General features: G+C 43.6%; 16 protein-coding genes, 2 long non-coding RNA genes and 1 pseudogene across 20 annotated transcripts in view; 4 read left to right on the forward strand and 15 right to left on the reverse strand.

Moving 5' to 3' along the window:
* Window positions 1-5418: 5418 nt before the first annotated feature.
* Window positions 5419-6475, reverse strand: LOC117861311 (germin-like protein 8-5). Its single transcript, XM_034744842.2, has 2 exons — window positions 6274-6475; window positions 5419-6105 (listed from the first exon to the last, which is right to left on the reverse strand). Exons 1-2 carry the CDS (start codon window positions 6386-6388, stop codon window positions 5546-5548), a joined length of 675 nt encoding a protein of 224 aa, XP_034600733.1. The 5' UTR covers window positions 6389-6475; the 3' UTR covers window positions 5419-5545.
* A 5699-nt stretch (window positions 6476-12174) lies between these two features.
* On the reverse strand, window positions 12175-13311 carry LOC140223078 (germin-like protein 8-7; annotated as a pseudogene).
* A 6937-nt stretch (window positions 13312-20248) lies between these two features.
* Window positions 20249-21468, reverse strand: LOC117861619 (germin-like protein 8-7). Its single transcript, XM_034745191.2, has 2 exons — window positions 21277-21468; window positions 20249-21069 (listed from the first exon to the last, which is right to left on the reverse strand). Exons 1-2 carry the CDS (start codon window positions 21392-21394, stop codon window positions 20507-20509), a joined length of 681 nt encoding a protein of 226 aa, XP_034601082.1. The 5' UTR covers window positions 21395-21468; the 3' UTR covers window positions 20249-20506.
* A 12081-nt stretch (window positions 21469-33549) lies between these two features.
* On the reverse strand, window positions 33550-34602 carry LOC117861282 (germin-like protein 8-5). The gene is made up of 2 exons (XM_034744810.2): window positions 34401-34602; window positions 33550-34236 (listed from the first exon to the last, which is right to left on the reverse strand). Exons 1-2 carry the CDS (start codon window positions 34513-34515, stop codon window positions 33677-33679), a joined length of 675 nt encoding a protein of 224 aa, XP_034600701.1. The 5' UTR covers window positions 34516-34602; the 3' UTR covers window positions 33550-33676.
* A 4016-nt stretch (window positions 34603-38618) lies between these two features.
* Window positions 38619-39750, reverse strand: LOC117861303 (putative germin-like protein 12-4). Its single transcript, XM_034744835.2, has 2 exons — window positions 39547-39750; window positions 38619-39384 (listed from the first exon to the last, which is right to left on the reverse strand). The coding sequence occupies exons 1-2, from the start codon at window positions 39659-39661 to the stop codon at window positions 38825-38827; spliced, it is 675 nt and encodes a 224-aa protein (XP_034600726.1). The 5' UTR covers window positions 39662-39750; the 3' UTR covers window positions 38619-38824.
* A 15400-nt stretch (window positions 39751-55150) lies between these two features.
* On the reverse strand, window positions 55151-56272 carry LOC117861233 (germin-like protein 8-5). The gene is made up of 2 exons (XM_034744758.2): window positions 56078-56272; window positions 55151-55912 (listed from the first exon to the last, which is right to left on the reverse strand). Exons 1-2 carry the CDS (start codon window positions 56193-56195, stop codon window positions 55350-55352), a joined length of 681 nt encoding a protein of 226 aa, XP_034600649.1. The 5' UTR covers window positions 56196-56272; the 3' UTR covers window positions 55151-55349.
* Window positions 56273-66654: 10382 nt separating this feature from the next.
* LOC117861301 (putative germin-like protein 12-4) lies at window positions 66655-67732 on the reverse strand. The gene is made up of 2 exons (XM_034744833.2): window positions 67512-67732; window positions 66655-67416 (listed from the first exon to the last, which is right to left on the reverse strand). Exons 1-2 carry the CDS (start codon window positions 67627-67629, stop codon window positions 66854-66856), a joined length of 681 nt encoding a protein of 226 aa, XP_034600724.1. The 5' UTR covers window positions 67630-67732; the 3' UTR covers window positions 66655-66853.
* Window positions 67733-70155: 2423 nt separating this feature from the next.
* Window positions 70156-71285, reverse strand: LOC117861389 (putative germin-like protein 12-4). The gene is made up of 2 exons (XM_034744934.2): window positions 71102-71285; window positions 70156-70917 (listed from the first exon to the last, which is right to left on the reverse strand). Exons 1-2 carry the CDS (start codon window positions 71217-71219, stop codon window positions 70355-70357), a joined length of 681 nt encoding a protein of 226 aa, XP_034600825.1. The 5' UTR covers window positions 71220-71285; the 3' UTR covers window positions 70156-70354.
* Window positions 71286-71834: 549 nt separating this feature from the next.
* Window positions 71835-72878, forward strand: LOC117861404 (germin-like protein 12-2). The gene is made up of 2 exons (XM_034744954.2): window positions 71835-72014; window positions 72169-72878. Exons 1-2 carry the CDS (start codon window positions 71894-71896, stop codon window positions 72732-72734), a joined length of 687 nt encoding a protein of 228 aa, XP_034600845.1. The 5' UTR covers window positions 71835-71893; the 3' UTR covers window positions 72735-72878.
* Window positions 72879-74584: 1706 nt separating this feature from the next.
* On the reverse strand, window positions 74585-76307 carry LOC117860774 (fatty acid desaturase 4-like 1, chloroplastic). The gene has a single exon (XM_072294576.1). It carries the CDS (start codon window positions 75866-75868, stop codon window positions 75014-75016), a length of 855 nt encoding a protein of 284 aa, XP_072150677.1. The 5' UTR covers window positions 75869-76307; the 3' UTR covers window positions 74585-75013.
* A 21583-nt stretch (window positions 76308-97890) lies between these two features.
* LOC117860184 (uncharacterized) lies at window positions 97891-98950 on the forward strand. Its single transcript, XR_004641394.2, has 2 exons — window positions 97891-98061; window positions 98226-98950. It is a non-coding gene; the product is annotated as an uncharacterized lncRNA (long non-coding RNA).
* Window positions 98951-99202: 252 nt separating this feature from the next.
* Window positions 99203-100545, reverse strand: LOC117860181 (fatty acid desaturase 4-like 1, chloroplastic). The gene has a single exon (XM_034743437.2). The coding sequence runs from the start codon at window positions 100473-100475 to the stop codon at window positions 99537-99539; it is 939 nt and encodes a 312-aa protein (XP_034599328.1). The 5' UTR covers window positions 100476-100545; the 3' UTR covers window positions 99203-99536.
* A 4544-nt stretch (window positions 100546-105089) lies between these two features.
* Window positions 105090-111614, reverse strand: LOC117860775 (uncharacterized). The gene is made up of 7 exons (XM_072294558.1): window positions 111594-111614; window positions 111241-111533; window positions 111177-111201; window positions 110872-111101; window positions 106047-106149; window positions 105183-105464; window positions 105090-105095 (listed from the first exon to the last, which is right to left on the reverse strand). Exons 1-7 carry the CDS (start codon window positions 111612-111614, stop codon window positions 105090-105092), a joined length of 960 nt encoding a protein of 319 aa, XP_072150659.1.
* LOC117860573 (uncharacterized) lies at window positions 107294-110868 on the reverse strand. Its single transcript, XR_004641517.2, has 2 exons — window positions 108054-110868; window positions 107294-107968 (listed from the first exon to the last, which is right to left on the reverse strand). It is a non-coding gene; the product is annotated as an uncharacterized lncRNA (long non-coding RNA).
* Window positions 111615-111674: 60 nt separating the features above from the next.
* LOC117860568 (CRS2-associated factor 2, mitochondrial) lies at window positions 111675-114585 on the forward strand. The gene is made up of 5 exons (XM_034743889.2): window positions 111675-112326; window positions 113023-113150; window positions 113235-113460; window positions 113576-113703; window positions 113868-114585. The coding sequence occupies exons 1-5, from the start codon at window positions 111690-111692 to the stop codon at window positions 113979-113981; spliced, it is 1233 nt and encodes a 410-aa protein (XP_034599780.1). The 5' UTR covers window positions 111675-111689; the 3' UTR covers window positions 113982-114585.
* Window positions 114586-114845: 260 nt separating this feature from the next.
* LOC117860572 (fatty acid desaturase 4, chloroplastic-like) lies at window positions 114846-116288 on the reverse strand. The gene has a single exon (XM_034743891.2). The coding sequence runs from the start codon at window positions 116090-116092 to the stop codon at window positions 115178-115180; it is 915 nt and encodes a 304-aa protein (XP_034599782.1). The 5' UTR covers window positions 116093-116288; the 3' UTR covers window positions 114846-115177.
* Window positions 116289-117400: 1112 nt separating this feature from the next.
* LOC117860571 (glucose-6-phosphate/phosphate translocator 2, chloroplastic) lies at window positions 117401-121425 on the reverse strand. The gene is made up of 6 exons (XM_034743890.2): window positions 121137-121425; window positions 119769-120262; window positions 119455-119680; window positions 118712-118934; window positions 118193-118406; window positions 117401-117696 (listed from the first exon to the last, which is right to left on the reverse strand). The coding sequence occupies exons 2-6, from the start codon at window positions 120255-120257 to the stop codon at window positions 117685-117687; spliced, it is 1164 nt and encodes a 387-aa protein (XP_034599781.1). The 5' UTR covers window positions 120258-120262; window positions 121137-121425; the 3' UTR covers window positions 117401-117684.
* An 8544-nt stretch (window positions 121426-129969) lies between these two features.
* On the forward strand, window positions 129970-138872 carry LOC117861214 (polyadenylation and cleavage factor homolog 4). 3 transcript variants are annotated; one of them, XR_004641721.2, is made up of 8 exons: window positions 129970-130376; window positions 131300-131665; window positions 131896-132003; window positions 132523-133221; window positions 134339-135289; window positions 135394-135926; window positions 136753-136885; window positions 138220-138872. XR_004641721.2 is itself a non-coding variant. In XM_034744735.2 (7 exons), the coding sequence occupies exons 1-6, from the start codon at window positions 130134-130136 to the stop codon at window positions 135910-135912; spliced, it is 2886 nt and encodes a 961-aa protein (XP_034600626.1). In that variant the 5' UTR covers window positions 129972-130133; the 3' UTR covers window positions 135913-135926; window positions 138220-138872. The 3 variants fall into 3 exon arrangements, 1 of the variants encoding a protein (XP_034600626.1); XR_004641722.2 differs by having other exon boundaries at window positions 136761-136885; XM_034744735.2 differs by lacking the exon at window positions 136753-136885 and having other exon boundaries at window positions 129972-130376.
* Window positions 138873-139585: 713 nt separating this feature from the next.
* Window positions 139586-139896, reverse strand: part of LOC117861215 (homeobox-leucine zipper protein ROC1) — a 5661-nt gene continuing 5350 nt past the window's right edge. Inside the window, exon 12 of the mRNA XM_034744737.2 lies at window positions 139586-139896. This exon is cut by the window's right edge and continues 171 nt beyond it. The gene's annotated coding sequence lies outside the window, so the exon portion shown is untranslated.

A 139896-nucleotide genomic window follows, 5' to 3' on the forward strand; every position in this document is an offset into this window, starting at 1 on the left:
AGGGCAAGATGGAACATGACCTACTTGATCGAGGTATCGTATCAGTGACTATTAACTAGCCTAATCAATCAAAGAATTGGTATTACGCTCCTGGAGGCACCCTTAGCCCTGAGGATGGGACTTGTTTTCAATGAAACAATATGTGAGAAGGCCCTTAGGCTTATCGAAAACATTGAAGATTCTAAAGTGGGAAAGTTCAAGCTTGATAGAGAGAATGATGAGCTGACTTTAGCGCTCAGGAATCCCGAACACCCAGGACATTGCCGAGGCTTCGGTGTGGTTTCAAGGAAGTAGGCTTTCCATAGGGACATTGACACGTACAAAAGCTAGAAGAGAAGAAAGGAACAACAAGAGGAGAGGTGGCGGCGCATGTTAGAAGCTAAAGTGCATGAACAAGATGTAAGAATGTCGGAAGAAATTAATTGGCGAGTGGCCCTGGCAGTTATTGAGATGGCCCAATCTGGAGTACTGCTGGATCCCAACGTGGTCGTTAGCCCTTCTCAATGCTGAAGCAACTGTGATTCCAGAGGAGACCTCTATGAGAATATGCCAATCTTACCCATGGTTGTGCTGGACAACCAACGGTACCTTGTGGATGACATCACTCAGCGCACCTCATGTGAGCTGTATAGACCATTTGGCAACCTCCCTATTAAGGTTACATATATATAATATATGCAACTATCTCAATTGATCCACGCCTCAATCAGGAATTTAATAACTTCTTTATTTCTCCTATATGTATAGGTGGTGTACGGAAGTGCTTTACCAATACTGCCAAGGCAAACAAGCCATGGCATGACGATTCCACCTGGCTGCTCCATTGTTGGGGAGGAGCAAATTTTTGATAGTAAATATGAAGGCCTAGAGCTCGACCTCCCGAGAGGTGATGGGGAAAGGACACTAGGAGATGCACTTCATGGTATCATTCTATGGTGCAAATATTACATCATCATTCCTAGCCAGGAGGCATCATTTCTTCTCATTGATCCCCCACAACCACCATCTCCTTAGAACTCAAGACTGTCATCTCCAGCACATCCATCTCCAGGACCGTCGTCACCACCGGGACCGTCGCATCCTGCTTGGTCACCATCTCCAACACCATCGAGTCCTGTAGGTGGGAGCGACAATGAACAAAACAACCCTCCTCAATCACCGTCTGCAGTGTTTGGACTAAAGTCTAGTGTGAGCAAGGAACCATTTGGAACACCTCTCAAGAAGTCGCGACCACCGCCTTCCAAGCCAAGGAAGGCAGCCAAAGGCGAAAGAACCGAGGAAGCACACAAACAAGTTTGAACCTATTAAGAAGCTAGCAGGCAATATGACTCTCGAGGAATTGAAGCAGGCATCGCAAGCACATGTAAGGGAGAGGTTGGAAAAAAATTGCCGCAGAAAGAAAAGCGAAGGAGATGGAGCCTAAGCCAGTAGATCAAGCCACTTTAAAGTTTTTTTTGCTATGAAAAAATAAGTCAAGAAAACGTTACCATCGAACTACAATCGTTCGTTAATTAAGTCTTGGCAGAAGAAAAAACAAGGAGAGTTGTCGTCCAGTCGTACTATCCCCCAACTCGAGGAGCAAGATCAACAAGCAGATCAAGAAGCTCAACAAATAGCAGCTTTGCCTTTAGAACAATAAATCAAGGTCATTAAGTTTATGGAAGTGACAGGTCTCTCGCTTGCTAAAGTTCTAGGGCAAGATGAACCACCACCTGTGGAAAAGACTGTACCAAAATGGCCCTTTGAGTTAGGCAAGCCTCTAGTAAGGCCTGAATTGGTATGAAAGCTCACAACTAAGTTGTATGAATTCAATAAGTGGTACATGGAGCAGTTGGCCAATGATAGAGCATGTTCCCTCTTCTTCTTAAACCTATTAATTTTTTCGGTGAAGGTGAGAAACTGATGTGGTTGGAATTCAAGGATATTTATGAAGTGTACCATTAAGATGCCCTTGATGTCTCTCTTATCAGCGCCTGGGTTCTGTAAGTGTGTGTTAATTAGATGTTAATTTTAGCTCAGCTCATTATTAGGTGTGTGTCGTCCCACTAACTTTGTCTTTCATATTATGTAGGATGCAAATTCACAGGTGCCGCTGAGAATCCTACTTCAACGTTGGCCTCATGGACCCAACACTTGTTAACCAAAAGCAGATACGGAATCATCCAAAGTCTACATTGGATGCAATATACATATTCTTGTAGCAACAGAATTACAAGCGATACATACTACTGCCTTACAAATTTAAGTAAGTGTGGGTACCGTCTATTTTTGTTTTCCTTTCCTTACCTAATTAGTATTAGTTAGTTCTAATATGGACATTTATGTACATAGTTACCACTGGATTCTTCTTATAATTATGATTGATCAAAGCAACGTTATTATATTTGATTTGTTGAGGAAAGCAAAGGGCGAGTACCAAGACATTCAAAACATGCTTAACTCATAATAATTTTTGACCTTTATCTCTATGCAAAAGTTTGTTTCCTAAAGTTTCACCTAACACTGTATCATATTCATTAATTTAATTCACAGCGCATGGAAACGCTGGTACAAAACTCGCCTTTAGTCCCAGTTGGTAGGGGGCAAATCTCCCAAAAATCCATTTAATTGTTGGTGTAATATTCACATATTTTGAAGGATAATTGTTGGTGTAACATTCATATATTTTCAAATTACAAATGTGACGGATTAGTGAAGAACTCTTGGAGAAGGATAGGCTTTTGGCAATCCAAGAAGCTCTCATAGAATTTCTGGTGGATGAGGCGATAAATCCTAAAGGATCCTAAGAATTAAGTGGACAAATTATTGTATATATAGATACTACTTTGATGTGTATTATATACTAAGAATTGTATATATAGTAGTTATAATTAATATTATGCATATACTATCATGAAATATATATATATATATATATATATATATATGACATGCATAAAATACGAGCGTATACGTCTTAGTGGTGTACGCTAAGGATGTACATGTATAGGTAAATATATATATATATATATATATATATATATATATATATATATAAATAAATAAGTGAAGCAACAATTAGTGTAATATGGAAAAGAATTCATGGTAAAAAGAAAAAAGGTCTTTAGTCCCAGGTAAGTGACCTGGGACTAAAGAGGGGACCTTTAGTCCCGAAAAATTAGTTCCGGTTGGATATTCGAGAGATATGACTCTCTCCAACTGGGACTAATGCTCACTTTTCCATAAATGGTGGTTTATTAATTATTGCAATGCAAGGTGCTGTTGTTGATATGGTTCACAAAGAAATTAATAAGTGTCATAATCCATTATTTACCAAATCACCTAAAAAATGGTATTATGTATATGATCCAATTTTCCAAAACAAAAGGGACAGAGTCACGTACAACACATCAGACCCTGCCATGTGTGCATAGCTGGTGCACTGTCATAGATCTGAAAAGTAGAAGGATGGACCAGTGCATCGGTCAATCTATTGCGCTCACACAGGATGTAAGAGGGAGAACTTGTCAAGGTAGGTGTCGTGCACATTTTACTTTTGGGCTCACATAACTTGGCATCACTCGTGATCACACTCTTTACTTGTGAGATAATCAGGTCCTACACATATATATTTTTATTGCAAGACTAGTTTCAACTTAAAACATGTTCAACTTTTTAACAGAGTCTTTTGTTGATTGGTATTTTATTAGCGTATGGTGGGACTAGTTTTCTTTCTCAGCCTGCGTTCACCTTGGTTCAGAGTGGATTCAATCTTGTAAATTATCAGGCATATATAGTCCCTTGGTAGGACAAGAAAGTGCGTATATAATAAGCAATTTAGTCATGGTTGATCGGAATAATATCCTGAAAGGCTTTACAAACAGATCTTATCATATCTTTGCTTTGTACCTAATGTAGCTACTACACAATGTCCATATTTTCATCTATGATCTATCGCCTGAGTCACAGAAGGTTAGTGTATCCAACATTTATACTTGGCAATTTTGTTGGAGCAGTTACTTGCACGACTTAATCTAGTGCACCCGTACCAAGATGGGAACGGTAGCTATCGCACATGCTTTTGTGCTAAACAAGTAAAGCTTCTTTCAATACAAAGTAACCACGTGATCAGCTGCCTAGTCAACTTGACTTGTTCATAAATCATACCCATACCTGCTCCTTCTGGCACACTAAGCAGCTGCATATGAAAAGTAGTGGGGCTGTGATTAATCATGTTTAACAAAACAATAATCTATATAATGCTGATCAAGTCATTTTTAAATATAAATCATATGAACATTAATGATTTCTTGGCTTATTCATATGCAGTTTACTACACTTGTTTCTTTTTATGTTCTTGGATGTGTGATTACTTGAACGCAGCATACGCATTTATAATTCTCAAGTCTCCGATACTGCATAGTCCTGATACTCGAACTCCTCAAAATCCTAAACCAGGATCAGCGTTGCCGGCCTTAAATTCGTTTTTTTAATGGAAATAATTTGACCTTTACGACTGCACACAGCCATCAACGGCCTTAAATTCTTGACATCATTTAACGTCCGCCACAGGCGCTGGCAGCGGCAACTTCTCGTGTCCACCTCATCGAGAAGATCCTGTACTGATCGACTCGGCCCCTACGCCTCGCACAGTTTGTAAGTCATGCGTGTCTACCGTCACCTGGCGGCTTGCGAGACCCGTCTTGCACTTGTTCATTGACGCGCTCGTACGTCTCCACCATTCTGTAGCTAGACAACCTGTTCATTTCCAATTTTTATCTCGATGGTGAACAGGGCCAAGGTGACGCTGGGCAATGGTAGTTGTTTTTTTATTTTATGTGCCGAGGAAGCACGCACGGGTAGAGAACCCGGTATTAGTCCCGGATGGGGGGACGTAAATCTCCCCAAAAACCATCCGAGATAAAGTAATCGAGACAAAAAGGAGGTCTTTTATCCCGGATCCCTCAACCGGGACTAAAGAATCCCTTTTATCCTGGTTGGAAATACCAACCGGGATAAAACGGTCGCCATGTCAGGGGCAGCCCCCGCCTATCCGGTTGGTATTAGCAACCGGGACTATATGGTTTTGCAAAAAAAAATGCAAAAAAGGAAATCCCGGGGGGAGGGGGGGTCCTTGGGAGGCCGCCCACACACGCATGCTCCAAGTCACAAGTCATATGTCACGTGATTTTTCACGCGAAATATGCGCGTGCGCGCAATAAGTTGTCACACACAAATCAAAACAACCAGTTGCATGCAGGCTACCAGAAACCCACATGTTAAATATATTCATTCTTCTACATATCTGGATGCACAGAAATATTGATTTATGTAACATCACATCATGAATATACATACTTCAAGAAATTTTATACAAGCTCCATGCAGTTTACTTCAGTTTTCCAGAGAGAGCAGGGTACAGATCGCAGGCACACAATATGCAAGTAATAAGCACTCACCATTTATTTTATTGATCGTAGCATATAGAAACTCAAAACATGTAGCAATATGCAAAACGCATACAAAGCAGACACTCAGTATAACAAAGCCAAAACACTAACTACATTTAGTTGTGGTTATTCTCCCAGAATTGAGCTTGGAGCCAATCAATTGTGCCCTTTTGCACCTGGAATGCCTTGGCCAAGACATCATCTGAGATCGGTGGCTTTGATCCAAAAACCGCATTTGCGATGGTAATAGCCCCAGGGTTCTGGCTGCTGAGCGCGGCAATAGCAACTGCTGGCTTGTGAGGGTTTGGGTTGAACTGGAAGTGGATGAGCCCTTGTGGGAATACAAACACATCACCCTTGTTGAGAACCTTGGCAAACAGTTTGTTTGGGTTGGAGGTGACAAATCCGACGTACAGGGTCCCCTCGAGCACGGTGAGGATCTCTGTGGCACGTGGGTGGGTGTGTGGTGGATTCTGACCTAACGGCGCATAGTCAATGCGGGCCAATGAGATGCCCAGTGTGTTGAGTCCAGGCAACTGCATGACATTGATCAAAGTGACATTGGATCCAACCTTGCTCTTCGTGGTGTCCATAGGCTTATCAAGGTTGGCTGCCTTGAAGAAGTCATCTGCGTTCACGGCCATGGGGTCCTTGCAAACAAATCCATTGACCTTCACTGCAAATATAGATGAAAGAAAATTGGTAAACACATATTAGAAATTATTGGAGGCAGTAAATAAAGATGCTTTTTGTATGTAGATGTATGTTAACAAATGATTTTTTTGTGATCATATATAGATTTGGTTAAGGAACACATAATGATTTGAAGCAACTGCGTTCGTACCAGGAGAGTGTATGTCGGCAACACAAAAGTCCTGGAGCGGGCCAGGGTCGGAAGCAATGGCTTGAGAAGTGACCATTGCTAGAAAAGCTGCGAGCAGAAAGTAGGAGGCAGCCATTTGAGTTTGTCTCAGCTTTTGTGTTTGAGCTCTGAAGTAGACTATTCAGCTGCTTGTGATGGTGTATGTCTTGTTGATGCTTTGGGCATGGAGATGGTGGGCTTATATAGGCTGCCACAGAAAGTGGCAACATGAAGTTGACGACTGAACTAGTCTCGCTATGTTGAACGTACCAAAACAGAAGAAACGGTCTCTGGCTGCTAGAATCTGATGATGAAACAACGCAATAAAAATTTAAAGCCGGTAACTAATTCCTTGATGTGTAGTGGTTTAATTATTTGTTAATTGTTACCACGCAAGGTACTGCTGCTGATACGGTTCAGAAAGAAAGCGCCCTCGTCCATTATTTACTTAACTAACTGCCACAGAAAAGTTGAAATATGGAGATGATCAACTTTCTAAAGCAAACTGACAGGGTCACACGATATGAGCCCTGCACAGGCGCGTAGTTGGTGCACTATGATAGTTGTGAAAACTAGAAAAATGGTATGGTGCATCCCGGTCAATCTGTGCTTGCACACACACATACGTACAGAATTAAAGAGTCGACAGTGCAAAGGTGTTTATTTTTAGATTAATTCACTTTGTATACTCATACAATAATCAGTCTCCCTATCGTCATTCATGATCACCTCATCTTTTTTACTTTTGAGTTGATCAGGCACGGCTTCTATCGCTACTAGATAAGAAACAGTTATCTGCCTATTCAACTCCTTGACTTGTTCATATCACACACATATCATCACACCCGTATAGGAAACTGCTGTTTAATTTAGGCCAAGTATTCGGGCGTTGCTAAGTGGTTTATTTGCTATGACTTAAGAACTGCAGGATCAGGTGATGGCTAATAATGCTCTAGAAGCATAGATCATTATTTAAAATACTGATCAGTACTAGATAATACAAAAAGTATTTTGCATTAAATCTCAAAACCATGAACAGATGTCTATCCACATAATAATTATTTCTCCGTTAATCTTAATATACTGGTTTTAACTTAAAAAGAAAACATGATCACCAACTTTTTGTTTACTGAGTCTATGCTTGATACTTTATTAGTGTATGGTGGGACGGCTGCTGCTTAGTGATTCAAGATGGTAAGCATTAATTTTAAAAAAATGTAGAAGTTTAGATTATGGAGTAATGTTCATAAAAGATATTTCCATTAATCACTACAGTGCTCGAGATCCAAATGAAAAATGTTGAAGCTGGTAAATGATTCTTTTATGCGTAGTGGTTTGTCAATTGTTACCATCCACGGGCATTTTATTGATTCGATTCATAAAAAAAGTGTCATCCATTATTTAGTTAATTAACTGATAGAAAATTGAAATATGAAGATGATTTAGTTTTCTAAAACAAAATAGAGTCACACAAGAATTATAAGAATGGCATATGAGCAGCTTGTGGACTGTGATAGTTGCGGAAACTAGAAAAATGGTATGGTGCAGTGCAAAGGTCAAACTATGCTTGCACTCACCTAAATAAGAGGAAAAAGATGAATATATATATACAGTATATATATATTTAAAATCATGAATGTGTCTATCCACATAACGATTATTTCTGTGTTAATATTACTAGAATATAGTTTTAACTTAAAGAGAATACTTGTGCAGTTTTTTTTTTGTTAGCGTGTGGTATGTGGGATGGGTTTTCTTTCTTGCTCTGCATCTATGCCTAGGCCCATAAAGTGGATTCAATTTTTAAGGCATATACAGGTCCCTTTGGTAGAAGAAGCTGGATTAAGCGTGTAGCTGGTGGACTGTGCTGCATGGTGTAAACTAATTACGAAGAAATGATGTTGCCTCTGTCAATTTAGTTACGTATGCATTCAAAAAGAAAATCCCACGTCATGGAGCACTTACAAACAAACCTTATAATATCTATGCTTTGTACCTAACACAGCTGGTAAAAAAACTCAAGGTTATTGTCATCGATGATCACTTGGGTCATAGAAGATCAAGGTTTCCATTACCATGATGAGGAGGGTAGCTGTCGCACATGCTTGCCTATTGAACAATACCAGGTCAGTAACCATGTTATTGGCCTAGTCAACTTCTTGACTTGTTCATATCATACAGTTACCTGTTCCTAAGCGGCTGGATCTCTTTTCTTACAACACTATATATAGTTTATACTATACTTGACCTGAAGACACTACGGGAAAGCTAGAAATTGCCGAGTGTATTTTTTTTGCCGAGTGTTTTTTTTCGAGCACTCGGCAAACAAGCTCTTCACCGAGTGTCAAGCCAAAAACACTCGGCAAATAAAAAACACTCGGCAAATCGGGGCTTTGCAGAGTGTCAAATAAAAAACACTCGGCAAACCACCCTCTTTGCCGAGTGTCAAAAAAAACACTCGGCAAAGAGGGGAATTTGCCGAGTGTCAAAAAAGACACTCGGCAAAGAGGGGGGTTTGCCGAGTGTTTTTTTTTGACACTCGGCAAAAAAATAATTTTTTCCCTCTTTTCACCACGAAATTTTTTCTACTCCCCACATACAACATGTGGTACTCCATGTTAAAATTTGGTATATTTTTGGATTTATTTGCTATATTTATTTAATTAATTGCATTTCAAGGAAATTTTTGGTATAAGTCAAATTTGAACTGCAGGTGATTCAAATTATGGAACAAAATGAGTAGAAAAATGATATTCATGTTATTTGGCCCAATTTGAGACCTGACCCATGAAATGAAAAGAAATTTCGAACATCTTGTTCAAGAAACACGACCATGAACGTGTGGCAGTAGTATTTTTAAATTGTAAAAAAAACAAGCAAAGTCTGAAAATCATGAGATTTGTCATGATGTGATGATATAATACGTGGAGGCTATGAAAAAAAATTGAGAAGGTTTTGCATATTTCATCATGTACAATGATTACAAACCAAAGCATCTCAGAACAAGAATAGTAATTTTGAGAAGATTCGATAAGATTTAGAGTCGAAGTGACGGTCGAGTTTGGTTTGACTACAAAACTTTTTGTATAGTCAACAGAGAACATATATTGATTCGTGTGAAAATTTGGTATTTTTTTGAAACTGTTGGATATTTTTTAATTTTTTTTCAAAAAAAATTTGCCGAGTGTCCTATGGTGGACACTCGGCAAATAAACCGTTTACCGAGTGTCCACATAGGACACTCGGCAAACAGACGGCCCACCACAAAACAAACCCCCCCGGTCCCCTCCCCCCACTCTCCTCTCTTCCCCGCACGCCTCCTGCCGCCGCCGCCGCACGCCCCCCCGGCCCCCTCCCTCCAGCGCCCCCCCCGGCCCCCTCCCCTCCCTCTCCCCCACGGCCCCTTCCCCTCCCTCTCCTCCGGCGGACGCCATCTCCCTCCCCCGGCCCCCTCCCCTCCCTCTCCTCCGGCGGATCCAGGGCGGCCCCGGCCCCCTCCCCTCTCCTCCGGCGGGTCCCTCCCCTCCCTCCCCTCCGTCGAGCCGCCCCTCGAGGCCGGATCCGGCGGAGGCCATGGTGGGCGGGGGGTGTGGTGGCCCCTCGGGGCCGGATCCGGCGGTGGCCGGCCGCCACTCCTTCCCCCGGCGGCCGCCCCCTCCCCGCGCCCCTCCTCGGTGAGATCCGGGCGGCGGCCCCTCCTTCTCCCTCTCACCGGTGAGATCCGGGCGGCGGCCCCCTCCTTCTCCCTCCCCCTCCCTCTCCGGCCGCCCTCCCCCACCGGTGACATCCGGCGGCCGGGGCCGCCCCTCCCTCCCTCCCTCCCTCCCCCAACGTCGAGATCCAGGGACGGAGGGGACGGCGGCGGCGCGAGCTGGGGGAGGAAGACGACGGCGCGCGTGGGCAGGGGCGGAGGGGACAGCGGCGGCAGGGGCCGGGGGAGGGAGATGGCGGTGGCGGTGGCGCATCCATGGAGGGGGAGGGAGATGGCGGCGTGGGCCAGGTGGAGGGTGATGCCTGCCATGGAGGTTCAGCAGGCGGTGACGACCGGCGGCGGTGGCACCGGCGGCTACGTCGAGTTCCTGGTAAGGTGCGCGGAGGGGCTCCTCTCGGCGCTGGGCAAGGTCTGGGGAGCCCTCTAGGACGTGCTCACCGTCGCCGTCGTCATGGAGTACACCGTCGGTAAGCCTGTACGCCGCCGTGTATCGCAGTTAGTTGCAGAGATCGATGACGGCGATGGCGTGTGGCCGGCAGTGGCGGCGGCGGCGGCCAGTGACTAGTTTTTTTTCTATTTTTTTGTGAAATTATTGCCGAGTGTTTTTTGGGCACTCGGCAAAGCTTTTGCCGGGTGCCCGGCAAAAAACACTCGGCAAAGTTTGTTTGCCGGCAGGATTTTTACCGTGTGCCCATTGCCAAGTGTTACACTTGGTAAAGGGTTCGCCGAGTGTTTTTGGGGCTTTGCCGAGTGCCCCAGGCACTCGGCAATGTTCCGGTCTCCCGTAGTGAGAGAAAACATGTTCATTTTTTCAAAGATTCAATTCTATAGTTGCTTGATACTGTAACAGAGGAGGCTGTGGCAGGGTCTATTTCTTGATTCACAGCCTAGGTGTGGTATGGTTGACTAGTCAATGGGACTCCATCTGACTAGGTGCTTTGAATATCTTGTGTATTTTCCCTAGCTCTAAAAATGTACTCCTTTCGTTTTAAAATATATGAAATTTTATAAACTATGTGAACTAATATAAATATCTTGTCCTAAACACCGTGCATTTCAAAACATAGTACTACTGTTTGCACATCAATTGTCTAAATTTGCTGGTATGGATGTTCCTTTTAAAACATTGGTGTTATTAGTTAGATATAAAATTCTGCTCCTTGCGCGTTGTTGCAACTTGCAACCACATTGTCCGTGGGCAATTATAGGATAGGTAATAAAGATCTTTGTTATTTTTGGGTTAATTTATAGGAACTAAAGCACAATTAGAACTAATGATTTTAGATGATTTTAATGGTGATTTCTTCCTTCACTATGTAAGAGGGTTTACGAGTACACTATCAAATATTTGAATAATTGAATGGCTAATCCTCCTTCAAATGGTCCTTTCATTATGTGAAGTACAATTACAGAAGTTGTACTAATCATGTTGGACACACTAGCAAATCTGGCTTGTTTTATTTGCACTTACAACGTAACACTTACTCCCTCCGTCCCAAAAAGAATGCAACTCTCACTTCTCGAGGAGTCAAACAGTTTCAAGTTTGACTCCAAATAGATTTAGTATAAAAATATATTACATGATTGATCTATTGATATTTGTTTTGTACCATAAATGTTAGTACTATTTTGCATAAATTTGGTCAAATTTAAAATTGGTTGAGTTCTCAGAAAGCGAGAGTTGTATTTTTTTTGGATGGAGGGAGTATTTCCTTTCTTTTTCTAGCACATGAGATTACTTGGCCGCAGCATAATTCGCAAGTCTCCGATGCTGCGTGTGGTCCTGATAATCAGACCCCATTTGTCAATATCTTGAAGCAGGAGCAGTGCTAGCGGCCTGTCGAAATGTCGACATCGTTCAAAACGCAGCCGATCAAAGACAAAAAACTGTTACTTCAGCCAAGCACCGGAACCAGTTTGTTGCACAAGCTTGTCTTCACAATTCTAGACAACCTGTTTATGTTCCAGTACGTGTTCTATTTCAGTGCAAGCATCATCTCTCCATCCCAACTGAGCCATAATCTGCAAGGACACCAGAGCGACCAGAGGAACGGGAGGTTTCATTTGAGCACGGCTTCGATCAGTTTCATGGGCTAAAATCTTGCGTGTAACAGGCTTCATGTTTCGTGGCAATAATAAGTTTTTTGCGGGTATAAGGACAATATAATAAGTTGAGGTACAAGTCAAGACAATCTGTGTTGAAGAAAAATATTGTTTACAATAATATCCAAAGAAGACATATAATGGTACAACAACTCGCAGGCACACATTAACAAGAAGTCAGTAGTACCTAACACTCGCCATATATTTTATAAATCGTAGCATATAAACTTAAAACATGTAGTTATATGCAAGATTCATATAAAGAAAACTCTCGGTACAACAAACCTAAAACATTGATTACTTAGTTGTGGTTATTCTCCCAGAATTGAGCTTGGAGCCAATCAATTGTCCCCTTTTGCACCTGGAATGCCTTGGCCAAGACATCATCAGAAATTGGTAGCTTTGATCCAAAAACCGCATTTGCGATGGTAATAGCCCCAGGGTTCTGGCTGCTGAGCGCGGCAATAGCAACTGCTGGCTTGTGATGGTCTGGGTTGAACTGGAAGTGGATGAGCCCTTGTGGGAATACAAACACATCACCCTTATTGAGGACCTTTGCAAAAAGCGTGTTGTTTGGGTTGGAGGTGACAAACCCAACATAAAGAGTCCCCTCGAGCACCGTGAGGATCTCAGTGGCACGGGGGTGGGTGTGCGGTGGGTTTTGACCTAAGGGTGCATAGTCAATGCGAGCTAGAGAGATGCCTAGAGTGTTGAGACCAGGGAGCTGCAAGGCACTGATCAATGTGACATTAGATCCCACCTTGCTATGCACGGTGTTCCTAGGCTCGTCAAGTTTAGAAGAAGCCAAATAGATACACATAGATCAGAAACTAGGTAGCGCAGAAGATTAGAAGTTCACTGTATGCATAAAGAACGAAGAAGGAAAATAGAAACAGGAAGATGTGCACTCTGACATAAGAGCACTTGTTTTGATTCGTGTTTACTACATTAACATCAAAACATGCATTAAACTAAGCCAGTGTTCATGCATATACCAGGAGAGTGCTTGTCAGCTACACAGAAGTCCTGGAGTGGGCTAGGATCGGAAGCATTAGCCTGGCAAGCGACCAATGCTAGAAACACAGCAAGAAGGAAGTAGGAGGGGGCCATTTTTGTTTCTCCTCGTGCTTCTTTGTCGGTGCTTTTCGCAGTAGGCTAACCAGCTGCTTGTGTTTGTTTTCTTGATGCTTTGGTGAGGAAGAAGGGGGATGGATGTGTTTATATAGCCACAGCAGGTAGCATCGTGAACTTCTGAACAACTGAGCAAGTCACACGTTGAACCGGCCAACAGAAGAACTGGTCTCTGGTTGCTAGAACCTGCTGATGGAACAACACAGCTACATCAACCTTTGAAAGCTATGTCGCTTTCAATATTTTGACACGCTACTACCAAATCTGATCAGGTCTCTTTGCTCCTGGCCAAATCTATAAAAAGTATACCCGTTTCTTTGTGTGTTGAATGGCATAAATAAGATGGTTACCCTGAGTGGCACACATATGATGGTTACCCTTTTCAATTTGATCAATCTCGGACTTCAAAATTCTAGGGAGTTAAGGAACAAACAAAAAACAAAGGGAGATGTGGTCGATCTCGGTCGGAGGTTGGGGATAACAGGTGGGGGCCACCCATCAGTGGTGGAGCGGAGGTGGGTGTGGGAGCGGGCTGGTGTTGACGGCAATTAGCATGCCAAATTGTGAGAAAATTGAAATATAAAGATGATTTAGTTTTCTAAAACAAAACAGAGTCACACAAAAATTATAAGGATGGCATATGAGCAGCTTGTGGACTGTGATAGTTGCAGAAACTAGAAAAATGGTATGGTGCAGTGCAAAGGTCAAACTATGCTTGCGCTCACCTAAATAAGAGTAAAAAACGTGCAGAAATCTATTGTTACTTCCTAATATCTGCACATTGTACCTCATACAAAGAACAATTTCCCTGTACTCATGTTCACCTGATACCAAGAAGGCATGCAAGAACAGCTCGTAGAGGGGCAGCTGCCACACACGATTTACTTTTGAGTTAATCAGGTAAGCTTCCATCCATGAGCTCGAGTGCCCACTTTGAGATCTGTCCCACGGCGTCACGGTTGTGGACGATCTCCCCTAGCAGGTATGAGGTGACGACCATGACCTCGTGGTCGGTGAAGTAGTGCAGGAGCTTCTGGGTCGCCATCAGCACGGCGTACAGAAGCTTCTGGACTTGGGGGTAGTGAACTTTGACGTCGACGAGTACCTCACTAACAAAGTACACCGGTCGTTGGACCTTCAGCGTGTGTCCCGACTCCTCCCTCTCGATGATGAGGGCAGCGCTGACCATGTGGTTGGTGGCCGCAATGTAGAGGAGGAGAGGTTCTCCCCTTTCGGGGGCGACGAGGATTGGGGCTGACATCAGCGACGCTTTGAGGCTTTCAAAGCCTGTTGTGCCTCCTCCGTCCAAATGAAAGTGTCTGTTTTCTTGAGAAGTTTATAGAGAGGCATCCCCCGTTCGCCTAGTCGGATGATGAACCGGCTTAAGGTGGTCAAGCAACCATTTAGCCTCTGTACGCCCTTGACATTGCGTACGGGGCCCATGTTGGTGATGGCTGTGATCTTTTTGGGGTTGGCTTCGATGCAGCGCTCTGGCACGATGTATCCAACAGCTTCCCCTTTGGAACCATGAAAATGCATTTCTCCGGATTTAGTTTGATGCTAAACCTTTGGAGGTTCGTGAATGTTGCGGCTAAGTTCTCGATCAGGTCTCTTGCTTGAGCCGTTTTTACTACTATGTCGTCCACGTAGATGGCAATAGTAGGTTTTGGCCGCTCGACTTGGTTGGGCTGGTCGGGTGGATCGATTTGATCGGCGAAGCATCGCTGCATGCACCATTGATAGGTGGCACCCTATGCCTCTCGTCATCAAAACAATGCAGGCGTTGCTTGATGGGCTTTGAGCCCGGGGAGATGCGTAGTGTGTGCTCGGCGACCTCCCTCGATATGCCCAACATGTCAAAAGATTTCCATGTGAAGACATCCCGGTTTGCGCACAGGAAGTCGATGAGCTAACCTTCCTGTTTGGTTGGGAGCTGGGTCCCGATCCGCACTGTCTTGGTCGGGTCATTGGGGTCGACCTCCACCGCCTTGGTTACCTCAATCGGACGTATGAAGCTCGTGGAGGTCGGCTCGTTGTAGTCAGGGACTGCCGGTGCGGCCGCATTCCCGAGCTTCGGGAGCTCGGCGGAGTTGACGATGCTAGTGGCGAGCTCATAGTGCTCGCGGTCGCATGTGTAGGCGTGCGAGAAGGTGCTACCCACGGTGATGACATCGTTCGGTACTTGCATCTTCAGCTTGAGGTAGGTGTAGTTCGGGACCACCATGAACTTGGCATAGAATGGTCGCCCCTAGATGGCGTGGTAGGACCTCGGAAATTCCACCACCTCGAAGGTCAGGACCTCCGTGCAGAAGTTGGCACGGTCACCAAACATGACGGGCAGGTCGATCTGCCTGAGTGGGTACACCTGCGCCCCTGGGATCACGTTGTGGAAGGGAGAGCTCATAGGACGGAGCTCCGACCAGGGGACGTGCATGGCATCGAGGGTCTCGACGTACAGGATGTTGAGGCCGCTGCCTCCATCCATCAGTACCCTGGTGAGGCGCTTCTTGTTGACGATGGGGTTGACAACGAGTGGGTAGCGACTCTGTTGGGGAATGTGGGAAAGATGGTCACTCTGATCAAATGTGATCGTGGAGTCCGACCAGCGAAGGAAAGAGGGGATGGCTTACTCGGCGGCACATACCTCTCGATAGTGCACCTTGTGCTGGCGCTTGCTGTGGTCGGCGTCGGGCCCCCTGAAGATCATGAGGCATCCCTTAGGGTCGGGGAAGCCGTCTCCATCCTTGCCTGTGGCACCCCCCCTTCTGGCCACGTCCTCCTTGCCTTTCCCCTCCTTGGGTTTGGCAGCTTGCTGCAGGAAGCGCTTGAGGAGCTCGTAGTCCTTGTAGAGGTGCTTGACGGGGTAGGCGTGGTTGGTGCACGGGCTCTCCATGAGCTTGTCGAAGTGGTCGAGTTGGCCCTGTTGGGGCTACTTGCCTAGGCGCTCGGTCACGGCGGCCAGGGTTGGGTTGGTCAGGTGGCGCCAGTCCTTCTTGTTCTTCTTGCTCTTCTGTGTGGAGGGGCCCTCATCCTGGACCTCACGCTTGGCCTTGCCCTTGTCCCGACCGCCGCTGAAGACCACCCCGACCACCTCCTCATCGAAGGCGTGGTTCGTGGCAATGTTGAGCAGGTCACGGGTGGTCCGGGGCTTCATGCAGCCAAGCTTGTGGACCAGGGACTTGCAGGTCATCTCGGATAGGAATGCGTTGACGATGTTTGCGTCAACTACATCAGGAAGGGAGTTGCACTACCTAGAGAACCTGCAGATGTAATCCCGCAGGGACTTGTTGGGCTCCTGCTTGCAACTGTTGAGGTCCCAGGTGTTCCCGGGACGGACGGACGTCCCCTGGAAGTTCCCGACAAAGACCTTCTTAAGGTCCGCCTAGTCGTGGATGCTATTGGGTAGAAGAAATTCGAGCCATGCCCGAACAAACTCTCCTACGCAGATGGGGAGGTACTGGATGATGAAGTAGTCATCATCCGCTCCACTGGCTTGGTAGGTGAGCCGGAAGTCTTCAGGCCATACACCGGGGTTCATCTCCCCAGTGTACTTGGTGATGTTGAAGGGCAGTCGGAAGCGCTGTGGGAATAGCGCTTTCTGGATGCGGCGACCAAAGGCCCCTGGTTCCGGGCTGTCCGGGCTGGGGCTCCGGTCGCTGTACCAGTCGCTCGATCGCCCGCCACACCTAGGGTGCACCTCTTCATACTCCTCGACCGGCCTGCAAGGTGGAAGTAGAAGAAGAAAACAAAGAAGAAGAAGAAACTTTGCTATTTTAAAACAGATTCAAACAAAATGAATTCAAATATGAAATTTGAACTCAGCAACCAAAATCAATGCAACACCAGGGATGCAACAATGCAAACCTAAGATTCATTAATTAAATTTTAGAAAAAACATTTAAATGCCTAAGAAATTGAATAAAACCTTAGAAAAGCCTTAAATCCTTAAACAAGCTTAAACAAATTCTAGAAAATTCTAATAAATTTTTATTCAGTTGCAAAATTGAAAATTTAGGGTGTTACAAGTCTTGTATGCACAAAAAATGTAAACAGTACAAAAACATCAGCATAATGGTGTGAAACCACCAGTTATGCAAGATCACATAAATTGTATTAAACTAGTTTTACCAACATTTACTTGGTCGCCATTGTGTTGGAGTGGTTACTTGCAAGTTAAACAAGTAATATAAATCCTCCATCAATACCAGATCAAAAACTACGTGGTCTGTCTAGTCACCTTCTTGACTTTGTTCGTATCACACATACCACGTGCTCCTCAGGCAAGACGCAAGCAGCTGGACAGATGAGAAATGGTATTTAGTTAGGCGAAGCATGTGGCTGCGTGCCACTGTGGTGTATGTAAAACGATACACGTCATGCATCATCCAGTCAACTAACAAATTTGACGTCTTCTCTTTGCTCTTATCAAAAGAAAAAGTATCCCTTTCTTTTCTTTTTGCTATTGGGATGCAGGGTTCAAGATGGTAACCTTTTGCAACCATAACTTACTTGCTCCTTCTGAGGCAATAATAAGCAGCTGCATATCAAAATTAAGTGCTGTTTAGTTGGGCCATGTATATATGACTGCTGTGGTTAATCATGTTCAACAAATTAAAATAACTAATCTATATAGTAAACTATTTCCTCAAAAACTAAGTAACTTTCAAGAGAATGTTTAAAATAGATGATATGGACATACAGTTGTTCATCAAATTAAACACATTAGTAGTGCCTACATTATTTCACTAAATCAACTACAGATAAGCATCTCCTTCACCTACCTATATCTTTTCTTATAACAATATACTTTCCTTGCAAACAAGTAATTTCTAGACAATGTTACATATAAATTTAATGAACATATAATAACATTTATTAGTTGAGCATACAGTGGTTTGTTTTATCTGTTGGAGATATATCTCCAAGCTTTGAAAACATAACCCCTGAATATAGAGACAGGGCCTCGAGGACTTGACTCCTAGATACATAGATTTGGAGCCCTCAACATACTGGCTAAGTCTAGGTCCCGAATAGGACTCCTAATACTAAGTCTTATCCTGAAATGGAGTTCTAGAGACTAAAATCTAGGGCCTGAACACGACTTCAAGAGACTAAGTCCGGGCCCTCAACATACTCCAAACTGAGTTAAACAGGACTAGCATATTTGGGCCCAAAACATACTCCAGATCAACACTATGGGAAATCTCTAATTTGCCGAGTGTATTTTTATTTGCCGAGTGTATTCCCTCGGGCACTCGGCAAAGAGCTCTTTGCCGAGTGTTTCGTGAAAAACACTCGGCAAAGTAATGACACTCGGTAAATCAAGGCTTTGCCGAGTGTTTTATTTTTAACACTCGGCAAACAAAAGGTTTGCCGAGTGTTTTATTTTTTACACTCGGCAACAAGTTTTTTTCTCTCAAATAAATGAATTTTTTTTTTGCCGAGTGCCCCAATCGGGGACACTCGGCAAACCTGAAAATATCCTACGTACGTAACCCACCGCGCCCCCTTTCCTCCGCACCCGGCCCACCAGGCCACCACCCCCTGAGCCCCACTCCGCACCCTCCCCCCCGAGGCTCCCCGTCTCCTCCGACCTCCCCTCCCTGCCCCCTCCCTCCTCTCCCTGCCCTCCCCGCCGGTGGCCGGATTTTTTTTTTGAAAAATTGGTTGCCGAGTGTTTTTTGGCCACTCGGCGAAGTGTTTGCCGAGTGCTTGACACAAAACACTCGGCAAATCAGCATTTGCTGACAGATTTTTTGCCGTGTGTCATATGCCGTGTGTAACACTCGGAAAACGCTTTGCCGAGTGTTTTTCAGGCTTCGCCGAGTGCCCCTGGCACTCGGCAAAGTCCCGATGTCCGGTAGTGCAAGTCCAGAGCCATTAACACACTCCCATACTAAGTTTGGACCCCAAACAGGACTCCTAGAGACTATGTCCAGGGCCTCAACACCCAGAGACCAAGTCTGGGCCCGGAATATGACTCCTAGAGACCAAGACTGGGCCCGGAACAGGATTCCCAGAGACTATGTCGATCCAGGCCCATAAGTGGAGGCCCGGGGGCTCGTCGACTGGATGTATATAGGGCGCATAGCGGCCCTAAAGAAGTATAATTAAATCATGTGTCTTACATAGGGCGCTCAGCGTCCTGGTGAAGGCCCATCAAATGGCGAGAAATAGTGGTTACATATTACCAGCGCAATAGTGGTTACATAGATTTTTTTGAGTCAGAAAATGAATTCCTACACAATAGTGGTTACATATTACCAGCGCATTAAAATGGCTAATGTAGCATTGTAATTTGTGAAGATATAAAGACATAATCACACATATGGTAAAAGATAATGGCTAATTGGTGGATCGATCGCAAAGGAAATTGAGGCGCACCATTCAAACCATGCATGGACTCATGTACGGAAGAGTTGACGGTGCCGATAATGACACTAACATTACAACGACCATTGCTTAATATAATATCCTTACACTGCACCTAACCCAAAGTAACAAACATTGAAACACATTAGTCACTAAACACATATAATACTAGTGTTCCCAAGTTGTCTCTCATGCTTAATTCGGTCTTACGCATCGGATGATGCAATTGGTCACCAACAGCTGCAGGAAACCCACACCTGCGTTAACTACTATACCATTATTTCCTCACGGCCATGAACTTCGAAGTGTATGTGCCTGACGACAAGGGGATGCTGGCCAGCGATCATGCGCTGTTCTTGAGCCCAGAGTGGTTGTCGTTCGTGGTGTGCCGGTCCCAGATGGTCGGTTGCAAGAGCAACTACTACATCTATTCGTTGGTTGTTCACGCATCGACGACGCCCAGAGAAGCTAGGGTGTGTACTGCATGGAGGAAGGCCAGGGAGATTCTACTTGACCAGGGCCTCAGACCTTTAGTGGGCCTGGAAAACGCTGCGCGGCACATATGCTTTGCTATCCCTAGAGCTAGGGCATGTACAATAACTTGTTTCATTCAAAAGTCAAAAGTTGCAGGTTCATTATAAACTCACATGCTACAACATTTATTTTCATAGATAAAACCGGGTCCATAAGTTAATTTTATATAAGCTTCCCGTACATGAATATATGTATCCCAAACAGGACAGTACATCTCGTAGGCACACAGCAACAGTAGCAGTATATAAATACTGCCATTTATTTTACATAACTTTCAGATTGTAGAAACTAGAAACAAGTAGTTGTTTGCAAAATGCATGTCAACCAAACTTTCCATACAAAGAAACCCGTGCTTGATTTAGTTTAGTAGTGGTTGTTCTCCCAGAACTGAGCCTGGAGCCAATCAATTGTCCCCTTTTCCACCTGGAATGCCTTGGCCAACACATCATCCGAGATTGGTGGCTTTGATCCAAAGACCGCATTAGCGATGGTAATAGCCCCAGGGTTTTGGCTGCTGAGCGCAGCGAGTGCAACCGCTGGCTTGTCGTGGATGGGGTTGAACTGGAAGTGGATGAGCCCTTCGGGGAATACAAACACATCACCCTTGTTGAGGACCTTGGCAAACAATGTGTTGTTTGGGTTGGAGGTGACAAACCCAACATAGAGGGTCCCCTCAAGCACTGTTAGGATCTCAGTGGCACGTGGGTGGGTGTGTGGTGGATTCTCACCTAGGGGTGCATAGTCAATGCGAGCTAGAGAGATGCCTAGAGTGTTGAGACCAGGGAGCTGCAAGGCACTGATCAATGTGACATTAGATCCCACCTTGCTATGCGCGGTGTTCCTAGGCTCGTCAAGTTTAGCTGCCTTGAAGAAGTCATCTGCATTCACGGCCATGGGGTCCTTGCAAGCAAACCCATTCACCTTCACTGTATGCATAGAAGAAGCCAAATAGATACACATAGATCAGAAACTAGGTAGCGCAGAAGATTAGAAGTTCACTGTATGCAAAGAACGAAGAAGGAAAATAGAAACAGGAAGATGTGCACTCTGACAGAAGAGCACTTGTTTTGATTCGTGTTTACTACATTAACATCAAAACATGCATTAAACTAAGCCAGTGTTCATGCATATACCAGGAGAGTGCTTGTCAGCTACACAGAAGTCCTGGAGTGGGCTAGGATCGGAAGCATTAGCCTGGCAAGCGACCAATGCTAGAAAAACAGCAAGAAGGAAGTAGGAGGAGGGGGCCATTTTTGTTTCTCCTCGTGCTTCTTTGTCGGTGCTTTTCGCAGTAGGCTAACCAGCTCCTTGTGTTTGTTTTCTTGATGCTTTGGTGAGGAAGAAGGGGGATGGATGTGTTTATATAGCCACAGCACGGTAGCATCGTGAACGCCAGAACAACTGAGTAAGTCACACGTTGAACCGGCCAACAGAAGAACTGGTCTCTGGTTGCTAGAACCTGCTGATGGAACAACACAGCTACATCAACCTTTGAAAGCTATATCGCTTTCAATATTTTGACACGCTACTACCAAATCTGATCAGGTCTCTTTGCTCCTGGCCAAATATAGAAAAAGTATACCCGTTCCTTTCTGTGTTGAATGGCATAAATAAGATGGTTACCCTGAGTGGCACACATTTCAATTTGATCAATCTCGTACATCAAAATTCTAGGGAGCTAAGGAACAAACAAAAAACAAAGGGAGATGTGGTCGATCTCGGTCGGAGGTTGGGGATGATAGGTGGGGGCCATCCGTCAGCGGTGGAGCGGAGGCATGTGTGGGAGCGGGCTGGTGTTGACGGCAGTTAGCACGCCAAATTGTGAACCGCAAGCGCACGGATCAGTTATATCTTCTCCCTCAGAGATTCCCCTAAGGTTTATCAATCCACGGAACAAGGGATTTGAACGCCTAACTATGCACTAATCGATGTAACCGAAAGCTCTTTATATAGGATATGATTATGCTATCAAAAGAACTAAGCAATCTAGATTAAGATGGATAGAGAGTAAAGGTTGTGGACAAGATAGATTAAATGCTTGTCCTAAGGATCTAGGATCAGTTGTAGATGCAATCGCCATGAATGAGCGAATTAGATCTAGGTGTTATCGTGAGTGGTTGTGAACCATGTCAAACACTTTCCCACCCGCAATAATGTTACTGCACAGGGATACTCAACTATCGGAACATAAGAACACCTCAAGATGATTATTCTAGGTAAGCAAATAAGCAACCCAAAGTAGCGCTGGCCAACCTTTACATGAAAGAGCATCATCAAGATATGATTGATAACAAAACAGATCTTAAACAAAGGTTCGACAATTACAAATCAAGATCTTCATACAACCAAGAGGACAAACAGAGGTATTTCCTACTTGTGGTGGTAGTGGATGGTGTTTACATGGTGATTTTTCTCTCTTCTCCAACTCTCCTTCCTTGAAATTCGTGATGGGGTATTTATAGTCTCAAATAGGAGGCGGCTCTGGGTCAATGTCGGTGAAAATACCCTCGAGATCATTGTATGCTAAATACTGAAGAAACGGGAGGCCGACCGGATCATGGAATGGGCCAGGCTGATCGGCCTGGGCCCTTCCTAGCACTTATAGTCCTCTCCTTCCTTGTGCTGTCTTCCCTCGACGACCCATGTCCAAATATCCATTAATATCCTTATATAAACCCCCTTGATTATGTCGTATTTCCTTCCAAAATACAATATGCTCCAAAACACAACCCATATGCAATAATATGGTTATTTGAGGTGCCAAGTAGCGGGTTAGTATAAGAATAAGCAGGAAAACACTAGTTCAATAGCACTAAAAGTGTATCAATAATGAGCGTCAACAGCTGGCGCGGAGGAAAACGGTCCGAGGCAAGCTAGGCCAGCGGCCGGCGAGCTGGGCCAACAGAGGTGAGGCCAGCGGCCTGCTGCTGCAGCAGCTGAAAGAGGGCCCAGGTCGAAGGAAGATGAAGGCCAGGTGGAAGAAGAACAAGAAAACAAAGAAATAGAAGAAACTTTGCTATTTTCAAACAGATTCAAACAAAATGAATTCAAATCTGAAATTTGAACTCAGCAACCCAGCAACCAAAATCAATGCACTAGCATGAATGCAACAATGCAAACCTAAGATTCATTAATTAAATTTCAGGAAAACATTTTAATGCCTAAGAAATTGAATAAAATCTTAGAAAAGCCTTAAATACTTAAACAAGCTCAAACAAATTCTAGAAAATTGTAATAAATTTTTATTCAATTGCAAAATTGAAAATTTAGGATGTTACAAATCTTGTATGTACGGAAAATGTAAACAGTACAAAAAACATCAGCATAATGGTGTGAAACCACCAGTTATGCATGATCACATAAATTGTATTAAACTAGTTTTACCAACATTTACTTGGTCGCCATTGTGTTGGAGCGGTTACTTGCAAGTTAAACAAGTAATATAAGTCCTCCAGCAATACCAGATCAAAAACTACGTGGTCTGCCTGGTCACCTTCTTGACTTTGTTCGTATCACACATACCCTCCGCTCCTCAGGCAGGAAGCAAGCAGCTGCACAAATGAGAAATGGTATTTAGTTAGGCGAAGCATGTGGCTGCGTGACACTGTGGTGTATGTAAAACGATACACGTCATGCATCATACACTCAACTAACAAATTTGACGTCTTCTCTTTGCTCTCATCAAAAGAAAAGTATGGCTTTCTTTTCTTTTTGCTATTGGGATGCAGGGTCCAAGATGGTTACCTTTTGCAAAAATAAATTTTAAATTAGGGAATAGAGTAAATTAGGGAGTTTCCCAGTAATCAACAAAGTGCTCAAGATTCTCATGAAAAGCTTTAGATCTAGTAAGCGATGCCTTGTGTCTAGTGGCTAGAAGAACTTCGAGTCCACAAACTTTGGCTGAATATTACAAAAGAATCTTGGAAGCAGGAGCATAAAAATTATTGTACTTAGATTGCAAGCAGGAGCATAAAAAGTTGGGTACCACACTAGAAATGCTGCAATGGATAGAAAAACATCATGTGTTTGATAAGGGATTTGAGGGATATTGAATATTGTAAAGAACATGCTTCCTGAGAATTATGAATTGCCATCCACAATATATGAAGCTAAACAAGTTGTTTGCCCTTTGGGATTGGAGGTTCGAAAGATACATGCATGCCCTAATTGTATCCTCTATCGTGGTCATGAATACGAGAAATTGGATGCTTGTCTTATGCGCGGAGCACTGCGGTATTAGATCATGCGAGATGATCCTGGTGATGCTGAGGGCAGCCTCCCAAGAAGAGAGTCCCACGAACATGATGTGGTATTTCCCTATAATACCATGTTTGAAGCATTTGTTCAGAAACAAGGCGAATGCTAAGTTGATGCGATGGCACAAAGAAGAATGTAAGCAAGATGACATGCTGAGACACCCAGCTAATGGAGCCCAGTGGAGATAAATTTATAGAGCATTCTTGGACTTTGAAAGGGATGCAAGTAACATAAGGTTTGGTTTAAGTATTGATAGATTCAATCCATTCGGTGAGTTGAGTAGTGGTCATAGTACTTGGCCTGTGACCCTATGTATGTTCAATCTTCATCCTTGGCTATGCATAAAGCAGAAGTTCATTATGATGTGGTGCTTATCCAAGGCCCAAAATAACCCGGCAACGACATTGACGTGTACCTAAAACCGTTGGTTGATGAGCTTTTACTGCTTTGTAAGGAAGGTGTACGTGTGTGGGATCAGGATAAACAAGAGAGCTTTGTCCTACGAGTATTGTTGTTTATAACCATCAATGATTGGCATGCATTGAGTAACCTTTTAGGACAACCAAACAAGGGATACCGGGCCTGCAACCACTGTTTGGAGGATACAGACATCATGTATTTAAAACATTGTAGGAAGGTTATGTATATGGGTCATCGTCAATTTTTTCCTGCTAACCACCCGTTAAGAAAGAAAGGGATGCATTTCAAAGGGGCGCTAGACTATAAAAAACCTACACACCCTAACGAAAAGCGTGTATTTGAGATGATAAAGGATGTAGTAGTCTTTAGAAAGGATCTTGGTAGCAAACCTGTTCCGAACGACGATAACGGACGTGCACCCATGTAGAAGAAGAAGTCTATATTTTGGGAGCTACCTTATTAGGAAATCCTAGAGGTCCGCAACGCAATTAACGTGATGAACCTGATGAAGAATCTTTGCGTGAACGTGCTAGGCTTCCTGGGTTGATATAGGAACTCAAAAGATACATTGGAAGCATGATAGGACCTGAAACTTATAAAGCAACAAGATGACCATTATCCGAAAAAGAGAGAGAAAGGACAACACTACTTACATCCTGCCAATTACACTCTCAGCAAGGAAGAGAAGAATAGCATGTTTGATTGCATGAATAGTATCAAGGTTCAGTCTGGGTACTCCTCGAATATAAAGGGAATAATTAATATGAAAGAAAAGAAATTCACAAATTTAAAGGCCCATGACTACCACATGTTGATGACCCAATTGCTTCTGGTTGCATTGAGGGGTATTCTACCAGAGAATGTACGATTGGCTCTCGTAAAGCTATGCACGTTTCTCAATGCAATTTCGCAGAAGACAATTGATCCAACCAAGCTACTAAAGCTACAGAATGATGTGGTACAATGTCTTGTCAACTTTGAGTTGGTACTTCCACCATCCTTCTTCAAAATTATGATGCACCTCCCAATTCACATAGTTAAAAAGATTACTATTCTCGGTCTAGTATTCCTGCACAATATGTGATCTTTCGAGAGTTCATGTCAATCCTAAAAAACTATATTCTTAATCATGCCCGTCCAAAGCGAAGCATCACCAAGGGATATGGAATCGAAGGTCATTGAGATTTGTGTTCATTTTATTGACTCAATTAATTTGATTGGAGTTCCAGTATCACGTCACAAGGGGAGGCTACGGGGGAAAGGCACCCTTGGAAGAAAATCATGTTTGAACACTGATAGTGATTTGTTTCATAAAGCACACTTCATGATTCTGCAACAATCAACCTTGAGGGCCCCGTATATCGAGGAACACAACCAGATTCTATTTTTCCAATACCCAATGAAATCCGATGCCTGAATTATACGTCATCACATGATTACTTTTCCCTCTTGGTTGCGTCAACACCTTATGGATAACTTCATGATTCGTGAACAACTTGTTTGGTTAGCTAGGGGATCTTCTAGCACAATCGTGAAATTCCAGGGTTACGAGATAAATGGTTATATATTTTACACAAGAGCTCAAGACCAAAAAAAGCACTAACTAAAATAGTGGCGTCCGTATAGATGTCATAGACAGCCACAAGAGCAATGACTTGTATTATGATTTTATAAAGGAGATTTGGGAACTCGACTACTGGCTGTTGAACATCCCTCTATTTCGTTGCTAATGGGTGAAGCTGACTGGAGGTGGTGTAATGAAAGATCAATATGGAATGACAATAGTGGACCTAAGCAAGACTGGATACAAAGATGAACCATTCGTCCTTGCTAATGATGTGCATAAGGTTTTCTATGTGAAGGACATATCTAGCAAACCCAAGAATAATTCAGAAGATAAATAAAAATAATAGGAGCCAAAGTGCCACATAGTTCTTCCAGGTTAAAGAGTAACCGTGGGAGTCGAGGACAAAACAGACCAGTCAGATGATTTTCATCAGCTTGATGGCATGCCTCCATTCGCTATCAAAGTTGACCCAAGCATCATGCTAGCCAAAGAAGAGGCTCTATACTTACGCCGTGATCATGACCAAGGAACTTTGGTCAAGAAGAAGTTTTTTAATGTTACATTGTAATGATCTATGGTCAACCTTTATGTAATGCTCTATGGTCATATGTCAGAACCTTTCTATTATATTTTAGTGATATGAAAAACTAATTTATGTAATGCACTAGATATGATCATCGAGTTTTTTCGTCATCACATTATTATTTGATCAAATTATTATGAGGTTGTGCGGGAAATGCAAAGGGGAGGAAATTGGGACTTCCATCAAGAGCAAGTTCAAAATTATTATGAGGTTTAAAACAATTGAATACACTTTATCATGATCAAATTATTTATTATATGAGTTTTTTATCAATAAAGTGTAGAAATTATTTGATAATTTAATATATTTTTGCATGTTCAAAATATTGAATATTACCATTTTCTTGGATGATAGAAGTACAAAATCAATTTAGAAACATATGAAGAAATCAACTTAATTTAATCGAACTGTTGGTATAGCTTGGGAAGTGAAATGGGAGAATATCGTTTAGTCCCGGTTGGTAGTAACAACAGGGACTAAAGGGGGGGCATTTTCATCTCCCGCGTGCCAGCCACCCTTTAGTCCCGGGTGATATTATGACCCGGGACTAAAGACCCTCCCCCTTTAGTCCTGGGTGGTAATACCAACCAGGACTAAAGAGCGATATAAATATTCCAACCCCTTCTCTGTCCTCGGGACCTAGCCGTTTTCATTGCCTGCCGCGCCCTTTCGTCATCCTCGTCGCCTCCGAAGCTGCGACATCGCCGTCGTCATCTCCGCGGGCATCCACGATGATGTCATCATCGCTCCCCGGCCACCGCATCGCCACCATAATCTCCGTGCCCTGGTTCCCCAGTGTGACCCCCCTGCCCCGCCCCACCTCTACAGAGCGTCGCTTCAGGTGGCCCGGCCCGACACCGCATGCCGCCATGCCGCTGACCTCGATCTCCTTCGCCTCCGCGCCCCGCAGCTCCCCGGCGGCGCCCTCCTCCTCCCCCAACATCGCCCTCCCGGCCTAGCGCTGTGCACCCAACCGCATCACCACCATCGACCGCCCCTTCTCCTCCGGCTAGCCCCCTCTGCGATGCTCGCGTGGCCCCGGCAACGCCCCTCTTGCGCCGCCATCCGTCGCAGCCCTTGTGCTGCCTTCCTGATGCCCCGACCTACCCCCACCACCCGTCAGCTGGTAAGTACGGTGCCAATCGGGTGCTAACGCAAGCCAAAAAGGAGTACCATCATCATCTAGGGCAAGATGGAACATGACCTACTTGATCGAGGTATCGTATCAGCGACTATTAACTAGCCTAATTGATCAAAGAATTGGTATTACGCTCCTGGAGGCACCCTTAGCCCTGAGGATGGGACTTGTTTTCAATGAAACAATATGTGAGAAGGCCCTTAGGCTTATCGAAAACATTGAAGATTCTAAAGTGGGAAAGTTCAAGCTTGATAGAGAGAATGATGAGCTGACTTTAGCGCTCAGGAATCCCGAACACCCAGGACATTGCCGAGGCTTCGGTGTGGTTTCAAGGAAGTAGGCTTTCCATAGGGACATTGACACGTACAAAAGCTAGAAGAGAAGAAAGGAACAACAAGAGGAGAGGTGGCGGCGCATGTTAGAAGCTAAAGTGCATGAACAAGATGTAAGAATGTCGGAAGAAATTAATTGGCGAGTGGCCCTGGCAGTTACTGAGATGGCCCAATCTGGAGTACTGCTGGATCCCAACGTCGTCTTTAGCCCTTCTCAATGCTGAAGCAACTGTGCTTCCAGAGGGGTCCTCGATGAGAATATGCCAATCTTACCCATGGTTGTGCTGGACAACCAATGGTACCTTGTGGATGACATCACTCAACGCACCTCATGTGAGCTGTATAGACCATTTGGCAACCTCCCTATTAAGGTTACATATATATAATATATGCAACTATCTCAATTGATCCACGCCTCAATCAGGAATTTAATAACTTCTTTATTTCTCCTATATGTATAGGTGGTGTACGGAAGTGCTTTACCAATACTGCCAGGGCAAACAAGCCATGGCATGATGATTCCACCTGGCTGCTCCATTGTTGGGGAGGAGCAAATTTTTGATAGTAAATATGAAGGCCTAGAGCTCGACCTCCCGAGAGGTGATGGGGAAAGGACACTAGGAGATGCACTTCATGGTATCATTCTATGGCGCAAATATTACATCATCATTCCTAGCCAGGAGGCATCATTTCTTCTCATAGATCCCCCACAACCACCATCTCCTTAGAACTCAAGACCGTCATCTCCAGCACATCCATCTCCAAGACCGTCGTCACCACGGGGACCATCGCATCCTGCTTGGTCACCATCTCCAACACCATCGAGTCCTGTAGGTGGGAGTGACGATGAACAAAACAACCCTCCTCAATCACCGTCTGCAGTGTTGGGACTAAAGTCTAGTGTGAGCAAGGAACCATCTGGAACACCTCTCAAGAAGTCGCGACCACCGCCTTCCAAGCCAAGGAAGGCAGCCAAAGGCGAAAGAACCGAGGAAGCAAACAAACAAGTTTGAACCTATTAAGAAGCTAGCAGGCAATATGACTCTCGAGGAATTGAAGCAGGCATCACAAGCACATGTAAGGGAGAGGTTGGAAAAAAATTGCCGCAGAAAGAAAAGCGAAGGAGATGGAGCCTAAGCCAGTAGATCAAGCCACTTTAAAGTTTTTTTTGCTATGAAAAAACAAGTCAAGAAAACGTTACCATCGAACTACAATCGTTCGTTAATTAAGTCTTGGCAGAAGAAAAAACAAGGAGAGTTGTCGTCCAGTCGTACTATCCCCCAACTCGAGGAGCAAGATCAACAAGCAGATCAAGAAGCTCAACAAATAGCAGCTTTGCCTTTAGAACAATAAATCAAGGTCATTAAGTTTATGGAAGTGACAGGTCTCTCGCTTGCTAAAGTTCTAGGGCAAGATGAACCACCACCTCTAGAAAAGACTGTACCAAAATGGCCCTTTGAGTTAGGCAAGCCTCTAGTAAGGCCTGAATTGGTATGAAAGCTCACAACTAAGTTGTATGAATTCAATAAGTGGTACATGGAGCAGTTGGCCAATGATAGACCATGTTCTCTCTTCTTCTTAAACCTATTAATTTTTTCGGTGAAGGTGAGAAACTGATGTGGTTGGAATTCAAGGATATTTATGAAGTGTACCATCAAGATGCCCTTGATGTCTCTCTTATCAGCGCCTGGGTTCTGTAAGTGTGTGTTAATTAGATGTTAATTTTAGCTCAGCTCATTATTAGGTGTGTGTCGTCCCACTAACTTTGTCTTTCATTTTATGTAGGATGCAAATTCAGAGGTGCCGCCGAGAATCCTACTTCAACGTTGGCCTCATGGACCCAACAGTTGTTAACCAAAAGCAGATACGGAATCATCCAAAGTCTACATTGGATGCAATATACATATTCTTGTAGCAACAAAATTACAAGTGATACATACTACTGCCTTACAAATTTAAGTAAGTGTGGCTACCTTCTATTTTTGTTTTCCTTTGCTTACCTAATTAGTATTAGTCAGTTCTAATATGGACATTTATGTACACAGTTACCACTGGATTCTTCTTATAATTATGATTGATCAAAGCAACGTTATTATATTTGATTTGTTGAGGAAAGCAAAGGGCGAGTACCAAGACATTCAAAACATGCTTAACACATAATAATTTTTGACCTTTATCTCTATGCAAAAGTTTGTTTCCTAAAGTTTCACCTAACACTGTATCATATTCATTAATTTAATTCACAACACATGGAAACGCTGGTACAAAACTCGCCTTTAGTCCCGGTTGGTACGGGCAAATCTCCCGAAAATCCATTTAATTGTTGGTGTAACATTCACATATTTTGAAGGATAATTGTTGGTGTAACATTCATATATTTCCAAATTACAATTGTGATGGATTAGCGAAGAACTCTTGGAGAAGGATAGGCTTTTGGCAATCCAAGAAGCTCTTATAGGATTTCTGATGGATGAGGCGATAAATCCCAAAGGATCCTAAGAATTAAGTGGACAAATTATTGTATATATAGTAATTGTATTAATACTACTTTGATGTGTATTATATACTAAGAATTGTATATATAGTAGTTACAATTAATATTATGCATATACTATCATGATATATATATATATATGACATGCATAAAATACGAGCGTATACGTCTAAGTAGTGTACGCTAAGGATGTACATGTATAAGTAAATATATATATATATAAATAAGTGAAGCAACAATTAGTGTAATATGGAAAAGAATTCATGGTAAAAAGAAAAAAAAGGTCTTTAGTCCCAGGTGAGTGACCTGGGACTAAAGAGGGGGACCTTTAGTCCCGAAAAATTAGTTCCGCTTGGATATTCGAGAGATATGACTCTCTCCAACTGGGACTAATGCTCACTTTTCCACAAATGGTGGTTTATTAATTATTGCAATGCAAGGTGCTGTTGTTGATATGGTTCACAAAGAAATTAATAAGTGTCATCATCCATTATTTACCAAATCACCTAAAAAATGGTATTATGTATATGATCCAATTTTCCAAAACAAAAGGGACAGAGTCACGTACAACACATCAGACCCTGCCATGTGTGCATAGCTGGTGCACTGTCATAGATCTGAAAAGTAGAAGGATGGACCAGTGCATCGGTCAATCTATTGCGCTCACACAGGATGTAAGAGGGAGAACTTGTCAAGCTAGGTGTCGTGCACATTTTACTTTTGGGCTCACATAACTTGGCATCATTCGTGATCACACTCTTTACTTGTGAGATAATCAGGTCCTACACATATATATTTTTATTGCAAGACTAGTTTCAACTTAAAACATGTTCAACTTTTTAACTGAGTCTTTTGTTGATTGGTATTTTATTAGCGTATGGTGGGACTAGTTTTCTTTCTCAGCCTGCGTTCACCTTGGTTCAGAGTGGATTCAATCTTGTAAATTATCAGGCATATATAGTCCCTTGGTAGGACAAGAAAGTGCGTATATAATAAGCAATTTAGTCATGGATGATCTGAATAATATCCTGAAAGGCTTTACAAACAGATCTTATCATATCTTTGCTTTGTACCTAATGTAGCTACTACACAATGTCCATATTTTAATCTATGATCTATCGCCTGAGTCACAGAAGGTTAGTGTATCCAACATTTATACTTGGCGATTTTGTTGGAGCAGTTACTTGCACGACTTAATCTAGTGCACCCGTACCAAGATGGGAACGGTAGCTATCGCACATGCTTTTGTGCTAAACAAGTAAGGCTTCTTTCAATACAAAGTAACCACGTGATCAGCTGCTCCTAGTCAACTTGACTTGTTCATAAATCATACCCATACCTGCTCCTTCTGGCACACTAAGCAGCTGCATATGAAAAGTAGTGGGGCTGTGATTAATCATGTTTAACAAAACAATAATCTATATAATGCTGATCAAGTCAATTTTAAATATAAATCATATGAACATTAATGATTTCTTGGCTTATTCATATGCAGTTTACTACACTTGTTTCTTTTTATGTTCTTGGATGTGTGATTACTTGAACGCAGCATACGCATTTACAATTCTCAAGTCTCCGATACTGCATAGTCCTAATAATCGAACTCCTCAAAATCCTAAACCAGGATCAGCGTTGCCGGCCTTAAATTCGTTTTTTTAATGGAAATAATTTGACCTTTACGACTGCACACAGCCATCAACGGCCTTAAATTCTTGACATCGTCATTTAACGTCCGCCACAGGCGCTGGCAGCGGCAACTTCTCGTGTCCACCTCATCGAGAAGATCCTGTACTGATCGACTCGGCCCCTACGCCTCGCACAGTTTGTAAGTCTTGCGTGTCTACCGTCACCTGGCGGCTTGCGGGACCCGTCTTGCACTTGTTCATTGACGCGCTCGTACGTCTCCACCATTCTGTAGCTAGACAACCTGTTCATTTCCAATTTTTATCTCGATGGTGAACAGGGCCAAGGTGACGCTGGGCAATGGTAGTTGTTTTTTTATTTTATGAGCCGAGGAAGCACGCACGGGTAGAGAACCCGGTATTAGTCCCGGATGGGGGGACGTAAATCTCCCTAAAAACCATCCGAGATAAAGCAATCGAGACAAAAAGGAGGTCTTTTATCCCGGATCCCTCAACCGGGACTAAAGAATCCCTTTTATCCTGGTTGGAAATACCAACCGGGATAAAACGGTCGCCATGTCAGGGGCAGCCCCCGCCCCCTTTTATCCGGTTGGTATTACCAACCGGGACTATATGGTTTTGCAAAAAAAAAATTCAAAAAAGAAAATCCCGGGGGGAGGGGGGGTCCTTGGGAGGCCGCCCACACACGCATGCTCCAAGTCACAAGTCATATGTCACGTGATTTTTCACGCGAAATATGCGCGTGCGCGCAATAAGTTGTCACACACAAATCAAAACAACCTGTTGCATGCAGGCTACCAGACACCCACATGTTAAATATATTCATTCTTCTACATATCTGGATGCACAAAAATATTGATTTATGTAACATCACATCATGAATATACATACTTCAAGAAATTTTATACAAGCTCCATGCAGTTTACTTCAGTTTTCCAGAGCGAGCAGGGTACAGATCGCAGGCACACAATATGCAAGTAATAAGCACTCACCATTTATTTTATTGATCGTAGCATATAGAAACTCAAAACATGTAGCAATATGCAAAACGCATACAAAGCAGACACTCAGTACAACAAAGCCAAAACACTAACTACATTTAGTTGTGGTTATTCTCCCAGAATTGAGCTTGGAGCCAATCAATTGTCCCCTTTTGCACCTGGAATGCCTTGGCCAAGACATCATCTGAGATCGGTGGCTTTGATCCAAAAACCGCATTTGCGATGGTAATAGCCCCAGGGTTCTGGCTGCTGAGCGCGGCAATAGCAACTGCTGGCTTGTGAGGATTTGGGTTGAACTGGAAGTGGATGAGCCCTTGTGGGAATACAAACACATCACCCTTGTTGAGAACCTTGGCAAACAGTTTGTTTGGGTTGGAGGTGACAAATCCGACGTACAGGGTCCCCTCGAGCACGGTGAGGATCTCTGTGGCTCGTGGGTGGGTGTGTGGTGGATTCTGACCTAACGGCGCATAGTCAATGCGGGCCAATGAGATGCCCAGTGTGTTGAGTCCAGGCAACTGCATGACATTGATCAAAGTGACATTGGATCCAACCTTGCTCTTCGTGGTGTCCATAGGCTTATCAAGGTTGGCTGCCTTGAAGAAGTCATCTGCGTTCACGGCCATGGGATCCTTGCAAACAAATCCATTGACCTTCACTGCAAATATAGATGAAAGAAAATTGGTAAACACATATTAGAAATTATTGGAGGCAGTAAATAAAGATGCTTTTTGTATGTAGATGTATGTTAACAAATGATTTTTTTGTGATCATAGATTTGGTTAAGGAACACATAATGATTTGAAGCAACTGCGTTCGTACCAGGAGAGTGTATGTCGGCAACACAAAAGTCCTGGAGCGGGCCAGGGTCGGAAGCAATGGCTTGAGAAGTGACCATTGCTAGAAAAGCTGCGAGCAGAAAGTAGGAGGCAGCCATTTGAGTTTGTCTCAGCTTTTGTGTTTGAGCTCTGAAGTAGACTATTCAGCTGCTTGTGATGGTGTATGTCTTGTTGATGCTTTGAGCATGGAGATGGTGGGCTTATATAGGCTGCCACAGAAAGTGGCAACATGAAGTTGACGACTGAACTAGTCTCGCTATGTTGAACGTACCAAAACAGAAGAAACGGTCTCTGGCTGCTAGAAGCTGATGATGAAACAACGCAATAAAAATTTAAAGCCGGTAACTAATTCCTTGATGTGTAGTGGTTTAATTATTTGTTAATTGTTACCACGCAAGGTACTGCTGCTGATACGGTTCAGAAAGAAAGCGCCCTCGTCCATTATTTACTTAACTAACTGCCACAGAAAAGTTGAAATATGGAGGTGATCAACTTTCTAAAGCAAACTGACAGGGTCACACGATATGAGCCCTGCATAGGCGCGTAGTTGGTGCACTATGATAGTTGTGAAAACTAGAAAAATGGTATGGTGCATCCCGGTCAATCTGTGCTTGCACACACACATACGTACAGAAAGAGTCGACAGTGCAAAGGTGTTTATTTTTAGATTAATTCACTTTGTATACTCATACAATAATCAGTCTCCCTATCGTCATTCATGATCACCTCATCTTTTTTACTTTTGAGTTGATCAGGCACGGCTTCTATCGCTACTAGATAAGAAACAGTTATCTGCCTATTCAACTCCTTGACTTGTTCATATCACACACATATCATCACACCCGTATAGGAAACTGCTGTTTAATTTAGGCCAAGTATTCGGGCGTTGCTAAGTGGTTTATTTGCTATGACTTAAGAACTGCAGGATCAGGTGATGGCTAATAATGCTCTAGAAGCATAGATCATTATTTAAAATACTGATCAGTACTAGATAATACAAAAAGTATTTTGCATTAAATCTCAAAACCATGAACAGATGTCTATCCACATAATAATTATTTCTCCGTTAATCTTAATATACTGGTTTTAACTTAAAAAGAAAACATGATCACCAACTTTTTGTTTACTGAGTCTATGCTTGATACTTTATTAGTGTATGGTGGGACGGCTGCTGCTTAGTGATTCAAGATGGTAAGCATTAATTTTAAAAAAATGTAGAAGTTTAGATTATGGAGTAATGTTCATAAAAGATATTTCCATTAATCACTACAGTGCTCGAGATCCAAATGAAAAATGTTGAAGCTGGTAAATGATTCTTTTATGCGTAGTGGTTTGTCAATTGTTGCCATCCACGGGCATTTTATTGATTCGATTCATAAAAAAAGTGTCATCCATTATTTAGTTAATTAACTGATAGAAAATTGAAATATGAAGATGATTTAGTTTTCTAAAACAAAATAGAGTCACACAAGAATTATAAGAATGGCATATGAGCAGCTTGTGGACTGTGATAGTTGCGGAAACTAGAAAAATGGTACGGTGCAGTGCAAAGGTCAAACTATGCTTGCACTCACTTAAATAAGAGTAAAAAGCGTGCAGAAATCTATTGTTACTTCCTAATATCCGCACATTGTACCTTATACAATGAACAATTTCCCTGTACTCATGTTCACCTGATACCAAGAAGGCATGCAAGAACAACTTGTAGAGGGGAAGCTGCCACACACGATTTACTTTTGAGATCAAACCAAATTAGCTGTGTCCTCACACGCTTTCCTTGTGAGTTAATCATCAGGTCAGGCTGCTATCACTCCTAGATCAAAGTAAAAAAGATGATCTGCCTACTCAGCTCCTTGACTTGTTCAAATATTACACAGGTATGTGTGAACGTGCTAATTAATTGAGGCCATGTATTCGGCTGCTGCTTAGTGATTTAACGGCCTATGACTTATGAACTACAGGATTAGGTAATGCATAATCATGCTTTGAAAGCATAACTAATTATTTAAAATACTGATAAATACCAGACAAGATGAATATATATATACAGTATATATATATATATATATATATATATTTAAAATTATGAATGTGTCTATCCACATAACGATTATTTCTGTGTTAATATTTAGAATCATGAATATAGTTTTAACTTAAAGAGAATACTTGTGCAGTTTTTTTTTTGTTAGTGTGTGGTATGTGGGACGGGTTTTCTTTCTTGCTCTGCATCTATGCCTAGGCCCATAAAGTGGATTCAATTTTTAAGGCATATACAGGTCCCTTTGGTAGAAGAAGCTGGATTAAGCGTGTAGCTGGTGGACGGTGCTGCTTGGTGTAAACTAATTACGAAGAAATGATGTTGCCTCTGTCAATTTAGTTATGTATGCATTCAAAAAGAAAATCCCACGTCATGGAGCACTTACAAACAAACCTTATAATATCTATGCTTTGTACCTAACACAGCTGGTAAAAAACTCAAGGTTATTGTCATCGATGATCACTTGGGTCATAGAAGATCAAGGTTTCCAATATTTACTAGGCCAGCATTTTGTTGGAGCAGCTACTTGCATGACTTAATCCAATGCATCCGTACGATGATGAGGAGGGTAGCTGTCGCACATGCTTGCCTGTTGAATATTACCAGGTCAGTAACCATGTTATTGGCCTAGTCAACTTCTTGACTTGTTCATACTATACCGCCGAGTCAATAAGCAGCTGGATCTCTTTTCTTACAATACTATATATAGTTTATACTACACTTGACCTGAAGAGAGAACATGCATGTACATTTTTTCAAAGATTCAATTCTATTGTTGCTTGATATTGTAACAGGGGAGGGTGTGGGAGGGTCTATTTGTTGATTCACAGCCTAGGTGAGGTATGTTTGACTAGGTGCTTTGAATATCTTGTGTATTTTCCGTAGCTCTAAAAATGTACTCCTTTCGTTTTAAAATATATGACATTTTATAAACTATGTGAACTAATATAAATATCTTGTCCTAAACACCGTGCATTTAAAAACATAGTACTACTGTTTGCACATCAATTGTCTAAATTTGCTGGTCTGGATGTTCCTTTTAAAATATTGGTGTTATTAGTTAGATAGAAAATTCTGCTCCTTGCGCGTTGTTGCAACTTGAAACCACATTGTCTGTAGGAAATTAAATGATAGATAATACTGATCTTTGTAATTTTGGGGTTAATTTATAGGAACTAAAGCACAATTCGAACTAATGATTTTAGATGGTTTTAATGGTGATTTCTTCCTGCACTATGTAAGAGGGTTTACGAGTACACTATCAAATATTTGAATAATTGAATGGCTAATCCTCCTTCAAATCGTCGTTTCATTATGTGGAGTACAGTTACAGAAGTTGTACTAATCATGTTGGACACACTAGCAAATCTGGCTTGTTTTATTTGCACTTACAACGTAACACTTACTCCCTCCGTCCTAAAAAGAATGCAACTCTCACTTCTCGAGAATTCAAACGGTTTTAAATTTGACTCCGAATAGATTTAGTATAAAAATATATTACATGGTTAATCTATTGATATTTATTTTGTACCATAAATGTTAGTACTATTTTGTATAAATTTGGTCAAATTTAAAATTGGTTAACTTCTCAGAAAGCGAGAGTTTCATTCTTTTTGGGACGGAGGGAGTATTTCCTTTCTTTTTCTTGCACATGAGATTACTTGGACGCAGCATAATTCTCAGGTGTCCAATGCTGCGTGTGGTCCTGATAATCAGACCCCATTTGTCAATATCTTGAAGCAGGAGCAGTGCTAGCGGCCTGTGGAAATGTCGACATCGTTCAAAACGCAGCCGATCAAAGACAAAAAGCTGTCACGTCAGCCAAGCACCGGAACCAGTTTGTTGACAAGCTCGTCTTCACAATTCTAGACAACCTGTTTGTTCCAGTACGTGTTCCATCTCAGTGCAAGCATCATCTCTCCATCCCAACTGAGCCAAGAGATGCTGCAATAATCTGCAAGGACTCCAGAGCGACCAGAGGAACGGGAGGTTTCATTTGAGCACGGCTTCAGTGTCATGGGCTAACATCTTGCGTGTAACAGGCTTCATGTTTCGTGGCTATATGGATGAAGATAAATTGCACCGTGACACTCTAAGGACAATAATAAGTTTTTTGCGGGTATAAGGACAATATAATAGAGGTACAAGTCAAGACCATCTGTGTTGAAGAAAAATATTGTTTACATTAATATAAAACGACGACATATAATGGTACAACAGCTCGCAGGCACACATTAACAAGAAGTCAGTAGTACCTAATAGTCACCATTTATTTTCTAAATCGTAGCATAGAAACTTAAAACATGTAGTTATATGCAAGATGCATATAACGAAAACTCTCGGTACAACAAACCTAAAACATTGATTACTTAGTTGTGGTTATTCTCCCATAATTGAGCTTGGAGCCAATCAATTGTCCCCTTTTGCACTTGGAATGCCTTGGCCAAGACATCATCAGAAATTGGTGGCTTTGATCCAAAAACCGCATTTGCGATGGTAATAGCACCAGGGTTCTGGCTGCTGAGCGCAGCTATAGCAACTGCAGGCTTGTCATAGACAGGGTTGAATTGGAAATGGATGAGCCCTTGTGGGAATACAAACACATCACCCTTGTTGAGCACCTTTGCAAACAGTTTGTTTGGGTTGGAGGTGACAAATCCAACATACAGGGTCCCCTCGAGCACGGTGAGGATCTCTGTGGCACGTGGGTGGGTGTGTGGTGGATTTTGACCTAACGGCGCATAGTCAATGCGGGCCAATGAGATGCCCAGTGTGTTGAGTCCAGGCAACTGCATGACATTGATCAAAGTGACATTGGATCCAACCTTGCTCTTCTTGGTGTCCATAGGCTTATCAAGGTTGGCTGCTTTGAAGAAGTCATCTGCGTTCACGGCCATGGGGTCCTTGCAAACAAATCCATTGACCTTCACTGCAAATATAGATGAAAGAAAATTGGTAAACACATATTAGAAATTATTAGAGGCAGCAAATAAAGATGCTTTTTGTATGTAGATTATGTTAACAAATAACTTTTTTGTGATCATAGATTTGGTTAAGGAACACATAATGATTAAAGCAAGTGTGTTCGTACCAGGAGAGTGTATGTCGGCAACACAAAAGTCTTGGAGCGGGCCAGGGTCGGAAGCAATGGCTTGAGAAGTGACCATTGCTAGAAAAGCTGTGAGCAGAAAGTAGGAGGCAGCCATTTGAGTTTGTCTCAGCTTTTGTGTTTGAGCTCTCTGAAGTAGACTATTCAGCTGCTTCTGATTGTGTATGTCTTGTTGATGCTTTGGGCATGGAGATGGTGGGCTTATATAGGCTGCCACAGAAAGTGGCAACATGAAGATGACGACTGAAGTAGTCTAGCTATGTTGAACCTACCAAAACAGAAGACGGTCTCTGGCTGCTAGAAGCTGATGATGAAACAACGCAATTGTCTTATATGAAGAACATTTCAAAGCAGCAACACTTTCAGTACTTTTGCACTCAACAAACAAATCTGACGTGTTCTGTTTGATCTGATCCCATCACAATACTAGAAAAATATGTGCTTTGTTTACTTAGTCTATGCTTGATACTTTATTAGTGTATGGCGGGACGGCTGCTGCTTAGTGATTCAAGATGGTCAGCTTGTATTTTAAAAAATGTAGAAGTTTAGATTATGGAGTAATGTTGATAAAAGAGATTTCCATTAATCAGTACAGTGCTCGAGATCCAAATGAAAAATGTTGAAGCTGGTAAATGATTCTTTTATGTGTAGTGGTTTGTTAATTTTTACCATCCACGGGCGTTCTATTGATTTGATTCATAAAGAAAGTATCATCCATTATTCAGTTAATTAACTCATAGAAAATTGAAATATGAAGATGATTTAGTTTTCGAAAACAAAACAGTCACACAAAAATTATAAGGCTGGCATATGAGCAGCTTGTGGACTGTGATAGTTGCGGAAACCGGAAAAATGGTATGGTGCAGTGCAAAGGTCAAACTATGCTTGCACTCACCTACATAAGAGTAAAAAGCGTGGAGAAAACTAATGTTACTTCCTAATATCTGCACATTGTACCTCATACAATGAATAATTTCCCTGTACTCATGTTCACCTGATACCAAGAAGGCATGCAAGAACTTGCAGAGGGGCAGCTGCCGCCTGCCACAAACGATTTACTTTTGAGTTAATCAGGTAAGCTTCTATCCGTATGACATCAAACCAAATTAGCTGTGTCCTCACACGCTTTCCTTGTGAGTTAATCATCAGGTCAGGCTGCTATCACTCCTAGATAAAAGTAAAAAAGATGATCTGCCTACTCAGCTCCTTGACTTGTTCAAATATTACACAGGTATGTGTGAACGTGCTAATTAATTGAGGCCATGTATTCGGCTGCTGCTTAGTGATTTAACGGCCTATGACTTATGAACTACAGGATTAGGTAATGCATAATCATGCTTTGAAAGCATAACTAATTATTTAAAATACTGATAAATACGAGACAAGATGAATATATATAGTATATATACTGTATATATATACAAATATATTATACACAGTATATATATATAAATTTAAAATCATGAATGTGTCTATCCACACAACGATTATTTCTCTATTAATATTACTAGAATACAGTTTTAACTTAAAGAGAAAACTTGTGCAGTTTTTTTTGTTAGTGTGTGGTATGTGGGACGGGTTTTCTTTCTTGCTCTGAATATTTGGTAGAAGAAGCTGGATTAAGCGTGTAGCTGGTGGACTGTGCTGCTTGGTGTAAACTAATTACGAAGAAATGATGTTGCCTCTGTCAATATAGTTACGTATGCATTCAAAAAGAAAATCCCACGTCATGGAGCACTTACAAACAAACCTTATAATATCTATGCTTTGTACCTAACACAGCTGGTAAAAAAACTCAAGGTTATTGTGTCATAGAAGATCAAGGTTTCCAATATTTACTAGGCAATCATTTTTGGTGGAGCAGCTACTTGCATCTCTTAATCCAATGCATCCGTACCATGATGAGGAGGGTAGCTGTCGGACATGCTTGCCTGTTGAATTGAACAATACCAGATCAGTAACCATGTTATTGACCTAGTCAACTTCTTGACTTGTTCATATCATACCGTTACCTGCTCCTTCCGAGTCAATAAGCGGCTGGATCTCTTTTCTTACAACACTATATATAGTTTATACTATACTTGACCTGAAGAGAAAACATGTTCATTTTTTCAAAGATTCAATTCTATAGTTGCTTGATATTGTAACAGGGGAGGGTGTGGGAGGGTCTATTTCTTGATTCACAGCCTAGGTTTGGTATGGTTGACTAGTCAATGGGACTTCATCGGACTTGAATACCTTGTGTATTTTCCCTAGCTCTAAAAATGTACTCCTTTCATTTTAAAATATAGGACATTTTATAAACTATGTGAACTAATATAAATATCTTGTCCTGATCACCGTGCATTTCAAAACATAGGACTACTGTTTGCACATCAATTGTCTAAATTTGCTGGTATGGATGTTCCTTTTAAAACATTGGTGTTATTAGTTAGATAGAAAATTCTGCTCCTTGCACGACGTTGCAACTTGGAACCACATTGTCTGTGGTCAATTATAGGATAGGTAATAAAGATCTTTGTAATTTTTGGGTTAATTTATAGGAACTAAAGCACAATTAGAACTAATGATTTTAGATGATTTTAATGGTGATTTCTTCCTTCACTATGTAAGAGGGTTTACGAGTACACTATCAAATATTTGAATAATTGAATGGCTAATCCTCCTTCAAATTGTCCTTTCATTATGTGAAGTACAATTACAGAACTTGTACTAACCATGTTGGGACACGGTAGCAAATCTGGCTGGCTTGTTTTATATATATGCACTTACAACGTAAAACTTACTCTCTCCGTCCCAAAAAGAATGTCACACCTGATTTTAGAAAAATAAATAGACAAGCATGGAGCGTCTATCATTTGTAAAACAAGAAGTCCAGGTGAAAAGGGGCCAAGCGGGGAACGTTAAGTTATCAAGGAGGATTAAGAAAAAAATAGTCAAGGAGTGAAATATTCACCGAAGAGGTCAAGGATTAGGTAGAAATTGCTTTTATAGTAAGATAGAACTTAGGAAGCGACCATTGCTATCTAGGCTTACGTTCTACCATCGATACAGTTCTGGTACGACTTTTATCACACCTGGTTTTAAAAAAACCAAATGCTACCTATATGTATGGTAGGATCTAGTTTCATACATATAGTGACATCATAAGTGGATAACAGTAATAGTATCACGTAAAGGAATAAGAGAGTATATCAGAGATTTATGCTTAATTATGGAAACGAAGACTCCAAACTTCACAGGCAAACGATTGGGGCTGCGTATGCCTAGAACTCAGGATCATCTTCACAACAACTTCACAGCAGCTTCTTCTTCTAAGCAACGTTGTTTATAGCAAGGGTGAGCACATGTAGTACTCAGCAAGTGTGGAAAAATATGAATGCAAGCCTTAAACAAGGAAAGGCTGACTAGTTGGCTGCATTAAGCATTTTTAGTTGGTCAAATTTTTATTAGCACCTGATTACTAAGGTATAAATATATACCAACTCACATTTAACGTAAACATAAGCCATAAGCATATGGCATAACCATAACCACAATTTAAGTCCACCTTCAAGTATATTAATCATGTGAGGGTCCAGGCCGCTCTTGACCGTGAGCATGGCTAATCAATCAGTTTTACACTCTGCAGAGGTTGCACATCTTTACCCAAAATTCGTGTAAAAGTTCAAAAGAACTTTGGACCCAACCATGTTGTGCTGATCAGGAACTCATCACACTACTGAGATGTGACTGCATAGGGATGCTACGAGGCCTTTACAAAGATTCGCTAGCAAGTGGTAACCCGCTAAGGTTTCCGGATTAGTAGCAGAGCATAGCCCTCCCTAGTGGGTTTAGTGTCTTAGCCAAGCCCACTTCCCAAGAGGACTGGGCCACCCCTCTTGCCCTTTCCAAGTAAGATTACCTTAGACTAGAGTTTCTAATTAATTAGCCAAGACCAGAGCCATTATAGTTCTTGTGGTTGCACTGTTTTCCTGGGTGGTCGCTCCATGTTCCAATTAAGTATTGTAATCTTGTATTAACAAAAGGTACACCATAAATAAGTTTAATCATTGAGTTCATTAAAACTACCATAACTGTCACACCCGGTTTTAAGGATAAAATCGAGTGCATTGAATACATGTGCACCAGGATCAAGTTACACACATGTATGACATAAGTGAATAACAAAGATAGTGTCAAAATGGATAAAGAGAGTATTAAACAGTTATTACATGACTGAAAGTCTCAATAAAGCACAAGCCTAATTTATTACGCAGCGGACTCCGAAGACGACGACGACACCACAGGCAGCTAACTGAAGAACTATACGCCTAGAACTCCTCAAAGTCATCAATGTACTCCACCAGATTATCTTGTTCTGAATAGCGGTTTTGCAAGGGTGAGTACACTTATGGTTGGTACTCAACATGTCGTGGGGAATAGTGTAGTGTAACACCAATTAAGGTATGGCTAAGGCTAAATCAGCATCAGCTTTTAATTAAGTTGGTGAAATTTTGTTAGCATTTAACTAAGTTCAAGTTCATACCACCCAAAATTAAACAAGAGCATAAATAAAGTAACAACATATGCATGAATGAAATAACAACAATTTAAGTCCATCTTTCTAATAGTATTATCATGTGAGGGTCCAAGCTACTCTTAACCGTGAGCATGGCTGATCGATCAGTTTTACACTCTGCGGAGGTCACACATCTTTACCCACAAGGTGTGTAAAAGTTCAAAAGAACTTTGGACCCAACCATGCGGTGTTTGCAAGGCACCATACCACACCTCCGAGGTGTGATTGCATAGGGACGCTACGAGGCCTTTACAAAGATTCACTAGTAAGTGGTAACCCGCTAAGGTTTCAGGTCGAAGCAGAGCATAACAGTCCCCTAATGGGTACAGTGTCTTAGCAAGGCCCACTTCCCAAGAGAGCGAGTGCTATGCCCCCATCAACGCCTCCCCTCTTGCCCTTTTGGTAAGATTACCCCATACTAGAGTTTCTAATTATTCAGCCAAGACCAGAGAGATTTAGTCTTGTGGTAGCACTGTTTTCCTAGGTGGTTCTCCATGTTCCGATTAAACATTTATGATCTTGTATTAATGAAAGGTATAATGTAAGTAAAGCAAGATTAACCATTGAATTCAGTTAAACCACCATAACCCAAGTAAGCACTAAGCATGAGCTACCCAACATAATAATAACCCAGTTGGTCAAGGCAAAGGTAAATAAAATCTAGGCGAACCTTAATTGGGACCTATCATTTTTAAACTATTAAGTGCGTAGCGATGTTGTATTGAACATGAAAGTAAGTAAAGGTGAACAGGACTTAAAGAAGTGATCAAGGACATGACTTGCCTTCTTGACCTTGCTCTTGCTGTTCGTACTCCTCGAAAGCTTGATCTTCAAATCCCTCGAACTGTTGAATGTCTACACGCGTCACATGAGCACATACAAACCAACAAAGGCATAATATAAGAAAAACAGTACACCAATCATAATAAAAAGAGAAAAACAAGTTTGAAAAATTAATCTACGCATTAAAACGAACATGTGGATATAACGAATGCGAAAAATAGAGTTAAGATGCAAAAGATATGATTAAAACAAGTTTCAGCGGCTTTTCTGCGAGAAAAACAAAACTTCCAAGGCTAAACTGCGAGAAATCGAGGAATTATACATAATTATGCGTATAAACCAAAGGTTTAACGTGCAAAAACGCAGCTCAGGATGGTGGGTTAATTTTATAAAAGAGTAGGGTTTAAAACAGAAGAAAATAGGACCGGCTCGTAAATATTTTTGAACTAGCTTGGACCGCAGGTTGATTTGCGGAGAACGTGAGGGCTTAAATGCAAAAATGATGCGGCCCGGCGCTGTTGCAGTACGCTGCCGGTTGACTCTCGCGCAGGCCGTTGATTCGAGATTGAGCGGCTGGCGATGCGCTGCGCTGACGCCAGCGGCGGCGGGAGGTGGCATTGCGGCGGTGCTCTGCCAGAGCTGCTCGAAAATGAGCTCCCAGTCGTGGTTTCACATGCGGAGGAAGGGAGGCATGGTGGAAGAAAGGAAGGAGAAGAAGGAAGGTGCAGCGGAGGAAAAAGGAAAGGCCCAGGAACAAGAAAGGAAGGTTGAAGGAGGGACTGACCGTCGGGCCCCGCGCAGCAGTGAGAGGAAGCGGAGCTGCAGCTCCAGCTGGGCCGCGCGGCGAAATGGGCTGGAAGTAGCTGGCTGGCGTGAGAGATTTGGCCGGGGGAGCGAGCTACTGTGCTGCTGGGCTTCAAGGTGAAAGGGCAAGGAAAAGGGTCGGGGGAAAGAAAACGGCCTGCTGCGCGGGTGGGCTGAGGGAAAAAAGAAAAGAAGATGCAGGCCAAAAGAGAAAGATAGAAAGGAAAAGGGATAGTTTGAAATAAAATCAAATTATGAAATTTAATTCAATTCAAATCCAAGCACACAAAAGATATGCAGCAGCATGAATGCACAAAGAACCCCTATGATGGTTTAACTTAATTTTGGAAAATACGTTTAAATGCCTAAAAATTTAAATGCGACCCTAAATTGGTTGAATTTTATTGAGTTTGAAATTTTAGAATTTTCGGGTGTTAAAAATCCTACCCCCCTTAGAAGAATCTCGTCCTCAAGATTCGGAAGATCTGGCAAAGAGATGGGGAAACTCCTTCTGTAACTCATCCTTTCTTTCCCAAGTTGCGTCGTCCTCTATACGGTGACTCCACAGAACCTTGCACATCGTGATTACCCGGTTCCTGGTAACCTTTTCCAAAGTTTCCAAAATCCTGATGGGGTACTCTGTATAAGTGAGGTCATATTGAACATTTAATTCCTCCATAGGCAACTATTCTTCTGGAACTCTGAGGCACTTCTTAAGTTGTGAGATATGGAATACATCATGCACATCCGATAGCTGATTAGGTAAACTCCAGTCGATAAGCTACCTGTCCCACTCTTTCAAGAATTTTGAACAGTCCAATAAAAGTGATAACTTCCCTTTGACTTCGAATCTGCACATACCCTTGATGGGCGACACCTTGAGATACACATAATCACCTGCCTCAAAGGTCAATTCCCTTCTCCTGGTGTTAGCATAACTCTTCTACTGAGATTGTGCTGTCCTCAAGTTCTCCCTGATGATCTGGACCTGTCTTTATGCTTCTTGGATGATTTCTGGCCTAAACAACTGATTCTCTCCAGTCTCACTCCAGTAAAGAGGTGTTCTGCACTTTCTACCATACAACGCTTCAAATGGCGACATCTTGAGACTGGCTTGATCGCTATTATTATAAGAGAACTCTGCATAGGGCAAACTCTTGTTCCAGTTGCCTCCATGCTTCCGTGCACACGCTCTCAACATATCTTCCAGTATCTAATTTGTTCTCTCAGTCTGTCCATCCGTCTCAGGATGATAAGCTAAACTGAAGTTTAACCTTGTACCTAGAGATTCATGCAACTTTTGCTAGAAGCGTGATATGAACTGAGTATCTCTGTCAGACACTATCTTCATGGGCACACCATGCAAACACACAATTCTTGCCATATACAACTCTGCTAACTTGGACCCAGTGTAGGTAGTCCTTACCGTATGAAGTGAGCTACCTTAGTCAACCGATCCACTATGACCCATATCGAGTCATACCTATCTTGGGTGCAAGGCAATCGAACGATGAAATCCATACCGATTTCTTCCCACTTCCATTCTGGCACCTTCAATGGTTGAAGTAACCCAGCTGGTCTCTGGTGTTCAGCTTTGACTCTCTGGCATATGTCGCAAATAGCTACATGTGCAGCTACATCCCTCTTCATCCTGAGCCACCAATACCTCTGCTTCAGATCCTGATACATCTTGGTACTCCAAGGGTGAATGGAATAAGCTGAATCATGAGCTTCCTTCAAGATTGAGGTCCTTCTGAGTGAAAATATACTTGAGACTCTTATGATCGGTATAGATCTAACATTTAGTCCCAAGAACATAGTGCCTCTAAATTTTCAAGGCATGTACCACTGTGGCTAACTCCAAATCATGAGTCGGGTAATTCTGCTCATGTTTCTTCAACTGCCTGGAAGCATAGGCTATAACATGACCTTCCTGCATAAGAACATAGCCTAAACCCTATCGAGATGCATCACAGTATATGTCAAAACCTTTATGCAGATCTGGCATTACCAACACTGGAGTTGTGGTCAACCTTTTCTTCAATTGTTCGAAACTGGCCTAACATGCCTCTGTCCACTTGAATTCCCTTCCTTTTTCCAATAGTGATGTGAGGGGTTTCACTATTTTGGAGAATCCTTCAATGAACCTGCGGTAGTAGCCTACGAGTCCAAGAAAACTTCTGATTTCAGTCACTGTCTGTGGTGGGTTCCATTTTAGAACATCCCTGACCTTGCCTGGATCCACCGCAATGCCACCGTTGGAGATGATATGACCAAGGAAAGAAACCTTTCTCAACCAGAAATCGCACTTACTGAACTTTGCGTACAGTTGATGTTCTCTCAACTTTTGAAGCACTAACCTCAAATGTTTTCCTCATTTCTTCATCATTCTTGGAATAAATCAGGATATCATCAATAAACACCACAACGAACTTATCCAGGTACTCCATAAATACCTTATTCATCAGGTACATGAAGTAAGCTGGAGCATTTGTCAGCCCGAATGACATAACCGTATACTCATACAGACCATATCTGGTAGTGAAAGCAGTCTTGGCTATGTCAGATGGCCTGATCTTCACCTGATGATAACCTGATTGCAAATCAATCTTGGAGAATACCTTGGCTCCTCTCATCTGATCAAACAAATCCTCGATGCGGGGCAATGGATACTTGTTCTTGATGGTTAGCTCATTGAGTGACCTGTAGTCCACACACATCCTCTTCGTTCCATCCTTCTTGGGCACAAAAATAACCGGTGCTCCCCATGGTGATGAACTAGGCCGAATAAACTATTTTGCTAATAATTCCTCTAATTGTTGCTTTAATTCTTTTAATTGCTTGACCAGCATTCCATATGGATATTTCAAGATAGGTGCAGTACTACGTAAAAGATTAATAGCAAATTCAATTTCACGATCAGGTGGCATACCTGGTAATTCGTCAGGGAACACATCTGGGTAATCACACACCACTTTGATATCCTCTAAGGATTTCCCTGCCAACGGATGCACTACGCAGTTTGCTTTTGAAGGTAGAGTAGCCACAAACTCAATTCTTTCCCCTGTTGGACTTGTAAGAAGAATTGATTTTTTTGCACACTGTATTACTGCATCAAACTTGCTCAATCATCCCATACCAAGTATCACATCAATCCCCTTGGATTCCAACACTATAAGATTAGTCGAAAAATCTCTACCCAATATCTTGAGGTTCACTTGGTTACACTGATATGATGCCTTCATGTTTCCCCCTAGTGAGCTAACTAGCATGTGGCGTGGCATGGTACTAATGGGTATGTTATGCTTAGCTACATACTGTGCAGTAATGAAAGAATGGGATGCTCCAGAATCAAATAAAATTGAGGCGGGTGCTGAGTTGACAAAAAACATACCGAGCATAACTTCTGGAACCTCCTGGGCAGTGTCAACATCTACGTGGTTTACCTTGCCACGAATATAGTTATGCTGTCCCTGAGAGCGCTGCGGGGTCTGATTCACATTCCTTCGCTGTTGCGCCTGCTGATTCTGCCAAGGAGCGCTGTTGTTCTGCACGGGATTAGACGGCACATTCCTCCTAGGACAAGTGTTGGCATAGTAGCCAACTTCACCACACCTGAAGCAAGTGTTTCCCACTGGAGCATTGGGCCTCACTGGTGTTCCTGCAGGAGTCATCTAGCGATTCTGCAGAAAATTGAAGCATGGAGTTTGCATCCCTGGGTGCTGGAACTGGGGGTTGGGGTGCTGGAACTGCTGAGCTGGGCGCTGGAATGACTGCTACCCAAAATTCCCACTCGAGCCCCCTAGGCGGAGTGCTATCCCTTGCTGTGGAGCAAGGCGAGGGTGAGTGTTGCTTCTTGATGGTGATTGGGAGTTGAACTTCCTCTTCATCTCCCCAAGGTCATTCCTCTTGTGCTCCAGACCAATTGCTTTGTCCAGCAACTTCTGAAAGCTAGGGAAGGTATGCGACATTAGCTGGTACTGGAGTGGTCCAATCAAACCATCCAAGAACAACTCCTGCTTCTACTCATCATCTATGACATGTTCAGGAGCATAGCGGGATAACTGGATAAATTTGTCCTTGTTCTCGGTCACTGTCATGTTCCCTTGCTTGAGAGCGAGGAACTCCTTGAGTTTCATCAGTCCAGAAGAAATGTGGTGACTCCTAAAGTTAGTCCTGCATTCCTCCCAGGTAATGCCATTAGTGTTAGCATGGGTGGTGGTGTAGGCATCCCACCAATCTACAGCTGGCCCCTCCAGGCGTCCTGAAGCATACAGGACCTTCGATCTATCAGAGCACTGGGTAATGTTCAGCATCTTCTCCACAGTCTTCAACCAGTCATCAGCATCAAAGCGGGTCTGGAGAGTGGGAGAACGTCGGGGGCTTATGGCTCATGACTCCCTGTGCTTGTCCCTAGGCTGCGGTTGTGGCTGGTTGTTGTTGTTATTGTTTAGCTGTGCCTGCATAGCCGCCACGGTGTTGGCCATGTTGGTGAGGAGCTGAGTCTGAGCTGCAAAGAACTACTCCATCCCTACTGGTGCTTCTTGATTCGGCTGAGGAGCGAGGTTGGGGTTGCTGTTGTTGTTCCTATTACGAGGCACGGCGGGCTGGTCAACTCCTGATCTGGACCTGGTGTTTACCATCTGAGCGTAAAAGACAATAGATTTAGATAGGTGTGTGAAGAGATAACTAAGAAAGATAAAGCAACAAGATATACAAGTAAGATATATTCTGTTAGCTTCATTAAATTAGATGTGGTCGTCAGTATGAGTGTCCAAAATTAGTGAAAAATTATCAGGACATAATTCACTAAATTTGTAAACCAACCCAACTGGAATCAAAAATTAGTGAAAAATTATCAGGACATAATTCACTAAATTTTTAAACCAACCCAACTGGAATCACCTCAATCGGAGATCTAGATCTCAGGATATTAACAAGCTAACGGTATCAGGTGACAGTTTCAGATTCTGATTGCTCCACTAATTCACACATATCTCCCAGATACATTATCCAAAAATTCTAAAAAATTTACAGAAACTACTCCACGAAATTCTGAAACTAACCCCACTAATTTCATGTCATTTGGAATTCTGTAGCTCGAGATATAATGAAAAACAATACTGATATGTCGCTTAATGTCGAGAACAGAATTGAACATCTCATAGCTTGCATGACTGATAGATTTAGATAAATGGGAGATTAAGATTAAGAAGGGCTAGAAATTGATTTAGAATAGAACTAAAACCCAACCAAGCACTTATTACTAAAACCATTGCCATTGTGGCAATTACTCCACAACACACCGCAATCATTACAAAAATCCAACTCAATTGTTTAACACAAGACCAAGCATCCAAACACACTTTAAGCTCGCACACTCTAACGATGACGATGCTAACGATTACAAGAATTTAAACTTAACACTCCTAAATCCTAAAGATCTTCTGCAGCGGCGCCGGGTGAGTCGTAGTGGGGGAGCTTGGGTGATGGTGATGAAACTGGATACTCCACATCCTCTAGCGGCGGAGGTGCTCCTGTTGCAGAAGGCACTAGTAGAATCCCTCTCCCACCTAACTTCATGCAGCTCTTGTTGAGTAGCATAGAGAGCATTGTTAGTCTATTTCAAGGCAGTGAGAGTTGCAGATAGATACTTTCGGAGGTAGTCCATCGCCATGTCAAGTCCATCGTGCGAAGTTATGAAAGTCCTTGCTTCACCACTGGCCCTGGACGGGATGTACCGGCGATAGGTATGCTGCAGCCATGAACGTTCCTTGTGAGAGAGAACCTCAAGCGCTCTCCTAGCTGCCTCGGCTATGCCGGTCTCCAGGGTCATCCTCATTGCTACATCATGGTGAACAGACACCACCTCCCATCCTCTTTCATGCTCCTCACAAAGGGTAACCTTCACCTCCCAGAACGTAGGGTAGCGGGGGTGTGTGTACCATGCGCACTTGTAGGTAGGCCTTATGACATTTCCCAAATGGTGCCAGGTCCATCTCAACATGTCAGCCATAGGAACTCCTTGTCCAAGGTCCTCCTTCACCCACTTGGTCCACTTCTTGGGCTCAGGAGTTTGTGCAGCTGCTTCTGGTTCAGGCTCTGGATCAGACGGCTCGGACGGATCTGACTCTGGATCTGAATCTGGGTCAGCATCTGATACGTCGATGATGTCAGGTGCTAGTGCTGGTGCTGGAGCTGGCGCAAGTACTAGAGCTGGTGCTGGCTCCTGCTCCATGGGTACGGCATCCTTGTCAGTCACATCCCCCGGGTGCTGAAAGTAGTAGACCTCTTCTCTAGGCTCCATGGGGTGATATTGCATGATGCCGTGGCGCGGGGGTCGGGTGCTCTTGCGAGCTGTCCTCCTGGTGCGAGCCATCTAACAGAAGAAAGAAGATGGAATTAATTTAGAACAAAATTTTGAATGAACAAGGATAGACGCAAAATAAAGGATTAAGATAGAAGCATAGCAATAAGGGTGAGGTAAAATCAAGGTTAAGATTATTTAAACAGATTTAAATTAAGGAGTAAGTAGGAATGGCTACTAGATAATTATAATCCTTAATTGTGACCATTTTCTAACTAGTCTAACGTCCTACAGTCAACACGGCTCTGATACCACTTCTATCACATTCGGTTCTATCCTTAAAACCGGGTGTGACAATAACCCAAGTATAGCAGCTAAGCATAGCTTTCCAACAGAATGATAACCGGGTGTGACAATAACCCAAGTATAGCAGCTAAGCATAGCTTTCCAACAGAATGATAAATTCAGGTTGACAAGAAATGATTATAAAAACTAGGCAAACCTTATTAGGACCCATCAAGCATATGCAATAGTGATTAAATAAAGTTATTGGGATAAAAGCACAAGGACACACTTGCCTTTCTATAAGTAGTGTTACTGCTTAGAATGTCTTCAACTTCTTGCTCTCGAATGTCCTTGAAGTACGTTCTTCTCGCATCAATCATCCAAGACAAACATCCAGAGCACGCACATATAAAAAACAAATGAAATAAATTAAAAACAGTACACCAATCATCAAACTAAATTATTCTATGTATTGATACGATTACGTGAGCGCAAAAATTGCTAAGATCGAATTTGAAACGAGAAAGATATGAGATAAACAAAGTTGTGAAGGAAATAAATATATTTCAGAAACATGGAGGTAAAAAGAAATTAGAAATCATTGAGCAAGAGAGATGTCAAACCTGACGCAAGAAATAAGGAAAGAGATAAATGTAGTGAATAATAAGAGCTATGAAGTTAGCAAAGTAACGGTGGGCAAGGTTTGTAGTACTTGAAATAGAATATACTACAGATCAATGATGATAAGCATAAGACTTCGGATCTTTAATCATGCTGGAAATATGTAGAACCAAATTATTTTGCTAAAGAAAAGGTCAATGTTTATTGCATAATATGCATGGCATCAACGCGTACATATTGAGCTTGTACGAAGTCAGTACATTGGTTGATTAGCGGCAGAACAACTGGCGATGGCCTCGTTGTACTGCACACAAAAGTATGCATCGCATGGCTACCCGTAACTCATCCAGGGGCATTACCATGCTTTGCTTGCAGGCGTGCATGGCTTGTGGATAGCTTTGGTAGAAGGTCTGTCTTGGCAGGGCAGCAAAAGGCATCTGCTCGACGCGCAGACAGCAGCAGCAAGGCAGCAGCTGCCGACGGCACAGGCGGGGACGTTCATCCCGATCTGCAGACGAACGACCGGCGACGAGTGGAGACCAAACGTGACGATGACATCTATGGTTCAACCTCAGCGTGGACATGCTTCTGCTCCTCCTGCAGCAGCTCGGTCATGGACGGCGACCTCGCTGGTGCTCCTCGTGGTGAAGTCCTCCCCGGCGGCCGGAAGAACACCGCCGACGGCTTCTTCAAGCCACGATTGCTCCAGTGGACGGCCGGCATCAGGAACCGGTGGCGGACCTGCGGCTCGATGGCGCGGAGCTCTAGGCGGTGGCGGCTCGGGCGCGTGAGGCATGAGGGGGGCGGTGGCACGGCGGGCGGCGATGCGGCTCCGCGCTAGGCGAGGTGGCGGTGCAAGGGAGCAGCAGCAGGGCTGCGGGGCGCTCGTCGGCGGCTTTATATAGAGCGCAGGGCTGCGCCTGCCCAGCTAGGCATGCACGCCCAGAAGGCAAGAGCGGCAGCGACAGCCAGATGGGCCTCGGTCGGGCCGAAGCACGCCGGCTGGACGGGCCATAGAGGATCGGGCACCAAGGGCTCGGCCCAAAGGGTTAGGATAGGATTTTTTTTCAGAATTAATTTCTCGTGAAAAGAAAAATTCAGGAAATCTTGATAATACATTTAAGCCACGAAAAATACTCTGAAAATCCTAAAATTTCCAGGACAAATTATTGGGACACGATCAATCCAAAGAAAATACTTGGAGCTCGTGAAAATAATTTTAAATCCTTCCAAAAATTGGATTTAACTCTAGAAAAAATGAGTAAATTCCAGAAAAAGCTGCATGGACATCGTCTAAACGCATTTTTGAAACTTTTTCACTCAAGAAAAATCAAGATTCATCGGCATGAATGCACAGACACAAAATAACAAGATTTAATTTTGAGAAAAAATAATTATTTTTTTCCTATACTAAATTTACTGCAAAGAAAAATAAATGCCGGGAAAAATTTTAAAATTATGAGAAATTCATGGTTATTTATTCCTTTTAATCACATCCTGAAATTCAAAAATTTCAGGGTGTGACAGAATGCAACTCTCACTTCTCGAGGAGTCAGACAGTTTCAAGTTGACTCCAAATAGATTTAGTATAAAAATATATTACATGATTAATCTATTGATATTTATTTTCTACCATAAATATTAGTACTATTTTGTATAAATTTGGTCAAATTTAAAATTGGTTGACTTCTTAGAAAGTGAGAGTTGCATTCTTTTTCGGACGGAGGGGTATTTCCTTTCTTTTTCTTGCACAACATGAGATTACTTGGACGCAGCATAATTCTCAAGTCTCCAATGTTGCGTGTGGTCCTGATAATCAGACCCCATTTGTCAATATCTTGAAGCAGGAGCAGTGCTAGCGGCCTGTGGAAATGTCAAAGACAAAAAGCTGTCACGTCAGCCAAGAACCGGAACCAGTTTGTTGACAAGCTCGTCTTCACAATTCTAGACAACCTGTTTATGTTCCAGAACGTGTTCCATCTCAGTGCAAGCATCATCTCTCCATCCCAACTGAGCCAAAGAGACGCTGCAATAATCTGCAAGGACTCCAGAGCGACCAGAGGAACGGGAGGTTTCATTTGAGCACGACTTCAGTAACAGGCTTCATGTTTCGTGGCTATAGCGATGAAGATAAACTGCACAGTGACACTTTAAGGACAATAATAAGTTTTTTGCGGGTATAAGGACAATATAATAAGTTGAGGTACAAGTCAAGACAATCTGTGTTGAAGAAAAGTATTGTTTACATTAATATCCAAAGAAGACATATAATGGTACAACAGCTCGCAGGCACACATTAACAAGTAGTACCTAATACTCGCCATTTATTTTATAAATCGTAGCATAGAAACTAAAAACATGTAGTTATATGCAAGATGCATATAACCAAAACTCTCGGTACAACAAAACTAAAACATTGATTACTTAGTTCTGGTTATTCTCCCAGAATTGAGCTTGGAGCCAATCGATTGTTCCCTTTTGCACCTGGAATGCCTTGGCCAAGACATCATCTGAGATTGGTGGCTTTGATCCAAAAACTGCATTTGCGATGGTAATAGCCCCAGGGTTCTGGCTGCTGAGCGCGGCAATAGCAACTGCTGGCTTGTGATAGTTCGGGTTGAACTGGAAGTGGATGAGCCCTTGGGGGAATACAAACACATCACCCTTGTTGAGGACCTTGGCAAAAAGCGTGTTGTTTGGGTTGGAAGTGACAAACCCAACGTAGAGAGTCCCCTCGAGCACCGTGAGAATCTCAGTGGCACGGGGGTGGGTGTGCGGTGGGTTTTGACCTAAGGGTGCATAGTCAATGCGAACCAGAGAGATGCCTAGAGTGTTCAGGCCAGGGAGCTGCAAGGCACTGATCAGTGTGACAACTGATCCCACCTTGCTATGCATGGTGTCCCTAGGCTTGTCCAGGTTTGCTGCCTTGAAAAAGTCATCTGGGTTCACGGCCATGGGGTCCTTGCAAACAAATCCATTCACCTTCACTGCACAGACAGATGAAAAAATGGTACACAGATCATAAGTTCTTTTGGAGCAGACATAAAAATGCTTTTTGTATGTAGGTGTATGTTCTCACAAATTATTGCTATTCCTGTGATCAGCGATTTAGTTAAAGAACACGCAACGACTAAAAGTGAGTGCATTCATACCAGGAGAGTGCATGTCGGCGACACAGAAGTCCTGGAGGGGGCTGGGGTCAGAGGCAATGGCCCGAGAAATGACAATTGCGAAGAAGGCTGCTAGAAGAAAGTATGAGGAGGCAGCCATTTGAGTTTCTCTCTGTTTTGGTTTTGAGCTATCTGAAGTAGACAATTCCGCTGCTTGTGTTTATGTCTGTTTTGTTGATCCTCTGGGCAAGAGATGGTGTGCTTATATATAGCCTGCCACAGCATGTGGCAACGTGAAGATAACGACTGATGAATAAGTCTTTGTTGAACCTACCAACAGAAGAAACGGTCTCTGGTAGAAGCTGCTGATGAAACAACACAATTATTTTATATGAAGAACATTTCAAAGCTACCTCCACCTTCTATATTTTTACACTCTACTAACAATCCTGACATGTTCTTTTTACTCCTATCAGAACATTAGAAAAATGCATGCCCTTTCTTTTCTTATGTTTTAGGGATGCAGCTTGAAGATGGTTGCACTTTTTTTCAAAAAAAATTCCAAATTATAGAGTAAATAAACTGAATAAGTGAGATTTCCAGTAGTCACAAAATAGTGCTCAAGATCCACAACAAAAATATTAAAGATGACGATAAATTATTTCTTGATGTGTAGTGGTTTGTTAATTGTTACTGTGCAAGGTACTTATATTGTACATCCATATGGTTCAAAAAGAAAGTGTCCCCGTCCATTATTTACTTAATTAATTGATAAAAAAATTATTTTATGGGGACGATTCAATTTTTGAAAACAAAACGGACAGAGTCACGCGATATGAGACCGGGCCTAGCATGCGTAGCTGGTGCACTGTGATACGCTTGTGTAAACTAGAAAAATGGTATGGTGATGCACCGGTCCATCAATGCTTGCACTCACGTATGTATAGAAAGAGTCAACAGTGTGAAGGAGAAAACCAAGATTTGATCCAGTGCAATACATTAGGTACCAAAAGGGCGAGAAACTTGTACTAGGGTCTACTACCAGATAAAAAAATGTGTGATCTCTGCCTCTTCAACTCCTTGACTTGTTCATAGCACACCCGTATCTGCTGCTCCTTCTGAGGCAACTTGCAGCTGCATGTGAAAGTGTTGTTTAATTTAGGCCATCTATTCGGCTGCTACTTTGCGGTTTAGTATTTGTTAATACGTATCATATATAGCGTATGAACAACGTACAGGATTAGGGTAACGGTTGATCATGCTTTAAATTAAAGGTGGTAATAACTCATTATGGAAAATACCGAAGTATCACAAAAATGTATTTTTTATGTCCGGTATTATTAAGTCTAAAATAACGAACATGTTTGTCCTTCAAATAAGTATCAATATCTTAGAGGTGTCCTAAGTTGGTTACACAAAAACCGGGTGAGGTAATTTCTTCGTCATGGTGGTTCTGTTTCATGAGGTTTGTATAATGTTTTATAATTGAAGAAAACTTTTGTGATAGAAAATATTTTATTTGCCGTTGTTCTTACGGTATGAATCCCTTCAATATGAACAAGACCAATGCAAAAATTCACCATAACGACGACGTAGAAAACACAAGACACAATAACCTCTGACATCATATATGATTTCATATCTAAATACAGAGCACAAGAAAGAGAAAACATAGACAATATGCGTAAGAAGGAGAATCTCTATATTCAGTGACGTGAAACGAAATCGCATCACTAATCTCTTATTAGTGATGATGGATATGTAGTTGAAACAGTACCACGTCATTAATGTTAGGTGACAAGTCATTAGTGACCGCATATATGTGGAGAAGGGTCGTCACTAATATTGTTCCATATCTATCACTGACGTGGTTCATTTAACCTCCAACACACATGCGCGCGGCTGTGCCACCCTAGCTACATACCCATCCCGGTGCGTGCAATGCATTCTAGCTGCCCCAGTGCTGTTGCCTTCCACCGCTTCTTGCCTAACTGATCTCGCAGCCGTGTTCCTGCAGAAGCTGGATCAGCTGCGGAACGAGCGCCAACCTGCAGCATCTCAATCTGTAGCATCTCGAGCTCCTGGGCCACTGCGGCGAGGTGCCCAACGTCTATGACATCAATAGCCTTCTCTATAATCACATAAGGGGCATCTCTCCCGACAATAAGACGCACGAACATTACAAATTAGATTTCATCAATTTCTACGCAAGGATATACATGGTAGTAGTACAGTAATGAAATGAAAGATAATATGAAACAAGTAGCTAGGAATATAATGTTCAATCGAGACTGTAGGATGAAGTAAGTCAAGTCAGTGCACTTAAAAAGTAAGTCAATTCAGAATTCAAACAAACAACGATGCGAAGGTAATACCATATTATGCTTGCACATTAGGTTCTTATTAAAAACATATTTATCGATGTGAGCAATAGCTATGCAGCCAATCTACTAGTCAAGGTCTTTAAGTAGACAATCAAGGTCATCCACCAGCTGATTCTTCAATGGGAACTCGAATATATCATCCATTGCTGAAAAAATTAATAAAAACATTAGCATGTAGACACACAGTAATGTAGAAGTAAAATGAAACGAAATCATGTGTAATCAGAAGAAAACTTCAAAGAAGAAGCATACCTGCTGCAGGATCGGCCTCTGCTTGAATGTCTTCTTGGGCGTTTGCAGGGTTCTGTTGCTGCACGAGGCCTGCTGGAATATTATGTCATAGAAGTTTTAGGTATCCAATGCACTCTTTGAAGGGTCCACAACTGGATATGGATTACAGTTTTACCTGCTTGTTCCTCCAAAATGTTTTGTTCATTATTCACAGCATTTGGTTCTTCTGCAAAACCTAGAAAAAATAATTACATATTAGCAGGCATCACAATAATGTAAAAAAATTGCATGGAACAATTAAATGAAACCGTAATCAAAATAAGATTTCAATGGAGTTAAAAACCTGCAGGATCTCCGGCATTTGCAAGTTTCTGTTGTGGTGCTATGCCTACAAAAATATTATTACATTATAAAAGTCCTAGTTCTCCACTGCACTCTTTGAAGCGTAAAAAATTATATTTACCAAATTGTTCCTCGGGAATATCATCTAGTTCATTGTTTACAATATTTGGTTCTTTTGGCAAACCTAGAAAACAAGCAATACAGATTAGCATATCACCACAATGGTCGCCATAATGAAATGGAATAATAATGTAAAAACAATTCGAAAGGAGCAACAACATTACCTGCAGAATCTTCCAGAATGTCTTCACTGTTTGCTAAGTTTTGTTTCTCCATGATGCCTAGTATTATATATAGAACACTTAGTTTTCAAATGCAGTCTTTGAAGCGTCTGATTCAATGAGTTACAATGTTAGTATGTTGCCTGTATGCTCCTCTTGAATAGGGTGCTCATTGTTAACACTATCTGGTTTCTTTGCAAAACCTGGAAAAATACATTGAAAAAAGTCAAGGCACAATTTCATGTGCCTACATCACACAGTACTTAAAAAGGATGTATGTTTCATCAATTCCATTATTTGGTTCACTGGAGGCATAAAAAGTACCGTTTCCCTCCCTTATAAGTTTATGATTTGGTAGAGAAAAACTCCAGATTAGTGGAAGTTGCATGGGTTTTGTTGATCCCAAAGATGCACTTAACTAAATTACCATTGACAATCTTGAATTATCCTTCAAGGGAAGTTACATATTAGTCTATGTGCTCCCTTTAAATTAAAATAAAAAGTAGAGATTCTCTACTTCATCCTCATTTCTAGATTCTGCTCAGCTACTACACATGGACATGATACCCCCTAAGACACATGTCACCATACATCATGTGGCAAATCTTTCAGCACTATTGAATTGAAAATCTTTAGAATTCCTTCACCAAAAGAGGCAGATGACAACTCATGAAATTAATTACATCCACAATGTACCTGCTTGTTGCTTCATGTCATGTGCACCCGGAACATCAAGCAGCAGCACATCTTTTTGCCCTGTAATGTTATTAATTATTGGATCAATGTAAGTATATCTATTTACATTTCATGACTTCTTTAGTAGGAAAGAAGACTATATTTCTTCATTCGAAGAAAAACACAGTAGATAGACAAAACAGGGAACTGATCAAGTATAACCTGAGCATGCTATGGTGACTGCATCCCTGCTGGTTGCAGCCCTATGGTCCTTTCTTTGACCTAAAAATGAGAAAAATAATAATGAACAACAATCTTTTGTAAGCCAGGGAAGCTATTTTGTTGATTTAAAGAAAGAGCGAGTAGAATATATGAAACAGTGAACCATATGACCTTCTGTGGGTTCATCTCTGGGAGCAGCTTTTCGATTCTTTCTTTGACCTTTCAAGAGAGAAGAAAATTGCAAATCACAAAATGCAGTACAAATAAGAGTTTTACTTTTCAATTTCCCAATATATCTTCTTCCCTAAAACAGAGGCTCACATAGATGCATCATATCGGATATATACTAACCAGCTGTAGCAGTACTTTTGGATGTTGTTCCCCCCTTTTCCTCCGCAGCACGTGACTTCTTTTTCTTGGGTTGGGGTGGAAACACTGCTGGTAATGCTAGAATAACATTGTCGTAGTCAACCTTGTTCCTTTGCCGCTTTGTTTCACTGTGTGATGCCATCTGAACAAAGAAACTGTATTAGTCAGTATATATAATATACTATAGCCAGTGCCCATTGGACTCTAGAACTGTGATATTGCATGCCATGATTTCAATCAATTAGAATATACAAACATTAGTACTACATACTCGGCTTGTTATATGTTATAGATAAGCCAAATATGTCCATCTCTTCTTTTCCAATAGGTTATTAATTCATCAAAATAAAACCAAGAAAAAACAAACAAGAAAGGGTCAAGAAACTGGGCCCTGGGTGTTGTTTGGAGGACATGTGAACTGGACCAAGGGCACATGTAATGGAGACACAATAGGCCATGCAGATCCAAGTACCATTAATCGAACTTATCATTTAGGCAGACAATGCGCGGGTCTCTCTTGGTTGTCAAGGAAGAGGGCTGGGTACGAGTCAAGAGATCGACCATGCATGTTGATGACGATGAACATAATGTTATCAGAACCGTAGCCGGCCACATAGACAGCCATTGAAGTTAGGCAATTAACCAGAGCATACCATACACGATGTTATAGTATGTACATCCAACTTTGGCGTAATGTGTGCTCCACCACTTCGTCAGTTTCATTTTGACTGCCAAGGTAATTCCTGTTTAGGGTAGTGCGTGCTCCACTTTGTGTGTAGTTGCAAGACTTGAAGGTGAAGAAAAAAAGATCGTAGGTCCTGATGGCCATCGCAAGTGACAATGTGCAGAGAGAGAATATTTTGAAGCACAACGCACAACGAAGTGACAGTCATGCATTGGATGCATAAATATAGAGAGATACGGCCATTTACACAAGGCATTGTAACACACCGATATACCATGAAGAGGATAAGCCTAGTGTTTATCGTGGATAAATGCTTTCATCAATCAAATAATAAAAATGGCAGTTCTTACCGTACGTAGCTTTCTCAGAAAAAAAAATGGCTCCTCGCGACCAAAGGAAGATAAAAATTTGGACGGTTGAGTGGAGTGCCTAACTCCACATAAGTGCTCAAGGCGTGCTTGAAGAGCCGAACACTAACAAAGTTATCCAAGAGATTTTTAGGCCTGTCCAGCAAAATAACTTTTGGACGCTGGAATGGAGCAGCTGGCTGAACATGAACACTCCTTCCACGCTCCGACCAGAGGCACACACGAAACATGCAGTACATGTAATAAACGAACGCAAGTGTCTGGCCCAGATCGATCGATGCGGTTTACCAAGTTCCCTTCCCACTTCCCATTCACCCATTTTGACCGAACTGAGAGACTTCCAAACTATAGAAGGATCTCGCAAACCGCACCAACCCTACGAACCACACTGCGACGCAACCAAGATAGGTGGCTGCAAGTTTTTTTAAAAGCACAATGCACAACACGAAGTGTGACATGCATGCAAGGATAGAGAGATACAGCCATTTGCACAAGGAACTGTAACTCCGATATACCATGAAGAGAAGAAGCCCAGCTCTTACCACGGATAAACACTTCCATTAATCAACTAATAAAAATAACTTTTCAGAAAAAATATTTCGACTTCTCGCAGAAAAAAAGGGATAAAACATTTTGACTGTTGATCATGAGTGGAGTGGAGTGCCTAACTCCACGTAAAGTGCTCAAGGCATGCTTGAAGAGTCGAACCAAGTTTCCAACAGATTTTTAGGCCTGTCCAACAACTTTTGGACGCTGGAGTGGAGGGCCTGGCTTCACATGCATGAACGATCCGTCCAGACGCACACACGAAACATACATGTAAACGATCGAAGGCAAGTGCCTGAACAAGATCGACATGCAAGTGCCTTTGCCACTTCCCAGTCAGGCGCCTCCAAACTGACTCCCAAACTAGAGCAACACCGCCGAGAACTTGCAAACCCTATATCGCAAACGCTACGAACCAGTACGGCGCTACCAAGCTAAGACAGGCGCTCCTGGGCGGCTGCAAATCGACGAGACGGTGCCCTACGAACCACTGAAATCTAGCAAGCCCTGCATCTCTTTTACCTGCGCCGCCGGTGATGGCCTGGGTGTCTAGATGCAACTTGACGCGCGCGGTGACGTCGGGGGCTTGCGCTCGTCGGCGGCGGGCCCGACGGCGAAGCGATTCCTCGCGACCAGTCAGCGGCCAAGGACGACGAGCGCGGCCGGCCGGCTTGGGACTGCAGGGCGCGGTGGTTGGGGATTTCAGGTTGAAATTCCTCTCCGCTCCCTCTTTATCTTTCCCCCTGGACTCATTTCCATCTCCTCCAGATTCCCAGAATGGCAGTCGAGGGAGATTCGAGCTGGAGTAATGAATTCAAATGATGGGTTTTGGAATCAAAATCGGTGAAACAAACAGCCTGCTGCTTCATGCAACCAGCAGTTTTTTGCTGGTACTCCGTTGTATATATGGGAATTTGTTTATTGCTCGCTCTGTGCTGGCAACCTGGTTACTGGATACAGTGTGGCGGTAGAGCAAGAATCACCCTGGATTTTTTTTTTTTGCTGTCAGTAGATGATCTTGCATGAGTTGTAATTAAGCAATCATTTATTGTAGAATTGTGTTTGCAAATCTATCAGATATCGAGTCCTCCTATCTCATGCATATTTTGATTTGATATTTTGAAGTCTTCCAGTTTTACTGTATCTTCCTTTTCCTTTTTGATCAGAGAACATCTGCAATATTAATGAACATAATATACGGTCTTAATTGGAGGCTATATGTAGTATATATTTCTGCTTTTTCTGAGGTATGTTCATTTTCTCTACCCTTAAGGCCAGCTGAATTGAAATGGCCCTATTAGTAAAATAGTACACACTTGGTGGTCCAGCATACAGCCATGTAGAAATTCTGTTGCTGTATGACACCTAGAGAAATTAATGGTATAGTATGTATAGAACTCTTAAATTTCCCATTATACTATTTGAAGCTTCTCTAATTTGATTGGTTACAATATTACCTTTTTGTTCATGTAGAATAATATAATGGATTGTTCAAACATTTGGTTTGTTTGAAACACCTGGAAATATATTGAAAAAATAAGGTGCAATTAATATAATGTTTATATCCTATTTCAAGCGCATATGAGCAGCTCTAATAAATCTGGAGAGAAAATAAATATAATTTAATTGCAGATACATTTGTGTATATGCCACTGGGATCGGAGTTCGACACGTTTTTCACATGCCATTCCAAACTTTCTATTTGTGCGTATGCCACTTCAATTTTATGTGTATATGTCAACGGCCAGTACGTAGCATGCACCTAAGGATACTGGGAGGGCTGTGGCCAACACAGAAATGTCAAAATTAAATGAAACAATAATCCAAGGACAATTTCAAAGAAGCAACAGCATTTCTGTAGAATACTCCAGAATGCCTTTAGTGTTTGCTAAGTTCTGTTGCTCCATGATGCCTAGAAAAATATTATATATAGAACTCTTAGTTTCCGAATTCAGTCTTTGAAGAGTCTCCAATTGAATGGGTTGCAGTATTACCTGTATGCTCCTCTGCATTCTTAGTGCTAGAATAGCATTATCATAGTCAACATTGCTCTTCTGCCGCTTTACACTGTATGTATGTCAATGGCCAGTCCCATGCACGTAAAGGATACTGGGAGGGCTGTGGCCTACACAAAACTTCAAGTCTCCTACATAAAACTAGCAAGTTTCGGAACAAATAAAGTAACAATCTTTTTGTGGCATACACACAAATTCCCGTAAATTGTATTTCAGTTTATTTTGTGCAAAAAAATGAACTTTGGGGTTCATACTATGGAAACAGATGAACAAAAATAATTTGCACTAGCATTGGCTATGCATCCACTCAGAGTCAAGGTCCATGTGTGTCGATTCTTCATGGGAAAGTTAAATATATGATTGCTTTTGTTTCCCAACCAAAATCTGACGACAGATTATGCTTCATTTAACCAGTCCACTGACAAATTACAAATAAGACGGCCTCCAGTCCGTTGCATATATGGGGTGACCCTGTTTTTTTTTTCTTTTTGCGCAAGGGGGCGACCCTGTTATTGGATACAGTGGTGGCCATAAAACCAAGAATCTCCCTGGATTTCTTTCGTGTCAGTCAATTATTTTTCTTATGAGTTGTAGCAATCATTTATTATATATTTACTAAATACATATCAGATCTCGAATTTTCATAGTGAAATTTCAGATGCTTCAAGAAAAAATTCAGCAATGAAATCCTACAAATTATTTAATGTACTGATTTTTTTTACATCAGATAAAATCATTGCCCAAGCAGCGTCAAGAGAAAGAAAAAATTGAAAATTTGCATCTGTGTACCACAAACAATGCAGGAAATGGCACCCTACACTGGCATAGCCACACAAGCTAAGGCTTGACAAATTAGATGGTCTTCTTGCTTCAAGCTGTAGAATATATTTTGTTAGTTCATGGTGCACTGCATAAGTTAATATTATAACTTTTAGACAATGGAAGTACAATTCTCCACCTCTCCACTAGTTCTATTATGCTCTCATGTTTCCTGAAGAACCATACACTTCCTGTACCCAGACAAGTGGGCGGGCACAGTGGCATCTATGCTGGCGGGCCACATAAGCACACCGCCAGCACAGATTGAGCGATCTGTGCTGGCGGGCGCTCCCCTGCCGGCCCGACGATTCTCTGTGTTGGCGGGTGCCAATCGCACCCACCAGCATGCTAATTTCTCTATGTCAGCACAAATCGTTTTTGGCGTAGTGCTAGACAAGTAGAGATGACCTTAAACTTTTTCATCATCACAGTACTATAGAGGTGGGCCTGCTCAAATTAGGAGCTGATTGGTTGCCTGGTTTCAGCCGAACCAGGCTCCCCGCATGCAACTAACGCATGATTGGATGGACGCAGCACAGACTGGGCTTATCCCGCATGGTGCAAGATTCCCTTCTCAGCTAGGCTCCAAGGATACGGAGGAAATGGTTGTTTCTGTCGAGCTAGGCTGACGGGGCGTGCAAACTGTACCAGGTAAAAAGAAACCTTGTTAATTATTAGGTTAATTGTAAGACATGCAATTTGGATAGGTTCATGCATGCGTTGCCACTTTCTTAACAGATAACCGTCTGCACACAAATCACTAACTGATCTGATTATTCTAAACTTATATATTGGTACCGTGGACACAGCATTGCACATGTATGACTAATTAGTTTGATCAGTTATACCTAGCAGGTGAAAAATTATTTCTCCATTATATTCACTTATCAAAAATAAATTTTATATGCACTATAAACTTATATATCAATGAATTAGATATTACACCTATCGACTGCAAGGGGGCACCAAAAAAATCCACAGCCATTGGTAAAATAAAATTTCTGCAAAGGATACTCCACTTTCGCACAAAAAATATTTTTTCTTTGGACGAGATGGCCAGTCACCACAATTAATAGTTTGAAAAATGCGGCTTGACAATTAAGTTTATATTATAAAATCACTTTTCATGAAGAATCTTCTAGTTTCAAAGTTACCCGCATGTTTAACAATAAATAATCATTACTAAATAGTTTGACTTAGGAAAGGGTAGCCCCATATGTTCTAAATATTTTTTTTAGAATGTCCTAAATAATTAAGCTGTACCATATATGTTCAAAAAACAATTCTAGTGTGTTGTAGTTATCATATTTTATTTTTTTCAACACATTCATACTAGCCTTTCATGAAAGTGATGTCATGGCAAGAGATGTTGCCTATCAGGAAACATCACAAATAATGAACTTGATGGCAAAATGAAAGAGATACATAGGGTTCCACTAATTGAAGCTGGCAACATAAATCACCTGCATAAAGCTTGTGACACAAGTCAGAGTGCATATATCATCATGCAAACCATCCAATGTCGAACATTTCTGGATCATGATCCGATTGTCTTTACGGAATATGTGTTTCACAGGAGTTTTGAAATTCTTTGATCCAAGAGAAGACCAGCATGGGTCCCATGCTTTTGCACAAACTTACTCAACGTTTCTGCATCATGATCTGATTGTCTTTATGGAATATGAGAGCTGAAAACCATATATTGCATCTCAATTAATTAACAACTGCATTTCATATATGATTTGCAGTTTACAAATGATGTCATATAATGTTTTACACAATCTATAAGGGAGTAATTTGCTACATCATATAGAGAAATAAAATTAATCAATGTTGTTTCTTATTACACAGCTAGGCAACCATGATGAAAGCATTCTTGACTTAGTTGTGGTTGTCCTCCCAAAACTGAGCTTGGAGCCAATCCACAACCTTCTTGTCCACCTGAAACGCCTTGGCAAGAACATCATCTGCAATCGGTGGTTTCGATCCAAACACTGCATTAGAAATGGTAATAGCCCCAGGGTTCTGGCTGCTTAGTGCCGCGATGGCAACCGCTGGCTTGTCATAACTTGGATTGAACTGAAAGTGGATCAGGCCTTGCGGGAACACAAAAACATCTCCCTTGTTGAGCATCTTACTGAAAAACTTGTTGTCCGGGTTCGACGTGACAAAACCAACGTAGAGTGAACCTTCAAGAACTGTTAGGATCTCCGTGGCACGGGGGTGAGTGTGTGGAGGGTTCTGTCCTTGAGGAGCATAGTCAATCCTTGCCATGGAGATGCCGAGGGTGTTGAGACCTGGGAGCTTCATCGCATTGATCAACGTGACGTTGGACTTGACCTTGCTCTTCGTCGTGTCCCCAGGCTTGTCAAGGTTGGCTGCTAGGAAGAAGTCATCGACCTTAACATCCTTCACATCCTTGCAGGGTAACCCGTTGACACGTACTGCATCAGCATATAAGCATGTGTTAGGAAGCTATTCTCAGGTTTTGCTGTAAAACATCAGAATGTGATCATGTTTTCTTAGATGAAGTACATACCAGGCGAGTATTTGTCTGCGACGCAGAAGTCCTGGAGAGGACCGTGATCCGAAGCCATGGCCCCACAAGCGATCAAGGCAAGAAGAACAAAGTGAAGAAGCAAGTTGGAGGAGGCCATGTCTAGCAACCTCGGAGTTTGCTTTCTTCTTGCAAGCTAGGGAGCTCCTGGTTGTGTCTCGGAATTTGTGTGTATAGCAATAGCTAGCTGATGCTTTCTCCTTGGGGGTGGTTCATCCTTATATATAGCTGCTGAGAGTCTGAAGAGGTCAATCAGCAGGGCCGGCGCACTATATTGAAATGGTCGATCAGGTGTAGTGCAACCCACGCAAGCAACTATTTGAATTTGTCAACACGGTCTTGTGTAGGTCATCTACGCCCAGGACGCCTGATGAAGTAACCTAGTAGTAATAAACTGGAGATCATGTAGATATAATGTGTTTCTAGCTATCGTCATGCATGACAATACAAAACGATAGTGCTGATTGGTTCTGTGATCCAGGTAAAAAGAAACCTTGTTAATTATTAGGTTAATTGTAAGACATGGCCATTTAATTTGGATAGGTTCATGCATGCGTTGACACTTTCATAACAGATAACCGTCTGCACGCAAATTACTAATAACTGATCTGATTATTCTAAATTAGCTCTTGTTTACTTCACCCCCAACTTCCAACTTTGGCACTATGCAAAAAGAAGATTCCCCATCACATCAAACTTGTGGTACATGCATGGAGTACTAAATGTAGACAAAATCAAAAACTAATTGCACAGTTTTGTTGTGCTTTGCGAGACGAATCTTTTGAGCCTAATTAGTCAATATTTAGACAATAATTCACAAATACAAACGAAACGCTACAGTGTCGCATTTATGATAAAATGTCAATTTTGGGGCTCCCAAGTTGGCAAGTAAACAAGGCGTTATTAGTTCGTAACAAATATTTATTGGTACCGTGGACACAGCATTGCACATGTATGACTAATTAGTTTGATCAGTTATACCTAGCACGTGAGAATTTATTTCTCCATTATATTCAGTTATCAAAAATAAATTTTATATGCACTATAAATTTATATACCAGTGAAGTAGATATTACACCTATCGACTGCAAGGGGGCACCAAAAAAAATTCACAGCCATTGGTAAAATAAAATTTCTGCAAGGGATAGTCTGCTGTCGCATAAAAAATATTTTTTCTTTGGACCAGATTGTCACATCCTGAAATTTTTGAACATCAGGATGTGATTAAAAAGAATAATTAAGCAATGATTTTCTCATAATTTTAGAAATTTATTATAGGAAAACAATTGGTCGTTTGTTTTAAATTAAACAAGGTTGTTCTGTGTGTGTGTTGCATTCATGCCGATGCATCTTGGTGTTTCTTAAGTGCAAAATATTTTTAAATGCTTTTAGATGATGACCATGTTCTTCTGAGTATTTCCCAACTTTTTCTAGAATTTGCACTCATTTTCCTATAGCTAAATCCATTTATTAGAAGGCTCTACAATCTTTTTCATGAGCTCCAAGTACTTTATTTGGATTCCTCATGTCCCAGTCTATCTATGGGATTTTTCCAAGAATTTTTGAGATTTTCAAAAGTATTTTTCATGGTTTAATCGAATTATCTAGATTTTTTCTGGATTTTTCTTTCACGAGAAATTATTTCTGAAGAAAAAAAGAAAAATCTAATCGATTCGGTCAAGCCTTTGGGGCCTAACCCTCTCCAGTCAACCCGCACCGACCCGGCACAGTTAACGGCCCAGCCTGGCCCACTAGACCCACCGGCCACCGGCAGCTCAAGGCCGAGCATAGCTGCTCCTAGGCGCCACCGAACCTCGCCGTGCGCGCCAAGGCAGCCACGGACCCACACGCCTATAAAAGGGCGAGCCCGTGCGCCTGCGACCCCCCCCCCCCTGCTGCAGCCGCTTCCGCCTGCCGCTCGCCCGGATCTCCATCGCCGCGCGTACCTGAGCCGCCCGCGAAGTAGAGTGCCCCCGGGCCCTCTATGGCCAGTCACCTCAATTAATAGTTTGATAAATGCGACTCGACAATTAAGTTTATATTATAAAATCACTTTTCATGATGAATCTTCTAGTTTCAAAGTTACTTGCATGTTTAACAATAAATAATCATTGCTAATTTAAATAGTATGACATAGGAAAGGGTAGCCCCATATGTTCTAAATATTTTTTTTTGCGAATGTTCTAAATAATTAAGCTGCACCATATATGTTCAAAAAAACAGTTCTAGTGTGTTTTCGTTATCATATTTTATTTTTTTCAACGCATTCATACTAGCTTTTCATGAAAGTGATGTCATGGCAAGAGATGTTGCCCATCAGGAAACATCTATCACAAATAATGAACTTGATGGCAAAATGAAAGAGATACATAGGGTTCCACTAATTGAAGCTGGCAACATAAATCACCTGCATAAAGCTTGTGACACAAGTCAGAGTGCATATATCGTCATGCAAACCATCCAATGTCGAACATTTCTGGATCATGATCCGATTGTCTTTACGGAATATGTGTTTCACAGGAGTTTTGAAATTCTTTGATCCAAGAGAAGACCAGCATGGGTCCCATGCTTTTGCACAAACTTACTCAACGTTTCTGCATCATGATCTGATTGTCTTTTTGGAATATGAGAGCTGAAAACCATATATTGCATCTCAATTAATTGACAACTGCATTTCATATATGATTTGCAGTTTACAAATGATGTCATATAATGTTTTACACAATCTATAAGGGAGTAATTTGCAACATCATATAGAGAAATAAAATTAATCAATGTTGTTTCTTATTACACAGCTAAGCAACCATGATGAAAGCATTCTTGACTTAGTTGTGGTTGTCCTCCCAAAATTGAGCTTGGAGCCAATCCACAACCTTCTTGTCCACCTGAAACGCCTTGGCAAGAACATCATCCGCAATCGGTGGTTTCGACCCAAACACTGCATTAGAAATGGTAATAGCCCCAGGGTTCTGGCTGCTTAGTGCCGCGATGGCAACCGCTGGCTTGTCATAACTTGGATTGAACTGAAAGTGGATCAGGCCTTGCGGGAACACAAAAATGTCTCCCTTGTTGAGCATCTTACTGAAAAACTTGTTGTCCGGGTTAGACGTGACAAAACCAACGTAGAGTGAACCTTCAAGAACTGTTAGGATCTCCGTGGCACGGGGGTGAGTGTGTGGAGGGTTCTGTCCTTGAGGAGCATAGTCAATCCTTGCCATGGAGATGCCGAGGGTGTTGAGACCTGGGAGCTTCATCGCATTGATCAACGTGACGTTGGACTTGACCTTGCTCTTCGTCGTGTCCCCAGGCTTGTCAAGGTTGGCTGCTAGGAAGAAGTCATCGACCTTAACATCCTTCACATCCTTGCAGGGCAACCCGTTGACACGTACTGCATCAATGAAGCAACATACATGTGTTATGGGAGGCTCATCATCAAACGTGTACTACGCCATGTGATTTTCATTACAAGGCGGTATAAACTTTCTCAATTTTCATTTCAGCTTCGTTATGAACCACGCAATCATGATGTGATACAGACGTGTTATGATTAAGATGAAGACTGAAGCACATACCATGCGTGTCTTTGTCGGCGACACAGAAGTCCTGGAGAGGACTGGGATCCGATGCTATGGCACCGGAAGCGGCCAAGGCGAGAAGAACGGTGAGAAGAAAGAAGTTGGAGGAGGCCATGCCTAGCAACCTAGACAGGAGTTTTCTCTCTTCTATGGAGCTGCCTGTTGTGTATATGTATCTATACTTAGCTGATGCTTTGTCCATGGAGGCGTTGCATGCATATATATAGCAGCTGAGACTCTGAAGAGGTCATTCAGCAGGTTGCCCAACAGAAATTGTCTCAGGTGTAGTGTATCCCGAGAAAGAACCTATTTGATTTGGTCAACACGTTCTTGATGAGTAAATCAATGCAATATCTACTCCCAAGACCCAGATGAGGTGACCGTGTAAAATTGTGATCGTGGTGTAAAATTTTAATAAACACAACAGTTATCCATCAGGAAATATGAGAGCAAAACAATACTAACAAGTAACAGTGTTGCATAGTCCCATGCATGACCACGTCTGATTAGTTACCAAACACATACATAAAAAAGGATGAACTCGAGGAAACTTCGTCGAGTTTGACTGATGCAAATAAACAATTGCAGATGGTCAGAGCATGTACTCGACCTGATAACGACCGTTTCAATCTAGCAATGTTGCTCATCTTCTGGTTGACTTATTCCCAACCTCACCTACTCTTTCTGCTTCTATATATACACGTCCATCCTCCCCAGGGCCAAAGCATCAAACAGCTAGCAGAAACCCAAACACCACCAAGCCAAATAAGAACAACAGAAATACACCAAATGGCCTCCTCCACCACCTTTCTTGTTCTGACCGCTCTTCTTGCACTGCTCTCATGGCAAGCGATTGCTTCGGACCCAAGCCCTCTGCAGGATTTCTGCGTTGCTGACAAGGATTCTCATGGTATGTACCTTCACATATATCATCCGAACATTTGTTAATTATTTGTAATTGTACAAACTATATGTATAATTACATGTAATCAAACATATGTCGGACTTCAATTCTTATTAGCTTTTGGGCATAACTTCAACATGTGTTCCCCTCCATGATGCAGTGCGTGTCAATGGATTTGTGTGCAAAGACCCGAAGGACGTCAAGGCAGATGACTTCTTCCTAGCAGCCAACCTCGACAAGCCAAGGGACACGACAGTTAGCAAGGTTGGGTCCAATGTGACCTTGATCAATGTCATGCGGATCCCTGGCCTCAACACCCTTGGAATCTCCCTAGCACGCATTGACTACGCTCCACTAGGCGAAAACCCTCCTCACACACACCCTCGTGCTACTGAGATCCTAACAGTTTTGGAAGGCACACTCTATGTGGGATTCGTGACATCGAACCAAGATAACAACAAGCTGTTCACCAAAACACTCAACAAGGGTGATGTGTTCGTATTCCCAGAAGGGCTCATCCACTTCCAATTCAACCCTTGCCCCGACAAGCCAGCAGTTGCAATTGCTGCACTTAGTAGCCAGAACCCTGGTGCTATTACCATTGCCAATGCTGTTTTCGGATCAAAGCCACCGATCTCAGATGACGTCCTAGCCAAGGCATTTCAAGTGGAGAAGAAGACTGTAGACTGGCTCCAAGCTCAGTTCTGGAGTGACAACCACAACTAAATTCACGATGTTGTATTCATACAAAATGTTCTTAATGTTTTTTATTTTCTCAATTTATTTCTTGGAAGTCTCGGCGTTGTAATACATTTGTGACCAGAAGATCACATGCTACAAAATATAATTTACAGTTTAAATAAGACTGTTATAAAGAGATCACACAGAAAAAATTGCTCTACTGAGACTTTTTTGCCATCCCAACTCATTTTTGTGTCTTTGTCAATTGAATTGTTTTGTGAGTCACAGGACTCTTGATGGCCTTTTTAATTTGTTGTGCCATTGGCCAATGACATAATTCATATGCACACAGAAGGCAAGTTTAGGACTCAAGCAAAAAATAACAACAAACTGCCAACCGCATACACGTAAATAGCTCTATATTTTTCCTTTATCTTCCTTGAATAAATGCGCTAATAATGGCATTGCCATGTTGTCCGCAGTTCCCGCAGTAAGCCTGATCAAGTCCTTTTCAACTTCTAATTTGTCAAACTGATGTGAATGTGACGTAGCTGCAGGTCTTGATCATCCTTTCCGTTGGTTAAAATGTCTTACACGCATCTCTCTCTCTTTCCGTAGTGCCGACCTTTTTCCTTACCCTTCCTCTAGTGACATCGATGTGGTGCATCAAACACAGCTTTGATAAAATAGAATATTTATTTTAAATTAACTTTTTAAGAAATATCTCATATATATGATTTCCAGGTTTTGAAACAATACCGTACCTACATAGCCATTGATACTTTTGAAAGTTTGACTATGTGCAGAACTAAAACAACATGTAGTGACAACTGAAGGCCACAGCAAAGTTTATTTGGCCATCTGAATATATGGGATATTCGGTTGTTCTAGATTATCCAGCCTTAAAATTTGTTTGCAATATTATTATTATATATGGTTTTTGAAAACCTTATAGCATGCTGTTGATATATATCGACCCTTCTTGTAATAGTGAATTTTTGTTATATATGAACAAAAGAAAAAAAAAGTAAAATTTTACACTCCTTCGTTCACTTTTGGGTTTGCCACCCAAGTGTTTCACTGAAAGGTCACTAGCAAAAAAAAACATATAGTGCGAAATCTTGCAGAACTAATCAATTGAAAATACTCTGAACTACACTGCTACAAAGGGCCATATATATCACTACCGGACCCAAAAACGACATCACCGCTGGTTCTGAGCATAGTTGGTTAAAGGTTGGCAGTGATACTCTTCCCCTTCAATAACTAATGGTGCTAGACCTGGCGGTGCTGTCCACTTAAAAAACAAAAAAAGCCATGGCTGCCGGCCCCGGCCGTCACCACGCCTGCACCGCTCCCAACCGGCCGCACCTCATCCCAGCACGTACTGAAGGAGACAAGCCTCGTTGCCACTTAGAGAGAGGGAGAGAGACAGGCGTGGTGGCACACTGGGGAGAAATGAGGGGCACCAGATCCGGTCGCCGCGCCCGCCACCACCAGATCTCAACCGTCGCAACCACTAACGCGCGGGGCCTCCCTGCGCAACGCACAGGCCACATGCCTGGAGTCCCACCGCACACGCGCCACCAACTCCGCTGGAGCCCCTACCGCGCCGCCGAAGCCCATCTAGCCAGATCACCGTCGCTCCTGCTCCAAATCTTCCCCACCAGTCCTCATCCCGCCGTCGCTCCTCACTGCCCCAGCGAGTGAGGGGCGAGCAGAGGGGAGAGGGGAGGCCGATGATCCCCGCACCGACCGGCGTCGAGAGAGATGTGGAGAGAGAAGGAGGGAGGGAGAGGTGGGAGGCGTGCGTGAGAGAGAGAGGAAGCGGCAGAGGGAGAGAGAGAGTTGGCATGAGGGAGAGAGGAGAGTAGCCTAGGAATGGATGCGAGACTTGCGACTTAAGTGGATTGTATTTTTTTGGGTTCGCGCTGCTTTTCACAGCTGGACAGTGTTAAATTCCCGCCTCCAACCAGCGGTGAAAAGTATCATCAGCACCGGTTCTTGTGATCCCTGCTCCTATCTAGTTATAACCCGGCAGTAAAAGGATATCACCGCCGGTTCGCATAAAACCGGCAGTGATAGCCCGTTAGAGATAGCTCGTTTTGTAGTAGTACTACTTTATCCAAATGTTGACACATGTAGTCGTCATCAGTTCAGTTAAAGATGTTCGTTCAGCATGGGGTGTGGGTCGAAAAAGGTTGATACATGAATCATTACTTACGAATTCATGGGTTGTATGGCTTTTGGTCCCTTGTTGTGTGGCATATGCTCATCAGCATCATCATTAGCAAGGCATCGTCACCTCTACTGTAATCCGCCCATTATTTCACATCTTCATCCCCACGCCACGACCGCGGCTTGACACCTGTAGCAAGGTAGATCACCTTCTCCAGGGCCTCGAACACCTTGCATCCGTCGAGCACCCGGTTCCACATGCCGCTGACGGTGCAGTAGTTGGTGTTGTACGGCGGGCGGTGGTGCTCGGCGTGCTGCGGCAGCGACACGAGCACGCCGGCGGCCTGCAGCGCCGCGACGCCGGGCGGCAGCCTCGACGGCCGCCTCTCGTGCGCCCACGCGTGGATCTGCACGCTCAGCATGACGCACGCCGCGAACGCGCAGGCGCACGCGTGCGCCGCCGCGGGGGCGCGCGCGGCGGAGAGCGCGGCGCCGGCGGCCGGCAGCGCGACCGCCACCGCGCCGGCGACCACGTGCAGGTTGTTGCAGGGCTCCAGGCGCGTGATGGCGGAGGGGTGGAGGTGGTGGTCCTGGAACGCGACGATCTGCGCGCCGAGGATGGGTGTACCCGCGCCACCGTAGTTGTCGATGAACCAGTGGTACACCCCCGCGGCGAGGTCGGCGAGGGAGTAGCCGGCGAAGGCCGCCATCGCCGCGGCGAGCAGGTCGGCGCCGGCGGAGCCGGAGGCCCCGACGAGGCGCGCTGTCGTGAGGAAGGAGGCGAGGATGGCTGCCGAGCCGGCCAGCGTCCACGCGCGCTGCGGCCACGTCGACCGCTGCTCGTCCGGAATAACGTCGTTGGACGCAGCAGTCGACGACATTGTCGGCGTCGTCCGAGTTGCCGACTCAGCCTGGCTCAGCGGTGCCGACGCAGAACTCGACATTAACGAGTTTTGAGCTCGATGCTTGAGAACGTGCAGCGCAGTATGTCGTCTATGCATTTTATAAGAGTTCCGAAATTAAATTAGCGTGCGAAGCGCCACTACGGGAAACCTCTAAGTCGCCGAGTGTAATTTCTTCGCCGAGTGTATTATTGCGGGCACTCGGCGAAGGACCGGTTTGCCGAGTGCATTCTTAGAAACACTCGGCAAAAGCAAAAATAAAACACTCGGCGAAACCACGATTTGCCGAGTGCCACCAAAAAAACACTCGGCAAACTCCCACGGGGCACTCGGCAAACAAAATCCACTCGGCAAATACTTGAGCACGTGACTTCCACGTGCCGCGCTGGGCCGTCGCCATGACGGACGTTAGGGTTTGCCGAGTGTCTCGATGGGGCACTCGGCAAAGCTGAGAGTTTGCCGAGTGTCTCGATGGGGCACTCGGCAAACCTGAGGGGTTGCCGAGTGTTTTTTGGCACACTCGGCAAAAAAAAATTCCCTCCTCCCCCCTCCAAACTTTTTATACTCCACATATATGAGATTTGGCACTGCATGGTACAAGGATTGTGAACTAAATTGTGACTTGAACTTGGATTTATGGATTGTGAACTAAACTTGGTTGTGAACTAAATTGTGACTTGAACTTGGATTTATGGATTGTTTTGTGCTTATGTTGAATTATGCCTGTGGTGTTTATGAATAATGTTTCTAATGGTGGTTGTGAATTATGCATGTGATTGTTTATTACAAATGCCTGTGATGATGTGTATTGTGAATTGAGAGGGGTCCGTTATACGTGGGAAAACGGGGAAAAGGGGGGGTGCTGGTCACTTTGCCGAGTGTAACACTCGGCAAAGAGGGTCCTTTGCCGAGTGTTTTAGCTTTAACACTCGGCAAAGGTGCATTTCCCAGGTGTACGAGAGGTTGTTTGCCGAGTACCAGGGACTAGGCACTCGGCAAAGACCCCTTGTTTGCCGAGTGCCAGGGATAAGGCACTCGGCAAAGGCCCTAATTCCCAACTGCACGGCAGGTTGTTTGCCGAGTGCCTCCCCCGGGACACTCGGCAAAGACCCCATGTTTGCCGAGTGCCAGGGGTAAAGACACTCGGCAAACAAGCCGGCTTTGCCGAGTGCCCACTCCCTGACACTCGGCAAACACCCCCTGTTTGCCGAGTGTTGGCGCTCGGCAAAGATGCTATGTTTGCCGAGTGTCTACCGTCTGGCACTCGGCAAACCTGCCGTTACCCCCGACGTCGTCACCGCGTATTTCGCCGAGTACATATTTTCGCCGAGTGTTTTTTGGCGGTCGGCAAAATGTTTGCCGAGTGCTCGAGATTTGACACTCGGCAAACTAGGCTTTGCCGACAGGAAATTTACCGTGTGCTCTTTGCCGAGCCTTTGCCGAGTGTTTTCGTGTCTTTGCCGAGTGCCTGTGGCACTCGGCAAAGTTTCTGGTTCCCGTAGTGCGCCCATGCGGCGATTTCTTGCGGGATCAGGATTAGTGATCTGACAGGGACCCATGCGAGGACTTCTTGCGGGATCAGGATTAGTGATCTGACAGGGAAGTAACGCAGGCTGGCAGAGGGAAGAAGAAGAGTACAAGAGCACGCGAGGTGCCGAGGTCGTCGCGATGGACGGCTCGCGTGGCCCTGCCTCGACCATCCGTGTATCAGTAGGAACAGAAGTAGTTTGCTTCGTCGGATGTTACTCGAGGTCTCGAGCACCCGGCACAAAGTGCTCTCGTCAGAAGTTAGTGACTCTAGCAGCGCTGAAAAGAATTGAGTGAGACTTAATTGGTTCAAATTTGAATTACATCGTCTCAAAAATTCTTAGAGCCATGCATTCTTTCTTTCCCCGACAAGTCCTAGCTAGGGCAGAGGCCAGAGGCTATGCCCTCTACTCTTCCCTCAAGCAATCAAATCATTGCTTGCATTGCTTCTAAACTCAAGGGTACACAGGAGAGCACATGTATCCCTATCTCTATGGGTTGACTAAGATAGAAATATGAGCACCGGTAAGGTCTAATTGTATGCTGTTTAAAATCGTGATGAGTTGATACCTTGCGTGCAAGAAAACTGGAAAAAAGATGACCATCCATTAGAATATAGACATACTCCCTCCATCCTAAATTACTACTCGTTTTAACTTTTCTAAATACATAGCCTTTGACTTGCACCTAAATATATATTATGTCTAGATATGTAGCAAAATTTACGTAACTATAAAGATATATATTATGTCTATATACGTTGCAAAAATTATGTAACTATAAAAGCCAAAACGAATAGTAATTTGGCACATAAGGAGTATTAAAGTTGAGAACCAAGCTAGCACATAGATCATTTTTCTTGAGAAACTTATAGTAAATGGATACGAGAAATGCATTAGCAACAGATGCGTGTAAATGATGGACTTTCAGTGCCGCGTACTCGCATCCTTCTGTAGTTGTGCGATGCGTGGACATCCTGTCCTCTTCTTATAAATGCCGGAAAACAACAGTTGAGGGAGAGTAGACGGCACGAAAATATTGAGCCAGCTAGTCATGATGTTTAGAATTTTGGAATCTCTTGCACGATTTGCCATAAAACACTTCAATGCAGGAAAAAAAATCAGGACCTCTGTAAATTGTTGCATTTATTTCAAATATGAGTAAAGTCCATTTTTTACACTCTATTTGTGGGGACCTCCCTCCGGGAGTCCTGTTGATCACATGTATTAGTTCCTAGATGAGTAGGCTAATACAGTTATCATCATAGTTCAGTATTTTAAGCAATAAAAGGCGCATATTTTAATAAAACAAAGGTTTTCACCTTAGCGCAGCGAAATGGTGCCCATCCACTAACAAGATGGTCTAAACACCTGGAGTTCTACATCTGCATGATGAAGGCAAGGCTGAGTATACTTATGGTTGGTACTCAGCAAATCCCAACAATTATTAAGTAATTATATGCATTTTGGGAGGTGGACAAGGTGTATGATTGAGGGGCAAAATCTATGCCTAAAGCATCTCACATATGCAAAGTGGATTAAGAAAGGTGAGTTTTGCAAATACTCTCTAAAAGTTATTATTATATTATTAAATGGAAGTTGTGGTCTTGGAGGGGGAAAACTACCTCCCCTACCAGTCCGCAGGTTTTAACTCTAAAATTCGGTCCACGACCTTTATTCGTCATTTCCAAAACACTAATTCTCACCCAAAGAGTTTCAGAGGTAATCATGGGAGCTTTAACTTAGTGAGCTCATAACCGTGAGCCTTAGTTCTTCGAATAGATTATACTCTACGCAGAGGTGTACACTTTCCCCATACGTCCGATCAGCCCATGCTTTCACGAAAAGGCGGTACTGACCTACGAGATCCATACCCGCCCGTGTCCATCTCTGGACAACATTCCCTAGGTCCATCCACGGATAACACTAGGGTCTAAACATGGGCCACTATCATCCACTTCGCGGATCTCATCCTGGAACATGTGCATAAAATAAATCAAACAGGACCTCTGAACCTCAGAGTCTCTGACCCTCTCTCAGTCAACCCGTGCTGACCGATCCTGGGATTATGCGAAGGTCCTGATCTAGCATATCCGTTGCCCACATTGGCCCCTTGGGATGGATGACTAGGTTCAGCTAGTGGGGTTTAAACCAAGACCTCACATAAACAGCACTCCCGAAGGTTGTGCCGTTTTGGCACGTATGGCTATATGGTTCACAAGAAACACTCACCCAATGAACCAGTCCTTATGCGACCGGATTAAGCTCTGGGACGGAGTACCCTCCACTGAGGCCGTCCCCTTACTCCCAAGTCCATAACACACCCTAGCGGTTGCTATTATTATCATTTTATCTTTTAACTCATGCTTTTCAAAAGATAAAACCCTTCCTAAGCATTTGTTTCATAAAAAGAATGATATTTTGTTAGATCCTCTTCATAGAGGATCCAATGGGTGTTTTATCCACCCTTTTTGGGGCGTGACTCGACTAGCCTAGCGTTTCTAATATGGGGTGGCTGAGGGAATAGGTAGTTTGTCTAGAGTGAATATGGCATGTGGCATTTCAATAGCAAAAACACTATTATGTCCTTTTGGGGGTTTAGCTAGCAAGCACGCATTTCAAAGAAATAATTTAAAAACAATGCAGTCCATATTAGGTTGGCTATATTATTATCCCTCGCACTCAGTAGGATAAAACAAGAGTTAAGAGTCGGGACTTGCTTTCATTGAAGATTCTAAACGTTTCCTAAGGCGACCAGGTCGTTTGCTTCAAGTCTTCTGGTTCCTTAGCTTTGGAGCAAGGCCTGGTGATCTATCGGCTGCCATAAGCATGCAATAGTACAATCATCCTAACAATCAATCAATCAAATACTTAAGGAATTGGAGAAGGAAGGATGGTGGGCATTTTGGGAATTGCCTGGCACGTTAAAGGTGAATTCCCGAGTGCCTACCAGCTCGGCGTTTTGACTTCTTTTTTTTGCCACTCGATCCATGATACAATACATATTTGAATTTTTAAATTTCTAGTGCTAAAAAACTACCCTCATACCTGACTTTTTTGCGGGTCATGTGGGTAGAAGGGGGAAATAATGGGTGGGGGACTTGAAAGTCGACATTTGAACTTGCAATTTTATAAATCTAAAGGTAAGGAATGAACATAGGAACATTTACATACTAAAGTGTAGGATGATTTGGAACCTGCAGGATCACTGGAATATAATACAAATTTGTAGCTAGGAAAGCAAACCTAAAGCTACATGAAAAGTTGTAACAAGATTGTAGATGTAGGAGAGTGAATCCTCTTAGAATGTGAATATCGGCTAGGCACCCCCAAGCCCACTAGAAGACTTGTACGGATCCACACAAGGGAACGTACTCGAAACCTACTCGGACATGAAGACTACTCTACAGGGCATGTAGGCTTCATGGACTCCGTGAAGACTAGTCGGGTTAAAAGAAAACTACTCTACCGAGTTAGAGTAGGACTCTATAACGTACTCGACTAGGACTCTTATACACAATCCACCCTGTAACCCTGCTCCCCCGACTATATAAGGGCGGGCAGGGACCCCCTCCAAACAACTAAGCACAACGCAACACAACTTATCAATACAATCCACACATAGGACGTAGGGTATTACGCGATCTAGCAGTCCGAACCTGTCTAAATCGTGTTCTCTATGTCACCATCTACTTCTTGATTCTCGGCAACACCCACTGCACAAAACACCACCTCAGGTACTCCCTAGGCGAGTTGCTAGTATAAAACACCGACAGTGAATACTTGTTGTCAAATATTACACCTGCGTAGTGACAAAAATAAGATCATAATCACAATACTTAGTTAGCAAAATATGTAAAAACATATTTATTTATACAATTCTTAATACTGAAAAAGCAATTAGATTCATTGTAGTACTTTGTAATAGATTCAATAAATGTTGAACTACATGTACACAAATGTTGGATACAACAATCTGAAATGTTGAAGTGTACTGACAGATTGTTGAATATAATATATGAAATGTTGAACCTTACAACAGGAAATGTTGAAACTAATATATGGAAGTGTTGAATTAGTAATGAGAAATGTATCACACAAACAAATTATGGCATTTTTACCTTCGACAAAACTCTGTTGTGCTTTATCCATCTCTGTGACAGGAATAAAGTGATGTATTAGTGTTCGGTTTAGATGAGAAAAAAATAGCGATCAAAGGTATTCTATAAAAATCTTTAGTAGTTAAGTACATGTTGAAATTAGGAAAGTTAAATTCTCTCAAAAGAAATGTTGAACTATATAAACATAATTGTTGAAACGAATAATATGAAATGTTGATCCTTGTAAAACCAACTGTTGGAACCATATAAACAAATCACTAGAAATGTTGAAACTGATAATTTGAAATGTTGAAATTAATAATGTTAAATGTTAGTATAAATTGGAAATGTCGAAACTAACCTAATTATAAATGTTAAAAACAGTGAGAATTGTTAATAACGATTAACTACCTGATTAAACACGTTATTGAGTTCACATGTTTTGAACTATGTTCACTTGAACAGCTCTGCATATTCTCATGCTGAATATTAGCATCTTTCTTAGCCTGACCACAACCTACTCTTCTCCTATAAGATTCCTTCTCAACTGACATAATTTTGGATGTCGCCAGTATGTTGTCATCTACTTTTGAGTTAGGGCAGAATGAACATGTACTTTGATTAACTGAAATAGAGCTGGGTGGAGTGATTATCCATCCCCTGTTCCCTTGCATCTATCACTACAAGAAATGTGTTGATCTATAATGAAAATTTTATGACGCATTTGTTCTCATCATAGATCTATGAAGTTTCTGTCTGAGAACGTCACAAAGTTTCACATCCAAGCAAATTTAGTGACAAAGTTACGGAACGTCATAAAAGTTGCCACTGTAGCCAAAAAGAAATCATCACTAGCTATTACATGGTGGTTTTGTGATGATATAAGCTCTGCAAAAACGGCATAAACCAACCAAGGTCCCACATGTAAGTTTAAGCTGATAAAAAGGGTGGCAAAATAACAAGGAAGATGTGCTCCCCCCGTGGGTCGAACCTATTACCGATCGAATAGGAAGTCCTTACCATGACCGGGTCCCACAGGTAAGTTTCATGTGAGTATTTACCGATCGAATGGCTGACATGACACTTCGCTAGCTTCTCAAAGACGACTTCGCTGCGCAGATCTGCAATAGCCCACGGCGGGAATGGCGCATCCTAGTGGCAACGGGAGGATGATTGCGCCACATCCAGGCTATGAGAGGATGAGGAACCATGATGAGGTCAGTCCCCTGGTTTGAGCTGCTACTTTCCCCTATCATCCTAGGAAAGGGGATTTCTGGATTTGGGGATCTGGATTGAACATACTAGATTCTTGATGCAGTTAGTTTTAAATTTGGATCATATTATGGATTGATAGGTTCTTGTATTTTATTAGCTTCTAGAGGTGCATGAAGTCATTGGTAGCGGTAGATCAGGGCCTCCTGACAATGATCTTATCATTGTGGATCCTGTAAACAAGTGCGAGCATGGGTATGCTCCCCTTGTGAGGTATAATTGGACATTTAACAACCCTAGGCGCCGGTATGCATCCTGCAGCGAGGTAAACGATAACTTGTTTCAATTGTAATAAACCTTGCTTGTACTCTTGATGTTAGTGTTGTAAATGGAGAATTGTATGAAAATAATAGGTGTCTGCAGCATGAAGGGCTGAAATGTGCGGCGTTTATGTAGGTTGATCCTAAATGGGATGCTAGGACTAAAGGTATTCTGATGAAGCTGATGAAGAGGAAGGTAAAAGCTAAAGAGGAAGTAAGGTTGTGGAAGTAAGAATGCGCAAAGGTTAACATGAAGCTTGAAGCAACTGCCGCTGAGCTGCAGAAGGTGAAGGGACACCTGGAACAGGCCACCAATGTGGTGAAGAAGGTTGAGCAATCGCTACTGCTGTGATGTACTATCTAGCAAATTAGGATAAGTAAGAACGATGATTATGAACTTTGTAGTGATGAATATAATGTATATGACATGCAATCTGATTATGCCGCTTTGGTTTAATCTACTTTCAATTTGAGTCCAGCATATTTACCATTCAGAATTCAGATATGATGCATAATTGAGGAACACTAATAATATAGATATTGGTAGTATATATACAAATGCATTGTCTAATAATACAATTGGCGGCTGAGATAATAAAATCTGGCAGGGTCCCACAACTCAGTCTAAGATAAAAAAAAGGAAGAAAAATGAAAAGGTAATAGTGTCCACAGCAGGATCGAACTTGCAATGATCTCTTGTTTCTCAAGAGTGAGCACTACCACTAAGACCTAATGCAGTTTATGATTTTTGAACAAGGCAGCTTCTTTATATTACAGTTCTAATAAGTGTGGTCTACTTCCCAGTTGCAGGCCAGAGCAACGGGTATCTCTGCAATAACGTACACTGCAAAGGACTCGCCGGCACGCTCCTGGTGGCTATGGCAAAGACTTGATCCTAGAGGTGTCGGTGCGCAGATCTGCAACGGGTGGCAGGAATGGCGCATCCTAGCAGCGAAGGGAGGAGTAGGAGCTACGGTCAGGTCAATCCCCTATTTTGTGCCGCTACTTTCCCCTTTCATCAGAGGGAAGGGGATTTTTGTTCAAGGCAGTAGATTTCGATTTTGTCCTACCCTTAGGTTTGCATTCCGATTAGTGATAGAAGTTGATATGCTATAGTTTATGAAGTGCAAAACTAAACATTGATTTCAAGTTACAATGACTTTTGTGAAGCATCCAAGTATTCCATCATCTTCTTCCATTGGTAGCTACTACTCAGAGACATCTTCCTGCAACATTACCCATTGGCATCCTGAAAACAAGTGCGATCACGGGTTGAGAGCTGTGGTAAAGTATTCTTGGACCTTTCTCAACTCTGGCCGCCGGTTTGCTTGCTGGCCAAAGGTAATGGCTACCTGTTTCACAGAGATTTTGGTTCTATGGTTTCATGTTATTGTTGTCAACAGTGATTTGTAAAAGAGCGTTTAATTTGCAGGAAGAAAATAGCAATGCGGTTACATGATCTGGGTTGATCCAGAATAGGATGATAGGACCTTTGGTGTTCTGGTGAAGCTCATGAAGAAAAAGGTGCAAGTTGAAGAGGATGCAAAGAAGTGGGAGGAAGAATTGGGAAAAGCTAACTGTGAACTTAGAGAGATTAAAATGAGCTCAAGACAGTGCCGCAACAACTTCAGAAGGCTACTGCTGAGTTGAAGTCAATTGGGAATTATAGGCACAATGTCAAACTCGTACACGTGATCGAAAATTTTAGTCCGGCCTATTTACTTTTCCCACAAGAGAATTTCCTTCTAGATTCGCCAAGAATCATAACCAATTGCATTCAAATCGAATATTCGATGCCACGGCCTCCGGCGGTTGCCATACCGGTTCCTGTTCCCATGCGTTCTTTGAGGAGTCGGTTGCCATCCTCGAGAGGCGCCGGTTGCCTAGCTTCCCAAGGAAGCCGGCGCAACTTCCCATGGAAGGCGAGGAACTCATTATTTAATCGCCATTTCCCCATCATTGGCATCATCACTAGTTCCACTACCATCTCGTCCCTGATGCGCACGCCTCACCCCAGCAGCTCGGCCGATGCTATGAAGCGATCCGTCTCCCCCTCAGCCCTCACCTCCTCTGGCTCCCCGTCGCGCCGCCTCTCCCCCACCAGCTCCCCCTCGCACATCGAGCGGTCCTCCAGCGCCTCTTCCTCCTCATCGCGCTATCGTCGCGCCGCCACCCGCAACTTCATGGCAACGCTACGGTGCTACATCCACGCAGTGGGGTCATCCCGCTACAGTGGCGCTTCCGCGTCGGGGTCCCGCTTCGACACCGGTGACCTCGGGTGGCCATTGCGCTCGTCGTAGGGATCGCGCTCCAACATCGCTGACCTCAACCCGCCGTTGCTCGGGGATGGTCATCCGGAGCCGCTGGGGGCTCCCTAATGCATTCCCAGCCTCCTCCGATGGTGGGGGTGGCTTCCTCCACCCCCGCGCCCTCGTCGCCGCCTCGTAAGTTGACCTTGATGGTGACCCTTCCAGCTGATGCGTTTGACTCTGACTCTAACTCCCATTCTGAGACGGACTCCTCTAACGACCGTCACCATGGCTACCGCACACCCTTCCCCCGGGGCAACGCTCTACGCGTCTTCCACTGCACTTACAACACCTTCGCATGCCCCGTCTGCACCGGCACAAGGCATCGGTGGAGGATCCTGAATGAGTTCAAGGACCACATCCTGGGGATGGCAAAGTCCATGCCCCTGAGGGGTGAGAACAAGAAGAAGTAGAGCCACCACCGCGTCGTGGCCCAGAACGAGGGGTGGATGGAGTGAGCAAGCCGTGCTAGTGGAAGATCAATAATGTTATCATTGCTATGTTGTTAATTAGTAACTTTAGATTTCATTCAAACCCTAGCCATCTTTGCTATGCTGTTATCTTTTGTTTGTAAGATCAATGGAAAGATCGACCCCATGTTTTCTAGTTCGAAGATCAATGCCTTTTTTTCCTGCTCTGTTTGCTCTGTGATAGGACATCGGCAAGAATTTGTTCATCTTCCTTGGTGCTTTTGGTTTCCATGGTCATGATGTTGTGTCATAGCCTGCCATGCCATGTCTTGTCATGTGATTATTTATTCTTATCCCACCACACCGCAATGGACTAGAAACAACAGCTATCTTGTAGAGTGTATTTAGAAACAAATGACTATCTTCCCTCATCGGTTTTTTGAGCAGCTAAAAATCAATATGTGATGAAAAGTTTAGTCCGTCCTATTTACTTTTTCGACAACGGATCATACATCTGTACCTCGCCAAGAATCACTATTTCTGATCATTGAGCCGATGATATATTGTCACTTTGCCAATCCGATTGCATGATTTCATTTTGTTGTTTCCAACTGTTTTTGGCTTTTCCTAGGGCGATTAATTAGATCGTTTATATTTGCTATGATGTTCTCCTACTCACATAGCTCGATAGGCTAAGATGGATTGAATTTTATGTTTTATTTAATGTGATTGTAGTTGCAATAGTGCATCATTTTTTTAAGGTTGAAAATCAGTATGATAGGAACATTAACAAATAATGTAATCCTATTTGGGTCTCTCAAAACCAAGGAAATCCTTATTCACCTTGCCAAAATTCAAACAATTTTTCCAACAAAGGATCGAACATTTTGGTCCGTCCTATTCACTTTTCCTCTAACAGATCATACGTCTGTACATATTTTTTCCAAAAATTGTAACGAATTCTAATTTGTACCCGAGGATTAACGTGGCAACCGTCCACGTTCCAGCGCCATGTAATGTCACATCCTCCACGTCCACGCAGCTGGTCTTCCATGGTTCTCATGTAGGCATGGTTACTTGAAAACAATTTATGCTATTCCCTCATTTAATTCCCAATGGGTTGTTCTCCTACTCGCATGCCTCTAGAAACCAAGATGGATCGAATTTTATGTTTCATTTAATGAGAATGTAGTTGGAATAGTGCATCCATTTTTGAGAGATTGAAAATCAACATGGGATGATTATTAACAAATAATGTCATCCTATTTGGTTTTCTCTCAAAAGCAAGGAAATCCTTGCTCACCTTGCCAAATTTAGACCAAGCATCTTTTTCCCAATAAAGGATCGCAAATGTTAGTTCGGCCTATTCAATTTTTCGAGAACAGATCATACGTCTACACATCACAAAGAATCAAATTCTTTCCTTTAACCGATTATTAACGTGGCAACCGTCCATGTTCCAACGACATGTAATGTCACATCGTCCATGCAGCTGGTTATTTTGGGAGGCTTGCCGGCGAAGGAGCGGTGGTTTTGTTATAAAATGCGACACGCCTCCACTTCTTCTTCAAATGACCTCAAGCGCAAGAATACCCTTGGGCATCTCCTCTCAATGCAAGAAAACCCTGCCGCATCTCCTCTCGGCTCAAGTGCAGTGCTCTCTCCCTAGTCTCTGCATCAATTTGTATGTGCATTCGACCTTGCCCCTTCTTTGATCAAACTAATTTCTATGTGCATTTCAGGATCGTGGACATGGCTACTGCACCTCCGCCGCTGTATACCACTGTCTCCTTGCTCGTGCTGCAACATCTTGGTCTCCGAGAGGGTGAGGTCAATCGGATGGTGGCGGCCTATGTTAGAGAGCAGCACTAGTACGATCCTTGGTACACCACGTCGGTCTGCAACGGCACTACACTTGGCCACCACAACTTCAGGATGGCGAACGATGACACCTCCCCCCTTGTCTTCGCCGTGCTTCCATCCGCCCAGGATGTTGATCGCCTTCACGGTCACACCTGGTAGTGGTGGACCGAGGTCGTCATCTTCCATCGCGTGAGCCGCTTCAACCTCCTCAAGACCCTCTTCTAGGAGGTCCTGGGCGACCCTAAGGAGATTAATTAGATCATTTATCTTTGCTATGATGTTAATTAGTAACTTTAGATTTCGTTGGAACCCTAGCTATCTTTGCTATGGTGTTATCCTTTGTTTGTAAGATCAATGGATTGTTTCATTTGGATGGAAGATCAATCATGACAGGTCCGTAGACCCGGGGTCCCTAATGGGACTGCCTTCCCGCAATACTTAGCCCAACAAAGGTCACAGCCACAACGTACACCTGGGTCAGCCCAGCTACGCGTGGCCAGGAAGAGGCCTCGATCCAGCCAGTGGCCATTTTCTCCGACCAGGAAGCTTAGTCGGCACCCTGACCGGAAGGAGCCAGTAGGGGGTAGGGCTGCAGCCTGACCCCGACTGAGCTCTCCTAACCAAGTCCTCCCGACCAAGTCCCCCTGACTGGGGATGCACCGTACCACCCGTACCGCTGCCCTCGACCCACTCAGTCGGGGCCGACTGGTACAACCGACCGAGAACGCCCACCCGGTGTGGGCCCAAGGAGCAGGTGGGACGGATAACGAGGAAGCGCCCGGGTCAACCGGTCGTACGCCAAATCGTACCGCGCCACGCCCTGCGCACGCCTTGCACAGTGCCGCTGTAAACCTACTCGCTATGACGGAGTGGCCTGATGAGGAGAACAGGGACCGAGGACGGAGGCCATACCGCAGCAGATGATGTGGGCCCCGACAAGACTAGGTAGCGCCCGAACACTCACTCTCTTATCCTCTCCGACCGACCTGTAAGGCTGTTCCCTTGTACTATAAAAGGGGACGGACCCCTCCCCCCACTCTAAAAGACAACACTCTAAAAGACGAACATTCTTACACACACCCATACACACTTAGCACACGTATGAGCTCCTGCCACTCTCTTCCACTGAGATGAGAACCAAGCCAGGACTCAGGCACCCCCCTCTCATCCTCCTCTCATTTGTACCCCCACTACAAACTTTGAGCACCTAGGCTCAGGAATAAAGTCGACCGACTGACCCCGTGTAACAGCCTGGGTGCTTAAATGGTGTTTTAATCTTAAGAGCAAGTCCTTTGTGCTTAAAGAAAAGCTTTGGCAACCTTTAGGCAAAGTCTGAGCTTTGGGGCTCTCTAATTAGAGGTTTCGAATGTCATTTGGAGCTGAACCCTATACCAAAGTTTTTGAGCTTCGGGACCTTAACAACTTTGCTTTAAGGAGCAAGTTCGAAATCTACCCCGAAAGCCTTCAAAATCAAGGTCAAAGTTCCCTAGTTTGGTCAACTCGGCCCCTTTAGCCCTTACGGTCAAGTCTGAAAAATCAGCCCAACCTGGCGCCTTAGAGCGAGTTTATCCTTGGAAAGTTGAACAGAGCATCAAGAAATCCCATTGTAAAAGTTGGAGAACTAAGTTTCTACAACAACCTTGCTATTTGGACCTTGGTCCAATTCATCTCCGAAGCTTCCCAAATCTGCAGCTCAACTCAGCCCAGAACCCTAAAAACCGGTCAAAACCCCCTCTTTTCTCTAAGTCATGAAACCGGTGTTCCTCTAAACTTTGGAGCTTTGAATCTTCAAATCCATCGTGTTTTTGAACTCGGTCTTATTACAAAATTTGCACCTTAGTCTGTGTACAACAACTCTTGTAAAGGGAGTCAACGTGGCACAGTTTGAAAATTGGGAGATCAAGAGGCTGGAAGATGGGCTCGGTAAAGGATCTCGCGGATCCATCGGCCAAACAGCGCCAGAGCGCGCGTGCGCCGCGCTTCAGAGCGCCACTGCCATGTGGCGTGCCCTTGCTGGTGAGCGCCGCCTCGCCTAGTCGCCGGCCACGACAAGATGGGTCGACACGTCTCGCTCCCCAGTCGCGCGCAATGATGACCCACGATCCTCTATTCTGTTCCGCCTCGTCTCGCTCGAGGCCTCTCCGGCTGCGCTAGGCGCACTGCCCGCAGCTCCGCCGTCGCCCCGGCCACTCTGCGACCGAAGACCAGCCACTGTCGCGCCGATACTGCCTCACCTCACGCGCCCATCCGTCTCACTCGGATCCCCGGCCGCGTGCCCCAACGCCTTTCGGCCCTTCCATCACACCTCAATCGCGCTGCCCGCGCGCGCGCCCCGCGACGCTGCCGTCTCCGCCAACCACCGCGCAGGTAGTGACAGCTCCTTCCCCCGCCTCACCAGTAGCGTACCCCGGCAAAGCCGCTAGTCCCGCGCATGCTCGCATCACACCGCTCGCCCTGTCACCCCGATTGCAACGCCTTCGCTTGCAGTGCCCTTCCCTCCCTCCGGTCCGCCAATGGCACCGTCGCCATCAACGGCTGCGACCACACACGCGCGCAGACCTAACAGATCCGCGTGCCCAGCAAACCCGCTTCGCCCCAGCTCCAAATTGTTGCTGCCCAACCAGGGCAAGATCATGCCCGAGCTCACCAATGGAGGCGCCGACCAATCACCACCGCGGCAGAGCACTCTTTCTCTCCCTTGATCTTATCCTCTCGCCGCTCGAGCTCATTTCGTTCCTCCGAATACTTCCGCATATCTATAAAAGGGGTACCGAAGCCTCTTACCGGAGTTCCCTTCGCTGCCACCACCTTTGCCACACCACCTGCTCTGTTCTTCTCCATCGCACTCGCCGCCGCACACTCCTCTACTTCACGCTCAAGCGCCGCCGCCTAAGCTCTCTGTGAAGCTCCCCTTTCCGCCCCACCCCGCGCCTTGCTGACCCCACCAGCCGCTTCACCATCCTTTCGCGCAGCGCTAGAGCTTGCTTGTTGTCTACAAGAAGAACCATCGCCGCCGAAGCTCCGTCGTTCCTCGTTCCGCCTCGGCTTGATTCTTCCCGACCCCGAGACCTCATCAGTAGGACCGAAGGTGAGCTGCCGACCCCCTTCCAGCTCACCTGACCCTGTCCGACTCGCCCGAGTGCTGTCCGCCTCGCCCGACTCACCCGAGTGCTATCCGCCTTGCCCAACTCGCCCGAGTGTTGTCCACCTCGCCCGAGGGCTTGGTTGTGTCTGTTTCTTTTGACCGAGGGTATTTGTGTAAAATTCTGGGGACTCCTCTATATTAAACCTGAGGATCTCGGTGCAGTTATTCCTTAAAGTCTAAGGGTCATATTGTAAGTTTTCCCTGATCCGACTCTTTTAACTCGTTTGGAATCAACCGAAGCTTGGAAAATACATCTTAAATCAAGGAAAAGTCGGAAAGTTGTGAAATCACTTTGGTTGGAATCCTCGTTCTGAGTAGAATCCAATAAAGTGGGTTTTGCACCTTTTCTATGGTTTTGCTATAGTTTTTGGGTTAAATCTTTGCATGCTATTCAAATCACCGTCTAAGTGTCTCACCCTTGCATTGCATTTCGTGTAGAGCTGAACGTCGCCGACGGCACCTACGAGCTTCACCTGGCGCCGGAAGACGAAGTCGTAGCTGAGCCGCCGCCTGCAGGAGTCAAGCCCGTGCACGCTGAGGACCAGTTCGCTACCGCCTCGCTTGAAGGCAAGCCCCGGAGCATAACCCAGTTTTTCTAAACTTGTGCATGCCTTCTGTTGTTATGTGTGTGCATTTACGTTCCAGGAGTTGGTTGAAACCGTAGATGCATGACTTAGTTCCCTTTGATCTGAACACTAGTATGATAGGCTGAGTAGCTACTTTGCTTAAATAGGACTCGGTAAAAGTCAAGTAATTTCCTGTCACTCACGAGTTATAGGAGTTGCTTGCTCTCCTTTTTGTTGCAACTATAAGGACGATGGACGGGGCAGGGCTCTGTGAACTATTTTGGTGGTCGGTGGATTGCCCCGTCTGTCTACATGAAATTGGATTAAGGTCGAAAGGTGATGGTGTTCGTGATCAAGTGTTTGAATGTACTAATCTCATACCTAATATGGGATAGGGAAACCTAGTACCTGATTGAACCAGGACGTGAGCGGTTTGATCCACTGTCTCTGGAACAGAGTTTCCCTTGGCCGCATGTGGTGACAAGTGCGGTCATAGAACGGCAGAGGTCGGATCTGTGAAGCCTTGTACCAAGGGAAGTGGGCCCGACACGGGTCTGGGGATTGATGGGGACAGACAACAGAGGAAGCAACCTTCGTGGTGCACAGATGTCGTGAGATTAGGTTCGCCATGCATGGTTAAGAAATTCGAATCGATTCATCTGCCTCTCACAGTTTGGGACTGCTTGGTCGCTATGCTACACTGAGTAAGAATGGAAGATGATGGTGATCTAAATACTGTTACTTGTTTAAATTGCTTGGAAACCATTACTTGTTTAGTATAGCTGCTAACTTTAGATTGGTAAATGAACGTAGAATTTGTGGCTAAAATATTGAAAGTAAGGATCTACTATAGTCGCTTTTGGCAAAACAAACCCCTTAGCCAAAAAGCCTTGCATGTTTAGAAGTTGGTGGATTAGAACCACCCGTCGGTTAAGTCTTGTTGAGCATAGTTGCTCAGTCTTGCTTATGGCACATCTTTCAGGTGTTGTTGAAGCCCCTGAGTTTGCTGTTTGCGGCACTTGGCCTCCCCAGCTTCCTCCTGGGTGGATGGCCGAGTGGGATCCCTCCTTGGACGGTGAGGACAGGGATCATTGATGTCATGATCGGCCTCATCGTGACGTCCGACTTCGGTGCTAGCTTCCGTTTGTTTATTTCTGCTGCTTAAGAACTCTGCAAACTTATTTGAATTTCGAACCTGGTGTTGTAATAGATTAATGTACTTGTTTAACTTGGATGATCTATTGTATTCTCTGGAACCACTCACCTTCGTGTGAGCTATGCTTTCTCGGTCCTGTGTAGTGGTTTATCGGATGAAATACGACGGACTGCCGAATTAACTTGATTAAAGCATACGATCGCGTGTCAGGCAACTTAATTGTGCTTTAGCTAAGTTAATTAGGGCGGTTCCGCCACACCCCGACTGGACGTAGGGCGCGTTGCCCGAACCAGTATACATTTTATGTCATTGTGTGCTAGGCCACATCCGATCTAACGCACGGCAAAACTACAAATATTTACTTGTTGGCCAGATTTCGCACCGACAAATCCCCTGTTTTCCTACTCTATTTTTTCTTTCATTTAATGTGACTGTAGTTGGAAAGTGCATCGGATTTTGGAGAGGTTGAAAATCAATATGGGATGATTATTAATAAATAATGTGATCATATTTGGCTCTCTCTCTCTCAAAGCTATGAAATCCTTGATCACCTTGCCCAAATTCAAACCAAGCATCTTTTTGCCAATGAAGGTTCAAAAATGTTAGTCCGACCTATTCACTTTCCTAAACCGTAAAATACGTCCTCACCTCACTAAGAAACGCAACTGTCTTTGCTACTCTGGTAAGACGTGACTGAAAAATTCCAGCCTTGTACAAATAATATTCACAGAAATTTCGGTTTCTTAAAGAAATCTTATTTTTACCCTAAAATCAACATGGCAACCGTCCATGTTCTAGCGACGGATGTTTTGGGAGACTTGCCCGGCGAAGGAGCGGTGGTTTTGTTATAAATGCAATGCCACGGCCCTCCACTTCTTCTTCAGCCGGCCTCAAGCACAGGAAAACCCTTCTGCATCTCCTCCATCAGTGCAAGAAAACCCTTCCTCATCTCCTCTCAGCGCAAGTACTGTACTCTCTCCCTAGTCTTTGTATCGATTTGTATATGCATTCGATCTTGCCCCCTTTTTGATCAAACTAATGTCTATGTGCATTTCAGGATCGTCGATATGGATTGTCCAACTCCGCCACTGGAACTCACCGTCACCCAGGCCGTGCTGCTCCACCTTGGTGTCTGGAACGGTTTTGCCGACCGGGTGGTGGCAGCTTATGTCATCGAGCAGCACCACCAGGCTCCTTGGCTCACGGCGTTGGTCTACATCGGTGCGTCGCTGGGCCATCACAACTTCAGGATGGCGCATGACACCTCCTCCAAGCTTTTCTTCATCGTGCTTCCATCCTACCAGGATGTTGACCTCCTGCACAGTCACACCTGGCAGTGGTGGAAAGAGGTCGTCATCTTACACCACGTCAGTCGCTTCAACATCATTGAGGGTGCCTGGAAGCCCCTGGGCAACCCTAGGGAGATTATGTAGATCATAATCTTTGCAATGCTATTGATCGTTTATCTCTCCATATTTTAGTACTTGCAAATTAAGTTTAGTTCTTGATTTCTCTACCAGAATTCACTGAGATTTCAATGTTATTCAGTTGCAACAGACCGTTACATTATTAGAGATTGACACGCCTCTTGCCATTTTCCGTCCCCCAACTCCCAATGCGACCCTTCGGCTTTCCCTTGGCAACTGAGAGCCATTAATATACCGGCACCCTCCTCTTGTGCTAACCAACCCATCCATTGCCTTTCCTCCACACTCTCTTCCTCCAGAAAACTACCATGGCTTATTCTCTGATTGCTTCTTCTCTTCCTTCCAACTACTCCTCCGATGAGGATGGTAGCCCTATCGAGGATGGTGGGCCACCATATGATGACTCTGACCCCTCATCCAAGCCCTCCAATGTACCTGAGTCTCCCAGGTACTCCTACAATGAGGAGACCAAGTACGAGGAGGAGGACGACGACAACGACAACGAGACCTACATTGAGGAAAACTTGGAAGAGGAAGCGGCAGGGGAGGAAGCAATGGCAGCGGCCTTCCACACAGAATGGGAGGACAAGAAGAGGAAGTGGGGGGAGGCGGCTACGGCGTGGGCAGTGGAAGTGGCATTGGTAGAGGAGAGGGCCAAGAAGCAGGCTACCAAGAATAGAAGGGAGGAGGAGAGGGCCAAGAAGAGAAGGGAGGAGGAGAGGGCCAAGAAACGGGCTGCCAAGAAGAGAAGGGGGAGGAGGAGGTGGACTTGGAGAAGGCCAAGAAGAGGAGGCAGGTGGACTTCGATGTCGATGTTGGTCCCACCAATGGTGCTCCCACCAACGCCGGTCCCGCGGCTCCCGCCATTGTCGGTCCCGTGGAAGAGTCATCGGGGAACTCCTCGGAAGGGTCGTCATAGATTATTCCGATTTGGGGTTTTATTTTGCATGTACATAGGTGTTCTTTTGGATGGAAAGATCAATGGAATGTTTCCTTTTGCATGGAAAGATCGATCCCCTGTTTTCCTACTCTGTGAATCTAGTAGGGAAATCCCCTATTTTCATGCTCTGTTTGCTCTGTGATGGGATATCAACAAGAATCTATTCATCTTCCTTGGTGCTTTGGTTTTCCCTGATCATGATACATTGATGTTGCGTCATAGCCAGCCATACCATGTCTTGTCATGTGATTTTTTTATTCTTATCCCACCGCACCACATTGTGGCAAAAAAGTCAATGTTTCACGTTGAATGTTCATGAATGGACTCTCTTCTACTGTGTACTAGCAACAGCGGCTATCTTGTCTTGTGTATTTAGAAACAAATGACTATCTTCCCTCATCAGTTTTTTGAGTGCCTAAAAATCAATATGTGACGAAAAGTTTAGTCCGTCCTATTTACTTTTCCAACAACGGATCATATGTTTGTACCTCGCCAAGAAACGTTATTTCTGATCATTGTACCAATGATGTATTGTCACTTTGCTAATCGAATTGCATGATTTCATTTTGTTGTTTCCAAGAGTTCCAAGCTTTTCCTAGGGAGATTAATTAGATCATTTATCTTTTCTATGTTGTTCTCCTACGCACATAGCTCGAGAGGCCAAGATGGATCGATTTTTATGCTTTATTTAATGTGGTTGTAGTTGGAAAAGTGCATCGGTTTTTTGAAGGTCAAAAATCAATATGAGATGAATATTAACAAATAATGTAATCCTATTTGGCTCTCTCTCAAAACCAAGGAAATCCTTGCTCACCTTGCCAAAATTCAAATTATTTTTCCAACAAAGGATCGAACATTTTGGTCTGTCCTATTCACTTTTCCTCTAATGGATCATACTTCTGTACATATTTTTTCCAAAAATTGTAACGAATTCTAATTTGTACACGAGAATTAACATGGCAACTGTCCACGTTCCAGCGCGGTGTAATGTCACATCCTCCACATCCACGCAGCCAGTCTTCCTTATTTCTCGTGTAGCTTGAAACCAATTTATGCTATTCCCTCATTTAATTCCCAAAGGGTCATTCTCCTACTCACATGCCCCTAGAAATCAAGATGGATTGAAATTTAGGTTTCATTTTATGAGAATGTAGTTGGAATAGTGCATCCATTTTTTGAGAGATTTAAAACCCATATGGGATGATTATTAACAAATAATGTGATCCTATTTGGCTATCTCTCAAAATAAAGGAAATCCTTGTTCACCTTACCAAAATTCAAACAAGCATCTCCTTATCTTTTCCCCAATAAAGGATCGCAAATGTTAGTCCGGCCTATTCAATTTTCCGAGAATGGATCATACGTCTGATTGATGCTAATATAATGCATAAGAAGAACATATAAATCTTTCTTGCATGGATTACAAAAGGATTAAGGTAACATAAAAGTTCACATAACATCTTCATGATTTATCTTGCAGTGAGAGCACTAACAGAAAAGGATTAAGGTTGCATCTTCTCCTTCCGGGATGATTTTATTGCGTCAATTTTTAGCATCCCCAACGCCCTGATGAACATCGGCACGGCGTCCGCCCCGAGAGCTTCCATGTCCACCTCCCACCACTTATGTTTCCTCGCGCTCGTCTGAGCCACCAAGATCTTCGACCATGCGGCAGCCTAACGCGCCCTTTCCACCTAAGCTAGGAAAGCGATCTCCTCCGCCTCCCACTTCATTCCGTCAACCCTACCGGCGGCCTCCCCCACCGTTTCAGAACAAGCTGGAGACGGCGAGCTATGGATCTCGAGGAGGTAGGTGCTGAGGACGGAGTCGGCGGTGGGTGCTCCGTAGGCTTTGGGCTCGCCGGTGGGGGAGAATGAGACGACGGCGATGTGGGCGCCAAACTCCTGGGATAGGTCTTTTGCCATGGAGAAGAGTGTGTCCGTGCACTCTGAGAAGATTGTCTGGCTCTGAGCCATGCTGGTGAATTTGGGCATGAGGATGAGTAGCTCGTTGGGCGGCGGAGGAGATTGGAAAGATGCGAGGAAGAGAGTAGAGGTAGTGAACAATAAGGGATTTCTTTTGTGCCTTAAATAGGGAGCAGATTATAGAGGACTATCAGCTTATCTAAGAAGATATACAACTTAAGTTCCTCTCTTCTGAATAGTAATGAACAAACCATAACTGTTCTTATTAAACCACATTCTTAAGTACACATACATGATACATCCCCGCAGATCCACACTCGTATAGTGGCATAGGCGCGCGCGCACACACAACAATGAAACCATACAAATTTTAAATACTAAACTGGTGCACTGTCACCGGGCACCGACAGGCTAAAACCACTTATCCAGACGATACAAATAAAGTCATCTATGTTACACGAAAGTGTCACAACACGCAGATGCACTGCATCGCACACAGACATGGCAACGAGGAGACAACGAACACGGTCATGGAGATGTATGTGGCATAAGCTTATTCCGGCATACCTACGGCAGCACGGAATGTAGCAAAACGAGGTTCGCCATAGAGACAGTCCTCCAATGCACAATTCCAAGCCCTCGAGTCTAGGGTAACACGACCCGAGCGACCAATGCTAGAAGCATGTTGCAGGATGTCATGAATACGCCTTGTCCGGTGGGCAAGAAAGCAATAAGGGCACATAAAGCGACCATTGCGAAGAACACGATTGTAACTGTGGTCCTGCAGCCAAGCGAACACGGATTTCTTCAGCTCCCTGTTTCATCCTCATCCGCTTCTTCCATGTCGTACAGTCACATGGATCAACGAAGCCTGGCTGTTGCGGAGGTGGCACAGCATCGAAGTTGCCTGCTCCATTCACTTGACCAGCCATCGTCCTACAAACACTTACCAACAGAACTAAAAATTATAAGCAATGACCACAAGCAATGATGGTAACCTATAAACAAGATGCAGAAGCTATGAGCTTACCTCTCACAGGATGCAGAACGAAGTAGGTCGCCTAGCACAACCACTAAACAATGCGTGTAAGATGAAGAGCCGATGAGCAAAGGTCTTGGGGGCACTCCTATTTATTGAAGCACCATGACCCATCAACAACGCAGTGCACCTTCTTCCAACTCACACCTCACGGGATTACAGTAGCCATGAAAATATGTGGGATGCTCGGAATACGCAGGCCTACCCTGATAAGGAATCCTGCCACTAGCATAGAGTGTCTATGTCAATGTTGTTGATAAAGTGAGAGAGGCCTTTAAGACTGTGGAAGTTGTCAGACTAGATTGCTCTCATGTTGGGACTAGTGACTGCAAGAAAATTGGTGTGAAGCTGAGGGTATGTTCCATTGTTCCTAGGCATCTGCTGCCATATTATACACTCAGTCTTCCCTTTTTTTTAAAGTTTCTATGCATCTAGAAATATTACTGTCTTAACCTCTAGTTTGCGAGCCATAGAAAATTTGATGATTGTTTCATTTATTCTTTTTTTTCATTTCATAGGATTTGGTTCCCTGTGTTCCCATATTAATTAAAGATGAACAAATTATACTCTGGAGTGGGAAAGTTAATCAGGAGCATTCAGTTTCAGCTCAGTGCACTTCCAGGCCACAATGATGCTAGCATCTGCCTATACCCAGAGAAGTTGCTAACACAAGCTGTTTTGATGACTTTCCCCTGGATATGATCTCTGAAAATTACATGGTAACTGTTTTCAGATGGTGGGTTACACGGAACTGCAGCTAATGATCAGATTGGTCGTCTACATCTTCTTCGTGCTGGTTTGCTGCCAAGGATGCAATGCCACGGAAAAGAGAATGATACCTGCTCCAGTTTGAGTGCACAGCAATCTAATGCTTACTGTTTCAATATGCTGCATCATCTTCAGAAAGTGATGCGTTACGATCACTTGTAGTTCCTGCAGTGGGATCCGTATAGTCAGTCTTCCATCCTCTGGCCTCAACTGTTTCATTCTGTAGCTTTGACTGTCTGGATGGAAATCCTACTCTAGATTAAGAGGTGTGACAAATTGGGACCATGCCCTTTTGAACAGATAGTGTGTAGCCTGACTCTTAACTAGGCGTTATTCGGATAGGTAGGGATTAGATTGAATCCATTTGAATTGGGGACAAGTTTGTTTGAGCTTTGATGAGGTACAGACATTACGGTGTACTGAACGAGAATTATGTTATGTTAGAAAGAGAATCTGCATTGTTTGTATGGCTCTACCATGCTTGTAACTTTAAGCCAGTAATTGATGCCATTGGTTCAGCAAAGACTGAAAATGTGGATCATCTCGGGCCACTCATCATTTGAAAGTGGCTTGGCTGGCTCTGAACTTTCTGAAGAAAAGACAAAAGAACTCTGAAATTCCTCGACCATCCCGCTATGATAACGCAAAAGATTCGCACCACAAAATAGAAAACCTCTGAATTTTCAACCACAGGAAAACTGTTGGCAAGGGAAATTCTAGAGCACAATAGGAAAAGCATTTTGATATCGAATTTCAAATATCACCAAACTTTCTCTTTCCCAAACTAGCTACAGTATTACAACATAATCTTTACACAGAACAGGAGAAAATAGCAGGAAAGAATATATACTGTTGGGATTAACCAAAAAAACTAAAAACTTTCTTTGATTGTGTTTCTCTCCAGCCAAGCACCATTGTTCCTCCAAATGAGAACTGTCATGAGTCTTTAATCCCATGAATTAAAACAATAAAAAGTTCCTTTTGATATCAACATTCTTGTGTAGTGCTGTCTCAATTACTGTGCGGTAGCTGTATACTTCTATGTGCGTCAGTGCATACCGTCAGTCAGAGCTGATGCTCGACGCCGTCTGCAACAAGCCATCGTCACCGGCGGCGGCTGTGGCGGCCACATCGTCTCCGGCAACCTCCATCCACGAGGCGTCGGTTTCGTCCCACGACCGCGGCCGGACGCTGGTGCGGAGGAAGACGACCATCTCGAGCGCCTCGAACACCCTGTACCTGTCCAGCACCCCGTTCCACATGCCGCTGACGATGCAGTAGTTGGTGTTGTACGGCTGGCGGTGGTGCGCGGCGTGCTGCGCCCGCGACACGAGCACGCCGGCGGCCTGCAGCGCCTCGACGCCGGGCGGCAGCCGGCGGCGCTTCTCGTGCGCCCACGCGTGGAACTGCTGGCTGAGCACGACGCAGGCCGCGAACGCGCCGGCGAAGGCGTGCGCCGCCGCGGGCGCGGACGCGGCGGAGAGCGCGGCGTCGGCGGGGACCAGCGCGAGCGCGGCGGCGCGCGCGAGGGCGTGCAGGTTGTTGCAGGGCTCCCGGCGGGTGATGGTGGACGGGTAGCGGTGGTGGCCCTGGAACGCGGCGATCTGCGCGCCGAGGATGGGTGTACCCGCGCCGCCGTAGTTGTCGATGAGCCAGTGGTACACCCCCGTGGCGAGGTCGGCGAGGGAGTAGCCGGCGAAGGCCGCCATCGCCGCGGCGAGCAGGTCGGGGCCGGCGGAGCCGGAGACCCCGACGAGGCGCGCTGTCGTGAGGAAGGAGGCGAGGATGGCTGCCGAGCCGGCCAGCGTCCACGCGCGCTGCGGCCACGTCGACCGCAGCTCGTCCGGAATAACGTCGTTGGACGCAGCAGTCGACGACATTGTCGGCGTCGTCCGAGTTGCCGACTCAGCCTGGCTCAGCGGTGCCGACGCAGAACTCGACATTAACGAGTTTTGAGCTCGATGCTTGAGAACGTGCAGCGCAGTATGTCGTCTATGCATTTTATAAGAGTTCCGAAATTAAATTAGCGTGCGAAGCGCCACTACGGGAAACCTCTAAGTCGCCGAGTGTAATTTCTTCGCCGAGTGTATTATTGCGGGCACTCGGCGAAGGACCGGTTTGCCGAGTGCATTCTTATAAACACTCGGCAAAAATAAAACACTCGGCAAAACCACGATTTGCCGAGTGCCACCAAAAAAACACTCGGCAAACTCCCACGGGGCACTCGGCAAACAAAATCCACTCGGCAAATACTTGAGCACGTGACTTCCACGTGCCGCGCTGGGCCGTCGCCGTGACGGACGTTAGGGTTTGCCGAGTGTCTCGATGGGGCACTCGGCAAAGCTGAGAGTTTGCCGAGTGTCTCGATGGGGCACTCGGCAAACCTGAGGGGTTGCCGAGTGTTTTTTGGCACACTCGGCAAAAAAAAAATTCCCTCCTCCCCCCTCCAAACTTTTTATACTCCACATATATGAGATTTGGCACTGCATGGTACAAGGATTGTGAACTAAATTGTGACTTGAACTTGGATTTATGGATTGTGAACTAAACTTGGTTGTGAACTAAATTGTGACTTGAACTTGGATTTATGGATTGTTTTGTGCTTATGTTGAATTATGCCTGTGGTGTTTATGAATAATGTTTCTAATGGTGGTTGTGAATTATGCATGTGATTGTTTATTACAAATGCCTGTGATGATGTGTATTGTGAATTGAGAGGGGTCCGTTATACGTGGGAAAACGGGGAAAAGGGGGGGTGCTGGTCACTTTGCCGAGTGTAACACTCGGCAAAGAGGGTCCTTTGCCGAGTGTTTTAGCTTTAACACTCGGCAAAGGTGCATTTCCCAGGTGTACGAGAGGTTGTTTGCCGAGTACCAGGGACTAGGCACTCGGCAAAGACCCCTTGTTTGCCGAGTGCCAGGGATAAGGTACTCGGCAAAGGCCCTAATTCCCAACTGCACGGCAGGTTGTTTGCCGAGTGCCTCCCCCGGGACACTCGGCAAAGACCCCATGTTTGCCGAGTGCCAGGGGTAAAGACACTCGGCAAACAAGCCGGCTTTGCCGAGTGCCCACTCCCTGACACTCGGCAAACACCCCCTGTTTGCCGAGTGTTGGCGCTCGGCAAAGATGCTATGTTTGCCGAGTGTCTACCGTCTGGCACTCGGCAAACCTGCCGTTACCCCCGACGTCGTCACCGCGTATTTCGCCGAGTACATATTTTCGCCGAGTGTTTTTTGGCGGTCGGCAAAATGTTTGCCGAGTGCTCGAGATTTGACACTCGGCAAACTAGGCTTTGCCGACAGGAAATTTACCGTGTGCTCTTTGCCGAGCCTTTGCCGAGTGTTTTCGTGTCTTTGCCGAGTGCCTGTGGCACTCGGCAAAGTTTCTGGTTCCCGTAGTGCGCCCATGCGGCGATTTCTTGCGGGATCAGGATTAGTGATCTGACAGGGACCCATGCGAGGACTTCTTGCGGGATCAGGATTAGTGATCTGACAGGGAAGTAACGCAGGCTGGCAGAGGGAAGAAGAAGAGTACAAGAGCACGCGAGGTGCCGAGGTCGTCGCGATGGACGGCTCGCGTGGCCCTGCCTCGACCATCCGTGTATCAGTAGGAACAGAAGTAGTTTGCTTCGTCGGATGTTACTCGAGGTCTCGAGCACCCGGCACAAAGTGCTCTCGTCAGAAGTTAGTGACTCTAGCAGCGCTGAAAAGAATTGAGTGAGACTTAATTGGTTCAAATTTGAATTACATCGTCTCAAAAATTCTTAGAGCCATGCATTCTTTCTTTCCCCGACAAGCCCTAGCTAGGGCAGAGGCCAGAGGCTATGCCCTCTACTCTTCCCTCAAGCAGTCAAATCATTGCTTGCATTGCTTCTAAACTCAAGGGTACACAGGAGAGCACATATATCCCTATCTCTATGGGTTGACTAAGATAGAAATATGAGCACACGTAAGGTCTACTTGTATGCTGTTGAAATTCGTGATGAGTTGATACTTGCGTGCAAGAAAACTGGAAAAAAGATGACCATCCATTAGAATATAGACATACTCCCTCCGTCTTAAATTATTACTTATTTTAACTTTTCTAAATACATAATCTTTGACATGCACCTAAATATATATTATGTCTAGATAGATAGCAAAAGTTATGTAACTAAAAAAGTCAAAACGAATAGTAATTTGGGACAAAGGGAGTATTAAAGTTGAGAACCAAGCTAGCACATAGATATTTTTCTTGAGAAACTTATAGTAAATGGATACGAGAATTGCATTAGCAACAGATGCGTGTAAATGATAGACTTTCTGTGTCGCGTACTCGCATCCTTGTGTAGTTGTGTGATGCGTGGACATCCTGTCCTCTTCGTATAAATGCCGGAAAACAACAGTTGATGGGAGAGTAGACGGCACGAAAATATTGAGCCAGCTAGTCATCATGTTTAGAATTTTGGAATCTTGCACGATTTGCCGTAAAACTTCAATGCAGGAAAAAAATCAGGACCTCTGTAAATTGTTGCATTTATTTCAAATAAGAGTACAGTCCATTTTTTACACTCTATTTGTGGGGACCTCCCTCCGGGAGTCCTACTGATCACATGTATTAGTCCCTAGATGAGTAGGCTAATACAGTTATCATCACAGTTCAGTATTTTAAGCAATAAAAGGCGTATATTTTAATAAAAGAAAGGTTTTCACCTTAGCGCAGCGAAGTGGTGGCCATCAACTAACAAGATGGTCTAAACACCTGGAGATCTACATCTGCATGATGAAGGCAAGACTGAGTACACTTATGGTTGGTACTCAGCAAATCCCAACAATTATTAAGTAATTATATGCATTTTGAGAGGTGGACAAGGTGTATGATTGAGGGGCAAAACCTATGCCTAAAGCATCTCACATATGCAAAGTGGATTAAGAAAGGTGAGTTTTGCAAAGACTCTCTAAAAGTTATTATTATATTATTAAATGGAAGTTGTGGTTTTGCAGGGGAAAACTACCTTCCCTACCAGTCTGCAGGTTTTAACTCTGGAATTCAGTCCACGACCTTCATCCGTCATTTCCAAAACACTAATTCTCACCCAAAGAGTTTCAGAGGTAATCATGGGAGCTTTAACTTAGTGAGCTCATAACCATGAGCTGCTCTTCGAATAGATTATACTCTGCGCAAAAGTGTACACTTTCCCCATACGTCCAATCAGCCCATGCCTTCGTGAAAAGGCGGTACTAACCTACGAGATCCATACCCGCCCGTGTCCATCTCTGGACAACATTCCCTAGGTCCATCCACAGATAACACTAGGGTCTAAAAAGGGGCCACTATCATCCACTTCGCGGATCTCATCCCGGGAACATGCACATAAAATAAATCAAACAAGACCTCTGGCCCTCTAACCCTCTCTCAGTCAACCCATGCTGACCGAACCTGGGACTATGCGAAGGTCCTGCTCCAGCATATCCATTGCCCACCTTGGCCCCTTGGGATGGATGAATAGGTTCAGCTAGCGGGGTTTGAACCAAGGCCTCACATAAACGGCACTCCCAAAGGTTGTGCCATTTTGGCACATATGGCTATACGGTTCACAAGAAAGACTCGCCCAATAAACCGGTCCTTATGCGACCGGATTAAGCTCTGGGACGGAGTACCCTCCACTGAGGCCGTCCCCTTACTCCCAAGTCCATAACACACCCTAGCGGTTGCTATTATTATCATTTTATCTTTTAACTCATGCTTTTCATAAGATAAAACCCTTCCTAAGCTTTTGTTTCATAAAAAGAATGATATTTTGTTAGATCCTCTTCATAGAGGATCCAACAGGTGTTTTATCCCCCCTTTATGGGGCGTGACTCGACTAGCGTAGGGTTTCTAATATGGGGTGGCTTAGAGAATATGTAGTTTGTCTAGGGTGAATATGGCATGTGGCATTTCAATAGCAAAAAGGACTATTATGTCCTTTTTGGGGTTTAGCTAGCAAGCACACATTCCAAAGAAATAATTTAAAAACAATGCAGTCCATATTAGGTTGGTTATATTATTCTAAACGTTTCCTAAGGTGACCAGATCGTTTGCTTCAAGTCTTCTAGTTCCTTAGCTTTGGAGCAGAGTCTGGTCATCTATCGGCTGGCATAAGCATGCAATAGTACAATCAGTTTAACAATCAATCAATCAAATACTTAAGGAATTGGAGAAGGGAGGATGGTGGGCATTTTGGGAATTGCCTGGCATTTTAAAGGTGAATTCCCGAGTGCCTACCAGCTCGGCATTTTGACTTCTTTTGATCCGTGATACAATACATATTTGAATTTTTAAATTTCTAGTGCTAAAAAACTACCCTTGTACCTAACTTTTTTACGGGTCATGTGGGTAGAAGGGGGAAATAACGGGTCGGGGACTTGAAAGTCGACATTTGAACTTGCAATTTTATAAATCTAAAGGTAAGGAATGAACATAGGAACATTTACATGCTAAACTGTAGGATGATTTGGAACCTGCAGGATCACCGGAATATAATACAAATTTGTAGCTAGGAAAGCAAACCTAAAGCTACATGAAAAGTTGTAACAAGATTGTAGGAGTAGGAGAGTGAATCCTCTTAGAATGTGAATACTTGTTGTCAAATATTACACCTGAGTAGTGACAAAAATAAGATCATAATCAGAATACTTAGTTAGCAAAATATGTAAAAACATATTTATTTATACAATTCTTAATACTGAAAAGCAATTAGATTCATTGTAGTACTTTGTAATAGATTCAATAAATGTTGAACTACGTTCACTTGAACAGCTCTGCATATTCTCATGCTGAATATTAGCATCTTCCTTAGCCTGACCACAACCTACTCTTCTCCTATAACATTCCTTCTCAACTGACATAATTTTGGATGTCGCCAGTATGTTGTCATCTACTTTTGAGTTAGGGCAGAATGAACATGTACTTTCATTAACTGAAATAGAGATTGGTGGAGTGATTATCCATCCCCTATTCCCTTGCATCTACCACTACAAGAAATGTGTTGATCTATGATGAAAATTTTATGACGCATTTGTTCTCGTCATAGATCTATGACATTTCTATCTGAAAACGTCACAAAGTTTCACATCCGAACAAATTTAGTGACAAAATTACGGAACATCATAAAAGTTTCCATTGTAGCCAAAAAGAAATCGTCACTAGCTGTTACATGGTGGTTTTGTGACGATATAAGCTCTGCAAAAACAGCATAAACCAACCAAGGTCCCACATGTAAGTTAAGCTGATAAATAGGGTGGTAAATAAAAAGGAAGATGTGCTCCCCTGTGGGTCGAACCTATTACCGATCGAATAGGAAGTCTTTACCGCGATCGGGTCCCACATGTAAGTTTCATGTGAGTATTTACCGATTGAATGGTCGGCACGACGCTTCGCTAGCATCGCAAAGATGACTTCCCTGCACAGATCTGCAACAGCCCACGGCGGGAATGGCGCATCCTAGTGGCGATAGGAGGGTGATTGCGCCACCTCCCGGCTATGAGAGGATGAGGAGCCACAATGAGGTCAGTCCCCTGGTTTGAGCTGTAACGAATTCTAATTTGTACCCGAGAATTAACGTGGCAACTGTCCACGTTCCAGTGCCGTGTAATAACACATCTTCCACATCCACGCAGCCGGTCTTCCTTGGTTCTCGTGTAGGCATGGTTACTTGAAACCAATTTATGTTATTCCCTCATTTAATTCCCAATGGGTCATTCTCCTACTCACATGCCCCTAGAAACCAAGATGGATCGAATTTTAGGTTTCATTTTATGAGAATGTAGTTGGAATAGTGCATCCAGTTTTTTAGAGATTTAAAACCAATATGGGATTATTATTAACAAATAATGTGATCCTATTTGGCTATCTCTCAAAATAAAGGAAATCCTTGCTCACCTTACCAAAATTCAGACAAGCATCTTTCTATCTTTTTCCCAATAAAAGATCACAAATGTTAGTCCGGCCTATTCAATTTTTTGAGAACGGATCATATGTATGATTGATGCTAATATAATGCATAAGAAGAACATATAAATCTTTCTTGCATGGATTACAAAAGGATTAAGGTAACATAAAAGTTCACATAACATCTTCATGATTTATCTTGCAGTGAGAGCACTAACAAAAAGGGATTAAGGTTGCATCTTCTCCTTCCGGGATGATTTTATTGCGTCAAGGTGGCGTTGGACGTCGGTCCTTAGAATCCCCAACACCCTAACGAAACACCAGCACGGCGTCCGCCCCGAGAGCTTCCATGTCCACCTCCCACCAGTTCTGTTTCCTCGCGCTTGTCTAAGCCACCAAGATCTTCAACCATGCGGCAGCCTAACGCGCCCTTTCCGCCTCAGCCAGGAAAGGGGTCTCCTCTGCCTCCCACTTCATTCCGTCAACCCTAGCGGCGGCCTCCCCCGCCATTTCAGAACAAGCTGGAGACGGCGAGCTATGGATCTCGGGAAGTTAGGTGCTGAGGACGGAGTCGGCGGTGGGTGCTTCGTAGGCTTTGGGCTTGCTGGTAGGGGAGAATGCGACAACGGCGATGTGGGTGCCAAACTCCTGGGATAGGTCTTTTGCCATAGAGAAGAGTGTGTTCGTGCACTCTAAGAAGCTTGTCTGGCTTTGAGCCATGCTGGTGGATTTGGGCATAAGGACGAGTAGCTCGTCAGGCGGCGGAGGAGATTGGAAAGATGCGAGGAAGAGAGCAGAGGCAGTGAACAACAGGGGATTTCTTTTGTGCCTTAAATAGGGAGCATATTATAGAGGACTATCAGCTTATATAAAGAAGTTACACAACGTAAGTTCCTCTGTTCTGAAATAGTAATGAACAAACCATGACCGTTCTTATTAGACCACATTCTTAAGTACACATACATGATACATCCCTGCAGATCCACACTCGTACAGTGGCACAGGTGCGCACACACACACAACAATAAAACCATACAAATTTTAAATACTAAACTGAAGCACTGTCACCAGGCACTGACAGGCTAAAACCACTGATCCAGATGATACAAATAAAGTCATCTCTGTTACACGAAAGTGTCACAACACGCAGATGCAATGCATCGGACACAGGAGATGTATGTGGCATAAGCTTATTCCGGCATACCTGCGGTGGCATGGAATGCAGCAAAACGAGGTTCGCCATAGAGATAGTCCTCCAATGCACGATGCCTAGCCCTCGAGTCCAGGGTAACACGACCCGAGCGACCAATGCTAGAAGTATGTTGCAGGATGTCATGAATACGCCTTGTCCGGTGGGCAAGAAAGCAATAAGGGCACATAAAGCGACCACTGCGAAGAACACGATTGTAACCGTGGTCCTGCAGCCAAGCGAACACGGATTTCTTCAGCTCCCTATTTCATCCTCATCCGCTTCTTCCATGTCGTACAGTCATATGGATCAACGAAGCCTGGCTGTTGTGGAGGTGGCACAGCATCGAAGTTGCCTGCTCCGTTCACTTGACCAGCCATCGTCCTACAAACACTTACCAACAGAACTAAAAATTATAAGCAATGACCACAAGCAATGATGGTAACCTATAAACAAGATGCAGAAGCTATGAGCTTACCTCTCACAGGATGCAGAACGAAGTAGGTCGCCTAGCACAACCACTAAACAATGCGTGTAAGATGAAGAGCCGATGAGCAAAGGTCTTGGGGGCACTCCTATTTATTGAAGCACCATGACCCATCAACAACGCAGTGCACCTTCTTCCAACTCACACCTAACGGGATTACAGTAGCCATGAAAATATGTGGGATGCTCAAAAAACGCAGGTCTACACTGATCAGGAATCCTGCCACGAGTATAGAGTGGAATATGCAGGCTTTCGTTCACGGGTACGCATACGAAAATTCGATAGGTACACAAGCGCGCTTTGGTCAGGATAAAAGGAAGTAAAATCGTGACATCCACATGAGTTAAAAAAATAGACGCGTAGACATTATAGTTGGAGAAAAACAGTTGTTACCCTTTGTGGTCAACGACTGGAAACGCAACCAGGTTCACTGAAATGTGGGCCTCTTCCAGATATTCGTCTCCCGCCTATGTTGTATGCAAGATGAAATGCACCCAGCTTCGCTGACAAATGGGTCCGATAAGAGCGCACAATCTTGTCAGGGATCCCGCAGCAAGTACAGCTTACCAAATTTTCATTTCACACCTAGGAACTTGAAAGTGGGATCTTCAAATTTGGTATTCCCTCACCTCCCCCAAATAATAAAAACATGGCTATCGCAGTACCCCTTCAAACTCCTACCTTGTATTTCCAAAATCAGCACTCTCCTCTCTGATGGCTCTAAAGTCCAACTAGACCTGCTGTGGCGGCTGACCTCAGCGGCCACAGGGTACCTCAGCGGCGGTGGCAAGCTCCACGAGCGGCGGGCATCAAGGTGCGGCATGGTCGGCAGCACTCTTGGAGAAACATTCCAGCGTCCTTGCAGCGGCTGCACCCATGCTTGCGCAGCTGAGCAGTTGAGCGAGAATGTCACGCAAGCACCGGCTACCCCGTCCAACCATGCGCCACTGCATCTTCGAGCTCCACAAGTGAGAATCTCATTTCTTTTCTCTATAGTCCCCTCCAATATTTTGGATCTACATCTACTTCACCAGAGAGCACTTTGCTCAAGTTTATTTCTATTTGGAGCGGAGCTTAGTTACGCCTAGATGTGGTCACGACCCCATGCTGCTGGAGTATTTCTTTAGCGAAAAGTAAATTTCTCCGTGTATTGTGTTAGATTTGAGATTCTTCTCTTACCTGGTCGTTCTAGATCTATCTGCAAGGCTGACATCTGCATTTCTATGGTCATGGTACATTATGTTCCTTATATATAAGACAACTGACCAAATACTTATTGTGTAGGGCCTAGTATCATGTTCCTACATTTCTGAAATTCAATCACATATCGCGGTATGTAACTAAACAAGTGATTATCCTGCTCCTGTATTCGTTACTTTATTCAGTTGCTTTGTTTAAGATTGATGTCTAAGTTCTGCTCCTTGTAGGCTGAAATATTGAAAATAATCCTTGGGGTTACAGTACCAAATTCTGATCCTTATGATTTGCAGTCAAGTCCCTTCCTTGAGGCCGTGCAGCCAGCCTCAGCTACAAGCTCAAGATCCGATGTTTCTTTAGGAGGGCTATAAGAAGCTGCAGAACTAAGACAACAAGTTGTTGAACAGGAGCAAATGTTGAGCGACTTGAAGATAAAGTCACAAGCTTCAGATGCAGCAATGAAAATGCAATCTAAGAAGATTGAGAGTTTGAAGAAAGCAGTAAGAGAGACTAAGTACCTCCTTCATCAACTGCTAGACTTCAAAGGGTAAGGTCAATGTATTTCTTAGGCATCTACTCATGTCCTCCCAGCTGCTTGTGCTGGTATGTGAGTATTGTGGTTTTGTGCTCAATGTGTTTCCAGGTCAGCTTTGTTCTTGTCAAAGAGATATCATGTGCAGTGGTTTGTGATCTCTTATGGACAATATGCTTGTGCTTGTTCTTTGGTCATGAATAATAATGTGTGAAGTGTGATGAGAAATATTTATTTGTATGTGTGGTATGTAAAGATTAATTATGCTATCAATCCGAATTGATTTGTATGTAATATTAAATTAGATTATATTTTAATTAAGAGCTACCTAGGCTACACCCGAAAATAACTAGGCCTAAAATTTCGTGGGCTCGTCCCATTATTTCGTAGGCCTAAACAAAGTTATGACATCAGCAATTGTTCGGCTAAATTCATTAAGAATTGGGCCTAAACAAAGTTATGATGCCAGCATATGTTGTGCTTGATTCAACAAGAATTGGACCTAAATCAAGTTAGGACGTCAACAATTATTGGGCTCGGTCCAAAAAGAATCGGGCATAAATCAATATATGACGATAGCAATTATTGGGCTCAGCATAACAAGTTGGGCCTAAATCAATCTATGACGACAGTAATTATTGGGCTCGGTCCAACAAGAACTGGGCCTAATTCAATCTATGACGAAACAGTTCGTTACAACCGTCATACCACATCAGATTGTGGTCCGACGTGGCATGCCAGTTTATGACGACATGTGAGATAAATTTTCATTCGTCATTATTTTAGTGATGCACCGAAATAAGAAACGTCACTGGTCGCGGTTTATGACGCTCGACAAATGACGAAAGATTCGCGTCACTTTAGTGTTATAAATCAAGATTTATGAAAAAAAATATGTTTATAATACTTTTTGATTCACTGGTCAGAACATTTCTCGTAGTGCATCCGTATACTCTCATGCTGACCACTTGTTTCTCTGGGTTGTGCCAGTGATCTTTCAGGCATGTTCGTTCTGCTGCCATATAATCCCCCCTTATGCAGCCATGTTTCCTATATTACCATCTGCTAAGTTTGAAATGCTATGGATAGCACGTGCATCCATATTGCTGGTATACCCTGCGTAGGAAATCATTCTCTTCCAAAGCATATCTCATTGGATTAGTACCATCGTCACTTAAGAACTTGCCCATCCAATATTCAATTGGATGCCTTGGCGTATTAGTAGTAGATGCTGATTGCGATTGTTCATTCTGCTGCTTCATGTTTGGATAAGCAAGCTTAAGCCATTGTTTCAGAAAGCCATACTGGAACTATCGAAATGCATGATGCAGGAAAAAGGAATATAGAAATTGGTGCAAAGGGAAGCCCATTTACTAGCAAAGCACCTTCCAAAACTCTAGCCTCTGGAGACTAATCATTCATGAGAGAGTACAGAGAGAAAGCAGTTACCTCAGTGTTTTGTCACGTGTACGGGGAATGTTCAACAGATGGCAAATCCGTATTTTGTAACCATCCTCAGTATCTATAGCGTTGTAGCCATGGCGCCGGCGAAGTTCGTGTTGCTCCGCTGCTGGAGCCCGGCGGGGGGCTCGGACGCCATCTCTATGAGTGGGGGAGCTAGAGAGCGGCGGCGCCGCCGCCGCGGGGAGAGGGGAGGACGAGCGGCGTAGCGGCGGCGGTGACGGAGCCTGCGGCTCAGGAAAACGGAGAAGGGAAGAAGACGATAGCGGCTCACGGAGTACCTACCAAATCTAACGGATAATATACACCGCACGAATCTTATACATCGGAAGCCACGTAACGAAAAAAATTCCAGAAGCCATATAGGTTCCCTGGGTCGGCGATGGCTTCGGATGGCCCAAATGCGATGCATTCAAGTGGGCCAAAAGAAAATAAATATGGGCTCACGGGTAGATCTGGCTGGACCGAACCATGCAAACCAAGGGCCCACAAAGCCCAGCTCCGTCCTCAAGCCTCAAAACGACCAGCCAGGTTCATCTTCCTCCTCTCGCTCCCAACCCAACAAAAAAATGTTTCTTTCTCGCGAACTTCTTCCATGGCGGCGCCCCACCCATGGCCCCCAGGCCCTGGCGGGTCGCCTCCTGAGTTCCTCCTCACCCCACTCCTACACAGACGACGATCCACCGTTTACGCGGATCCCTAAGAGCCCACCTCGAGCGCCCTCGACGCCGCCGCCGCCGCCGCCCCCGAAGCCCAAGGCCCTGGCGGGAAATATCAGGCCCGACGAGCCTGCGCACTCCGACCTTCCCTTCGACTTCAGGTACTCGTACTCGGAGACGGACCCGGCGTGGAGGCCCATCGGGTTCCGCGAGCCCACCCGGTTCTCGCCCTTCGGCCCCGGCCGCCTTGACCGGCCATGGGACGGTGTCGCCGCCGGGCGAGGCGGAGGCGGGGATGGAGAAGGCGTTGAGAGGAGCAGGGAGGAGGTTCTTGGGGAACCGCTGTCGGAGGAGGAGGTCGCGGAGCTGGTTGAGAGGTACCGGCACAGCGACTGCTCACGGCAGATCAATTTGGGTGAGTTTTGCTGCTCCCAGTACCAAAATGGTGTATCCTTATGTTGGTGATGCTTTTTGTTAGAGATTACCAAACCTGGTGTTGGTTAGTTGTTTGATTAAGCTTAGTCAAGTGCCATTTTTGTGAAATGGGCTGGATCTTATGAAAAGAAATTGTACCAGCAAGATAGTTGGTATTGGTTTCAAAAGATTGAACCTAAAGATTGCTCATGTCTGTGAATGCTCCATCTTTTCATTTGCGTGTGGGTCACCTTTTTACATCTGCAAAAAGTTCAATCAATGCCTCTTGAAGTGTTCACTTTTGGGGGTGAAATGTGCAAGGAAAATGTGTTGTTGTTGGCATTGGCATATAGGGGAAATGGTGCTTGGTTGCAGTTTCCTCTTCTCTTGAGTAGAAAAGATCAAAATTTGCAGTAGTATTTTCTAAACCTTGCAAGTTTTGCTCATATAGCATAGAATCAATTTTGCATTCTGAACAATTAATATCATGGGTTGGATTAACATCTTAATATGAAGCATCATAATGAATACCAAATTGTATGTAAAATCCATGTGTTGCATTGCATGTAAAGGATGTTAGCAGAATATACTGGTTCGGTGTTGCATCTGAATTTTTTCCTCAGTCATGTCAAGGACATTCCATTTATCTTAGAAAGATTTCTGTGCTCTGGTAAAAAATGATGTTTCATGCTCTCAGGTAAAGGTGGTGTAACGCACAATATGCTCGATGACATCCACAACCACTGGAAACGTGCAGAAGCTGTGAGGATCAAATGTCTGGGAGTGCCAACACTTGACATGGACAACATATGCTTCCATCTCGAGGTCTACATGCTTGAGAATACTAGGATATGTTCTCTTCTCTCTGTGCCTATTTGTCATGTCCTCATGTGAGTGCACATTGTGCAGGATAAAACAGGTGGCAAAATCATATACCGCAACATAAACATCCTTATCTTGCATCGTGGTCGGAACTATGATCCAAAACAGAGGCCTGCCATACCATTGATGTTGTGGAAACCATTAGCTCCCATTTATCCTAGGCTTGTGCAAAATGTTGCTGAAGGGATGACTTTTGAGGAAACAAAAGAATTGAGGAACAAAGGGTTAAATTCTCCACCACTTACGAAACTGAGTAAGTTGAGACTACTTTATAAGCATTTGAATTATATGAGCTCACAACTCCATCATGTGGTTCCGATATTGAGTTATTTGTTTCATCAAAGTTTGAATCTTTCTGCGTTGTGCAGCTAGGAATGGTGTCTATGTCAATGTTGTTGATAAAGTGAGAGAGGCCTTTAAGACTGTGGAAGTTGTCAGACTAGATTGCTCTCATGTTGGGACTAGTGACTGCAAGAAAATTGGTGTGAAGCTGAGGGTATGTTCCATTGTTCCTAGGCATCTGCTGCCATATTATACACTCAGTCTTCCCTTTTTTTTAAGTTTCTATGCATCTAGAAGTATTACTGTCTTAACCTCTAGTTTGCGAGCCATAGAAAATTTGATGATTGTTTCATTTATTCTTTTTTTTTCATTTCACAGGATTTGGTTCCCTGTGTTCCCATATTATTTAAAGACGAACAAATTATACTCTGGAGTGGGAAAGTTAATCAGGAGCATTCAGTTTCAGCTCAGTGCACTTCCAGGCCACAATGATGCTAGCATCTGCCTATACCCAGAGAAGTTGCTAACACAAGCTGCTTCGATGACTTTCCCCTGGATATGATCTCTGAAAATTACATGGTAACTGTTTTCAGATGGTGGGTTACAAGGAACTGCAGCTAATGATCAGATTGGTCGTCTACATTTTCTTGGTGTTGGTTTGCTGCCAAGGATGCAGTGCCGCAGAAAAGAGAATGATACCTGCTCCAGTTTGAGTGCACAGCAATCTAATGCTTACTGTTTCAATATGCAGCCGCATCTTCAGAAAGTGATGCATTACGATCACTTGTAGTTCCTGCAGTGGGATCCGTATAGTCAGTCTTCCATCCTCTGGCCTCAACTGTTTCATTCTGTAGCTTTGACTGTCTGGATGGAAATCGCTACTCTAGATTAAGAGGTGTGACAAATTGGGACCATGCCCTTTTGAACAGATAGTGTGTAGCCTGACTCTTAACTAGGCGTTATTCGGATAGGTAGGGATTAGATTGAATCCATTTGAATTGGGGACAAGTTTGTTTGAGCTTTGATGAGGTACAGACATTACGGTGTACTGAACGAGAATTATGTTATGTTAGAAAGAGAATCTGCATTGTTTGTATGGCTCTACCATGCTTGTAACTTTAAGCCAGTAATTGATGCCATTGGTTCAGCAAAGACTGAAAATGTGGATCATCTCAGGCCACTCATCATTTGAAAGTGGCTTGGCTGGCTCTAAACTTTCTGAAGAAAAGACAAAAGAACTCTGAAATTCCTCGAGCATCTCGCTATGATAACGCAAAAGATTCGCACCACATAATAGAAAACCTCTGAATTTTCAACCACAGGAAAACTGTTGGCAAGGGAAATTCTAGAGCACGATAGGAAAAGCATTTTGATATCGAATTTCAAATATCACCAAACTTTCTTTCCCAGACTAGCTACAGTATTACAACATAATCTTTACACAGAACAGGAGAAAATAGCAGGAAAGAATATATACTGTTGGGATTAACCAAAAAAACTAAAAACTTTCTTTGATTGTGTTTCTCTCCAGCCTAGCACCATTGTTCCTCCAAATGAGAACTGTCATGAGTCTTTAATCCCATGAATTAAAACAATAAAAAGTTCCTTTTGATATCAACATTCTTGTGTAGTGCTGTCTCAATTACTGTGCGGTAGCTGTATACTTCTATGTGCGTCAGTGCATACCGTCAGTCAGAGCTGATGCTCGACGCCGTCTGCAACAAGCCATCGTCACCGGCGGCGGCTGTGGCGGCCACATCGTCTCCGGCAACCTCCATCCACGAGGCGTCGGTTTCGTCCCACGACCGCGGCCGGACGCCGGTGCGGAGGAAGACGACCATCTCGAGCGCCTCGAACACCCTGTACCTGTCCAGCACCCCGTTCCACATGCCGCTGACGATGCAGTAGTTGGTGTTGTACGGCTGGCGGTGGTGCGCGGCGTGCTGTGCCCGCGACACGAGCACGCCGGCGGCCTGCAGCGCCTCGACGCCGGGCGGCAGCCGGCGGCGCTTCTCGTGCGCCCACGCGTGGAACTGCTGGCTGAGCACGACGCAGGCCGCGAACGCGCCGGCGAAGGCGTGCGCCGCCGCGGGCGCGGACGCGGCGGAGAGCGCGGCGTCGGCGGGGACCAGCGCGAGCGCGGCGGCGCGCGCGAGGGCGTGCAGGTTGTTGCAGGGCTCCCGGCGGGTGATGGTGGACGGGTAGCGGTGGTGGCCCTGGAACGCGGCGATCTGGGCGCCGAACACGGGGGTGTTGGCGTCGCCGTAGTTGTCGACGAACCAGTGGTAGACGCCCGTGGCGAGGTCGGCGAGGGAGTAGGCGGCCAGCGCCGCGGCGAGGGGCTCGGCGGCGGAGCCCCCCGAGCCCGCGGCGACGAGGGAGGCGGACGTGGAGAGGGAGGAGAGGATGGCGGCCGAGCCCGCCAGTGTCCACGCCCGCTGCGGCCACGTCGACCGCAGCTCGTCCGGATCGGCGCGCGACAGGGCGGACAGTGATGATGACGGCAGCGGCGGCGGCGGCGACGTCGTCGTCGAGGCGGCCTGGCACGGCGGCAGCGACCGGCGGAGCGGCGGGAGGTGGCAGCGCGGGGTGAGGGTGTACATGGCTGCGGCTCGCGATCCGCGCGTGACGTGCGAGCTCGTGATTCGTGAGCTGCTAGCTGAGGTCTGTATCAAACGGAGAGCTTGAGGAAACTGGAACGGCAAATGGCGTGGAAGTCTGTCTTTAATTTGCCTCTCGCTTAAAGTGCAGGTGTATGGTTATGCATGGATGTGTGGTGTGATGGGGATATACGTGGGGAGATGGAAGGCGGAAGATGAGGACCAGGGACATATTTGGAATAATTTAATGTAATTTTTTGAAGAAAGAAATGGGGTAGTTTTGCAGGGTTTTTTTTTTACCTCTGAGAAGCTAGAGTCCGATTAACATAAAACTAATTTTCCAAACTAATTTTTATATTAATATTTAAGTGTTCAGCCCTATAGTAATTCTCTTCCTCGTCTATTTTTATTTATCTTTTTTCAAGAACTTGACTGAGCAAGCATTTCATTAAGAAATAAGACGTCTGCTTCTGTAGCTTGTATTTTGATTTGAAATGTTTCAACATTACGCAAACTACATACATGTTTCCACTAACAACTAGTCAAATGCAGGCATAATTCATAAAAGCTGCATCAACAAATTTGTACTTTTTAAAGTATTTTAAAGATGATAGTGATTGGAAGTTAAAATCTAAAGAGAAATTGAAGTTCAAAATATAATTTTAATAACTTTTATGCCAAAATACGCCCTACATTAATGCCATAGGTGCACTGCATGTATATTTTTAGATGGGAAAATACCAGAAGAGTTGACTGAAACAGTGTGCTGACGTAGCTCAAAAAGTTCGCACAGCGGGCTGGATTGTGTGGTCTCTACAGAAAGTACGCCTTGTGCAGTTGCTGGCCATGTAAAATGGAACGGAACGGAAGCAATGAAGCATCAACCTCAGCCCGATCCATTGCGGCATTGCTGCTGCATCCGCAGCCACAGAGAGGCCCACGGATCTGGACCCATGAGGCTGTGACGTCGCCCTTGAGCAGCCGCCAGAAAAAGCTGTAGCCTGTAGGAACACAAAGAATGAAAGAATTCCCACACACCCCAAAAAGATCCAAAAAAAAACCTCAAGATTGCAACCATCATGCATCATATTTCATGCACTATGCACCTTTGATGATTTCAAAACTGGCAGTTAAGGCAAAGCGAAACAAAGCACTACTGTTCATTCTATTGCAGTCTTGATGTTTGTCAGCTCAGACAATCTCAAATGGAGGTGAATGAAGCAGGGTGCTCAAGTATTCATGGTGTGAAAGTGAACCCTGCTAAACACTGGAATGCATAAAATTCGAATAACCCTTGATCAGCACAAACTATTGAAACCGGGATTCGGATGACCGATTATATACCCGGAAAGAAACAGCATCGGCGAACTCCGTTACAATATTATTTGGATACACTCAACCACACTTGATGGCCTATGGATTTCAGTTTGTGGTCAACAAACGAGTGACAGGGAAACAGCAGCCATTGATCCATTATTAGACCTCATATGGAAACCTAACCCTATATCTACATGATGCTTGCACAAGCAAAACTGGATTCGTTGTGCGGAGACGTTCATCATCCATGGCCCTCTGATCTTGCCAAAGTTTCAACCTCATGCCTTTGCCTGCATCAGAATGCAATTTTGCAGGGAGTTTAGCATACATATCACTCACTTGATGAATCAAAATCCATACAGCACAAGATTATCAGTGATTTTCTCTTTCCAGTTTTGTAAATAAGGTTTTGCAAGCACATAATTCTTATCACTGTACTGTATGTATTTCAATGTGGAAGAAACATTTTAAGATTTATCTTCATGCCTACCTACAACTATGCTATTCTGATGTTACTAACCCTCAAAGCAAACCATCCTACTAGTTTGAATGATAGTTGCCAAGATTGAAAAGTAGGATAAAACAACTAAGCATATAAAGAAAGTAAGCTATGCCAATTTTTGCACTTGTTTGTCATGGACCACACATCTGTAGACACAGATTGACTAGTGAAAACTAACGCTACACATAAATTCCTTTTTCTTTCCCTAGTTCAGAAAACAATGATCATTTCAGTCTATACAGGAAAACAGCAACCACGTGGAAATTATAAAACAGCCAAATTACCTGAGAGTACAGGAATGTGCCAAGGATGGCAATGGCAGCTCCAAGCGCATTGACAGGGCGGACAGGTGTGTGGAAGATGATGATTGACGAAACAATCACTGATATGCGCTTCATTGTATTGCCAATGCTAAACGTCAATGGAGAAATCTGATCCAGAGACATGTAAGACACCTGGTTATACAAGTGGTAGAACACGCTCTGAGCAGCAATCCACCTACAAAATTCAACAGTAACACATTAGAAAAATATCAACATGTATAAATTTGTGATATGAGATTGCCATAAATACTGACACTAATCCAGCATATTTTATAGTCCTTCATAAGGACAGCGATGAAGTCTAACATGTATATGCCCAACAGAAGAGTAAAAGAAATAGTCATGCAAGTAGGTCTCCCTCTTAATATAACAAGAACATTGAGACCATTTCAAGCCACCTCATGCAGTTTGGGATCATACTACAATCTACAATACGACAAATATAGAAGGAAAATTGTAAACCATTAACTTCTTGTTTACCAGATAACATTTGGGCCAACTTCCGCAAGAGCCTTTTGCCAACCAGCAGCCCACATTTGGGGGCCTTCCATAGCAATAGCAAATGGAGTTAGTATGACAAGGGACATTATTGACAGGCAAGCATAGTAATTCATGCCACTGACAGACTTCCCCTTCATGCCCTTCTTCGAGAAGATGTTGCGGAAAACAAATGCAAGGTTGGATATCATAGCACCCATAAATCCTGGTGGAAGGCAAATGGTTTACATTAACATCATGAAAAGGAGAACAGTTGTTTCACCTAACATGAGAAAGACTGTTTAAAACAATTCAAACTTATTAGCAACTCCTATTTTGTCTCTCTCTAAGCTTAAATCTAGGCATGAAACTTCACGGAAAAAAATGGGAGAAAAAGGACATCAACGCGTTTCATTTGTTAGAAAAGAGGACAAGAATATACATATGTAGCTTTTTTCCATCTAGGTTCCTTAGACCATTAATAATTCTATCTATTTTTCAGTATTTTTTTCAAGTCTCCATAAGTTCATGAAACGCACAGAAATCTAGATAGAGATTATAGAGCAAAAGAGTAATTTCACAAATCAAATTTCTTCAAAAGCAATTGGAAGCAACGGCCTTATTTAGCTCATAATTAAATGCATGTTTCTAAAATTTAGCCTTTACACTAACAATTCAAAAAAATCCTACATTAATTTCTAAGCAAGTAATTGGAAGAGAATACCAAAGAAACAATTTATACTTACCAACCATATTAAAGTTCAGCTCTGTGACAGCAGCTAGAGCACAACCACCAATGATTGGAAGAAGAGAGAGATAGACTGGAACTGGGAATGTCTCCCCAAGGATGAACCTCGACACCAAGACACTGAATGCAGGTTCCGCACTTTTAATTATGTGCGTGAATGATACTGCCACCTTAGACATGCTCACCGTCGCAGCAACATGGCCAATTGTATGTGCCACAGCAACCTTCATCAATTAATCACCAAATTCGGTTACACTTTTTTCCATGCAGATACAATAGAAAAGAACAATGGACATGAAAGAACCAACTCACCGGGAAAAGGACTTTCCAGAAATCTAGGTCGGTCTTGGGAGCCTCAACAAGACGGGTGGCCCATGAGAAAATCATCATCGCAGAGCCGCAGGCGAGGGAGAGTGTGGAGGTGAGCCAGGGGTATGGGAAAGCATTGAGAACCTTCTTGTTGTAAATGTTAAATATCACATTCAGCGCCCACCAGGTCGCAAAATAGATGGAGATCTTTAGCTTCTGTGCACCTTCTGACTGGACTGGCACCACTTCAGCCTTGGACTCCTTGTCATCAGCAGCAGAAGCTGCGCACCGGAATTCAAGTGGCTGCCTCTGAGCCTTAAGCTCGGCAGTGCGCGGACCATCTAGCGGTGCAAGGTAGAGTGGTCTGAGGGAGGAGACCACATATTTTGAGGGTTTGAGACTGGAAATGGATGGAATTGAAGCTGATTTTGAGCGTAGGCTGGAGCCTGAGAAAGCTGCAGGGGCAGGAGAGAGCCTCACAGAAGGTAACATGGCTTCTGCAGATCAACAAAGAAGGTTTTAGATGGCAGCATATGAAGTACATATAGAAAGTGACACAAAAGCTTGGACTTTTCCCTCAAAAATTGAATAAAACAAATTCTGATGTTGCTCTGAATAAAAAGCTTTCTTTGTGTTGCAGATCAATACATCAGCGCTATACAGAAAGTGACATGAAAACTTTCCTCAGAAGACTGCTTCGAAGAAATTCTAGATATTTCTTTGGTCAAAGGTGTCATTTGAAGTAATATCATGAATAATCGAAACATAAACCTTTCTTCACTCAACAAGTCATCAGCTTCTTGCAAAGACAGTACTACAGAATTCTACACGGCAAAGCCACCGCCATCTAAAATCTCATCGATCAATCCCCATATGCTAAAAGCTAAAATACGAGATGAGGACAAATTGCATCCAGGACATCGTTTTCGAGTTGTAATCTACACGTAAGGGTGTCACCTTTCTTCTTACGAGGGTTCGAACACCCGTGATCTATTCAGGCAGATTTCACATGCAAAGCACCCACCTTTTTCAGTTAATACCCATACGCACAAGGGGAAAAATAGATTGGCCTTGAATCGCGGTAAAAAAAATGGATGAAAAAGGGGAGAAACTATGAAGGTGATGTGGTGCACGGGTGCAGTCGGGTGTTGTTATAGCGGCAAGTAGCCGGCGCCAGCAGGTGGTGGCGGCCGGCACGGAAACAGGGGTGGGGGGAGAAGGAAGGCGGCGGCCGTGGTTCAAACGGCGGCCGCCGGCGCTCCCCCAAGGGGTAAAGTCGTAAAGATCATCCACCGGCTATGCAGACTAATACAATAAATAAAAAATAAAAAAAAGGAACGAACTTTGCAGGATCAAAAGAACGGATCTTACCTTTCCTCCCACAAACCAATCAAGAACGGCAACACCTCTTCCCGGGATCAATCCGCCCGGCTCAAATCAGAACAATAGCAGCTGGTGACGGCGGGAGTTTTCGCGAGGGATTCGAGGCGGGGGCGGAGCCTCTGGATATATGGTGGGCGGGGAGAGACGGGGATCGCACCGGGCGGCCCTTGGAATCTGAGATGGGAATTCGGAGATCACAAGGAAGAGCAGGAGGTGGCACGAGGAGCGGTTCGCTTCCGGCGAGTCGCGAGTATAAAGGGGGAGGAAGGTGGCGGCTTGGTAGGTGCCGGTGCGCGTGTCTTTGTTTGTTTTTTTGCCCTTTTGACGAGTGGTTTGGTTAGGATGGGGAAGTACGGGGTCTTTTGTGCAAATGTCTTTTGTAGGGAGACCAGGGTACCCGACCATAGTTTTGGGGTGCACATGGGTTTGGTTTGGGGTTTTATGGAATGGAACAGTGGCTGGTGAGGCATGCATTTCATGTGAACTTGTTCGAAAACTTAGGAATTGATCATTGGTATAATCTAAGTTAGTTAGCTTATGTGTTAGGTTCTTCAGATTTGTTTTTAATCTAAAATAGCTAGGGTCCTCAGGTACTTTTGTGCTACGCTTCATCAGATGTTCTTTGTAATATTTGCTAGTACATGTATAGCAGGAAAATATGGCACCCTCACTATAAAAAAATATTTTTTTTCTTTTTTACATTGATGTAAGGCTGAAGCATGACTTTTGTAGACGATAGAATACATTGTAATTTAAAAAAAAAGGTTTTTCATGAAACTATGTACTCATAAAGTTTTTTACTTCAGTTAAAAAAAAAGGCATGTCACCCTTTCGTAGAATATCTCATATCACCGAGTATACATCTTATGTCGCTTTTCAACTTTTTTCCTTTTCTTTCATCTCATCAATGATGTGAGAGTTTTTCCCGTATTTGTGAATAACTGATGAGATGATGTAATCCATTGATATATATTGGTATCAGATTTGCACAAAATGCATTTAAGAAAATATCAACAAAATAATAAACGCATGCCATTATATCAACAAAATCAATTTACATGTGTTCTCTTGGTTCTTTTTTGATATCAAAACCTTGGATGATAATTTCTTTCTCTAACTTTCTTTTGTCCGGGAAAAAAAAGGTACAGACAAACAAAATCGATGCAGTGCACTGCAGAAGCTTCTTCGTATCTTTAATTATCAAGATCATCATTTGCATACTAATCTCTGCAGTAGCCGGAATCAACTAATAAAAAATACAAACGCCCACAATAAAAAAAACACATCCCGTACTACTTTTTTTTAAAAAAACGATCCATTCAGGTCAATCTAGGTTCAATTTTTACAAACAACCCCACCATTTCCCAGGGCTCAATTTTCGCATCTTCAGAGGGTGCACATGCAAAACCGCTGACCAGAGAAAGGTTTGGTGCGAGCATATTCCGAAACTGTCCCCAAATTTCTCGGGGAGCCAATGAAGCTTCAAGGGCTTCAGTAGGTAGGTGAAACCTGAACCTGAACCCTTTGGGGTCTGAGGACAATTTTGACCTCTGGCGCCTGCTGAACCCCGGCGGCTCTTCTGCTAATCCAAGAGGTCAGCAGCTGAACTGAACAGCCGTGATGAGCTCGTGACATCACAGCTGCAGCACACCAAAAGTGCTGTGTTAGAAGGCTTTGCCAATTTGGCCTCTTGCACTCTGATTATTCTGTTGCAATGACCCAGGTACATCTGTTGCAATGACCCAGGTACATCACCAACGGTCCTACTACGATCATTGTGTGTGGAAAGAAAATTAGTCCTGAGGTTCCGTTTTAGAGCACGGATGGTCCATGGCATAAGCTGAACACAATAACAGATTTGAACTATGATTATGGTCTTTGTCCAAATCCCCTTATCCAAACAACCAAGATCTAAGGTTGAAAAAGAAGCGAGAAACCTATTGTTACCAAAAAATGTAAAATGTTTTTTTGGCTCCATGGATTAGTTTTATTTTTTGAAGTTGATAATCTCTAGCTCTAAGTTCTCGGAGCTAGAGTTATGACCACACTAAGGATACATACTTCCCCGTTCCAAAATATAAGCGCATAAAGTTTTGTCATAAATCATCAAATATAGCAAGTCCATAACAACTCCAGTGCACATCTTCCTCTCAGTAATTAATGCAATAAGCAAACTACTCATCTTAAATATAACACTGAATGATGGCAACATGGTCATTATACCTCTCATCCTAATTCTTGTGGCCTAGTCCAAATGAGCTGTTCCTTTTTTTAGTTTAGATAAGTCGTCCAAGCATGTGTCTGCGCCATGGTAAGCAGACCCATAACATCTTCAATCCATCATCATGCTATAATAAAAGTAATCACGAGTAAGAGAAGGGGCTTATCCAATAGTAGCAGCCTAGAGAGAGAGTCCACTACATAGCAGCCGAGAGAGAGAGAGAGAGAGAGAGAGAGAGAGAGAGAGGATAGCAGATTAGCAGGCTGTTATGGGCAGGTTGGTTGGGCGGCTTGGTAAAGGGCTTTCGGCGATGTCGCTTTCACCACGCCGCCGCTCCTGTGCGGGCGCCCTGAAAACCGCCGCCCCCGCGCGATCCCCTGAGCACTGATGAGCTCGATGGCGCGCCAAGCCGACGGAACTGCTACCCGCCAAAACAAAACGGAGGTCCTCGCGCTCTCAGACTTGAATCCTTCAGAGTTCAGACTTGAATCCTCCTGTGCCTCGCCCTCGCGTATGGTCGCTCCGTGCGATCAGGATCAGATGATGCCCAAGAACGAACAAAGCAAGAGCGTGATCACTGCTGCACCTAGCACGCACGCATGGGCAAGCTGTCACCCTGTGAATCGATCGAGCTGATCGATCTCGCTGATTGAAGACGAACACTTCGATGCGTGTTTCCGGATTTGTTTTTGTACTCATCGGAGCTGCCGAGACGCAAGTACCAAGGTGGCTAGGTCCTTGGGAAAACCACTTGGGAACCAATAGTAACATTTTTGTTTGCGCTCGGAGCTATTTTCTTTTTCTTTTTATGTAATCAGCTAGCTACACGCATGGACTTGTTAAGGAATAGGGGCGTGCCAGTGCCATATCTCTTTTCTTTTCTTGTTCTTTTCATTTTTTAAAAAAAATATAGCATACGGTGGGTCACCAATCTTGTCCCAGATGGCTCAGGTAGGGATCTCGGAAATGAGAGCCAGATATTTTAGTCATCGTAAACATTGTACATATGTGGGGGCACACGTGAAATCTCGATGGGCTGCTATAGTAATATGTGTATACCTGTTAAAAAAAATTGACAGCACTACTGCTACTTGATGCAGGACTGCGTGTTATCCGCGTGGGCACCCGGCCCATTCGTCCAATATGTGTATTCCTACCACTACTCCGAGATAAGCTAGCTACACAACTTTTAATCATTGTTGCCCACATCAGTTTCTTTTTTTAGCAAAGAGCCCAAGTCATTTTCTATTTTTCTGAATTAGAACACACATAATGATCATTCTTAATGTAGGAATCCCGGTTAGGATCTCGGGCCCTCCTCGAGCTCTCAGTAAGCCACGCCGCCCCGCTAATCAACGCCATTGGTTAGATTGCTGCTGCAGCGCTGCAGCTGCAATTGCCAAGCAAGCATTCTGAGTCTGAGTTGTGGGCCTGCTGCCCCGTGCAGCTGCAGCTGCTTATGCAGCCAGCACAAACAAACAAAGCCATTGATTCACCGGTCTTGTTGGATCGGGCAGTTGAAAAGAGCCTTGTCAGCTAGCGTTTTTTCAGAGTCTTCTTGGGAACTCCCATCCTACTAAGCGGCGACGGTACTAAGCGGCGACGGCACCATCGGTAAGGTGCACTCGCCTCGCCATCTCCCCGACGCCGCTCAGAGCTTGGCGTTGTCCATTCAGCACCCCTTCCCTGTGCTAGTGGTTAATTTCAGGCCTCGTTTGGATCAGAGCTGATTTTCAGAACCCATAAGCTGTAATATGAAGCTCCTCCAAACAGGTCCGATTCTAGTTCAAATTTCAGAATCTAGATTCTAGATTAAGCTCCTCAAAGGTTGATTTTACATGAATGCAACCATACAATTAGATTTTGGAATAGGAATCCAAACAAGTGCACCTTGATTTTGCCCAAAATCCAGATTTTAAAAATCCATCCAACCCATCCAAAAATCCAGATTTTGGAAATCCATCCAAAAATCCGGATTTTCTGAATCCGGATCCAAACGGAGCCTCAAGCAAACACGACTCCCACGCGTCTTCTACGGCGCCGCCACAGCAGGCCAACAGCAGTACCAGCAGCAGTTGCGTAGCTGCCATTCACGTAGCAGGCGAGCCTGGTGCCTTCGCCTGCCTGCGTCCATGCCCGTCGGCATGCAGCACTCTCGTTTGACCAGTGCAAGGATGATTCCCTAAAATTCGATGTCTTTTTGTTCCTCCTCGATCCCTATTTCTTCAGAGAATGTTTTTTTGAAAAAAAAAAAATCTTCAGAGAACGTGATTGCCAGGATCAATAGGTGAGCTGATACTGTATCAAAACGCTCATCATTTATTTATGTGCCACCATGTTGCAGTCTCGCTCCAAAGTCATCATCAGCGTCATCTTCGACCTCCATAGTTGAAGTTAATTCATGGTAAGATTATTAGCCTCTAATTTTTCAAATACTTCCGAACATCACTCACTGCATATCAGCGTATACACGATTTGTAATATGCATGAATCATCTGCTGAAATTCTACATTATTCATATGGCCTTATTCTGAGTATAATGGCTCTATCTAGATAGTATAAATCGGTTTAGAAGTAATGGGAACTACTCTTTAACCAAAATTGCAGGATAGTCTGAAAGAAGAACGGAAGACTGTTCAGCATTAAGCTTTCCATTTAAAAATGGTATTCTTGGGATTCAGACATGCACCGAGTACTCTTTGCTTCCCTGGTTGTTCATGAGGAGAATCAGGGGCTGTTTGGTTACTTTTGCTTATTTTTAGCACCCGTCACATCGAATGTTTAGATACTAATTAGGAGTATTAAACGTAGACAATTTACGGAACCCATTACATAAGTGGAGGCTAAACGGGGAGATGAATCTATTAAGTCTAATTAGTCCATGATTTGACAATGTGTTGCTACAGTAAACATTTGCTAATGATGGATTAATTAGGTTTAATAGATTCGTCTCGCGTTTAGCCTCCATCTGTGTAATGGGTTTTGTAAATAGTCTACATTTAATACTCCTAATTAGTATCTAAACATTTGATGTGACATGTGCTAAAAATAAGCAAAGGGAACCAAATACCCCCTTAGTACTGGATATACTAAACTCTAAGAAGTGTTTAATCACTACTGTAAAATTGAACATTGGTCCTAACCTTAGTACCGGTTGGTTTTTGGCCCGGTACTAATGCTCACATTAGTACCGGATCTAACAGATAGCTCCCCAGGAGCGCCCCCCCGTGACCCCCTTTATTATCAGTTGGGAGCTCCACCTGATATTAATGGTCTCCCATTAGTACCGGGTGGAGCCTCCACCTGGTACTAAAGGTTCTCGGGCACATTAGTATGCAATTGGAGCTACCAACCGGTACTAAATGACCTCCCGACCGTCAGCTCCCGTCGCCCCATCCCCATTATAATCCATCCACGTTATTCCTCTTTGTCCTCTCTCTCATGCTCTCGTTCTCTCTACTCTCTCATCCTCTCGTTCTCCTCCTCTCGTTCTCCCCTGCCACCGAGCTCCTCTCTGCTCTCTCCTCCTCTTGTTCTCATTCACGGCGGGAGGGCGGCGGGCGGAGGGATTTCTTTTTTTATTATTTTTTAATACCCCTTTAGTACTGGTCATTTGACCCGGTACTAAAGATCCCCTTAGTACCGAAGTAGTAATACTGGTTGCGCAACTGATATTAAAGGGGGGCTAAGAACTGGTACTGAAGGCTCTTTTCCCGGTAGTGAATTCTGAGATTTAAAATGTGGATGTTACTTTTAAATTCCAATCTTATAAGTACAAGATGGTACCTCGAATCCCAGCTTGTCATGATTATATTGGGTATTTTAAATATTGTAGTGATGGCTCTTATAAGTACAAGATGGTACCTTGAATCTCAGCTTGTCAAAAAAGTTTAGTTGGAAAAAAAATTCATGTGGAGCAAAGTAATAGAAATTCATGGAACAAAATATTAATTACACATGGAACAAATCATATAACTCATGGAATAAAAATATATAAACATGGAACAAAATAAAATGATTCAGAGAAACAAAAAATATACATGAAACAAAACATAGGACTTGTAGAAAAAATATGCATGGGACTAGCTGAAAAAAAATATACATATGTAACAAATCATAGAGCTTATGGGAAAAATATACATAACGACAAATCATAGGACTCGCGGAACAAAATGCATTGACTCGCGAAAACAAAAAAAATATACACAGAATAACTCATAGGACTCACTGAGAAAAAATATACACAAGAAATAAATTAAATCATAGAAGCTCATGGAACAAAAATTTATATAAAAGAATAAAATTTTATAGAACAAATTTGGGCTAAATCTAAGATGGGCTCAATTTGCTCAACCTGGGCCAAAGAAAAAGATGAAAGAAAAATAGAATGAAAAAATGGAAAACAAATCTAATAGCTAATGAGTCCATAACTAACATTTAGATGGGCCAAAAACTAGCCTAAAGTATAGTTATATCATAAGAGCTTTGTTAAAATTATTGTTAAGTACTACATGTAGGTAATTTTTTCTTTATTTTTTTTATGACCGTTGATCTAAGGAATGTAACTAAAAAATAAATTAAATTAGTACTGATCCCACTGTTTTTGGTACTTGGTCCCACCTATTTGGTACTTCTTGGTACTTTTTCTATAGGTACCTCTAGGTATTTCCTCTTTCCATTGTACGATTTCTCGGGATGGATGGCTCTCTTTTTTCCGATCATTGTAAAAATCCTCATATCATAAATAGAGATGTGAGGGGGTGGTTGGAGTTGTTGCCACCGCATGATCGGAATATATCAATCCCGCCACACAACTTCCTTTTTTCTAACCTAAAAAATTACATTTATCTTGATATGATGATTTATCAAAATTACAGCATCCAAACATGCCCTAAGTATGTTTGAGGAGGTTTTTTTCACACCAAGAGAGAATAAAAGTCTTGTATGCTCCGACCAAAACACACCTAGCCCATTAGGTGTTCTGAGCATGCCTAGGCTGCTATCACTATGCACAATGCATTTATGTTGTTTTTTCCCCGTTTGTTGGATGACATACTTGGCACATGAAAGAATAACAAACATAGACTTTGCCATAGATGTCTTGGATTTGGGGGCGCGTTTCGTTAACAGCCACCATGCGCCACGTCTAAACTGCGGCACGCCAAGTCCACTTGAGTTGCTATTTGGTAGGTGAGTAACCTTCGGCGCGCCAGAACAATTCAGTTCACTCGCAGTTAAAAAACTTGCCGACCTGCGGCGCCGAAAATCGGCGCCAAACCTTCGGTGGCGCCGCAACTGCGGTGTGGCAGACAGCGCCCGGAACCCAGCAGGTTGTTGATGCCCTATCCCAACCCTGTCATATCGGATGTTTGATACTAATTAGGAGTATTAAATATAGGTTAATTACAAAACTAATTGCATAACCCCTAGGTTAAATTGCGAGATGAATCTATTAAGCCTAATTAGTCCATAATTTGACAATGTGATGGTACAGTAATCATTCGCTAATGATGGATTAATTAGGCTTAATAGATTCATCTTGCGATTTAGCCTAGGGGTTCTGCTATTAGTTTTGTAATTAGCTCATGTTTAGTCCTCCTTATTAGCATCAAAACATCTGATGTGACAGGGTTAAAGTTTAGCCCCTGGTATCCAAACGCCTTGGAACGATGCCCCCACATAGCAGGATGCATTATTAATGCTAGCAGGGCATTCACATGCTGGGCACATGATGCTGTGCGTGCTAACACTTTGTGATGCAAAGCCTTTACCATGCTACAACAAATTTTTGGTAATATGCTATGTTGAAGCATAAATTTGGATGTGCTAAAATTGTAGCACATGCAAGAACCCTTTTGGTTCTCCTGCTTGAAAAACATTGCTGATGCATGTGCCGGACATTGTGATATGAATGCACGATCGCATTGCATATCACGCATTAAGGTCAAATGATTTCCTGTGACTCTCGTTCATTGCAAGCATGATTGCTCGTATAATATACATTGCATCGTTCCATATCTTGTCCTTCTGATTTGAATTTACTGTTAGTACCGCCACAACGTGTTGAAACAAAAAAAAAATATATTAAAATGTTCTCTTTATGAATCCATTAAGGTCAAAATGATTTCCTGCGACTCTAGCTCGTTCATTGCAAGCATGATTGCTCGTATAAAATACATTGCATCATTCCATATCTTGTCCTTCTGATTCAAATTTACTGTTAGTACCGCGACAAATGTGTCGAAACAAAAAAAAATATCAAAAAGTTCTCTTTAGGAATCCTCTATACATGTTTATCTCAATGATCTCTGGGAAGGGTTATTAAAATTGAAGTAGACCATCTAATCTCTTTCCTACCATTATACAAACACATGTATATTGTATATAAAAAAATACTAACATGGTTCCTCCTCTTCATGCAGTTGCTCCACTGTCCAATGAATAGTAATACACCAGAACTTACACCCCGTTCAATCGGGTGCGTCGGATCTCGATCGGACGGCTCATCCCGGCGCCGTACCTCCGTTACCGCAGCAATTAATTTCCTCCCAGAAACTACAGAAAGAGCGAAGGCGGAGCCGAAACGAAAAGAATCGCGGAAACGCGATCCTCGCCGTAAATCGCCGACCCCGTCTTCCTCCCCGCTTCCGCTCCCACCCCTACCACCACATGCCTCGGCCTCCCTCTCGCCGTCGCCGCCACCCCAAACCCTAGCCACCCCCCACCCCCCACAACCCGAGACCCCTAGATCCTGCCCCCGCCCGATGGCGGGCGCCCCCGCGGCGGGCCAGGTCGTGGAGCGGTTCCGCGCGCGGCTGCGCGAGGAGGCGGGCGGCGCCGGGGGCGAGCCGGGCGCCGCCGCGGTGGTGCGCGTGTACGCGGAGGCGCTCCGGGAGCTCACCTTCAACTGCAAGCCGGTCATCACCGAGCTCACCATCATCGCGGGGCAGCACGCCGCGCTCGCCGCCAGGGGCATCGCCGACGCCGTCTGCGCCCGCGTCGCCGAGGTCGGTTTCCTGCTCCTTTTGCTCTGCTCCTCCTGGGATAGTTGCTCTTTTTTTGTTGGGGTTGGCTGCGAGGAAGCTTGGGTTTTGGGTGCTGCGTAGTCTGTGGTATGTCAAGTCTCGCCGTGTGGTAGCTAGGGTTTGGGGATTGGTGTGCTTGTGGTGGAAGTCGACAAATTCCGTGAAATTGATGGAGTACCTTCTGCTCATAGCTTTTGTAATAGCTGCATTCGGTAGAGATTTGTTCCCCTTTGGAGGAAGCGATGTACAAATAATCCAGTCTGTCACTCTGCTTGCTGTACCTGTTTCATACACTTGTGTTTAGCAACCGGTGTGGAGTTTTCTTAGGTTGGATTGAATTAATGGAGCTTATGTGTATGAGGTTTATTTCTCTTGAACTTTCTGCGTAGTACAATTGGGGAACCGACTTTCACATGTTGGGATATGTAGCAACTGAGTAAAAATAGGTGTCTGCGCACTGAAGTTGCAAATAGCTGTCACTACAATTTGATAACTGCCGTTTGAGAGGCGAAATTTTAGGAGGCTTAGGCTGTAATATATGAATGTGTTGCACTGATTTCTCCATGGAATTACAATAAAACGAGTTCATTTTTTGGGTTATTGGTTGCACATTGAGTCAGTTACTTGTTTTCTTGTTCTGTCGTCGATTTGGTTTTATTTAGAAATATTTTGTAATAGGCTGTTTTGCTGCTTTTCTTGAAGATGAGAGTCAACATCTTTAATTTTAAATGGAAATAATCCTAAGATAGTAAGCTACCAGGGTGCCCTGCACTTTTTTTTCTTTCTGAACCTGTTGGCTATTTGAGACTCTTCAATTCACTTTTTTTCTTTCTCGCATGATGCATTTTAATAAAGTGCCTATACTTTCAAGGTTCTTTTTCATTTATTCTGCGATATTCTTGCAGGTGCCACCTGACCAGATATTACCATCTTTGTATCTGCTAGATAGTATTGTGAAGAACATAGGGCGCGAATATGTAGACCGTTTTGCCGCAAGGTTGCAGAAGGTATTTGTTGATGCATACTGTAGAGTTCATCCCAGCCAGTATGCTTCAATGCGGCGCCTCTTTCGTACCTGGTGGCCAGTGTTTCCTTCTTCTGTGCTTCGTGGCATCGAGGACGACCTTCAATTTTCTCCCTCACAGGAAAAGCGTCCTGCCATAGCGACAAATCCACATCAATCAGAGTCTCTATCTCCTAGGCCCTCTCATGGCATACATGTAAATCCCAAGTATCTGGAAGCACAACAAAAATTGAAGCAGGCCAATGTGGTAAGATTTTTTGTTAATACAAAGTATAGACAGTAGAATTACTGGTGTGTTTGCTGTTGTGATTCAAGTTTGATAATTTTAGACTAACGGAGAAATGTATGACACAGTGTATTACTGTAGTATATTGTTGCACAACATGGTGTATTCTGTCAGTTGTTATGCTTTAGTTAATTTTATTTTAACTTGATTGTTGATGTTGATATTTGTCCTCTATATTTCCTTAAATTCAGATGCATCAGCCTGCCGTTCGTGGCACTAGGCAAATGGCTGATGTGGAGGAGGATCTGATAAATGGATTAACATCGAACGGCTTGCGAGGACGTCCTTCAATGTTTCAGGTATTGAGAGCACATCTGCTTTGGTTGCTCCTTGTCATTCTTATGACTAGTCTCCTGTATCCTATTCCAAGTCTGTCTTCCACACCTCCGTATACTTTATGGCACATAATAATACTGGCTTGGAAAAAGAAACTGTCTTCTGTTTGTTTTACTCTCCTGATTGGTTGACAAAGGGAAACCTTTCCTTTATATTTTTGGGGAATGCTATATTTATTTTAAGACTCTAGCATGCTTACCTACTCTGCCTCTGTACCAAGTCTTCAAGAGTTCCTACCAATTCTTATACCTGATTTAGTATTGCAAGTTTGCTCTTAAACAACCAAACTTATCTAAATGACTTCGTAGATTGCTTGAGACAATGTTGGGTGCTTTATTTTTTCTAAGGTTAAACAAAACCCAAGTACTTCAATATGATAATAAAACTGCTCATTTTTTTTTGGTTTTATTCTAAGCTATATTGTAGCACGCGCCTTTTACTTTATGATGACTCATACTCTGTGTTCGGAATCATATGGGCAGAAATCTACTGTGCAGTATGCTGATGATCCTGATCAACAAGATACACTCCGATCTCTTGCTGGAACAATAAGGGCAACATCACCACATCTGTTGAGTGCACATCCATCTGATGCCATTCTAGATGGGCCATTAGACACTTCAAGGAGAAACCTGTCCAGGTCGCCACCTCTTGATGTGTTCCCTAGGAATGCGTCCCCCAAGAGAGTGCTAGAGAGGCTACCACCATCTCGTTCTATATTGGGACCTGATCCCAGAAGATTGCCTGATCGGAATGGCAGGTCGAGATGGACCTTCGACGATGGTGCACGGCGGCCTACAATCAGCATGCTTGATGAAGAGTACAGGAAGCAAAGTGCAAGAGAACTTATTGACGCTTATGGGAATTCTCAAGGCCGAGATGCTGATGAAAGAGTTTCTAAAATGCAGCGCCTGGATTCAAATGGGATGGCTAGTGCACGAAATTGGCTCACTTCAGAGGAAGAAGAGTATTCTTGGGAGGACATGAGTCCAACTTTGACTGATCGAATCAGAAGCAGCGTGCCATCATTTCCTCCTGGAACCATGAGAGCTGGATTTCCTGGGGCAAAAGCAGGGTTACTGGAATCTGATATTGGGAGGCACAATTTTCCAAGCCAAGCTCCTCGATCATCGGTTGATGGCCCACCATTAAATCTTGAAGATAGGATTACTGCTGCAAGTGTATGATTGCCTCATCTTTCTTTAATTATAGTGGATAGATACATTAGCATAACGCCTTATGTGCCTTTCATCATTCTGCCAGTTTACGAATAATTTTTTATCTTTTATACCCTTCATTTATTATAGGCTTCCTTGCTCTTAAAAAAGTTAGTCTCCAGTACACAAGTTGGATTGCTGATTTTAATTTGATATATTTGTAAAAAAAACATTGTTCTAAAAGGTAGCTGCCTTGGTGCTGCGTGCCAACTAGCCATGCTTTTCCCATCATTAGTACCTTCAGCTGGGCTGCTGCCTAGATGCATGATGAGCTAGTTGTGATCTGCTGGCAGCCATGGCCACCAGAAGAGGAGCAGAGGTAGTAATGAGGAGGAGCCGGCAAAGGACCGGCAAGAACATGACTTTATGTGCCCCATTCTTCATTCCTCTCCCCATCATCTCCTTAACTAGGTCACATGTCACACGCCCCCTGTATTCCTCTTCCCGTTCTGCCTTCCTAGAGCCTAGTGCCTAGTGCCTTTTAGAACAATGCAATATCAGATTTACTCATAAGCTTCAGTTGGCTAATCTAGGTGCACAAAAAGGTATTCTTGCCAAATTTCGAAAGATTTAACCACATGTATCATGTGGCCATCCTTCTTGACTGAAAGGAATGGCCATAGTCTCTGTGTATACTGATTATTGCCGTGTTATGTACTTGGGAAAAAAATCTGTGAAAAATTAGTCAGAAAACAATTTTGTGCCATCACATGCATGTGTTAGGGAAGCAACTTCCCCATCATATTTTTTTGGCAGTTTACTCCTTTTATTTCACATTTGATGTTAATAATGTCTGCCCTCAGTTGTGCATAGATTTCAGAAGTTTTTAAAAATGCATGCACCATGAGGAGGATGATCCGACAAGCTCTTGGTCTTCCAGCCTTAGATGTTTTTGGACACTGTTCATTCTTTCACCACCTTTTTGGCTTATTATGTTTGTGTTTAACTATAAAATTTCCAACATTTTTATCGATGCATCAAATGTAATTCATATGCAGACTTGTTCACCTGTCAATGTTTTATTTGCATGGATCTACTCTTAACACCTATTGACAAATTTGTCATTTTTTTCCCTTTGCAGCATGCTAACATGCCTACTAGTAGGAGACATCCTAGCAATTTTGGTGTTCAGAATGGAGCTCTTTTGGAGTACCAGAGTTCTGAGCATACCCTCAATCATGGGAGAACTGCTACCATGCAAGCTCCACCTTGGCAGCAGCCTACTGGTCTGCCATTACGAGTACAAGCACCTGAACATCCATCAGTACTTGATAGAATACCACTGCCTGCTGACGGTGAAATGCCAGTCAAGAGACTAGAGATCGGTGGTATATACAATGCTTTGAGTGCAGATATACCTTTGGTGGAGAAGCACAGGCCGTTAACTGCTGCTGCCCCAATAGAATGGCCTCCTCTTCATCATACTCAGTCGCAAACTTTAGTACCAATTCCACCTGATACAAAACATGTTAGAAATGCAGCAGATAGTCTAGAAATTAGGCCATTTGTTAGTCAAGGAGCCAGTTCATCTGTATTTGTTCCACGGCATCAATATGATGCCTTGGATCGGAAAACACTAAGTACCGGTAGCTTAGCTCAACCACCATATCAGCACCAAGATTTGTTGCCATCAAGTCAACAGAATCAAGGTGCAGTTTTGGGAAACCAAGCACAGCCTCATCATCCTCAACAGTTTCATCCCCATTCCCATCCCCACCATCAGGAGGCTTTTAGAGGCTTTGGCCCGGGCATGTCTATATCCCCGTTCCCAGGACAAGGGGGTAGTGCAGCATTGCCACCAGTTTCACTTCTGCCCAGCTCTTTTTCTGGTCCACCTGCTGTGCCACCATATGGCATGCCGTCTGCGTCCAGTTTTCCTAGGCCACCACTACCTCCCGGACCGCCACCTGGTTCGCTGCAGATTGGTTCATCATCATCACAAGTTGGTGGCCCTCAACCATTTGTGTCTGGACTATTGAGTAACCTTATGCGGCAAGGTGTAATTACATTGGGACCACATAGCCAACCTCAGGTACTTCTCATGCATTCGTGCACCTTATTGCTGGTATATAGTATTGTTCTGTTAATATGCTTGATGTTAATTGAATGGTGTACGTTGTGAATCTTTTCCTGTAGGACTCAATTGGAGTTGACTTCAATATAGACCTCAAGGTACGGAATGATTCTGTCATCAATGCTTTGTATCAGGATCTTTCAAGACAGTGCAAAACTTGTGGCCTTCGGTTCAAATGCCAAGAGGAGCATCGTGCTCACATGGACTGGCATGTTACAAAAAACAGAAATTCAAAGAACCGTAAGCAATCTTCACGTAAATATTTTGTCACTGCGGAGGAATGGTTAAGAGCAGCAGAAACAGTTGGAAACGATGGGGTTCCCGCTTTTGTGCCCTCAGACCCAGTCCCAGACAGCAAGGAAGAGAAAGAAATGGCTGTTCCTGCGGATGAGGAGCAGACAGCTTGTGCATTATGTCATGAACCATTTGAAGATTTCTACAGTGATGAGACTGAAGAGTGGATGTACAAAGGTGCAGTTTACATGAATGCACCAGATGGTAATATTGATGGTTTGGAAAGGTCACAGTTGGGACCTATTGTCCATGCTAAATGTCGATCTGGGCCCAGCAGTACTTCTTAGGATGGGCATAGCTGGTGAGTATCTGTAGATTTCATTGTGCTATAATTAACGTATGCAAACTTTTACATATGTCTTGAGTTTAACCTCACTGGAGTCAGGGGAGATTATCTCCTTGCTGATTTGGCTATTTGCAACATGTTTCAGCTATGGTTATATGAAACTTCATGATGATATCTGATTAAATAAGAATGCTGGATATGGATATGCAATGTTTTCGTTCATGATAATTATAGTTTGCGTTCAATGCTCTATCAGATGAAGATACTCCTGCTGTGCGAGTTAATGTTTGCGGTTTTTATTTGTTTTTATGTATGTGATATTCTTTTAACTTCTATGGTACATGTTGACTATTGTTACCATGCTTTTTCCTTTTTATATTTGGGAGCCATTCTTTTTTGTGTCCATTAGAAAGTTGTTGCTGAACCCCGCAGATCCATCATATGGATTTTCCGAATTTCCAGTTCTACTAGTATACTTAATAAAATGATCTTTCAATTGCTCCATCTATGTAAAATAGAAATGTGAACATATGCTTGTTTAAGTGTTGTTATTTAAACAGTGCAAACCCACAACTCTATACATATATCATTTAATTTGATCTGATGATGATTTGCACAAGTCATATTTTCATAGCATGGCTATGCTGTTAATATTTCTCAACTTTTGATATCTAGTATCTAGGGTGGATAGAAGCTTAAGCAGGCTTTGGTCTAATCTCTACCTAATATTAAAGTGCGGTTGTTTCTTCCAACCGTCCAGGTTGTTTTGCAAAAAAGTCCCTCAACTTTTTCATAATCAACCCGCAGTCTTTGGAATATGTCTTGATGATTTTGCAAAAAGGTCCCCAGATTCTTCGAGGCGAGAAAATGTGCGTTGGATGGGAAGCAGACAAGGGGACGCGGATGATGTAGAAAAGAAATCCAAGGGCTTGGATTCATTATCGGCGGGACAACAAAGTGGAGAAGCACCTGACGTACGTATGGAGTTTTGTCGCCTCCTTAGTTTTATTAGTAGTAGATTGTTCAGCTGGGGAGGCGGGCAGGACTCGCGGGGTCGATGAGATTCACAACTATCAGGGCGGTTAACGGATCGGCCATCTGGAAGAGAAATTCCCAATGATTAGCGCATGCAGTTTGGTGAGATCTGCAGATAAAGTAAGAGGCATTGCTGGTAACCTGAGTCATTGGGTTCGAAAACCATCGCGATGTTTCGGGCGTTCATCTTGTTGTGGCTTTCATGCTCTACTACATCGGCCATCAGATTAATAGCCCAATCAAGTAGTGCTGCTTCCACTGGTGGTAACATAGAAGCAAGGAGGGCACACTTAGAAGGGAGGTGGATGGAAACGAGAAGAAGAGGAGAACGCACTCCTGCTCATGGCGGCTAGAGGCGTTGTGGCCTTGCGCTTGATGCGGGAATGAGGCTAGGCACGGGGAGGACGAGCGCTTACCTGGGCGACGGTGAGGACGGCAAGATGTGCAGCGCTTGGGTGACGGGGAGGATGGGGCAAGATGCGGGTGGTGCCGATGGACGAAGAGGTAGCGACTGGCTGGATGATAATGAGTACAGGGGAAATCGAATGAATATGTTAAGCGGTGAATTTTTTTTATTTCCATGTGGGTCCTACTTAATAAACATATGGCATCAAACCACCCACACATATCTTCTACTACTACACTTGCAAAGAGAGGATTACTAGGGACAACGCACCAACATATTGTGAAGTGAAACCAACATATTAGGAACAAACGAATAATAAAGTGAGAGCAAGTAAGGACCTGTAGCAACGCACGGGCATTTCGGCTAGTTTAGAAAAAAGGGGGGATAATCACCCATCATGCATCACTAACCTGCAAACTATAATGCCTACCAATCAGAGATTCAGAGAATACTAGTAGCGTTTCTATTTCATTTTGCCATATCCTGTGGCCTTGGTGCAAGCTTTCGCTGTACAATAATAGAATTTAGTTATTTGCTGGAATACTAGTTGCAACAATTTTATTCTGCTATGGCTTCAGAAAGGATCCTTTCATGCTACTTGCTGTAATAGGAAGATGAAGTGTTTTTTATAAAGCCTCCAGTGAGCGTTGCCTGCTGGATTGTCCTGAAGAGTGTATGATCCTACGAAGTGGGGTTCATTGGTTTGCTCCTTTTGCAATAGTTATGGTTGCTTTAAAATGTATATGCTTGTTGTAACAAATCATGAAACTTGCCGCCATCTAATGGTTAATGAAAAAATCCCTTTGAAGCGCATCATAAAAGATATAGCTGTGCTGATTTGCTGACTATTTCTTATCTTTATCGCAGGTTTGACTTAATAGTTCTTTTTGGATGCGGCTGTAGACATGACCTGTAAACTACCGTGAGACTCAGATTTTGGTATGATTACTTCTTTCCTATCTGGCTCACTTGACAGCCAGTGCATAGAATGTTAACGCGACAATAGTGTAAACTGTAAAATCTTTCTGTAATTCAGTGATTGAGCATCAGTAATCTACCGTACAATCACTATTGTCAAATTGTGCTTGTGCCCTATCATTTTGTCCTTCTGTAGTTGCAGAGTGCTTCATATCTAGGGTCAGGCAGCACAATTGGTGACAGGCATATATGTAACCATTGTTTCACTAGACGTGAAAAACAATATCTTTGTATTGTTCTGCTTTCTTTCCCCTTGTTAATATCTTATGCAGGATAATATCGAAGGTAGCTTACAATTTACAAAACATCGAAGGGATCATGCAAGATGACCAAGAGTTGTGGCATCTGTCTACGGCTGTCCTGAACGGCTGAAGGGACTAGATGCTATCATTGCTTTTTTTATTTTTCTTTTAGTATTTTCTTTGTAAATTGAGAACATTGTATAAAGTGTTGTGAAGATTATTCTTGGTCACTTGTATACTTCCATCTTGCTGGACATGTTTGTGCTAGATAAAATCAGATGAGAATGTTTTTAGACCTTATACTTTGTTTCGGAAGTTATGCTCAGGCAAATTGCTCTATGGAAAGTATTTTATTTTTCCAAGTTGAGGGTTGCTAATTGCTATCACTGTACTGCCGTCTGAAATGAACTGGACCGCACGACTCTGAATTTAGCTGTATCAGCAACTGTTATTTGTATCCGATGTGTTTGCCTTCCTGATGAGATGCAGGAACTGCAGGAGCTGACGTTTCAGCAAGACTATGAATGTTTGCATTCATTTTGAACAGTGTTGAGTTGTGACATTCGGTTATTTTTGCAGAGTCTGTAAAATGTGATGATCGGATCACTTGCGTCGCTTTAAAGCATTTCTGTTGAAATCATGCTGTTAGAGCCTTAGAGGACACTATTGTGGACAAAACTAAGCATACGCTGTCATGGTGTGCGAATACGATCTCCATTGATGTAATTCCTGCATTATTTATAAATTATGTGTGCTAGCATTCGAACGTGATGTTTTATGTTTGTCCGTTGCTGTGATCAGCTGTAATGGGCTTTAATTTAAGAACTAGGATTGCATTCAATCTAAGAGCTAGGACACTTGGATCTGATGGAAAGATTTCCTTCTATGATAGCAGTCGATTTTCCTCTACGATAGGTTGCGCACAAAGTTCGCTCGTCGAACCCATGTTGACAATGGGTACCGTTTTCAGAATTATCTGACTACAAAAAACTAGGACCAACAAGAAACAGAGAGATCGAAATTGCAATGTTTAAATGGCGAAAAAACTACAAGCAACAACAGGCAGGTTTTAGCCGAGGATTGGTTATGCCCGAACACCTAGATTCTACAAATCTTTGCAAATCCCCAAAAAAGAGAGGCAACAAATCTCTGTTCTCTAGCTACCAGCATGCAGGCAGGCGCCTTAGCCTGAACAACACAGCAACATCACAGACATGGCAAAGTACACAGCAGCAAATCGAAAAACCCTAAAATTATGGGAAGAGACCCAGAAACAGCATCATCTCAGCAGCATCCATTCCGTTGTAGAATCGACGGGGAAGTC

This window comes from Setaria viridis, chromosome 6 (assembly GCF_005286985.2).
Source record: "Setaria viridis chromosome 6, Setaria_viridis_v4.0, whole genome shotgun sequence".
Lineage (NCBI taxonomy): Eukaryota > Viridiplantae > Streptophyta > Magnoliopsida > Poales > Poaceae > Setaria > Setaria viridis.

Bases quoted from the DNA above. Each gene is read 5' to 3' on its own strand.
- LOC117860572 (XM_034743891.2), bottom strand. From the start codon at position 116,092: ATGTACACCCTCACCCCGCGCTGCCACCTCCCGCCGCTCCGCCGGTCG.
- LOC117861233 (XM_034744758.2), bottom strand. From the start codon at position 56,195: ATGGCTGCCTCCTCATACTTTCTTCTAGCAGCCTTCTTCGCAATTGTC. The intron at 55,913-56,077 runs GTATGAATGCAC...CTGTCTGTGCAG, and splicing joins CGCCGACATGCACTCTCCTG to TGAAGGTGAATGGATTTGTT.
- LOC117861619 (XM_034745191.2), bottom strand. From the start codon at position 21,394: ATGGCCCCCTCCTCCTACTTCCTTCTTGCTGTTTTTCTAGCATTGGTC. The intron at 21,070-21,276 runs GTATATGCATGA...CTATGCATACAG, and splicing joins AGCTGACAAGCACTCTCCTG to TGAAGGTGAATGGGTTTGCT.
- LOC117860181 (XM_034743437.2), bottom strand. From the start codon at position 100,475: ATGCATAGACGACATACTGCGCTGCACGTTCTCAAGCATCGAGCTCAA.
- LOC117860775 (XM_072294558.1), bottom strand. From the start codon at position 111,614: ATGGCTTCTGGAATTTTTTTC. The intron at 111,534-111,593 runs GTTACGTGGCTT...TAGATTTGGTAG, and splicing joins TGGCTTCTGGAATTTTTTTC to GTACTCCGTGAGCCGCTATC. The intron at 111,102-111,176 runs GTGCTTTGCTAG...GCATTTCGATAG, and splicing joins AGAGGCTAGAGTTTTGGAAG to TTCCAGTATGGCTTTCTGAA.
- LOC117860774 (XM_072294576.1), bottom strand. From the start codon at position 75,868: ATGCATAGACGACATACTGCGCTGCACGTTCTCAAGCATCGAGCTCAA.
- LOC117860568 (XM_034743889.2), top strand. From the start codon at position 111,690: ATGGGCTCACGGGTAGATCTGGCTGGACCGAACCATGCAAACCAAGGG. The intron at 112,327-113,022 runs GTGAGTTTTGCT...TCATGCTCTCAG, and splicing joins CTCACGGCAGATCAATTTGG to GTAAAGGTGGTGTAACGCAC. The intron at 113,461-113,575 runs GTAAGTTGAGAC...TGCGTTGTGCAG, and splicing joins TCCACCACTTACGAAACTGA to CTAGGAATGGTGTCTATGTC.
- LOC117861301 (XM_034744833.2), bottom strand. From the start codon at position 67,629: ATGGCCTCCTCCAACTTGCTTCTTCACTTTGTTCTTCTTGCCTTGATC. The intron at 67,417-67,511 runs GTATGTACTTCA...ATGCTGATGCAG, and splicing joins CGCAGACAAATACTCGCCTG to TACGTGTCAACGGGTTACCC.
- LOC117861303 (XM_034744835.2), bottom strand. From the start codon at position 39,661: ATGGCTGCCTCCTACTTTCTGCTCACAGCTTTTCTAGCAATGGTCACT. The intron at 39,385-39,546 runs GTACGAACACAC...CTATATTTGCAG, and splicing joins TGCCGACATACACTCTCCTG to TGAAGGTCAATGGATTTGTT.
- LOC117861214 (XM_034744735.2), top strand. From the start codon at position 130,134: ATGGCGGGCGCCCCCGCGGCGGGCCAGGTCGTGGAGCGGTTCCGCGCG. The intron at 131,666-131,895 runs GTAAGATTTTTT...CCTTAAATTCAG, and splicing joins AATTGAAGCAGGCCAATGTG to ATGCATCAGCCTGCCGTTCG. The intron at 133,222-134,338 runs GTATGATTGCCT...TTCCCTTTGCAG, and splicing joins ATAGGATTACTGCTGCAAGT to CATGCTAACATGCCTACTAG.
- LOC117861282 (XM_034744810.2), bottom strand. From the start codon at position 34,515: ATGGCTGCCTCCTACTTTCTGCTCGCAGCTTTTCTAGCAATGGTCACT. The intron at 34,237-34,400 runs GTACGAACGCAG...CTATATTTGCAG, and splicing joins TGCCGACATACACTCTCCTG to TGAAGGTCAATGGATTTGTT.
- LOC117860571 (XM_034743890.2), bottom strand. From the start codon at position 120,257: ATGTTACCTTCTGTGAGGCTCTCTCCTGCCCCTGCAGCTTTCTCAGGC. The intron at 118,935-119,454 runs GTAAGTATAAAT...GCCTTCCACCAG, and splicing joins GCTGAACTTTAATATGGTTG to GATTTATGGGTGCTATGATA. The intron at 118,407-118,711 runs GTAAACAAGAAG...TGAATTTTGTAG, and splicing joins GTTGGCCCAAATGTTATCTG to GTGGATTGCTGCTCAGAGCG.
- LOC117861389 (XM_034744934.2), bottom strand. From the start codon at position 71,219: ATGGCCTCCTCCAACTTCTTTCTTCTCACCGTTCTTCTCGCCTTGGCC. The intron at 70,918-71,101 runs GTATGTGCTTCA...TCATTGATGCAG, and splicing joins CGCCGACAAAGACACGCATG to TACGTGTCAACGGGTTGCCC.
- LOC117861311 (XM_034744842.2), bottom strand. From the start codon at position 6,388: ATGGCTGCCTCCTACTTTCTGCTCGCAGCTTTTCTAGCAATGGTCACT. The intron at 6,106-6,273 runs GTACGAACGCAG...CTATATTTGCAG, and splicing joins TGCCGACATACACTCTCCTG to TGAAGGTCAATGGATTTGTT.
- LOC117861404 (XM_034744954.2), top strand. From the start codon at position 71,894: ATGGCCTCCTCCACCACCTTTCTTGTTCTGACCGCTCTTCTTGCACTG. The intron at 72,015-72,168 runs GTATGTACCTTC...TCCATGATGCAG, and splicing joins TGCTGACAAGGATTCTCATG to TGCGTGTCAATGGATTTGTG.